The sequence below is a fragment of the Procambarus clarkii genome, chromosome 70 (genome assembly GCF_040958095.1).
Source record: "Procambarus clarkii isolate CNS0578487 chromosome 70, FALCON_Pclarkii_2.0, whole genome shotgun sequence".
NCBI lineage: Eukaryota > Metazoa > Arthropoda > Malacostraca > Decapoda > Cambaridae > Procambarus > Procambarus clarkii.
In genome coordinates this window covers 23,804,917-23,949,095 of record NC_091219.1, presented here as the reverse complement: position 1 = coordinate 23,949,095, position 144,179 = coordinate 23,804,917, and the positions used below count along the sequence as shown (strand labels likewise).

Below are 144,179 nucleotides of genomic sequence, written 5' to 3'. Positions count from 1 at the left end.
GCCGGGAAGGGAGCACGTCCGTAGTCACTCACAGTCAAGAACAAACTGACCCTCGTTGTCGGATGCTGATCCCATACCTGGTATCATCCTCCTCTTGGTCCTTCCCTTGTCCTCCCTCCCCTCCTCTTCCTCCCCCAATTTACTCCTCCTCTCCCCCCCCCTCCAAGACAATAAACACGACACCAGCATTTTCGAAGAACAGTAGAAGTGAAATATCCCCAAAGGACAGTTCACATTACGCCCAGTTTACCTTCCCAGTGCAGCGTACTCTCTCCCGGGCAGCTGCAGGAGTCTGGGGCACCGCCCGCACCCTCTTGCAAGATCCTCCAGGGCGCACACCAAAACAATCAACACTCAGAGTGGCACCATCACTGCCATGACAACGACTACTCCAAAAATTGACAAGATATTTACTCTGATGCTTAATTAAAGTTGACCCAAGGACACAGGTTATCCCAAATTCCCACAAATATCCTCAGAAAACAAAGCCCAATGTTTAGTCCCCAGAGTACATAGGTCGCTCCGCGCCATATAATTTGTCTCTAAGAACATGTATAACGCCAGAGAATACACATATGAATACTTTGACACAAAGACAGTCCTCTAACTACACAGGTGGGTCTCTAGAACACATGTTGGTCTCCAGAACACAGGTGGGTCCCCAGAATACATACAGGTGGGTCCCCAGAATACATACAGGTGGGTCCCCAGAAAACACATTCAGGTAACCTCCATGACAAAATATACTGAATAAGAAAAATTAGAGCGGCAGCATGAAGTCCTTAACTCGCCAAGCACATGACAAAACTGGAAAAAGTTGGCATGAAAGAGGCAGGTTACCAGACTGATAGTTGAGCTGAGAGGCATGAATTATGAGGTTAGATTAATGAAACCGGCACTCACGTCGTTTCTTTTAGTTTATCCTCATACCTCATGCCTCTCAGCTCAGAGTTGAATTAATCACTATGTTTCGTGCAGTCAAATTTAGTTGTGCCAGAGGCAGCAAGAGGACAGTACGTGTGCATATTACAAAGGCCAAAAGGGTACTAAATGTACTGTCCTCTGTAAGCTAAGCAGCCAGATATTAATAGATCAAACTGGATCTGCTTCTAGCTACCTCTGGTTGAAACTGGCCACCCATAGAGCTGGAGTGGAATATTTTCATTTTTGCCCCAGGAGAACTCGACGGGACGCCTGGTGAGGATAGATGACCAGATTATTTGGAGGACGACGCAGACGTCATCAACCTGGAAATTGGTGAAGTCAGACGTCAGGAGGCACGCTGAAGCCGGTATATGGCTTTAGTTGAATAAGTGTTGGAGCAGCATATGTGATAAGAGTCCAGTTTTCCAGTGAATGACAAGTCAACCAACAGCCGACATCAATAATTATACCGACATTGTTTTCTAGTACAAGTTTTCTAGTTTCAAGAAACTAGACGAGGTCTTGGATCCAGACTTACGTCATGTGTCAGTCTTGAATGGCGGTAAGGACTCAGCAGAGCGGTTGTTCGGACTTGTGCTTGAGAGTGATCTGGCGACCAACATACTCATCTGGTGCGAAAGAACACTGATGTTCTACTATAGTTGGACGAAGCTGAAGACGAAGGGTAAGCCGTGCTGAGAAACTCGTCTTTGGAGCGTGGTATCGCTTTCTGTTGGTCTTTCACGTTCACATTTGTATGGTCAACTACATCGTTATTATAAGTACTTTAATTTTTGAAAGATGGGCTGTGGTATCCAACTCCATTAGGCTTTCCCAGTCGAGTTTGTCACTTACAGCTGTACGTCATTTTGTTTGTCAAAACCTTTATCTTTACGTGTGATGGGCACGAAGATAATAAGGCGCAGAGAAACATTATGGTTGGCTCCCTCGGCTTTTGAATATTGAATTGGCTGGAATTTAGGCTTCGAGCCAGGTACTGGAACTCATTAAGTTATTCAGTCTTGTTTTTCCCAGAATACGATCCACTATAAATTTGACATAGTGGACAAATTTGACAATTTCCACAGTCAACAATGTAGCACTCTGCGTGTACAGGTCTACTCGTAGTTGGAAGTAGTCTTCCAGTTTTATTGGGTGCCGCCGAATCGGTCCATCATACCCAGGATTCGAATTCCCGAAAATAATTTAAAAACACCCACATACCTAAATGGAACGAAATGAGTAATCTCATTTATCTTTGCCAACATATATGGCCTAAAACAAGGACAAAAACCAAATTCCAAGGGGATAATAAAGGGACAAATTCCCTTTAAATAAATGGCCCCCGCATCCTCACAGAAGCAAATGCCGTATTATGAGAAGTCACAGAAAATTCAAACTAGAGATTACAGCCTAACCTAACCGTGACTAGAGAGTAGATAATAACACTAATTTCGTAGTGTTTTTGAAGTGATTACCTCCAGGGAACATACCCCGTGAGGACCGGTTGGGACAGTGACCTTCAAAGGAAACACACCACGTAATCTTGACACAGACGGCCGAAACCTCACCATTATCGGAATTGCTTTAGCCGGACGACAGTACTCCAGGGACCAACTGGGTGTGGACTCCCACTGGCGGGCCGCGATAGTTAGTTTAGTTCATTTATTATGCACCCCATGCCATTCCTGTGGGCGGTAGTAGAATGGGTTACAGAGGCACATAATGGGCTCAGGGACTAAACCCCACAATTCATTTAGCTAACCAAGTTACAATCTTGATGAGCTAGTTACAAAATTCAATGCATATCGTCACATCAACAATGGGCTCGAGACCGACTACAAGTACAGTTTCTAAATTAAGCAGCTGACGTATGTGGAGAGCTAGTGTCACAATTGATTATCTTGCACACCACCCCCTCTCCAGTGGGCAGCGGTGGGTAGGTTACAATCACTTAGTTACCACATACAGTTAGCAAACTGGGGACTTATCTGGCAGCAGATCTTTTTGAATTAAATATTTACATATTTCTCGAACAATTGTTATAGAATAGTCTCTGAATTCACGTATCTTTTCGCAATCCATTACATAGTGACGGAGGGTGTGCAATTAATTATACTGAGTTTACATTTGGACAGGTCAGCATCAGCAGATAATGAAAATTCCCAGAGATACTTGTAACCAAGTCTAAGTTGAGCAGTAGTAACATCTAGAAGTCTGCTGATTTTATTGGATGATCCATAGATGTGTGGCTCCTCTTGCATGATAGTATGATGATAGTTGGAATTACTGGTGTCGATTTCACTTTGCCTCAGATCTACAAGATTTTGTTGAAGTTCTTGGTGTACTATTGCTCTCAGAAGTTCTTGGTGTACTATTGCTCTCAGACTGCTAATTGACAATCCAAGGTTATATTCAATTTCTCCTTTAAAGGCAGATTCTTTCGTAACTCATCAGCTCTATCATGCATTCAGAGGCCAACATGAGATGGAGTCCACATGAAATGGGCTCTGTTATCATCATTAACAATTTTGTTGTATTTGTGTCTAGCTTCGGACACGAGCATGTTACAGTTATGTCTTAAAGAGTTGAGAGCAATTAAAGATGATAAAGAGTCACAATTAATGTATCGAGTTTGGAGACAAACATTTCAGTGCAAGAAGCAAGGCAAACAGTTCAGTCTGAAGGGTAGAGGCCCAGTTGTTTATACAGACAACTGACCCACTCAAAATATAAGCCATTGCTCATTGTCAGTACAACTGCACTTCCAGCTGCACCCGTGGTGCGGTGTAGGGAACCATCAGTGTATATGATTTGAAAGAGAGAATCCTCTGTGGACAGAGCATCAATATGGCTAAACGTATTGAGCTTTGCCTCAAGACGAAGCCTGAGCTGTGATCTCTAATTTGCTTCTTGGGAGGAAATGGTGTAATCTCCTACGGTGCATGAAAGTGCCGTTGTTGTCTCTCTTGGTACAAATTAAAAATCTGATACGTTCTGAGTTCAGTTCCAGTTTTAGTTATGCATTTAGAACAATGTTGACCTTCAATAAAGAAATTCTCGAGGGCTTCTGTGCAAGGGTTAGGATAAGCTAGCCTAAAAATTTTTTATACCAATTTGACACGCAGATAAACTGTAATGGCGTCTGTTAGTGGTGGTGGGACACACCACTAAGACTATAATGTGCGTCAGTGGTAGTGGGAGGCGTCAACACCATCCAGCTACAGATGTGGCTCCCTCACATAGCTAGGCTTCATCACTAGCATCAATAATTAATTTCTTTCTCCAGGCTTTGCTGAAGTGATTAAAAATTCCGCAGTTGTTGGAGCTGTTTACCCAAAAGTTATACTATGTTTTCCATGACCCTCAGGGGGGAAGGTGACCCTTGTGTGGTCGCCTAGGCTGTCGTGTGTGGCACTTAATTGGTATGTCCTTGATAAATGACGGGCGAAAACTCGTTCACTTTTTGTGTTTCTGCTTGTAAGATTCACATTGTAAGATTGTTGAATTGGTTACATTTTATTTGCATATTGCAATCTACATGCACTCGTTTAATGGCCGGGATGAAGAGACGCCAGCAATAATAATAATAATAATAATAATAATAATAATATATTTGTATACAAGTACTATACATATATTTGAGAAATGATACAGTGGAAAATTCGTAGGTAAGAAATGTACATTATACAGAGCCACCAATTGTTACAGTAAACAAACTATGCACGTTACATACAGTAGATAAACTGTGCTTTCTAATTACAGTAGACAAACTGTGCTTTCCAATTACAGTCGACAAACTGTGCTTTCCAATTACAGTAGACAAACTGTGCTTTCTCAAATCAAATCAAATCAAATGTTTATTTAGGTAAGGTACATACATACAAGAGAATTTACAAAGAGTGATGGATTTATAGATTGGGCTAGTACATACAATGCCTAAAGCCACTATTACGCAAAGCGTTTCGGGAATGAAAAACTTAAATGACTAAAGCTTAATACTAATTGAGCATAAAGAGTAAAATGAAAACATGGAATGAAAACATAGCTGAAAAAAACAGCACAAATACAATTCTGTCGACAAACAGCGCTCTTTAAAAAAAAAGACATTGGTTGACAATAGAGGGGTAAGGTAGGTTACAGGGAATTTATTAGGTATAGCTTCGTTTTTATCTTAAACTGGTTGAGAGAGGTACAGTCTTTAACATGGCTGGGAAGGTCATTCCACAATCTGGGTCCCTTGATTTGTAGAGCATTTCTAGTTTGATTAAGTCGTACTCTAGGAATATCAAAACTGTATTTATTTCTGGTGTGGTGCTCATGGGTTCTGTTACAACCTTCTATGAAGCTTTTGAGGTCAGGATTGGCATTACAGTTTAGCGTTTTATATATGTATAATACACACGAAAGAATGTGCAGTGACTTAATGTCTAACATATTCAGAGATTTGAGTAGGGGTACCGAGTGATGTCTGGGGCCAGAGTTGGATATTGTCCTAATAGCAGCTTTGTGTTGAGTAATTAGAGGACGTAAATGATTTTGGGTAGTAGAGCCCCAAGCACAAATACCATAGTTGAGATATGGATAGATGAGGGAGTAATAGAGAGTCACCAGGGCAGGACGGGGTACATAATATCTGATCTTAGAAAGAATGCCAACAGTTTTTGAAACTTTTTTTGATATATTGAGAATGTGACCCTGGAAATTCAGCTTGTGGTCAATGAGAATGCCAAGGAATTTGCCATCTAATTTGTTACAAATTTGGGTATTGTTTATTTTGAGATTTATTTGATTAGAGGATTTATTGCCAAACAGAATATAGAAAGTTTTGTCAATGTTAATATCTCAACTTAAATGGGGATTTCGATGTGGATTCAATATATAACTTATTTAAGAATATTCTAAACAAAGCACAGGAACGTAGTATACCATACAAATTGAATAGATCGTATACTAATGACCCAAAGTGGATAACAAAGAATTTGAAGAACCTTATAGGTAAAAAGAGAGCTTGGTACAAAAGGATTAAAAATGGGGAGGTCACTTTAGAACAGGAATTCGTACAACTGGTTAGAAATGTTAAAAAAGAGATAAGGAAAGCAAAAAGAAACTATGAAGTTCGCATAGCAGGGCAAGCAAAGACAAATCCTAAAGGGTTTTTTCAGTTATATCATACTAAGACTAGGGAAAGGATAGGTCCATTAAAAACTGAGACAGGTCAAATAACAGATAGTGATGAAGAGATGAGTAGTATTTTTAATAAATATTTTGTATCTGTATTTACTAAAGAGGAACTTAACAATATGCCTTCAGCCGAACAAGTCTATGTGGGTGGGGACGAGGACAGGTTGACGAGTTTAGCAGTTACCAGGGAGGATGTTCTTAAACAAATAGTAAAACTCAAACCAAACAAATCCCCAGGGCCGGATGAAGTGTTTGCTAGGGTGCTTAAAGAATGCAAAGAGGAGCTTTGTGACCCACTGTCAACCATATTTAATAAATCAATAGAGTCAGGCAGAGTGCCAGAGTTTTGGAAAGTTGCTAATGTGATACCAGTTTTTAAGAAAGGAGATAGATCACTTGCGTCTAACTATCGACCAATTAGCCTAACGTCTATAGTGGGAAAGTTACTCGAATCTATAATAGCAAATAAAATTCGTCTTCATCTTGAAAAACATAAATTAATAATTGAGTCGCAACATGGTTTTATAAATGGCCGTTCATGTTTAACAAATTTGTTATCTTTTTATTCTAGCATTGTTGAGGCAGTTGATAGTGGTAAGGATTGCGATGTTGTATACCTTGACTTTAGCAAAGCTTTTGATACAGTGCCACATGGAAGACTGATTAAAAAAATAGAGTCCCATGGTATTGGGGGTGCTATATTAAGCTGGATTAGGGCATGGCTATACCAAAGGAAACAGAGAGTTAGTATAAATGGAATCAAGTCAGAGTGGGAAAATGTTGTAAGTGGAGTGCCTCAAGGCTCTGTCCTGGGACCTCTGTTGTTTATAATATATATAAATGATTTAGATTCAGGTTTGAGTAGCAACATTTGCAAATTTGCCGATGATACGAAAATCGGTAGGGAAATTAATTCGGAGGAGGACTCACTATCACTTCAAGTTGATCTAGATAGGGTTTTGAAATGGTCAAAGGATTGGCAGATGCAGTTTAATGCTGATAAATGTAAAGTTCTGAGGTTAGGTAATGATGATAGAGTTACAAGATACGAGCTAGATGGTGTTGTGATTGCGAAGTCGGATTGCGAAAGGGATCTGGGAGTTATGATTAGTAAGAATTTAAAACAAAAGGATCAATGCATAAATGTTCGTAATAAGGCAAATCGGACACTTGGATTTATTAATCGCAGCGTTAGTAACAAGACACCTGGTGTGGTTCTCAAGCTATATCTTGCTCTAGTTAGGCCCCATTTAGATTATGCAGTTCAGTTTTGGTCGCCATATTATAGAATGGATATAAATTCACTTGAACGTGTCCAGCGTAGGATGACTAAGTTAATTCCCCAAATTAGAAATCTTTCATATGAAGAAAGATTAACAAAGCTTAAGTTGCATTCACTGGAAAGGCGAAGAGTTAGGGGTGACATGATAGAGGTTTACAAGTGGATGAATGGACATAACCGGGGGGATATTAATAGGGTATTAAAAGTATCAACACAGGACAGAACACGAAACAATGGATATAAATTGGATAAGTTTAGATTTAGGAAAGACTTGGGTAAATACTGGTTCAGTAACAGGGTTGTTGATTTGTGGAACCAATTGCCGCGTAACATTGTGGAGGTGGGGTCCCTCGATTGTTTCAAGCACGGGTTGGACAAGTATATGAGTGGGATTGGGTGGTTATAGAATAGGAGCTGCCTCGTATGGGCCAATAGGCCTTCTGCAGTTACCTTTGTTCTTATGTTCTTATGTTCTTATGTTCTTAAGGGTGAGTTTGTTGGCAGTTAGCCAAAGATGGACTTTATTTAGCTCAGTATTTACTGTGGCATTTAGAGCAAGGGGGTCAGGACTGGAGTAAATGAAGGTTGTGTCGTCAGCAAATAGAATTGGTTTGAGGTGTTGGGAGGCATTTGGAAGGTCATTAATGTAGATGAGAAAGAGGAGAGGGCCAAGTATGCTGCCATGAGGAACACCAATGTTGATGGGTAGGGTGGGAGAAATTGAATTATTCACAGAAACATACTGGAGCCTACATACTTTGAACAGTAGGCAAACTGTGCCTTCTAATTACAGTAAACAAACTGTGCTTTCTAATTACAGTAGATAAACTGTGCTTTCTAATTACAGTAGACAAACTATGCTTTGTAATTACATTAGACAAACTGCTTTCTAATTACAGTAGACAAACTGTGAGCTCTAGTTACCGTAGACAAAATGCACTCTAATTACAGTAGACAAACTGTTCTTTCTAAATACAGTAGACAAACTGTGCTTTCTAATTACAGTAGACAAACTGTACTTTGTAATTACAGCAGATAAACTGCACTCTAATTACAGTAGAAAAACTTGGAATACAGTACTTGACTAAGATTTTCAGTAATATAATATTTTAAATTAAATATTTAAACATTTCTTGAATATTAATGATAAGAGTTGTTGATCAATTCTTGTACTTTCTCATATTCAATTGCAGAGTTGATAATGACTTATAAACCATTTTGTTGACATAGTTTACCTAGATCAATTGTATCAGTGTGGAGGAAAGTATCCAGAGACACTCAAGACTGTATTCAAACCCCGCAGTATAATAGTAGGATCGAGGAGCCTATCTGTTAATTTTATTGGACGAAACATATAATTTTCTTGGGCTATTTAAAGTTATACTAAACTTTTTCGAACGCGATGCTTTGGCTAACTCAGCAGTCTTGTCGTTCATTGGAAGACTAACAGGAGGGAGAATTTACATGAAATAAACTGATTTAGTCATAAGGAATTTTGGTATATGTGTAAGGCTATTATATATACTAGTGTGTATATATATATATATATATATATATATATATATATATATATATATATATATATATATATATATATATATATATATATATATATATATCGTCAATCGCCAAGACTCGCAGGTGAACCCCAACGGCACACAGGTGAACCCTAATGGCACAGGTGAACCCTAACAGCATACAGGTGAACCCTAATGGCACAGGTGAACCCTAACGGCACACAGCTGAACCCCAACGGCACACAGGTGAACCCGAACGGCACACAGCTGAACCCCAACGGCACACAGCTGAATCCTAACGGCACACAGGTTAACCCTAACGGCACACAGCTGAACCCCAACGGCACACAGCTGAACCCCAACGGCACACAGCTGAACCCCAACGGCACACAGCTGAACCCCAACGGCACAGCTGAACCCCAACGGCACACAGGTGAACCCCAACGGCACACAGCTGAACCCTAACGGCACACAGCTGAACCCCAACGGCACACAGGTTAACCCTAACGGCACACAGGTGACACCCCCAAGACACGTAGATGGAACCCCCCACAACACACAGGTCAACTCCCAAGACACGCACACATACCCCTCCATGACGCAGGTGAACCCCCAAGACGCAGACTTCAGAACACACCTTAAGACACCTGTCTCATCTCCGGCCGCCACTGCTGGCCGACGGCATGGTCACCCTGCCCTTTGTTCTGGTGGGGGAGGCGGGGCACGGGATGACCTACTCCATGATGCAACCCACAACAGTTGCCCCCAACTCTAGGGCATATATATACTGCTAGATAAATAGACACATCAGGGGTAAGGAAACGTGGTAGGCTTGGCACGTTTCTTTCCAGGATGTGGCAGCCTGCCCCGGGAATCTAACTCGGATGAATACGAAATGGCGAAGAGGATGTCAGAATGATGGGAGCAGCGGCAGCTAAGAGAAGAAGGTTCGGAAGAGGAGGAGGAGCAGGAGGAAATAAAGGACGATGAAGGTAAGGTAGGGTAAGGATGAAGGTAAAAGCCTGGGGGGAAGAGCTAAGTCAGTACGACTATGTAACACTGGGACGGGAATATAAGGAGAGGGATCTAGGATAGGACGGAAGGAAGGAATGGTGCCCAATCACTTGGACTATCGAGGATTGAACGCCGACCTGCAAGAAGCGAGGCCTCTATTGTACCGACGAACCCAAGTGGATGGACTAATAAGATGAAGCTAGAATGAGAGTTACAACATAGAAGAGGAGGAATCGGATGTTCCTTGGCCTATGCATAGACAAGAGACTGAACTTTAGCACCCACATACAACACAGCCAAAAAAGTCTCAAAAAACGGTCGGTCTACTTTATAAAATCAGATATTATGTTCCCCCACTCTGCTCTCCTCCCACTATACTACGCACTAATCTATCCCTATCTTACACATAGTATCTGTGCATGGTGTTCAACCACTGCAAATTACTTCAAGCCTATCATCATCACTCAGCAAAAATCTGCTATCTGAACTATAACAAACTCTGTCTTCAGACTACACACAGCCCTCTATTTAAGTCCCTTAACATGCTAAACATACACTCACACCACATTCTCATGTGCTCTTTATATTTATAAAACCTTGTTCCTAAATGCTAATCCTGATCTGAAACTTTTCCTTAATAGGTGTAATAGAACCCATGAGCACCACATCAGAAATAAATATATCTTTGATATCCCCAGAGTCAGACTAAATCTGTGCAAACATCCCATGCAAATAAAAGGGCCCAGTCTATAAAACTCCCTCGTTGATGAATTAAAAAATTGTTCAACCCCTCCCCTGTTCAAAAGTAAAATAAAAAAGTACCTAATTTCATCCCCATAGTTTCAAACTTTGTACTTCATACTCACACTGTATCTTGTACTACCCACTTCCCCAATATTACTACTTGAGACATATATCCTTACCAGTGTAATCACCTCTTGTCAACTTATGTTGTAGTTATCTGTTGATATAAAAACCTTGCTGCAATGTATCCTTTAATCTTCCTGATATGTTAAGGTCCCGCCCGAAATGCTATACGTGTTAGTGGCTTTGCATGAATATAAAAATACCAAGCTTATGCAATCTCACCAACCCATTGTACCTTTTTGCAAATAAATTATTATTATTATTATTATTATAAACAGGTACAGTTTTTAATATTCACAGTAACAACACAAATTATCTTATTCAAGACGAAGAAATGTGTGTGTGAGAAACTTGTTACAAACCATTAAATAGATTTGCCTTTGCTTGCTTCTCTTTTAAAGTGGTTAAGTACAACGGTTTATTGCATTTTCGAGGTCATTGCATAATTTAGAGCCCTTGGTTTGCATGAGGTTTCTGCTTTGGTTGAGTCTTACTCTTGGAATATTAAATATATATTTTTTTCTCGTATGGAGGCCATGGGTTCTGTTCCAGCCTTCTGAAAAGCGTTTGAGGTCATGATTACTACTGCACTTTAGAATTATATATACATAGAATACATTTGAGAGTGTGTATAAGGCTTTTATATCTAAAGAGCTCAAGGTTTCAAATGGTGAGCAATAAGTAATAAAAGAGGATAAACAGTAGTCCAGCATGTGGTGATATGGTGCTGCTTTCAGGCGTCTTGTCCACATTCCAGTCACCCTCGGATATTGGAAGATATTCTCGTCCTTTTCCTCTCACCAAAGTTTACTAGTCCTAGTCCAGGCTAGTAGACTAGACTCGCATCCCATATGTTTCTCTGATTCCATGTATGACTAACAACCCTGTGAAATTGGCATATTAGATGAACTTACTGCTAGCTCTTGGTCAGTTATCAATAATCTTGTTCAGTAATCCCTCATATATAATAAGTTAACAGCATATTGTTGTGTGTTCCTAAGCTTGTTAATAAAAATAACAAATTGGTGTGTCTTCGTGACGTCTTTATATGACGTCTATATATTTTTCTGTGTCTCCTTTGTTTATGATGGCCCCTTCTCTATCTCTCTTAAATCTCCTTCCATGACGTATCTTTCTTGGTATTCCATACAAGTGTCTCCTCCCTACGTGCGTATATGAATGTTGGTGTGTGTTCCTGTGTGTATAAAAAATAACCTAATTTCATCCTCATAGTTTCCTACCCTGTGCTTAAAACACACTGTATCCTGTACTGCCCATTTCTCAAATACTAGTACTTGAGACACATATCCTTACCAGTGTAATCACCTCTGTTAACTTATGTTGTAGTTATCTGTAGAGATAAAAACTTTGCTACAATGTACCCTTTCATCTTACCTGATATGTTAGAGTAAGGACCTGCCCGAAACGCTATGTGTGTTAGTGGCTTTGAATGGATGTAAAAATACCAAGCTTATGTAATCTCACCAACCCATTGTACCTTCTTGCAAATAAATTATTATTATTATTATTAGTAGTAGTAGTAGTAGTAGTATTATGTTTGAGTATGTGCGTGTATGAGTGAGAGTGTGCATTTATGTATATGGGTGTGACACTAAATCAACGCAACATTGGGTTGTTAAAAACAGATTCTGACGTACAAACCTGCTCACATTTTTTAAAACGTTAACCAATCTATTCAGACAAGACTTCTCGTCCTATCTGTCCGGTCTTTGAAATGCAAGACCTTGTATGCGGGGCATAACAATGCCCAATACAACTACCAGAGGCCTTGTTCTAAACTATATTCGATTATATCTTAATGACAGACACCAATATGTAGCCATCAATGACATAAACTCTCACATTCTACCATTAACCACAGGAGTGCCACAGGGCAGCATCTTAGGAACTCTCCTACCTCTTACATACATCAATGTTTGGCCAAATGTTTCTAACATTCTTAAACTTATACTATTTCCTGACGATACTACCTTCATCTCCAATCTCAGATGGGACAGAAATTATTGGGCGCATTTCCTACCACCTAATACCCCCTGTCCACCTAGCAGTAAAAAGGTACCCGGGGGTTGCATACTGGGAAGAGTTAGTAATTCGACCTTGGGGAGACCTCGATATAAGCCTAATATATACTTTATGTATAAACTGGCTGCCTGTCCCCCGACAAAATGAATTGCAGTATTATCTGTTCGGACCCCACTTCACACACGCTAAATAATATTGTATATAATGATTTTAAAAAAAGGTCCACTTATGGTTGTCAACCAACAAACTCACACTAAACATAGAAAAGATATACTACATATTATTTGGAAATAATCATCAAACCAAAATCACCTTCAGATAGACAATGTTAATATTAGCATTAAAATGATGGGAAGTTCCTTGGCTTTTACATAGACAAGAAACTAAACTTCAGCACTCACATATAACACATATCGAAAAAAGTATTAAAAAATACTTATGGTATACTCACTGAAATCATATATTATTTCCCCCTGCTCTGCTTTCCTTTCACAATACTACTCACTAATCTATCCTATCTTACATACAGTATCTGTGCATGGGGTTCAACCACTGCAAATTACCTCAAGCCCATCATTCAAACAATTGATTTTTTTTATTCCATTCACTATTTCATTTTATTTCATTTTTATCCCATTTTGATTTTATTTTATTAATTTGTAAATGTGTTCGGTCAGCGTGAGAGCGAGGAATCGGACGCAGTGTTGACCTGAGTGGCCCAGGTGACCCTCGGGGGGAGGGGGGGACGGCCACTGCTGGCTCTCTCTCACTGACATATGCTACTTGTTTTACCTAAGTTTATTGGAAGAAGACGTTACCTACTAATCTTATCTACACGGTCTACTTGTGTCTGTTATCTACAGCAGATATACCCTGAAAGTGGTGATGGTAGACGGTGATACGTCTAGGTGTGTGTTGTGGTGCTCTCGGTCTGGGTGACGGTACACCCACCCACCACTAAGGTACTGATTTATCTCTCCTATTTTGTAACTTTGTGACACATTTATACACATGGAGGCCATATATAGGTATGAAAACTAGGTTAAAGCGGCCAGTTATTATCGGGTACACAACTTTTCCGTTTACATATACGGTAATTCAGTTATAATAATAATAATAATAAAAATCTTTATTTAGGTAAGGTACATACATAAAGAGATTTACAAAGTTTGTTGGCTTTATAGATAGAGTTAGTACATACAATGCCTAAAGCCACTATTACGCAAAACGTTTCGGGCAGTGTGCATTGCAGTTCTGCAATGTGTATTTTATTGTACTGTATTATTTAACCAAGACAAGCCTAACTCGATCAGATCGATCCTTCTCTAACAATATACAGTAAAAAAGTTATATAAATGATATATATATAAATGGTATTTGAACGTGCCCCATATTTTTTGCATAGTACTCGAGAAAAGCATGAATGGGTTACATTATTGCTACTTGTTAAACAAACCTACCATAACCCAACCTACCCAAATCTAACCTAAGCTAACCTAACAAAATAATAAATAATATTTAGTGTGTTATATATGATGGGCACAAAGTGTGATGTCACTCTGATGTAGTTTAAATGCAAATGTAGGTCTTAGATACGTCTGATATTATTTATGCTGATAAACTGATGTATTTGATACACTATTTTAAAGTAGGATGTTGCAATAGGAAGTGGTAACTATATAACCTCTGAATTTCATCCCAGATTACACAAACTGAAAAAACTATAAATGAAAAATAATTGTACAGTATTCATATTGTTTTGTGCCAGAGATTAAAATAGTATAAATGGGGTCAAGTCAGATTGGGAAAACATTGAGTGGAGTGCCTCAAGGCTCTGTCCTGGGACCTCTGTTGTTTACATTATATATAAATTGAGAGAGAAATAAACTCACTCAAAATCTCTTCAAGACAACCTACATACTGGTAGGTCAAAAGATTGGCAGATGCAGTTTAGTGCTGACAAATGTAAGGGTCTGAGGCTATAATGATAGTTACAGGATATCAGCTGGATGGTGTTGAAATTGCTGCCTTGTATGGGCCAGTAGGCCTTCTGCAGTTACCTTCATTCTTATGTTGTTCTTCTAAAGTCTGATTGTGAAAAAAGATCATAATCAGTAAGAATTTAAAGCCAGAAAATCAATGCATAAATGTTCAAAATAAGGCAGAGGTGGATACTGGGATTTATTTATAGGAATGTTAGCAATAAAACACCTTGAGGTTATCTTGAGGTTATCTTGAGATGATTTCGGGGTTTTTTAGTGTCCCCGCGGCCCGGTCCTCGACCAGGCCTCCACCCCCAGGAAGCAGCCCGTGACAGCTGACTAACTCCCAGGTACCTATTTACTGCTAGGTAACAGGGGCATTCAGGGTGAAAGAAACTTTGCCCATTTGTTTCTGCCTCGTGCGGGAATCGAACCCGCGCCACAGAATTACGAGTCCTGCGCGCTATCCACCAGGCTACGAGGCCCCTTGGTAATCCGTACCTGGTGTTATTCTTCAGTTATATCTTACTTTTATTAGGCTTTATTTATAGTATGCAGTTTAATTTTTGGTCACCATACTACAGAATGGACATAAATTCTCTAGAATGCATTCAGCATAGAATGACAAGGTTAGTTGCACAAATTTGAAACCTTCCAAATGATGAGAGAAAGAAAACGTTTAATTTATATTCGCTAGAAAAGCAGAGAGTTAGGGGTTACATGATTGAAATGTGCTAGTGGATGAATGAGCATTACAAGGGGGATATTAATAAGGTGTTAAATATATCAACATATAATACAACATGAAACAAAGGATATAAATTGAATAAACTTAGATTTAGGAAAGAGCTTGATAAATACTGGTTTTGCAACTGGGTTGTTGATTTGTGAAACAAATTAAACATACAGTATTTAATTTAATACTGTCTTATTCCCAAATAATTTTGTATACTCCTTCAATATCTTATATTTCATGCTCATGCAATTTTTATTAATAAATGCTTGAAAGGCAATAACTAAAGTACTGTACTATAATGAAATTTTACACAGAAATCATAAATCATTGCTGTATCAACATGTCTGCCAATTTCATCTCCATGTACAGTACAGTACTGAGAGAGATTATGTACTTATAAGTACAGTTCAAATCCGTACTGTACAGGGGAAATTAGTTTTTTTAGAAATAATATATTCTCATTTTAATACTGTACCAATACAGTATTCACATGTATTCTTTTAATGTAATAACTCATTGTCAAAGCTGAAGGTGAACTATCATTGTTTCAGATAAATTTCAAAATCTGCATTACCAATAATTTTGATGGCAATAAAGAGTAGTGCAATATGGGAGGCTTCAGTAAACTACTGCCATACACTTGTTATGAGCTTGGACACTGCTTCAATCACTCTTGTTGCTTTGCAAGTTTGGAAATATGCATCATTGGATTTATTGAGAGCTGCAAGATCTATGGACTAGTTTATTTGGTGAGTAAACTCGGTCTTCTCTTCAATATATACCAAATATTCCATTTTATCTCCTTGGTAATTAGGAATAACATACCAATATGTAAATATTTTTGTTTAAAAAATTGTGGCCTCTGTTCAATATTTGAAGAGCCCATTATGTATCAGTTTTAAATTTACAAAACTTTTGAATGGGACATTATTTACCTAGTTAAAAATCCTACCTAACAAATAGCATTTTCAAGGCTTGCATACAAGGTAGCTTCCCATATAATAGTCAGAACCAATCGATCCCCATAAACAAATAGGTCAGTATAAGGCTTCATTCTATGTCTTCTTTTTTGCTGCCTTCTTAGTTGACATAACCACACACCGTGTACGCCTCTCAGCATGTGCAGATGACATAACCCTGTACAGAAACTTCTCTAACAGCATCCCATTGCTTGGTTTGCATCTTCAATGTAAACAAAACTTGACCATCTCATTGACTGGGCACAGCAATTGGGTTACAAATCATTACTGCTAAAACCACTTTCTAGGTCTTTACCATAAATCAATTTCATCCAATTCCAGCATTTATTATAAATAATGCCCCATTCATTTTCAAATAAAACTTAAATACCTTTGTATGCTCTTGACTCTTTGGCTTTGGCATATAGCATATATAACCAAGGGCCCTGCTAAGACTCCTCATCCTTAAAGTTTTCACTAGCATCTTCTGGAGGCACACCACAAAATATTACTCTGCTTCTATACAACTTCCATCTAGATGAGCCAGTTCTGGTCCTAGTTCCTGGTAGGTCAGGGTGAATGTTGGAGGTTTGATGCTATTTTGAAGGGTTAGCTGTTTCAGCATTTAAGCTCAGAGAGCCTACCAGAATTATGTGTCTCATTATTTGTAATGCTTGAATTATAAATTAGTGTTGGTATTTCAAGAATTGCTATATTTATTCAAATTCTGTTATTTAAATACAGTAATAGCTTATTTTTTAATTTTCATCTCTAATGGTCATTATTGCTTTTCTTTCAGCTCACTGCACTCATAAAATCTCGGAAACTAAGCTTCGAATATGGACGGAAATTGTTAAAAGATTATATAACATCTGTGTGCTTTTTAACAGTCAATGCCTTTGGATACATTGGTTCCTTCTGTGTCTTAAGGTGAGCATGATTTTCATTGAAACATTACACCTATTATCACTTTAATTTCAGAGAATCGTGTTCCTTTTCCACCATATGTCATGGAAAAGTAAACTACAGTAAACTGGAAGATACAAATAGATTGCTGAACTGATATACAGTATACAAATATCAAAACTCTGAAGTGTAATACTAATCCTTATTTTACCTATTCAAAATACAATACTGTACAATATTGTAGATAAATGTAACTTACTAGTAGTAACCCATTTTCATAACAGTATTGTATACAAGAGTAATTACACCTATGTCTCGTCAATCATGAGGCGTGATAAGAAATAGACTGCCAAGAGAGGTGTGAGTTTGATGCACACTGTTGCGAAGGAGGGGGGCATAACATAGTATTGTATTTTTGACACATTCATTACTATTAATTCACAGTACTTGAAACCTGCATCTTTACAAACAAGGTCATATACTCAAGCTAAGGAAACAGAGCTGCCCAAAAAACCAATGAGCAGCTTTCTGTCCCCCAACCACGAGAAATCATTGGAAAACCAATAATAATAATTTTGATTTTTAACCTTACTTTCATTATATAGGTATTATATGTAATTAGTATTTTACTTTTAAACTCTTTTTAAGAAAATAAATGCTATTTTCAGGCACATTCTTGGTCATGTGAACTTCCTGTCTGCATCATTCCTGCCTGGTATGATTGGTAGTCTCATGGCTATAAATGTGGAACGACCAGAACGTAGATCCCTACTGGCCATTTACGTTACTAATGTGGTACAGTATTTTGATTGCTATATAGTATTTAAAACTCAAATGAGAATATGCATTTGTTGCTTAATATTATTTCATCCTCCTTGTAGTCCTTCAGAGATCATAGTATGTATCTCTTCATGGTAGTTCATTGGTATTTTTGCTTTATCTATTTCATAGATAACATTGTCGTTTTCCCACCTTTAGATGTCTGAGCCACAAGTTTTTTTTTTTCTCACACTATTGCTCTTGAGTTCAACAAAGTCATAACTACTACTCTTATTTCGTGTCCAATTCAATGTCAGTAAATTCTTAGGAAATGCTGCAAATATTGTTTAAATCATCTTATGGAATATGAAGATGTAGTCATATCTATATCCATACAAGTATATACAGGTCTGTATTTGTAGACGTCCTTTCTCCCAGTCTTAGAATATTGTGAAGATGTAATATATTTAGTATAAACTTATTACTGTTCTGAAAATAACTTTTGCAAGGATAGAATTTATTAAAATAAAGTTTTCTTGCAGGCATCAGAATGCTTGTGGAATGTTGCAGTGGGACATGGCTATGTGAAGGCCATTCCTCGAGGTGAAATCTTGGTATTTGCCGGGGCCATGGCAGTTTTAGGATACACTTTCCGGTCATCAAAGCCCTTTAGCAAACTAATGAACTCGATTCTTCAGTAAGTTTATTAAAACTTGTTTAAATATGGGCTTGGAAAAAGAATATGACAAAGTTAATAGAGAGAGATTTTGGAAAGTGACGAGCATGTGTGAAGTTGGCCGAGTTCTGTTAAGTGCTGCAAAACATTTCTATATGCAGTACAGTTTTTTCAATGCATGTAAAAGAATTAATAGTGTCATAAGTATCTGGTTTGCTATTAACACAGGTGTATGCCAGGATTAGGTAATGTCACTTTGGTTGTTCAAATTCAAATGTTTATTTAGGTAAAGTACATACATACAAGGGGTGATACAGATATTAATGAATTTATAGATAGAGCTAGTGCATACAATGCCTAAAGCCACTATTACGCAAAGCGTTTTGGGCAGGACAATATACAATATACAATTATACATGGATGGGGTTAAGAAGGTGGTCAAGGTAAGAATGTCAGAGAAATGCAGAGTAAGTGTACAGTTTTTACAGATGAGAATTATGATGTATGTATACATCTCCATTTATTTTATTATTTTTTATTATTTTAATGATGTATTTTAAAATAAAATTAGATATATATATACACACACACTAAAAGAATAGGGGTGGTAGGGGAAGAAAATATCAAAGTGTTCAGTGAGGATCCACAAGGTCTTCTCTGAGTACTCATTATTTTCTTCTCTGAGGCTATGGGTCCCTACACTTGCACCAGGGGTGGTACCCTTTTTATGTATACTAGATAATTTTTTTATTGTGTGATATATGACTTGGCCTAGAGTTCAATGTGGATAAAAATAAATTTATAATAGTGAAAAGAGAAGTTCAGTGTGTGAAATAAATATGAATGGTGAAGTGCAAAAAGTGATTGATCAACTTAAATACTTTAAATGTGTGTGATAAAAGAGGAATTAGTACAGTCAATGTTTGGTGTAAGGTGAGTCAGGATAGGAACATGTCGGGTGTAATGAAAACCATAGCTAGCAACTTAAGGATAGGAATGCTGTATATACAGCAAGAGGGCTGTATGGAGTAGCAGTGGCACCTTTGTGCAGGGATGCAAGATGGCAGTATGATATGAATGTGAAATATCAATATAGTAATACCAAAATAAAGTAACCCTTCAATAAACGTGTTTAACATCAGAAAAATAAAAAAGGAATGAAAAGATGAAGGAAATTTAGGAGTTCAAAAGTTGATAATCCACAAGATTGACACAGATGTACTGAAAAGAGCTGGGTATGTTAAAGAAATTGATGATTTTAAGTGAATTTGAGGGTAGGAACAGGAGTGGAAGGTCAGAAAGATAAGCAGACATGGTGAGGAGTGGATGAGGGAGCAAGGATTGTGTTTGAGCAATACTCTGCATATGGTAAAGGGACAAGGCTCGGTGGAAGCACTTTGTATGGAGGGAGTGAATGAATTTGTTTGTGATGTATGTGACAGTTCATGAAGAGCACTCCAGCTCTTCTCTTGGATGATGGTGTGTTAATGTGGGATGACTGCTGGTGTGGATTGAATGGTATAGCAAATGGACAAGGAATAATTTTATTTTTGTAATTAATTATGACGTACTTTCATTATACTGTACTGTACACTATTGAAAAACCTAAAGGCTGATACCTCCTCACCTCATGAAAGTGGGAAATGGGTGTAATGATAATGGGTGAATGGATGACAGCTGATAAAGTTTATGTAGATCTTAACTGCTTATATCTAAGGTTTTTATGTTGATTTGGAATTAACTAACAAGACAATTTGAAATCATAGTGTTATACAATTAGACTGACTGTAATTATAACTATCTAACTAAATATTTATAAAACAAAATTGATGAAGTAAGTTTTATATTTGTTTACACTGATCAATAGACAACTTAGAGATTAATCTGAGAGTTCCCATGTTAATTAATGAGTCAAAGTTAACCATGGATGAGCCTAAAGGCTAATCCACAAAAATGAATTACTGCCAAATTAGTAAGATGGATCTTTAATTTCGTATTGAACAAAAACCAGAGAGTAAGAATCATCAATGTAAAATCTTGCTCCCAGGGTACTGAACCTGCTCCAGTGTTCTTTCCCATTTTCATATGTCATTTACAATTACACAAACTATAACACTGGATCATCCTTTGCAGATGACACTGAACTATTTACAAGAGTAGAAACTAAAAAGGACACCGGAAACTACTAAACTGATGTAAACAAAGTCATTCTGTGGGCCACAGAAAACAACATTGTATCTGAAAAAAGTTCTAGCTTGTACACTATGATAAAAACAAAGTATAACCCAACCCATGTACAAAATAGTCAAACTATACTATAGAAAGAAAATGTAATGTTAAAGACCTGGGAGTAATCATGTCAGAAGACCTCGCTGTCAAAAGGAAACAGTAACGTACTGTAGCTGTCATGATTGTTAGGAAATTATTTGGGTTGCTTATAATCTCTCCAAGATTACTTTCTGAAGCACAGGCGAGAGAGATGCATCATAATTTACATTTGGAAAATATTGGAGGCACTAGTTCCAAATCTTTGCATTGAAAAAATCTTAATTGACCAGGAGGCATGGCAGAATATGTAAAATAGCGCCATTAAACTGCAGGGATGCAATGAGTACTCTTAAGAGAGAAGTTTTTATCAATATTAACACCATAAGAATTTTCATCCAAATTATTCCAAACATCCATGGTTCTGTTTGCAAAAGAAGAACTTTCACACATTGTTTCAACACTTGTTTTCTTAGCCTGAACCTTTAGTTTCTTGTTCTTGAAGTTGCAGGTTTAAAAATATTCCTTCTTGTCAACTTTGTTGATGTCTGTCATAATTTTTTTTTTCCCAGGGAATATTCCTGCGCGGGGCCCTAAGCCCCGTGCAGAAGGGACAGAAGTCCCTCAGAAGAGAAGTTGGGACAACTTCTGCTCTGTTGAATCAAAGTTGAAATCTTATTTGGTTTGTAAATGTGCACTGTGTTAGATAATGTTCCAGTGGTCTGTTGGGCATTTCTCCAGTGCTGACATTTCCTCTCATCTTCTGGAACCTGTAAGCCTATTTCCCATGCACATTGGTATTCAAGCCTGATGCAATGTAAGTGTACTTCTGTTGTTCTACTGCTCCCTTTCATCAAAATAGGTGGTTCGTAATTGGTTGAATTCTTGTTCCAACCCGCAGATCCTGATGTTGCAACTGTTGTGTTGTGGTCACGTGATGATCATATCACCTATTTTCCTTCTATCGACTTGCTTTGGCATATGTAATTACGTAAATTTTATTGCAGGATTAGTGCTATACTTGAGGTGAACCTTTTTTCCTGTAATCTTTGTGGGTTTGGGGAGGAGAAAGGAGTGTTTGTGATACTGGACAAAACTATCCATTCAGTAACTATCCTTAACCTGAATGACTTGGTATCATACTTTTCACACTTGACCATACTGTATATATAAACATTATTTGTTGGATACAAGAAACATTTGATGTGTTGCTATTGCCTTAGCCAAGGTCAGGATGGTGTCTTCCAGTCAGTTACTACCCTTAATCTGCCTGAGTGAGCATCTCCATCACATACATCATATAAAGACCTTTCTGTATTAAGGTTAAAGTTGGAATAAAAGTTTTAGAATGTAGTATGAAATAACTTTATCTTGTATTATATGTTTGGTTAATTTTATATTTCCCTTTTCCAGACTCATTTTAGGTGGTAGTGAATCAGGTCCGATGATTGTAGCTCGAAATGCGCGCGCACACAAGGAACTGCAGCATCCTCAGCCAAAGCAGAAGTCATGGGTTAGTTAATCTGCAACTTACTAATACGGTAGGCTGTACAATGCTGAGTGCTGTACTTGAAAAACTGCCTGAACATAAAAATACTGTACAATATATATATACTTGTTGATTTTTGTGGATTTCATTTTTATTTTCTTAACTTCCAGAGGACCAATGTGTCCATAATTTACAAGAGGGTTTCAAATCACTGGCTAGTTCTCAGAACTTTGTTTTCTGTCATTTGGAGCATGTTTAAAGTGCTTTGAAGTGTTTCTGGTGACCAGTTTATTACACCCTTACAATTGCTTAGTGGTTCATAATGGTGCAGAAAATGTAGATAGTTATACATAGTGTTTACAATGTAATAACAGCAAAAACAGTACGTTTCATTGTTCTAAGAATATAATATGGCGTGCACATAAGTGACAAAATATATTTGAGCATTCCGATGTTCCAAACATTTTATTGTACAGTATAAACTTAAATACACATAACTATCAACTTCAGTTATGTGCAATCACCTTCAATTTTCCTTATCATAAACACTAAAGGAAACCATTTAATTTATATATACATCATATTTTTTAAACTAGAGGTCAGTTTGGATCAAATTTGGAAATCTTTGTTTTTCTTTATGGTCACATTTCCTTTGAAAATTATTATAGAATATAGAAAAAATTATTTGGGCATGATTCGGGGCCTTAAGATAAGTTGATCGGTGTTGCTTATAGTGGGGAGGGAGTGTATTTGTACATGTGAACACTTGAGTAACCTTATTAGCAAATTTTTCGCCTTGAGTTTTGCTGGCTATACAGTATTTATTTAGTAGTGTTTTTATTTTTTCCACCAGTTCTGGAGACTGTCGTCACTGTTTACTCGCTCTCATCCATTGTGTCCTCATAAACGTGGCTGTCTTCCAAACTTTGTTATGGTGAGTTATAGAAACATTCTCTTCAATCATAAAATCATTATCTACTTTCAAATTTCATTTAGCTATTCATTGATATCTCTGGCCGAACATAATCCTTATATTTTGTGTGGCAAATATTAAGAACACTGCAAGGCAAATCCACAAGGGCCGTGATGAGGATTCGAACCTGCGTCCGGGAGCATCCCAGACACTGATTTCTGTGTGTACTGCAAGGCAAATTTTGCAGCAATGATAATTATGATAGTTTGAGATACAATATGTATCTTGGTATTTTCAAGTGATGGCTCCCTGCCTTAAATAAGGAAAAATAAATATATTGATCAATTTAATTTGCAATTAGAAAAAATCTAATCTGTGATGGGGGTAGTCAAGTTTAACATTTCTCATGAATTGCCAGTTATCCTCCTGGCCACCACCTCTGACTGCCAACACATAGTAGTGTCCACACCTACTGAAACACCAGTTTCAGATACCCTACCTTGAATCTTAGCTCATTCTGACTGATATACTCACTTGTATGTGCTTGCATGGTAAACTTTAGGTCCTGAACCCCATTTTTCAGTTATGCAGTACTGTACTAGTACTGTACTACTGTAAAACATCAGTGATTGTGTCATGCAGTTTACAGATATTTGCCAAGAACATTTCTCGTTGTGTCATGCATTCGAAGGGTTAGAACTACAGTATGATAAAGAATATATGAAAGATTGAATGCCATGCATTTTAGCTCTTTCTGTAACTACAATTAGGTAATTACACATGAATGGATGTGCATGAGAGAGACATGCACTTGTGTGCATTCAACATTCCTGATGATTTCTGATGCACTCCATCTCTATTGGACTTGTATTCATTATACTTTCATCTGCCTCTGATAACTATTTATAGATTTTCAGCCTTTCAGATTTAACTTGGCAATTCAGGTCTTATGAAGTGGAGGAGTGCTTTTGTGAATAATTGCTGGAGTGTGGCAGTGTTTGTTTATGTGAGATCCTATATTATGTTTGTGACTTAATAAATTGAGAGATTTTTGTAATAATTATATCTTCCACTGTATTGTTTCTCATTTAGTGAAAGTGAGATAAGGAGTAATAATGATGTAATGTACTGTACATTATATATGTATGTATGTATGTACTGTATTGTTTCTTTTAGAAATGGCATAGAAATTCATGTTGAATTGTTATTTCCTCAGATGGGTGTCCAAGGATTTTTAAAGGGCTTCCTTCTGCAGTTTGCAGTCAAATTCATGTCATCATTTCCAAGATTATTAAGAAGCCCATCAAAGCTCCATGGCTTGTTATTTAGCAGAAACAACGTCAATGCTGGTCTATTCTTTGCTTGGTTTATATCAGTATTTAAGGTGAATATTGATTAATGATATTTACAAAACATAATGGGATAGGCCTACATAAAAACTATGATTTTAAAGAATGTGAAAAGTTCCTTAACTCCTTTATGAGTTAAGATCTTTCATTATCTCATTGGGGAAGCTTATGCACCAGTGCAACAGGAATATTTCAGATTTAGCAGTCCCGTGGCATTAAATTTTTTACCCAAGAAAGTCAATGGTAAAGTTCAACCTACGAAAATAGTTGAGGATGACGATAGAGGGAAAAAAAAAGAGATAATTCATAGTGAGACAATGTGATGTCTCACTACAGACAACTGTTAAAACGTAGGGGAAAACAAGTCAATAGATAGATTCTTAGTAAAACAAGCAAGCAGTGAGCCACAACCAGGTCCTAGTGGTATACCTGCAAAACGTAAGAGTTTTGTAGTACGTAAGAGTACCCCAGAAATGTCATCACTGCTGTTAAATTGGAAGGGGACTTCCCTTCCAAACACTAACACCTCTCCTCTTGCCTCCTTCCTCACTGTCCTCCATATGCCAACAAGAGTCCTCAATAAAGGTAAGATATATTTTGTACTACAGTATGTATTGTACAAGTATAAGTACAGTAGTAGTATGTATAAAATCTATTTTTAAGGTAATACTTTTTGGGGGGTGGAATGGATTAATTAAATTTACATTATTTCTTGTGGGAAAATTTGTTTTGGTTTCTGAACCATTTTTGAGAACGCATTAAATTTGAAAACGAAGGTACCACTGTATATATAAATAAATAAATAACAATGTTAGGTTTAATGACAAAAAATTTCAGTGTGTTTTAGCTTTGCCAATAGCAACCTTAGTGGTTATGATACTACCATTGCTTTATTTCATTTTATTAATACTGAATCTATATATTATTTCTTTCGTGATTTTTTGTTTAGTACTTTACCATATACAGTACTGTATTATTTGTTTTATTTTATTCAGCAGTAATGATCTCTGTAATGATACTAGATGAATTATTTATAAATCTATCAAACCTATTGTCTCTTGCACTTTCCCTGCTGGGTACAGAATTATTTTTATCTGAGATTGTAATGTTTGTTGTATTTTGTGAATACCGTGCTCAATCTTTGTCTCAGTTTTGCCCCTTTAGAAATCAGGAAAGTGAATAATTTTGAGAAGTACATTTTGAACATTGGAAGACGGAGGCTCTTCAAGAAATGCTTGAACAGCAATTGTTGTGAGTTGGGCAAAAAATGAAGAGTAAACAACACACCCAAAGAGCAGGAGACGATGATATTTCAGTCTGTCCTGGACCATTATAAAGTTGATTGTGTAAAAAAAAATTATTCGTAAATACAGTAGTAAAGAACTACTGCTATTGCAGTCAGGAGCACTCCTGACCACTGCTTGACAGATGCTAAACTATTATAAAACTCGCCAGTTCAGTATTTTTGATGCTACAAAATACCAATGAGTTTTTATTTACACCCAGGCTCACCTTCTGCTAGGAAGTAATCTGATGCATAAAATCAGTTAATGCTGATTGCAGAGCAATGAAATTATTCTTATATCACAGGATGAATATCCCCAAATGTCTCATCAAAAAGGTTAAACTGGATAAACTTCCAACTGTCAATTAAATATTTTTAGATATGGTAATTTTCATGTGTAATGGTATACCTGTACTGTATTATAAATTCTATTTTAGTACTTATATAAGAATAATAATTTTTAATAGTATAAAACACTAATAAATCCATTTTGTATTTCGTTATACAGTATTGACATCGGTAGTATACATTGCACAGTTGTTGTATTTAAAATTAAAATTTGTGTGTGTAGGGGACGTGTTGCGCTGGGCGCTGGTGGCATGGGAAGGAGGCGCCATCGCACGGAGCAGTTGCTGGTGTGCTGTCGGCTCTTTCAATGTATTTCTACTCTGCCCCATCTATTGCACTTTATATTATGTGGAAAGTTCTTGAGGTGAGATTTTATCTGATACTGTAGTTTTTTTACTAGTAAAATTCATGGTATAAAAATTCTGTAGATTATTTATGTCTAGTGTATATTTAGTATATATCTCTGATGCCTTGTTCTCTGTCTGGCAACTGCCTATATCCTGGCACTTTCCTCATAGTAAAATAATAAAATAAAAAATAAAATAAATGTTTATTTAGGTAAGGTACATACATACAAGAGATTTTACAAAGTTTGTTGGATTAATAGATAGAGCTAGTACATAAAATGCCTAAAGCCACTATTACGCAAAGCATTTCGGGCAGATAGCTCACCTCAGTTTGTGGCAGTGATACTGATAAGCCCACACTCCATTAGTCAGGCTCCCAAGACTATATCTGCCGATCAGTGACAAATATCATTCCAAGGATTCTATATTGTCTCCTCAAAGGTGCAGAGACCATATGAGAACCAAAGGTCAACTCCCACAACATTGAGAAATATTCACAGAAATCAGCCACCATAAAAAAAAATGGAAATTTAATAATTACCAAAAAAAATAGGAAAACATCAGTGCTAATAATGTAATCACACCTAATCTTCCACCTCTTTCCTTGCCACCAGGTGGCACCCAGCCATGCTCGGGGACCTGGAAAGGTGAACCATTCACGCTTGATCCTACACTGAAAGTGAAGGGCTCAGAGGAGGGAAACAAGGGTGGATCTGAGAAGTTACTAAAGGCCACCTAGAAAGAGAGTTCATTACACTTAATGCAGGTACCCTCAGTAGCTCCCATTAGTTTCTTCACCATAGAGCCTGGATAAGAGAATAAAGAAAAAGTTTTCTTGTCAAGACACCTTGACATAAAATTAAAGAATTAAACTCAAAGAAAAACAGGACACTGGCCTATGACACACCCATACCCCACATGCTTCATGTGTGAAAGTGTCTGGCCTCCAGCCTCAGACAGACACCTTCTCTTTTTTAGTTATTGTTTGTAAATAACAGCGTAATGGATCCCTGAGACTCTCCACTTTTGCTTCTGTAATGTTCGCACTCAGATTTCACTCCATTTATGCTAACTCCCTGCCAATACACAAGATTAGCTTGTACCTTTGTAATCAGTCTTTCGTGAGGCACAGTACCAAAGACTTTGCTAAATTCAAGAGTTTCATTTTTGCATTTCTTTCCACTATCAACAACTACAAATATACTGGAAAAGAATATAAAGAATTTATATTCAGGAAGGCACTGAACCTAGATTTAAATAAGTCAGTGGGACCAAGCTACACTACCAGCTAGATTAGGGGAAATAGGCGTACGAAAGGCAACTGCGGTAGCACTTCAGGCATTTTTATCCTCATGCACATCAGCCAACAAATTATGTAGTAGGGAAGATCCTACCAGAGCGTATGAGAAACTCAGTGGGAACTCATGATCCAAAGTTCATCGAAGCAGGCAGTCAATGGGAAACCATTGCACACCCTTTACCCCGACCACAAGCCCCAAAAGACCACAAACAGGTTTGCTGAAATAGCCCCATAATGGAAAAGGCTGCCACAACAATCTTTGAAAATGCATCTGCTGAGAACAAAACCCACCTCCTAGCGGTAACAGCATCCCATGCCTGTGATTTTTTATTTACTGTGCCCAATGCAGCCCTGGGAACTCGCCTCAGTCATGATGCCCTCCACATTGGAGTTGATCTTTGCCTTGCCGCCCCCATCCTCACGGAATATAGGTGTATCTGTGGAAGTGAGATGGCAGACCAATATGGTCATCATGTCTGGTAAGTTGTAAATCACAGGGTAAGATTGAAAGACATGAAATCAATGCCAACATTAAGAGGTGCCTCGCCTCAGCCCGCTGCCCAGCACACACACCACCACCTATTTAGGCCCAACGAACCTCAGAAGCGTCCAGACTAAGTCACAATGCTTCCTTGGAAGGATTGCAAGCAAGTGGTGTGGTGTAACAGTGCTAGTATTTTGCACTCTTTCATTGTATCATCTGAGTTTTTCTATCTACCCTGTAAAGGTGAGAAAGTAAAGCAAAGTAAGGAAGAAAGGGAGGGGAGGAGGAAGGAGGGATAGAGCGGGGACAGACATGGATAAGGTTGAGGGGGAACTCGTCCATCTGGCAACAGAAAACGAGAGGCGCACGGGAAGAGTGGAGGTGGGAGAAATGAAGGGAGGAGGAGGGGGAAGGAAAGCTGGAATAGGATTAATTTAGGAGAAGTAATAGAGAGAGTAGGGAGAGTAGCCTGATTGTTATTCTATTATACTATCTATGATGTTATGCTGACTGATATTCTAAGATGTGCTGATGTTGTTATTGATGTTAATTTTACTTTACATGTTTTAATTCTAAGCTGCCACCACCTGCCCTTGAAACTAAATATAAATTCCACTTATTTAAACAATGCGACAGGAACACTGCTTAATTTAGTTATCTCTCACTTGTTCATCTAGATATCTCTAGCCTTAACTCTTACTTGAGGGGACATTGATTCAAAAAGAGGACTGAACAAAAGTCAAGCTTGTTATTCTACACATAGATATTTATTGGATCAAATTATTTCAAATCATTTCAATTTCCAGCAATTGATATTTAACACTTTGACATTCTATTATTTAACACAATATTTACCAAATTGAAAGGTAGGGGGGATCACCCACTCCATACACGCCCACACCATACATGGCTAAATGGTTCAGCTCGTCACCACTAAGACGCCCGATCACTAAGACAATGCAGTACTGACACTCTTACCTCACATATCGGACGGATACACCCTGAGTGTGCCTGGGGTGTCACCCGTCAGGGTGGGAAGACTGGCTGGTCACCTCTGTGCAAGGCGGTCGCTAACTGCCCAAAACACCTCGCTGGTCGAGCGAGGGGTGGGTACTCTCCCAAGCCAATACAACGGGCTCCAGTGGGACTACACTACACTACACGCTTCCATACTGGCCAGTACCTACCTCCAATACAACAAAAGCAGAGGTGGTGGCACTGCTTCTTTCAGGGAAACACAGAAAGCCATCAAATACAGAGGTCTGGCACACTGCTTTGTTCCGATCAGTTCAGAGACCCTCGGTTCGTGGGGAAAATGTGCTTTGAAGTTCCTGGAGGAACTGGGCGACAAATTGATAAGTTTTACAAAAGACCAAAGAGCGAAAAGCTTCGTGTTCTAATGCCTCGGTGTTGCAATTCAGAGGGAAAATGCGTGCTGCATCTTGGGCATGAGTCCAACCTCGGAAGAGTTCGAAAAGGTGTTTCACTTGCAACAGTGATCGAATCTGTGACTTTATTAATGTATCCCATCAGTGTGTTTTTCATTTTACTTGTAATGGTCATGTTGTGTATGTGTTAATGCCACATTTTGTAATCATGTGCAATAAAGTTCCCTATAAAGGTACAGTATATATAACAATATATAAGGAGGATAATAGAAGACAATGTGCGTGTCAGTGCACGTAAGAGCCTGACAAGGCTTCCCCGGTACTACATATTCTCTTCTTTGAGAATTGAGGGGTGCCTACAAATAGCCAGAGGTGGTACTCCCTCATATATATGTAATAAGAATTTATATAGTGTATATACTGTGTGTACTCACCTAGTTGTACTCGCCTAGTTGTGCTTGCGGGGGTTGAGCTCTGGCTCTTTGGTCCCGCCTCTCAACTGTCAATCAACAGGTAATTACCTAAGTGTAATTACCTAAGTGTAGTTACAGGATGAGAGCTACGCTCGTGGTGTCCCGTCTTCCCAGCACTCTTTGTCATATAACGCTTTGAAACTACTGACGGTCTTGGCCTCCACCACCTTCTCACTTAACTTGTTCCAACCGTCTACCACTCTATTTGCGAAGGTGAATTTTCTTATATTTCTTCGGCATCTGTGTTTAGCTAGTTTAAATCTATGACCTCTTGTTCTTGAAATTCCAGGTCTCGGGAAGTCTTCCCTGTCGATTTTATCAATTCCTGTTACTATTTTGTATGTAGTGATCATATCACCTCTTTTTCGTCTGTCTTCTAGTTTTGGCATATTTAATGCTTCTAACCTCTCCTCGTAGCTCTTGCCCTTCAGTTCTGGGAGCCACTTAGTAGCATGTCTTTGCACCTTTTCCAGTTTGTTGATGTGCTTCTTAAGATATGGGCACCACACAACAGCTGCATATTCTAGCTTTGGCCTAACAAAAGTCATGAACAATTTCTTTAGTATATCGCCATCCATGTATTTAAATGCAATTCTGAAGTTAGAAAGCATAGCATAGGCTCCTTGCACAATATTCTTTATGTGGTCCTCAGGTGATAGTTTTCTATCTAGAACCACTCCTAGATCTCTTTCTTTATCAGAATTCTTTAAAGATTTCTCACATAATATATAGGTTGTGTGGGGTCTATGTTCTCCTATTCCACATTCCATAACATGACATTTATTAACATTAAATTCCATTTGCCAAGTGGTGCTCCATATACTTATTTTGTCCAAGTCTTCTTGAAGGGCATGACAGTCATCTAAATTTCTTATCCTTCCTATTATCTTAGCATCATCAGCAAACATGTTCATATAATTCTGTATACCAACTGGTAGATCATTTATGTACACAATAAACATCACTGGTGCAAGAACTGAACCCTGTGGTACTCCACTTGTGACATTTCTCCATTCCGATACATTGCCTCTGATTACTGCCCTCATTTTTCTATCAGTCAGAAAATTTTTCATCCATGATAGAAGCTTACCTGTCACCCCTCCAATATTTTCCAGTTTCCAGAACAACCTCTTATGTGGAACTCTGTCAAAAGCCTTTTTTAGGTCCAGATAGATGCAGTCAACCCAACCATCTCTTTCCTGTAATATCTCTGTGGCTCGATCATAGAAACTGAGTAAATTCGATACACAGGATCTTCCAGATCGAAAACCATACTGTCTGTCTGATATTATATCATTTCTCTCTAGGTGTTCTACCCATTTAGTTTTGATTAGTTTTTCCAATACTTTCACTATTACACTTGTCAATGATACAGGTCTATAATTGAGGGGGTCTTCCCTGCTGCCACTTTTGTAGATTGGAACTATGTTAGCCTGTTTCCACCCGTCTGCTACGATTCCTGTACACAGGGATGCCTGAAAGATCAGGTGAAGTGGAATGCTGAGCTCAGATGCACATTCTCTCAGAACCCATGGTGAAACGCCATCTGGGCCAACTGCTTTGTTCTTACCGAGCTCCTTGAGCATTTTTTCCACTTCGTCTCTAGACACCTCTATGTGTTCTATGTTGTTCTCTGGAATTCTTATTGTATCTGGTTCCCTAAAGATTTCATTTTGTACAAACACACTTTGGAATTTTTCGTTTAGTGTTTCACACATTTCCTTTTCATCTTCCGTGAATCTATTTCCCATTTTCAACCTCTGAATATTATCCTTTACCTGCAATTTGTTGTTTATGAATTTATAGAATAGACCCGGTTCTGTTTTACATTTGTCCGCAATCCCTTTTTCAAAATTTCTTTCTGCCCCTCTCCTCACTGCCGTGTAGTTGTTTCTCGCATCTTTGTATCGCTGGTATGTTTGGGGGTTCGGGCTCTTCCTGTATTGATTCCATTTTTGTGTCTTTCGGTCTCTAGCCCTCTCGCAATTTCTATTGAACCAATCCTGTTTCCTAGTTCTGCATCTCTGTTTTGGTATAAATTTTTTTGTGCCTTTATCATATATTTCACAAAACTTGCCATACATCTCATTCACTTCCTTGCCTAGCATCAAGTCTGTCCAATTATACTCACTAAAAAAATTTCTAAGGTCACCATAATGTCCTCTCCTGAAGTCTGGTTTTTCAACTGCTTCAACCTCCTTATTTTCTTCCAGCTTATAACGCATTGCATACTTTATTCCCAAAAAGACATGGTCACTGGTGTACAGGTTCCTGAGCCTATTGGGCTCTATCATATCTACACTTGAAACTGTGTATGGAGTCAGCCTCCACCACATCACTTCCTAATGCATTCCATTTGTCAACCACTCTGACACTAAAAAAGTTCTTTCTAATATCTCTGTGGCTCATTTGGGCACTCAGTTTCCACCTGTGTCCCCTAGTGCATGTGCCCCTTGTGTTAAACAGCCTGTCTTTATCAACCCTGCCGATTCCCTTGAGGATCTTGAATGTGGTGATCATGTCTCCCCTAACTCTTGTCTTCCAACGAAGTGAGGTTTAATTCCCGTAGTCTCTCCTCGTAGCTCATACCTCTCAACTCGGGTACTAGTCTGGTGGCAAACCTTTGAACCTTTTCCATTTTAGTCTTATGCTTGACTAGATATGGACTCCTTGCTGGTGCTGCATACTCCAGGATTGGTCTGACATATGTGGTATATAATGTTCTGAAAGATTCCTTACACAAGTTTCTAAAGGCTGTTCTTATGTTAGCCAACCTGGCATATGCTGCTGCTGTTATCCTCTTGATATGAGCTTCAGGGGACAGGTCTGGCGTGATATCAACCCCCAGGTCTTTCTCTCTCTCGGACTCTTGAAGTATTTCATCTCCCAAGTGATACCTTGTATCTGGTCTCCTGCTTCCTACCCCTATCTTCATTACATTACATTTGCTTGGATTAAACTCTAACAGCCATTTGTTCGACCATTCCTGCAGCTTGTCCAGGTCTTCTTGAAGCCTCAAGCTGTCCTCCTCTGTCTTAAGCCTTCTCATAATTTTGGCGTCGTCAGCAAACATTGAGAGGAATGAGTCTATACCCTCTGGGAGATCATTTACGTATATCAGAAACAGGATAGGTCCAAGTACAGAGCCCTGTGGGACTCCACTGGTGACTTCACGCCAGTCTGAGGTCTCACCCCTCACTGTAACTCTCTGCTTCCTATTGTTTAGGTACTCCCTTATCCACTGGAGCACCCTACCAGTTACTCCTGCCTGTTTCTCCAGCTTATGCATCAACCTTTTATGGGGTACTGTGTCAAAGGCTTTCCGACAGTCCAAAAAAAATGCAGTCCGCCCACCCGTCTCTTTCTTGTTTAATCTTTGTCACCTGATCGTAGAATTCTATCAATCCTGTAAGGCAAGATTTACCCTCCCTGAACCCATGTTGATGGGTTGTCACGAAGTCTCTTTTTCTCCAGATGTGTTACTAGGTTTTTTCTCACAATCTTCTCCGTCACCTTGCATGGTATACAAGTTAAGGACACTGGCCTGTAGTTCAGTGCCTCTTGTCTGTCACCCTTTTTGTATATTGGTACTACATTAGCAGTCTTCCATATTTCTGGTAGGTCCCCCGTTTCCAGTGACCTACTGCACACTATGGAGAGTGGTAGGCAAAGTGCTCCTGCACACTCTTTCAATACCCATGGCGAGAATCCATCCGGCCCAACAGCTTTTCTCACATCCAGCTCCAATAGGTGCTTCTTGACCTCATCTCTTGTAATTTCGAACCTATCCAAGGTCACCTGGTTTGCTGTCACCTCTTCTAGCGCCGCGACATCTCCCTGTTCTATTGTAAAAACCTCCTGGAACCTTTTGTCGAGTTCTTCACACACCTCTTTGTCATTTTCTGTGTACCTGTCCTCGCCCACCCTAAGTTTCATCACCTGGTCCTTCACTGTTGTCTTCCTCCTGATGTGACTGCGTAGTAGCTTTGGTTCGGTCTTGGCTTTATTAGCTATATCATTTTCATACCTTTTCTCAGCTGCTCTTCTCACACTGACATACTCGTTCCTGGTTCTCTGGTATCTCTCTACTTTCTCTCTCTACTACTCTGTGTGTGTGTGTTTACTAGTTGTGGTTTTTTTTTTTTTTTTTTTTGCGGGGGTTGAGCTTTGCTCTTTCGGCCCGCCTCTCAACTGTCAATCAACTGTTTACTAACTACTGTTGTTGTTTTTTTGTTTTTTTTTCTCTCCCCTCCACACCACACACACACATACCCACCCCAGGAAGCAGCCCGTGACAGCTGACTAACTCCCAGGTACCTATTTACTGCTAGGTAACAGGGGCACTTAGGGTGAAAGAAACTTTGCCCATTTGTTTCTGCCTCGTGCGGGAATCGAACCCGCGCCACAGAATTACGAGTCCTGCGCGCTATCCACCAGGCTACGAGGCCCCCCGTGTGTGTGTGTGTGTGTGTGTGTGTGTGTGTGTATATATATATATATATATATAAACTGAAAACTCCACTCCCCCAAAAGTGACTCAAACCCATACTGCCAGGAGCACTAAGCAACTGGTGTACAGGAGACCTTAACCACTCGACCATCAGTGACCATACAAAAGATGATGGTAGCTGAGGCAATTTTGCCCATCATCCCGACGGCACTTTGATGGTAATCTTGGGCATGGTTATTTGATCAAATCACCTCACTTTGTGGGGCCATGTGAGCAACACAAATGCAAACAAATCTGAATGGTCCCCATGCAACTGAAAATAAATCACCACAAAGTGAGGTGATTTGATAAAATAAATATGCCCAAAATTACCCTCAAAGTGCTGTCGGGATGATGAGCAAATAGCCTCGGCTATCATCATCTTTTGTACGGTCACTGATGGTCAAGTGGTTAAGGTCTCCTGTAAACCAGTTGCAAAGGGCTCCTGGCAGTATGGGTTAGAGTCACTTCTTTTTCAAAAATATATATATATACAGTGGCACCTCGATTAACGAATTTAATTTGTTCCGGCACCAAGCTCGTCATGTGGAAAACTCATCTTGCGTAACAACAACAAAACTGTCATCAGAGGTGTCTGAGAACCAGTGGGAATGCTCATTAATCGAGCGAAAACTCGTCAGTCGAGACATGTATTCTGCGAGTGGCTTGGTCGTTACTCGAAATGCTCGTAACTGGAGCCGCTCGTCACTCGAGGTTCCACTGTAAATAAAGGGTAGATAATAGTGTAATCAGTGTTTTTCTGTGCATAGTATTTAATGTTGTATAATTTATATTATAAATCAACCTGCAGGGTGTGTATGAAAAGGGTTGTGATGAGGGTTACCTCCCTCGTATTCCCGGGTCTGTGGAACTGCTCTACTCACTGTCTACTGGTTATCTCTTTCACGTGGCTGTGATGGAGAAGTGTTACATGAAACCGTCTTACTGGCGCTTTCTCAAAAGACTAACGTGGGGCAGGTTAGTGAATTTATATATTCTTGTGATATACATAGTAGATATTTGCTCTATTGTCCATTTTATTTTATTAGAGAATACAGTATGAATTTTTACTTCAGTCAACCATCTAAAATTCAAGATGGTTATGTTCAAGCCAAATGCCAATTTTGTATATTTTCAGGTGGTTTCATTTACCGTTCCAGTTATTCCCCCATGTTAGTCTAGCACATGCTGTAACTATAAAAGTTCTTTTGTGTAGTCAATATATTTTGTTGTTGTTAACTTTGTGTATAATGATATACTGTGCATGTATAAGATGATAAATGTTGTAAAGCAGAGTATTATTTATGAGCTGTCACACTGAATTACTCCCAAAGGTATGGCATACTCTGGAGTCATTAAGAGTCAAGCAGTACAGAACTCGATCACTGGATGCAGGAATATTTTCAAATTGCATTCTTTATTTTCAGGTTGTGTCACTACAACCGTCATCTTCTGGCTCCTTTTGGATTGGACAGTGCTAAAGATTTTGAACACTTTTGGCCAAATTATGATCCAAATTTCATCAGTGAAGCTGTTAAAAAAATGAATCCAAATCACATTTCATAGCCGAGAGTCTGATACAATTGCAGAATGAGTAGATACAATTAATTGGTGCTGTATTGTTACATTTATAATGAAAAATGTTGACCATGTTATTATTTTAAGTTTTTAAATGTCCTTTCCTTTTAAATATTTCAAACTTTTCCAGTGTAGTATTTTGCTAATTAATTGTTTCCAGATAAATGTTAATCACTTTGATGATATTTTGGATGAAGTTTAAAAGATTAAAAGGTGAGTAATATTTGTTACATTTGACTGTTCAAAGTCCAAGGTTCCTAAACCAAATAACACCAAGACTCATAAAGGATTTAAATATATTAACTTTATAATAAGAAAGGAAGCAATTTACCAAAAGGTGTTATTTAGTGATTACTGTAGCCACCCAGTCTCGTATCTTACCATATTCCATGCATTGTTGGTACTCAATCCCCATTTTGTGCTGTGCTTACTTACTACTGTCAAAAAGTCCTTCCTGTTTTTTGTATAGTTTTTAATTTTTCTCAATATTCCCTCATTGCACTTATATTTTTATGTTTACTTTTTTTCTTTTTTTTTTCTGGCACATTTTACTCATTGTGCAATACAGTACCTTTGTTATCTTCTCCCTCTCCTGTTCACTTTGTACTGTATCTATAAACTCCACTTTTTATATTTACTGCTGTGCTACTTCCTCAGTACCCAAGGCACTGTGCATTTGCAGTAATAATAGAGTATCCTGGTGACCCCACTTGTCACTTGGGGGTTCTTGACCGACATGTTCCATAACTGCATTGTAGCAAGCAACAGCAGATTGAGTTAGTGTCCACTCTTCCCTTCCCCAATAATGTGGCAAAAAAACTTGAAAAGTTGCTTGTCACTGAGGGGAGACAAGTTGCATAAGAGCCTCGCAAGTAAATTAAGTTCTCTGTGGGCTATGTAGGTTCTGACTTGGGGAGTAATTAAAGGACATGGAGCATTTCATTTCACTCCATGCCCTGTTTTTACACCTGGTTAGCAGATGTTGAGAATTCTTGGCCTGAGCACTGGTGCCCTTGGGGTGGTCACAGTAGTTCCCAGTTTCCTTTACTATCAGTACCAAAATGATGGTTTTCTGTGATATCACTCTTAAGTAATACACTCTTATCTTAATTTCAAGTTGGTCTTTAAGAGCTAGAAATAGATGATAACTAATGTAATCTAATGTTACTATCAAATGGAGGAAAGTTTTTTATTTGAACACTATATATTCAGATTGAATCAAAATTTAATAATGTAAAAACAGGACATTCAACCCACAAATCAGAAAATGAAAAATTGATAATGTTATAGTCCATCCTGGACCATTTTCAAGTTGTATAATGATAATAACTTTATAATGGTCCAGGATGGACTGAAATGTTTTTGCACAATAAAGTGGCCGACAGCCGAAGCAGGTAACGTCAAAATGCCCTGGTGGAGTGGAACCAGAACACTGAAAACAGTAAAAGCTGCACTGTTTTAAAAGGTTAAATGACATTCCTGTTGTGCAGGAAATGTAGTGAGAGCTGCATTAATGAACTCTTTCATCATTTAGAGGCAGGAAGCAGATGGGGGCAATGGACCATATTGAAGGGAGTTTGCACACTGGTTGACGAATGTTTCACGACTGACGGAGTGGGGACCTGTCAGGTTTTGAGGTGATATCTTTTGGTCCCGAGCCTACTGAGCTGGAGTGCCCCTGAGATCAGATTTGTGGGTTGGGTGTCTGATCTTCAGTCATGTTATTATGACTCTTCATCTGCAATGTGAAAACAAGTTTATAATAGAATCATCTAGAGATTAAACTCTATTATCTTAAATTAAAATGCTAATTGAATCGGCAGTTACGAAGTTGAGCCATAACACGACACCAGTGTAAGCCTTGAGGAGAGTTATGACATGCAGGCGATTATAAATCAGACCAGTGGCCATTGCTGATGGTGAATTATCAGGTTTAATTCCTTTATGTGCAATAATATAACAGGTCTTTTTTTTTTATTTACTTTTGGTTATACAATAATGAGTACAATTGTATGACTAGTGGTGATCTATATAATGTTTTCTGAAATGGCTTTATTAAGTTGCTTTTTATTGTATGTGCACATTTGTGAAGCACTGTGATGTCTATATTTTGATGCTTTTATGATCTTATATTTATTCATATTAATGTTAGCACCAGGAATAAAGCAGTTTGTGTACGCTGAGTTCTTGCATTATTGATGGATGAAAAACAATAATTATTCCTTACAATTAATCAGGGTAAAATTTATATTTGTGGAAAATATTATTAGCATATTTTAGTTTAGCACTAGAGCCCTAAAGTGGTGGTGAGGTTACTTGGTGCTTCTCTATATTTGAGTAATTATTTGAGTAATATGAACTACCATAAATAATATGACCAAAATGCTAACAGAGATTTATGTTGTATCTGGAGTGTCAAGCATTATATTTCCTTAATACTTGCAGAGGCAATTGACTGGCTGTTTTTTCATATAGAAGAAGGTTAATATGTACTAAATGTTTGGGATAATATATAAACTTGTTGTTTCAGCAAGTATATTTTTATATTATTGAGTACAAGTTGAGTACAAAATATCTAAGAGTATGTTACTTACTGATTATATACTGTGTGTATGTGTGTGTGTATATATATATATATATATATATATATATATATATATATATATATATATATATATATATATATATATATATATATATATATATATATATAAAATACTGTATATAAATATAAATACAATATTGTGATGTTATACCTCGTGTGCATTAATAAAAATTTATTAAAAGCCGCATTGGTCTTTGCAATGTGAGAAATGGGAAAGCGTTAAAACAAACTCGGGAAAAAATATAACATTTACTTCACAATAAAAAGAAAGAAATAACAGAATTACAACAATGCTCGACTTGCTGAGATTGGCTGTTACATAATAGCAAAAGGAATCATTAAGTAGACACTTGAAAGTAACATTAATCAATTTATACAGCAAGAACAGTTTGAGGCTTACGAACTGTGTACACTTGAACCACCACAATCCGGGCACGAAACGGCTGTGAAGTAAAATGTGAACAGCTTGTAATGTTGACCCTGTGGAGAGCACCTGAGAGAGACTGAACTGTCCGTGCGGGCTGGGTAGTTACACCCCTGTTGGTGACGTCACATCCTGTGTCAGTGTTGCTTTCAATGAGGCACCGGCAGGGTAACAACCTCACCTGCAGTAGGCTGATGGTGGTGACGGTGGAGGCCCAGGAGGGGGGGAGGTGTTCATCTAGACAGGGGTGTCTGGACCAGACTTGAGCTCCAGCACATACGTATATGAATAACAGCACATATGTAGGGGAATTGTGTGACAAGAAAAAAAAAATTATATATAGCGTGGTTTCCTCCGAGGCTATGGGTCCCCCTTCTTCAGCTAGAGGTAGTACTCCCTTTCCTATAAAAAAAATTATATATATATATATATATATATATATATATATATATATATATATATATATATATATATATATATATATATATATATATATATATATATATATATATATATATATATATATATATATATATATATATATATATATATATATATATATATATATATATATATATATATATATATATATATATATATATATATATATATATATATATATATATATATATATATATATATATATATATATATATATATACACATATATACATACATACATACATACATACACATACATACATATACATACATATACATACACACACACATACACACACACATACACACACACACACACACACACACACACACACACACACACACACACACACACACACACACACACACACAGTGGCACCTCTATTAACGAGTTTAATTCGTTCTGGCATGGAGCTCGTTATGTGGAAAACTTGTCTTAAGAAACAAATTTCCCCATTTAAAATAAAGGAAATAAATTTAATCTGTTCCACTCCCAAAAACATCCATACTTGTATGACATTTTTTTATGTAAATATAATACTGCACATGTAATTATAAATGTTTTGTTGTACTGTTTTCATGTTTACTTTACCTTATGAAGAGTCGTTGCTGGCTTGAGGGAGACGATGGGGAGGTGGGAAGGAGGAGAGGGGTTATGGTGTGGAAGGAGAATCCACCTCCGAGTCAGGCGGGCTCTCTCTTCTTGGGAATTTCACCCCACTGGGACCGGGTTGTGGTTCACTAGCACTGGCTCTTCTTTTCTCTACTTTTGCAAAGAATGTATCTATTGACAATTGCTTTTGTCTTTGTTTTAGGATGTTCCTAAAACAAGACAGCAAATTGTCATTAAACATGTTCAGACACCGGGTTGTTACTGCTTTATCAGGGCAGTTTTTCCAAGAATGCGGTCACCTATTCAAACATACCCAACACTTCCCTGATCTCACTGGAAGAGGCAGCATCCTCCCTTACCTCCTCATCCCCTTACTAATGGTGCAAATTGTTGATGAGGCCCTGCCATACTCTTTTGTGAGATCAGTCACACAGACACCACGCTTGTGCTTTGCTTTAATTTCCTCCTTCAAATCCACAGTAATTGTGCCTTTCTTCATCTCGACAACACTATCTTTAGCAAGCAGCTTCTTTGGTGACATCGTGCATTACAAATTGTAGTCACAAAAAAACAAAGAAAAGCACAAATAAATGCAGAGGGATGCTTGTCGTGCATGATACAACAACACTGGGGTCGAAGGCGTCCGAGAATTTGCGAGAACCCGCGAGACGCTAGGAAGCACCATGTGGTTTTGCTCGTTAATAGAGGTGAAGCTCGTCAATAGACACACATTTGCTGTGAGTGGCTTGCTCATTACTGGAAATGCTCGTAAATAGAGCCGCTCTTTAATCGAGGTGCCACTGTGTAATTACCTAAGTGTAGTTACAGGATGAGAGCTACGCTCGTGGTGTCCCGTCTTCCCAGCACTCTGTCATATAACGCTTTGAAACTACTGACGGTCTTGGCCTCCACCACCTTCTCACTTAACTTGTTCCAACCGTCTACCACTCTATTTGCGAAGGTGAATTTTCTTATATTTCTTCGGCATCTGTGTTTAGCTAGTTTAAATCTATGACCTCTTGTTCTTGAAGTGCCAAGTCTCAGGAATCCTTCCCTGTCGATTTTATCAATTCCTGTTACTATTTTGTATGTAGTTATCATATCGCCTCTTTTTCTTCTGTCTTCTAGTTTTGGCATATTTAATGCTTCCAACCTCTCCTCGTAGCTCTTGCCCTTCAGTTCTGGGAGCCACTTCGTAGCATGTCTTTGCACCTTTTCCAGTTTGTTGATGTGCTTCTTAAGATATGGGCACCACACAACAACTGCATATTCTAGCTTTGGCCTAACAAAAGTCATGAACAATTTCTTTAGTATATTGCCATCCATGTATTTAAATGCAATTCTGAAGTTAGAAAGCATCGCATAGGCTCCTTGCACAATATTCTTTATGTGGTCCTCAGGTGATAGTTTTCTATCTAGAACCACCCCTAGATCTCTTTCTTTATCAGAATTCTTTAAAGATTTCTCACATAATATATAGGTTGTATGGGGTCTATGTTCTCCTATTCCACATTCCATAACATGACATTTATTAACATTAAATTCCATTTGCCAGGTGGTGCTCCATATACTTATTTTGTCCAGGTCTTCTTGAAGGGCATGACAATCATCTAAATTTCTTATCCTTCCTATTATCTTAGCATCATCAGCAAACATGTTCATATAATTCTGTATACCAACTGGTAGATCATTTATGTACACAATAAACATCACTGGTGCAAGAACTGAACCCTGTGGTACTCCACTTGTGACATTTCTCCATTCCGATACATTGCCTCTGATTACTGCCCTCATTTTTCTATCAGTCAGAAAATTTTTCATCCATGATAGAAGCTTACCTGTCACCCCTCCAATATTTTCCAGTTTCCAGAACAACCTCTTATGTGGAACTCTGTCGAAAGCCTTTTTTAGGTCCAGATAGATGCAGTCAGCCCAACCATCTCTTTCCTGTAATATCTCTGTGGCTCGATCATAGAAACTGAGTAAATTCGATACACAGGATCTTCCAGATCGAAAACCATACTGTCTGTCTGATATTATATCATTTCTCTCCAGGTGTTCTACCCATTTAGTTTTGATTAGCTTTTCCAATACTTTCACTATTACACTTGTCAATGATACAGGTCTATAATTGAGGGGGTCTTCCCTGCTGCCACTTTTGTAGATTGGAACTATGTTAGCCTGTTTCCACACGTCTGCTACGATTCCTGTACACAGGGATGCCTGAAAGATCAGGTGAAGTGGAATGCTGAGCTCAGATGCACATTCTCTCAGAACCCATGGTGAAACGCCATCTGGGCCAGCTGCTTTGTTCTTCCCGAGCTCCTTTAGCATATTTTCCACTTCATCTCTAGACACCTCTATCCGCTCTATGTTGTTCTCTGGAATTCTTATTGTGTCTGGTTCTCTGAAGATTTCATTTTGTACAAACACACTTTGGAACTTTTCATTTAATCTTTCACACATTTCCTTTTCATTTTCCGTGAATCTGTTTCCCATTTTCAACCTCTGGATATTATCCTTTACCTGCAATTTGTTGTTTATGAATTTGTAGAATAGGCCCGGTTCTGTTTTACATTTATCTGCTATCCCTTTTTCAAAATTTCTTTCTGCCTCTCTCCTTACTGCTGTATAATTGTTATTCGCATCTTTGTATCGCTGGTATGTTTGGGGGTTTGGCCTCTTCCTATACTGATTCCATTTTTGTGTCTTTTGGTCTCTTGCCCTCTCACAATTTCTGTCGAACCAATCCTGTTTTCTGGCCCTGCATCTCTGTTTTGGTATGAATGTTTGTGTGCCTTCCTCGTATAGTTTTAAAAATTTGGCATACATTTCATTTACTTCCCTGCCTAGCAACAATTCTGTCCAATTACACTCATTAAAAAAATTTCGAAGTTCCCCATAGTTGCCTCTCCTTAAATCGAGTTTATCAACTGTTTCAATGTCCCCATTTTCTTCTAGATGATATCTTAAAGCATATTTAATGTCTAACAGGACGTGATCACTCTTTCCCAAGGGAGGAAGGTACTGGATGTCAAAAATCTCTTCTTCTTTCCTGGTGAATACTAGATCCAGTACTGACGGTACATCTCCTTCCCTCATTCTTGTGGCTTGCTTTATGTGTTGATACAAGAATGTCTCCAGAATGAGGTTCACAAATCTGCATGTCCAAAAGTCCTCCGTTCTTGCTTCATAGGCCTTCCAGTCTATTGCTCTAAAGTTGAAGTCCCCCAGTATCAACAGTCGTGATTTATCTTTATCTGCTTGTACAATAATATCTCTCATGACCATTATGAGGCCCTCTCGTTTGTCATCCAGTTCTTCCTTTGTCCATGTGTTGCTGGTGGGCTGTAGGTATTTACAATTATCAGCTTATCATCCTGATTCCAGATCTGCAATGCCATTATGTCAATATCTCGAGGGTTTTCAAATATTAACTCTTTTACCTTCAGGTGTTTTTTCACCAGTACAGCCACTCCTCCTCCCTTCCTAGTTTTCCTGTCACGTCTCCAAACTGAGTAGCCTCTTGGGAATATGACTTCATTTATTATATTTCCTTCAAGTTTCGTCTCTGATAATGCAACAATATCTGGGACCCTAAGCTGGATTATATCTTGCAACTCCAAAGTTTTTGACCTCACTCCATCTATGTTGGTATATACAATTTTCAGGAACATGTTCCCTTTTCCTTTGCTCTTTACTCCCCCTTCCACTACTGATCTTGTTGCTTTGTTTTTATGTACCATTTCACAAGCTTTCCAGTCCCTGTCAATTCCTCGGACTGAGGACAAAATTTAAAGTAAAACTAGATTATGTAAAACTAGATTAAAGTAAATTTATGTTTCTATCTTTCTTGAGACGTATAAAAATCTTACGTTTATTAACGATTCTGCGTGAAATAAGCATTGTTCTGAGATGAATATTGCGGATTTCCGGCTCTACGACCGATGAAAAATGCAACTTTTATACAACTACAAATATCTTTAGTTTTTCTTTAAATTTTGTCCTGAAAGAGTTTTCATATATAGATTTAGTTTCTGCCGTTCTTCTGACATAAAAAGACCTTTGGTTTAATAAGTTATTAAGATGTTTTCAACAATATTACTAGGACGTTCACCGATTCCAACATGGGCGACCCTTTTGGAAACGCATGGAAACGCAACACTTGGGTTGACCCGATTGACAGACTGGTTATATTCCAACAGGGTCTGAGACATTTGCACTGGCGGGCGGCGTTCTTGCCAACTATATGGCTGTTAAGTTGAAAATTGTAACTGTTAAGAGCATTCTATTGTGGCAAAGCGAAACGCTTTGCGTCTGCCAGAAACGCTTTGCGTAATAGTGGCTTTAGGCATTGTATGTACTAGCTCTATCTATAAAGCCAACAAACTTTGTAAAATCTCTTTATGTATGTACCTTACCTAAATAAAAATTATTATTATTATTATGTTTTAATATTGAACAATTATACATATACGAAACAGACAAATCTGGTGTCCTAAATAGTAAAAATATTAGTGTGCGATGTGATCAATGTAAGGGGGATATTGGGTGTGCCTCGTATCCCCTACAACAACAAGAAGTTTGAGAGCGATGAGGCCGCCACCTACTAGCTTCAGGATGTCGTCGAATCTAAATCAACAATATACTACCGCCGCTACTTTCTCGGAAACGTAAGTACCTGCCGCTTTACTTCTCTCACCCTGCCTAGCCTGGCCTGGCTTGACCTGGCCTAGCCAGACCTGACCAGACCTGACCTGGCCTAGTCTGACCTGACCTGGCCTAGCCTTACCCAACACTAATCACCACACGTGACAGCCCAAACGAATCGCAAATAAGTACACGTAACAAGTTATAAGCCCGGACACTCTTTCACCTTGGGGACTGAGTGGTAACTATTGTATAGAAGAGCCGGCTCCCTGAGAGTGGTAAGAGGGCGTGATAAGAGGCTAACGTGTGGTCTTGAAGGAAGTCGATAAAGCAGACAATTTTCAAAAGGAAGGGCAGCATAACGAGCAGACAGGAATGGACAGACAGTCGGTTATCCCATAATGTGTAATACGCCCCGCACAGCATGGGTGGAGTGGGGGGGGGGGGTTGTAGCAGGGCACAGTATGGTGATGGTGCGGGTGAAATACACACCCACTGAATTCCTGCCATCAATAATTGTTTTCATAACCATTAGAACAATGGCATCCCTCCAGGCACCATCCTTCCACTGACCCCCTCCTCTGGTCCTCCACCTCAGACAATAACCCCCCACACCCCCTCTCCCTTCCAGACATCAGCATGTCAAAATCAGTACCATAATGTGTTTAAACTATTTAAACTAAGTCATTGTGTATCTCAAGGTATCTTAATTCATTTGAAAGTGTACATGTGCATTCGTTCATATACTCGCCTAATTGTGCTTGCTGGGGTTGAGCTCTGGCTCTTTAGTTCCACCTCTCAACCGTCAATCAACAGGTGTACAGGTTTCTGAGCCTATTGGGCTCTATCATATCTACACTTGAACCTGTGTATGGAGTCAGCCTCCACCACATCACTTACTAATGCATTCCATTAGATATAATCATATATGATTACACATAATCATAATCATTCCATGCACATAATCATATATGTGTACGTCAACGTATACATACATGCGTATATATACCTCATATTAAAATACTGATAAATGAATGACCATGAACAAATTAATTTATAATTGTAGCACTATATATAATTTTAATAGACTAATTACGTGTTTATACATTTGAATGGTCCAGACAGGTGGCCAGCCTTGGACATATACACTTCTGGTAGGCACAATGACCTCATGTTAGACCCTTGATAGATTATGTGAGAGAGAGAGAGAGCTGGGGCAGGGAGGTGCGTGCCCCAGGGAGATAATCCATGCCCATGCCCCGCCTCGAGGTCAGTTCTCGAGTCACACCAAGAATAACAATCGAGCAAGTTGTCCTGACCAGGATGTGGCATATTAGGGAGGGTTGAGGAATAGGAAGCCTGTCTGATAGGGCTCTTGGCAAGCAGCTCTCCCTCAGTCTACCTATCTATATGGAAGAAATGTATCTAGGCCCTCCTCCCCCCTGCCTATTCTCTCTCCCCCACCTTTCTTCCTTCATTTCCTCCCTCCTTCCCTCCCCCTCACTGGTGAGAGAGTAGGAGTGTGAGAGTGGTTAGAGAACTCGTAGTTCTCACGCTCGTGAAATTGTCTGCGACCCTGGAGGAGTAGAGCGGAGGGGGGGGGGGGGGTGAAAGTAGGTGACGATGGAGGAGTAGAGGGGAGCATTATATGCAGTAAACGTAGGTGTCTATGGAAGAGTACATCATAGAGGAGGGTGAAAGGAAGGTGACAATGGAGGAGGAGAAGGGAGGGGGTGTGAAGGTAGGTGATGATGGAGGAGTAGAGGGGAGGAGGGGGGCAAAGGTAGGTGTCTATGGAAGAGTACATCATAGAGGGGGGTGAAGGTAAGTGGCGATGGAGTAGAGCAAAAGGGGTGGGGGTTGAAAGTAGTCCTGAGTTTAATTTTTTAGTTATATATAGTGACACCTCGGCTTACGAATGAATATTTATGAACTTTTCGGGTTACGAGCCTAATTTCTTCGAAAAATTTGAATCGGGTTACAAACTTTGCCTCGGGAAAGGAGTTTGTTGATATACGTATGGGCTGACCTAGCGCGTGGTGGCATGGTGATCGCGCCTCAGTTTACCAGTGTCTCCTGCCTAGTAAGTATCGCGCCTGAATTCTTTGTAAAGCATTACATTTGTTTTGGGATTTTTGGCTATTTGAACATAAAATTTGTTATGATATATCTTGCCATGAGTCCCAAGAAAGCCAGTGGTAAGGTTCAAGCCAAGAAAACACATGTGAGAATGACCATAGAGGAAAAACAAGAGAGCATTCATAAACATCAAAATGGTGCACAGGTTGTTGAACTAGCTAGGCAGTACAACAAATCTATGTCAACAATATGCACTATACTTGCTAAGAAAAAGGACATTATGAGCATTAAAGTGGCAAAAGGCATATCAACAATCCCGAAACAAAGAACACAAACACTTGAGGATGTTAAAAAGTTTTTATTAATTTGGATACACAACAAGGAGTTAGCAGGTGATAGCATTTCAGAGGCCATCATTTGTGAGAAACCAAGGCATTTGCATGAAGACCTTTTAAAGAAAACCCCTGGAACGAGGGGGAAAAAGATGAATCAAGTTTGAAAATGTGAAAAGTTTGTGTGACAATAGAGCCTCGTAGAAAACTTTTGCTGTGGTCATTACCTGGTGGAATGCACCCAGGATGGAGTATTAGGGCTATACATCTTTTAAATCATAAAAGTAATAAACATTTCCCATCAACCTTACAAACCATATTAACCTATTTTCATGTATTTCCCCCATGTGCATTTTAACAAAGTTACTAAATTGCCTTTATCATTCTGTAAAATTTCAATTACAGTATACTGTATATAATTTTGTTAGTATAAATGGACTGAATATTCTGAAATCACTATTAATTTTACAATTTCAGATTCAAAGGTGGTCTGGACACCCAATTTGGTCAGACAGGTGAAGAGAGCATTTAGGATAGTTCGAAGAGATGAAGATGGTCACAATTGTGTTTGAAGAGGCAAACGCCCCCCTTTGCTCCTGACATTATGTTCAGCCTATTGACCCCTGCATACCTAACACAAGGTAGGTTGAAAACTCCTCCTTCATGTCATTGGTTCATTAGCCAGAAACTTAGGGCCCATGCAGGAATATCCCTAAAAAAAAAAATGTGGCCCCAACAATGCATCCTCCAAGTCTGGAGGATGAGCAGGAGCATTGTCGAGAAGCAGGCCCTTTAGTGTCAAACTTTTCTCTTGCAGATATTTTTTGATGGCAGGGCAAACCACTCTACATCACAGTTTTTCTGCACGTTATATATTTTTTAAAACTTTTGGATTTTCGGAATGATACACGAGCAAGGGTTTAATTTTCAAATCGCCACACAGCACAAGAGTTAGCCTATCCTGACACAAGTTAGCCCAAGTTAGCTTGTGTCCGGGCAGTGACGTCTCCTCTTGGGCAATGTATGTCCTCTTCGGCAATTTTTTCCAGAATAGCCATGTCTCCTCACAATTAAACACTTGTTGTGGAATATATCCATCAATACAGTATCTACAAAATCTTTAAAATCACGAACAAATCTTTCAGCCCCTACTTTCTCTGAGCTGGCACCCTCACCATGCCTCACAACACTATGAATACCACGTCTTTTTTCAAAATTTCTCAAACCATCCCCTACTCACCTTAAACTCTTTCGTATCTGCAAAACTCGTTCTAGGGGTTTTCTTTATAAGATTTTGCATGAAGATTTCATTGTTGACCAAACCACACACTGGAAATTGAATAGACGACGACATTTCGATCCGTCCTGGACCATTATAAAGTCGATTGTGATGAGATGAGGGAAGCAAGAGCATTAAGTAGGCAAGAGAGAGAGGTGAGGAGATGGCAAGTATGTACGTATGTACATGAATAAAACATGTACATACTTATACATAACGTGTGTAAATAGTGTAATAAACACAATAACAGTATTTTGGGAGGAGGAATGTTGGCGAGTAATGTGTTGGAGGAGGGAGGGAGGACTGGCAGGGTGTGGCAGCTCACTCATGTTTTTTGGGCTCACCATACCAACATAGTGGATCGTTATGGTGAATACATACGTAGATGGGTATATACAATGTGTGCATATAGTGTAATAACAGCAAAAACACTGTTTGATTGTAGAATATGTCGCATATACGAGGCCCATAATTTTGAGCATAGCGATGTTCTATACTTTGAATTATATAAATTCCACAAATTACACACTTTTAAATAATATTACAGCAAAAAAAAAGAAGAAATGAATGAGAAACTTCAAAATAATTGCGCAACATTTTATTCGCAGCAACTGCCGTCGCACGGGGTGGCGGGGCCGACAGACCCCCATCGCTCCAACGCTCAGCGCCCATAATTTGCTCAACTTCCCAGCTCCATCGCAGCTAAAGTAAGTCACATACAATATTTTTTGTTTAGGTTCCCCGTGATCAGACTCTGCATTTTAACAATATAAGAAGAGAAAAAAATTTTTTGGAAAGAATTTATTTCTTGTGCACCAGGGTGTTATTTGGAGACAGAGCAGTTCAGTGGTTAACTACTAAATTTTTTTTTCTCCCACACACGCACCCCCGTAGGAAGCAGCCTGTAACAGCTAACTCCCAGATACCTATTTACTGTTAGGTAACAGGGGTCATCCCCTTTTGTACAAAGAATCTGCTAAAGCTTTTAGGGCTAATCTTTGACACTCGTTTGTCTTTGTCGCCCCATATTTTTTACGTCCGAGTTGAATGCTCTAAGGCCCTTAACTAACTTTAGGTCATGTCCCATACTTCTTGGGGAGCTAATCGACACTGCTCTTCTCTTTACATTCCTCTCACTTTCTGTCTAAACTCGATTATGGCCCTGTTTACTCGTCTGCTTCTCCTTCTACCCTTCACCATCTGGACACACTGCATCATACTGGGTTACGGCTCAGCTCTGGTACCTTTCCTTCGACACCTACCCTAAGCCTGTATGTTGAAACTGGCGTCCTGTTTCTACAGGATCGCCATGATCGCTACTGTCTTCTCCACCTTGCACGGTCCTTACAGCACCCTCACTCTTGCTTATGTCATGCCTTGACCTTTACCCATCCTGTGGTTCCTGTTCCCCTTCACCACCTATCTCTTTCTGTACGGTTGTCTCTCTTACAAAATGCTCTTTCAGTTTGTGTTACCAATATTTCCCCTCGTGTCATTCCGTCTTTGCCCCTATGGAGGGGTCCCCGTTCCTAAATTCTGTAAGCCTTGACCCACATGACTAAAACTTTTACCCCTCCTACAGTTCTAAATCACCTTTTCCTTGAACACTTTTCTTCACACTTCCACTCTATTTCCGTCTTCACCAATGGGTCTTAAGTCTGCAGACGGTGTAGGCTACTCTGTTGTTTTTCCTGACTGCACCTTTGTGTCTCCTGCCACCAGAGACTAGCATCTCCATGGCAGAAGTTTATGCTATTCTCTATGCTCTTCATCAACTCTTTTCTCGCTGTCAATCCTCCTCTGTGTTTGTAGTTGACACTTGCAGTGCCCTCATGGCTCTAGAATCCTTTAATCCAGTCCATCCTTTGGTAGTTGAAATTCAACATTGGCTGTTTCTTATCTCCAGTAGATTTAAAACAGTGGAATTTCGCTGGATTCCCACCCATATTGGTGCGTTCTTAAATGAGCGTGCGGACACTGCCGCTAAGGAAGCTATCCGCACCTGTCCCATCTCCCGTAAAGGTATTCCTTATTATGACTTTTACCCAGTTATTCATTTCCCCATTCTTGCCCGTTGTCAGGGTTGTTGGTCTTCTGTTACTGGTAACAAATTGCGTGCTCTTAAGAGTAGTGTGTTCCCGTGGCCTTCCTCCTACCACCGTAACCGGTGGTGGGAAACGGCTCAGAGGCGAGATTGTATATTGGTCATACACGTTTAACACACGGGCACTTAATGGAGCGCTGCCCTGCTTCTTATTGTCCAAACCGTTGTCTCTACATGTCCTGACTTCCAGGACTTACGTGTCTTGCTTCCCGACCATCCCTCACTGTGAATTGTCCCTCGATAAAATTCTTGGTAAATTCAATACCTTTAATATTGTTCGCCGTATGCGTTTTTGTTCTTGTATTGGCGACGTTAGTGATATTTAGCGCACTATGATTATCCCACACATTTGATGGTTTGATAATTACTGTACTGTACAGTACTTTGGTTTGGAATGTATCAAATAAAGTTGTTTCATGTATTCAAATGTGTGAGAAAATCCACTGGGGCTGTGAGATGAAGCGAACCTGTAACAAAGGCATTGCCAGTTGCATACTCTACCACCACTGATGGTAAAAGTCTTACAACTGGATATCTTGTGTGACGGGTTATGGTATCACAGCTATACTGAACCAAGATGGTATGGCTCTCCCTCACATAAATGAAAGAAATGCTGCTGTTGGCCTTGCAGTGTGTAAGTTGCAGGTGGAAACAAATGAAAATTATCAAATAAATAATTAAACAATTTACTGAAATAGTAATGAACAAAAATAACACATGACAATACTTGACTATCATGTAATGCAAAGGTGAACAAGTTAGTATGACCTTAAATGCAAAAAATAAACTATAAGCAATGAATAAAAGTATGAAGATATACTGGTGTTCTGAAGACAGCTACCATACCACCATGGCATCAGTCACACGACGTTGGCTGGAAGTGGACGACGGGTTAGAGACACGAAGGTGATCCTAGAGCACTGAGGGAGAGATTGCCTCTCCAGGGAGGCAGCGCTCTTTATATAGTCCGGCGGTGATGACTCATCCAGTGTCAACACGAGGTGGACATCTGGTCAACTAGCAAACTGCTCGTTGTGGCTGGCGGTGCCTTTGTGTTGAGCTGTACCACTGTCAGTTGAAGGCGGCTAACTGCTTGTTTGTGGGGACAAACTGCCAGTTAGCAGTGGCGCCCGGCTTGCCTCTGAGTCATACCAGGCCGTGCCAGGCCCTGGGGGGTATGGAGAGGTGGCAGGACTGATGACTCTTCTGGGCTGGTGTAGATGTATACTTCCAGTGCAGAGGCATTGAAGGTGAAGGGAAAAGGCAGTTCCACTGCTATGCAGGGGATTCACGTGACACTTGTGAAGCCACAGAAAGTCTGGAGGCCCTACTGAAGCCAGTCCCAGTATTAAATAAAACCCCTGAAGTACACCGGTGAAGGGTAAAGTGAAGGGTGAAGCAAGACCGTATGCCCCAACTTCAGGCACACACAGAAAATCACGTTTTGGTCCCGCCTCTCAACTGTGTATTTGAAGTTGGGGCGTATGGTGTTGAACTGCTTCAGCCTTCACCTGAGTGCTTGTAGGTCTTACGTAAGACGTTGACTCAAGAAGGGGCCTCAAAACTTGCTGTGATTTATGGGGAAATCCGGTTGTAAGACTTTTACAAAGTCAGTAATATACTGTGGTAGAGTATGCAGCTGCCAGTGCCTTGGGCAAGGGTTTACGTCGCCTCACAGCTCCAGTGGATTTTCTGCTTGGTGTATATCAGGTTGTGATTTTGTGTGTGTACCGTATTGTTATGATCGCCGTCTGATAAGTCCTTTCTGGCCTCAAGAGTCATTTTTACCCACCTAGAAAGATTGCAGATGGCCAAAGCAGTTATTTAAGTTAAGAAGGGACAAGTCTTAAACAGAATTTTGCATAATATTTGACTGTAAAGGGGTAAATTGAGGTAGATTGAAAAACAAAATGGTGAACCGGGCAGGCGGTACTCACAATTAGGCGAGTACACTCGGGAACTTTTAAAGTGCAACCAAACATGCTTTAGGCTCTCACAACAAGAGGTGAGTGGTGGTGGCTCAGGTGCTCAGCCAATCAGAGCACCTAAGGAGGGAGGGCAGGAGTGAGAGGGGGGTGGTATGTGGAAGTTTGATGACAGTTGTGTGTAGTTTGTTCATCTTCATTGTAAGTTTCATGGCTTGGTGTGCATTTCCCTAGTAAATTTAATTAGGGAAAAATTCAGGTGTTTGATTTTTTAAATCAACTTTTTAAATGTTGAGTTGTTAAAGCCTCAAAGTGCAAGGAGTTGGTTTGGGAGTATGGCATCCTCATGCTGTTGCGTGGTCGCGTGAGGTAGCAAAGGTGATGTAAAGTTGTGGGGTGTACATGCTTGGGACGTCCTCTCTCGGGATGGCTGGTGTTAGACCTGCGTGTTTGTCGGTTGTTGAAAAGCCGTCATCCTTTGCTGTTGTGGTATTGATTTTACATTGTTCATCTTGTAATTAATACTGTAGTGCGATATCTAGGGCTACCATTTGTAGGTTTAAAATGTCTAATACAAACAGTTGTCCAATGAGTTTTAATAGGAAATATCATCCACCAAGCACCATTGTACAATTATATTAATTGATAGTATATGGATTGTGCAGAACTGCTTAGAATGATCTTTAACCCTTGGCTATATTGGTCATGTCAAATACCTGCACGTTGAATGCTCAAAGACCCTTTCCTTATTCAGTGTTGTCACATACCTCATGGGGGTATGGATAGGCAAACACTCATTCGGTTAAACTTGCCTTGTAGTACTTTCAGAGCTGAGTAATTTGGAATCTGGTTAGCACTTTCCAAATAAATTGACCTTTAAAGTGAATTCCTATTTAGGTTTAAAACATTATACCGAATGAGAAAGTCGGATTATATAGCCGAACACCAGAAATGTTGTTATTCAATTTGGTTGCCTAAAGCACATTCAAGGACTACACATTACATGGCATTCCAGGATTCCTCTATACCTTGCCTTATGCTGTAAACATTGCCACAACCCTGTGTTTTATTGATTTAAATGGCCACAGGGAGGCATACAACACTGCAGATTATGATGTCATTAGTTATCCACTGTGTTGACAAGTGGGCTGACTGATGTTCGTTGACACCTGTATCGTGCTTCAATTTAATTGCCAGGAGATCACCCTCTCACTAGACTCGTCTGTAGGAAGTACAGTATAGTATCTCAAATTACCTTGGATCATAAATAGCATAAGACTTGGGGGTAGGAGAGGGTTGCAGTGTTTGTCATGGCTCTCAGTTGTTCCTGGTATTAGGCAATTTAGTTCTGGAATCATTTTTGTTGGCCAATGTTAAACTTTTTCGAAAGTAGATGTTTTTCTGAAAGGGAAGGGGGGGGGGGGGACCTCTATGCTTGGATACAGTTATCTAAGTGAATACTTAGATTTATACAGTAGAATAACTGCCTTCTTTTCCTTAGTCAAAAAGGTTGCTTGTTTATTTCTAGGGACTTGTATTTTCTTTTATTTTTAACTGCAGCAACTTTCAGTGAATGATAGATTCTTACTGAAAGGACCTTTACTTCATTGTTGTTGCTTTATGGTCATCTCATTGTGTACAGGGATTCCGCGAAGCTTTTGGGGTTAGTCTTTGACACTCGTTTGTCTTGGTCAGCCCATATCTCTTGCCTCCGAGTTGAATGCTCTAAGGCCCTTAACCTCCTTAAGGTTTTGTCCCATACTTCTTGGGGAGCGGATAGGCGCACGCTCCTCTATTTGCACTCCTCTCTCGTCCTGTCTAAACTCAATTATGGTTGCCCTGCATACTCTTCTGCTTCTCGTTCTACTCTTCGCCATCTTGATGCTTTGCACCATACTGGGTTGCGTCTCGGCTCTGGTGGCTTTCGTTCGACTCCCGCCCTTAGTTTGTATGTTGACACTGGCTTTCTCTCTCTTCAGGACTGCCGTGATCGCTACTGTCTTCGCTATCTTGCGCGGTCCTTCCAACATCCTTCCTCTCGCCTCTGTCGTGCATTGACTTTTCCTCCTCCTGTGGTTCCTGTTCCTCTTCATTGTCTCCCACTTTCTGTCCAGTTATCTCGCTTACAGGATTCTCTTTCTGTTCATATTTCTAATGTTTCTCCTCGTATTGTTCCTTCATTATTTCCGTGGAGAGTCCCCCTTCCCAAGTTTTGTACGTCCTTGACTTGTATTACTAAAGCCTTTACCCCATTTACAATTCTGAAAAGCCTCTTCCTTGAGCACTTTTCTTCGCACTCCCACTCTATTTCCATCTTCCCTGATGGGTCTAAGTCTGCGGATGGTGTGGGCTACTCTGTTGTTTTTCCTGACCGTACTTACATGTGTCGCCTCCCTTCGGAGGCTAGCGTCTTTACGGCAGAACTTTATGCTATTCTCTATGCTCTTCGTCTCTTGCTTACTCATTCTTCCTTTGTGGTTGTAGTTGATTCTCGTAGTGCCCTCATGGCTCTAGGGTCCTTTAATCCTGTCCATCGAGATTCAACATTGGCTGTTTCTTATTTCTAGTAAATTTAAATCAGTAGAGTTTTGCTGGGTTCCCAGCCATATTGGTGTTTCAATGAGCGTGCGGATGCTGCCGCTAAGGAAGCTATCCGTTCTTGTCCCATCTCCCGTAAAGGTATTCCTTATTCCGACTTTTATCCTGTTATTCATTCTTCCCCGTTGGCCCTCTGTGGTTGGTAACAAGCTGCGTACTCTCAAACTTAGTGTGTCCCCGTGGCCTTCCTCCTACCACCGTAACCGGCGGTGGGACACTGCTTTGGCACGGCTGTGGGTTGGTCATACCCGCTTAACCCACGGTCACTTAATGGAGCGCCGCCCTGCTCCTTATTGTCCCTCTTACAGTTGTGCATATCCTTGTTGAATGTCCTGACTTCCAGGACGAGCGTGTGTCTTGCTTTCCGACCGTCCCTCGCAGTCACTTGTCCCTCGATAGAATTCTAGGTGAATCGGATACTTTTGACATCGTTCGCCTTATGCGTTTTTGTTCTCGTATTGGCATTCTTGGTGATATTTAGTGCCCTCTGATTATTTAACACTTTGATGGTGCTACATGGCCTTCCCGGTTTGGTGCCTTCTTTTGGTAATTACCTTACCTTCATTGTTGTTTCATTTTAATGTGGTAGTTGTGATATGGATTGTTCTGGCTCACATGCAAGGTCTTGGAATTTTTTCTGTTTTATATTTACAAATAGTAACAAGACTGGCAATTTCTTGAGTTAGAGATCTGCATTAAGGCCTCGATATTATATTCTTTATTTTTTTTATAACATGTTATCAGCAATTTTTGTGGTTGGTAATATTTAGATTCATGTCAGTGATGTATATGACAAGGGTTAAGACCACTTGTGGTATGACAGCATTTTTCCCAGTCATTTCTTTAACAAATGAAAGGGTCCTCGTAACCATTCTTTTGTCCTTTCTACCATGTACCTGTTTGTTGCTTCTTGGTCTTTCATTTGGTACTTTGGCTATTAAAACAATGGCCTTTGGTAATGTTGCAATTACCATTTCTAAAAAAAATGAGCAGGTTCATTAGGCAGGGTTTGTTTTTAGCAAACAAAGTTTTACAAAAAACATTCCATTCCTTCAGGACCTTGCAGATGTTAGGTCAAACTAATTGACAGTACACTGTAATCTGTTTTGCCCTTTCAAACAATGATGGTTTTAATCTAGGTAAAATATTTCAGAATATATGAAGTTTGGCAGACAAATCATTTAAGAGCTTTGATTAAATTTAAGTTACCAAAGACTTTGTGAAAACCATGTTGTATAGATGCTTCAGTGTCACTTTTCTAATGTTTTGTAAATTTAACAATGATTAAATTAACTAAATCATAATTTGTACAAAGCTTAGGTGTTGCATAGCTTTAAATTTACTTTCAAATATGAAAACTAAAATATTGACTAAAGTTTCTTCCACTTTAATATTTCAGACTAATTTGCAATATTTGTTAGTTTATGTAAATTGAGTAGGTAGTCAACTTTTCAATGCATTTTGCATGCACCTATGTAACAAGTTACAAATAGGTGTAAATTTGACCAAGTATTTATTTTCAAAGTAAAAAAAATTTCAGATGTTTAAACATTGCATCAATACAGTAGTAGTAAACAATTTCCAGCATAATCAGGATAAGGTATATAAAGTAGTTTCATTAAGTTTTATTTAATAAGTTTTACATATAAATATTAGATGTATTATAAATACAGTACTATTACTGTTTCAGGTTGTGGGACAGATGCTCCTAGATGAACAGAAGATCCAAAAGGCCAAGACAACTCTAGAGACAATCACCTGTAAAAGAAAAATAAACATTAAACAGGGACACTCCTTTTATTATCACCAATGCCAAATAATAAGCCCAAAAATCCTAACATCCTATCTTTTAAGATAGGCTCAGCAAGGCCTATCCCTTCCTCTGGTTTTATTGCAGAGCATGTTCCCTGAATGGGTGCATTACATCCACCACTTTAGTGCCCTCAACACATTGTACATATGCTTTATTGAAAGCACTGTACAATGCATGCCAGGCACTAAAGTTTTAGATGCATCCACCCATTCAGCAAACAAGCCCTGTGAGAATTAACAATGTAACCATTGTTAAGGGTCCCTAAACCTATGCAAATCTAGTCCATCTATTAGATGGGTAGTAGAGCAAAGCTCTGAAAAAGCCAAGCCAGGGAAGTCTGCAGGACTGCCTGGTCCCCTTTTATGAAATGGGGTAGGAATCAGTACAAACTGCATCATCCCCTGTGGGTTGTAACAGTAGGACATGGTTACACACCTATAAATGGACTAGATAAGAGAAGTAAAATTAGGTCATTGATATAGCTAAAACATCAAATTCAAACTCACCCACTTTTGCAGAGTAAAGGAGCCTCACTCCAAGCCAGTCCATGCATCATAATCACTTTCACCTGAAAAATATTTCAACAAATTAATTTCAGATTTAAAGCCAATCTTGCTTTACTTTTCAAATTAGCATTCAGTACTTTACAAATTCAGATGGAAAAAATTTCTTTAAGGAATCTAACTTTCCTACATATTCTAGTAAAGATCTAATTTAGCAATATAAATATATGTCATTTGAGAAACTATCCACAACTGCACTTCAATGGCAATTTACATTTATCTTTAGCCAATGCTATATTGTTTAAGTTATTACTATTTGTTTACTTTCATGCAAATCTATTCAGATTAACCTTTACTACAACTCACCTGATTCTGTCAGTTGGAAGAGGGACTTCTGGACTTTCCAAACCACATTCTGGAAAACTATATAAATTTAAAACCAAGCTAAAGTAAACATTGAATATTTTTTTTTTTACTTTCAAGGGAAAAATACCATCACTTAGAACAAAACTTTTCCTGCCATTAACTTTGACTCATGATTACCCTTAACAGTGTCATACATTTATAGATTAAAGCTTATTTAACAAATATTAACACACTTTCTCCCCCCCCTTCCTCCCAACTGTTCAGTGTCAAAAGGGAGGGGGGGGGGGGGGTGTCCATTTACTGTACCACTTACATTTTAGTGTGGGCTTCATCCACTATTCTGATGTTAGCTGGAACATTTGTGCCAGCTGCTGGTTTGAAAGGGAGGCATACCATGTGCCAATTCAGGAAGCTTTCCACGTTCCTCACTGCACGTCAGCTCAGGACCTCACTACCATGTTGGGAGGCAGTTGAAGACTAACCAATCAACATCCCAGGCCGGAGAGCAGTGCCAGCTCGGAGAATTTGCCACCTGCAAAAACATTTAATACTCTTAACAATCTACACCATCTATCTCATCTTTACCTAGCCCCCAAACCTTACATTTGTCAGCATTAAACTGCATCTGGTAGTCTTAACCATTTCAAAACTATATAGGCCATCGATATTTTTTATTTGCCAATTCTGCAACTATTGCAGTCTAAACCATAATCTTGCGAATAACCAAGGTCCAAGGAGAGCTTTTAAGCACTACGTACAACACTTCTCCCAACTTAACCCCATTTATACTAATTTCCTTTGGTATAGCCATAACCTAATCAACTTCAGTCAGCATTCCCAATGATCCGAGCCCCTATCAATTTTGTGCCACTATCAAAATCTCTGCTGAAGTCAAGGTACACAAAATCACAAACCTTATCACCATTTCCTCAACCTAATCCATGAACATTTAGTAATAAAACTATGCGATTCATGTATCTAGTTAGGTTTCTCAAAAAGAGTAGAGAAATGGCACTTGCAATGTTAGATTCCAGTAACTTTCCTCACAATACACTAAGCTAATTGGTCACTAACTTAAGCGTTAAAGTTAGTTCAAACTTTTAATTTAAAACTTGATACATTAGGAAATTTCCACGACCGGCCTTTACCCGACATAATTAAATAGGGTAAAAACGGTATATTAAGTGCAGTAAAACTACGGTAAATTCAACATGATAAACTGGCAAACCACTTCGTTCTATTCAATTTCTTTATTTAATCACTTTGTCCGGCTAGAATTTTTAGATTAGATTAAAGGAACACCCTCCCTGGTAACGGCTGAACTAGTTAACCAAATACAAATATTTAGGTAAAATACTTTCATAAAACCCGTCTACTTCCCCCACCAGTAGACTTCTTCAGCTAAAGGCATAATGTAATGTTCCACTTTAGTAAATAAAGACTTAAAAAAACACTACCCCATCTGTGTAGTTACCGGTTACCTGACATTCTACGCTTAAAATAACCCATCTATTCCCCATAATTGTTCGATATAACTTACCTCACACCCGCTGGTCGAGTACACAGCAGTATATATCCTCCTCCATCACTCACCGCGTGGATACTATTTCACTCTGGCCGCAAATTGCCTCAAATCACCTACGTTGTCCATAAACATATATAGAAGAGCAACTGATTGATTGATTGATGAAGATTAAGCCACCCAAGAGGTGGCACGGGCATGAATAGCCCGTAAGTGGTGGCCCTTGGTCAACAGTGGCCATAAGATACAGCTTACGCCATCTGTTGACATCAAATTACACTTATAACAAATTACCCCACAAAATACAACTAACGCCATCTCTGTTTTTTCCAACGCACTATAAATAGCCAAACAGCAACCCATAAGGCGGGTTGTTGTGCTCGGGTAGGAGGTTCCAAGCTCCGCCCACAAGTGGTATGGGGTGCATAATTACTAGTGGCTTTAGGTATTGTATGTACTAGCTCTATCTATAAATCCAATATTATGTTTGTAAATCGACTATTTATGTACTTTCCTGAATAAAATGAACTTTACTAATATCTAATCTATGTGACTAAAACGTAAGAACAACTTTATCTATGCCTTTTTGATAACATATACAATTATAAGCTTTATTAGATAATCTCTATTAATTAAACAATATATCAGAGAGTGTGTAAGGTTCGGTGTTCCATGTGCGTGTCTGTGTCTGTCCCTGTCCCTCTGCTCCTGTCCCTGTCCCTCTGCTCCTGTCTCTGCCTCTCCTCGTTTCTGACATTCTCTGTGTCAGCCTATCTCTGTCTCTTTCCTCGCTCTATCTCTGTCATTCTCTCACTGACTTTGCATATCCTTATCTATATGTCTCTGTGTCTAACATTCTCTCCCTGACTCTGTCTATATCTATTTCTCTGTCTCGATCTTCATCTCTTTCTCTCTCTCTCTCTCTCTCTCTCTCTCTCCTTCTCTCTCTCTCTCTCCTCTCTCTCTCTCTCTCTCTCTCTCTCTCTCTCTCTCTCTCTCTCTCTCTCTCTCTCTCTCTCTCTCTCTCTCTCTCTCTCTCTCTCTCTCTCTCCTTACATACATACATACATACATACATTAGGCATTGTATGCACTAGCTCTATTTATAAAGCCAACAAACTTTGTAAAATCTCTTTATGTATGTACCTTTACCTAAATAAAAATTATTATTATTATTATTATTATATAAGTGGATGGAGCCTTTAGCTGATCCCTTCCTGTGATTGGCTGTGGTGTGAATGTCAACAAAGAGTTTCTACCAATAATATGCCATTAATTATGCACCCCATACCACTTGTGGGCGGAGCTTGGAACCTCCTACCCGAGCACAACAACCCGCCTTATGGGTTGCTGTTTGGCTATTTATAGTGCGTTGGAAAAAACAGAGATGGCGTTAGTTGTATTTTGTGGGGTAATTTGTTATAAGTGTAATTTGATGTCAACAGATGGCGTAAGCTGTATCTTATGGCCACTGTTGACCAAGGGCCACCACTTACGGGCTATTCATGCCCGTGCCACCTCTTGGGTGGCTTAATCTTCATCAATCAATCAATCAGTTGCTCTTCTATATATGTTTATGGACAACGTAGGTGATTTGAGTCAATTTGCGGCCAGAGTGAAATAGTATCCACGCGGTGAGTGATGGAGGAGGATATATACTGCTGTGTACTCGACCAGCGGGTGTGAGGTAAGTTATATCGAACAATTATGGGGAATAGATGGGTTATTTTAAGCGTAGAATGTCAGGTAACCGGTAACTACACAGATGGGGTAGTGTTTTTTTAAGTCTTTATTTACTAAAGTGGAACATTACATTATGCCTTTAGCTGAAGAAGTCTACTGGTGGGGGAAGTAGACGGGTTTTATGAAAGTATTTTACCTAAATATTTGTATTTGGTTAACTAGTTCAGCCGTTACCAGGGAGGGTGTTCCTTTAATCTAATCTAAAAATTCTAGCCGGACAAAGTGATTAAATAAAGAAATTGAATAGAACGAAGTGGTTTGCCAGTTTATCATGTTGAATTTACCGTAGTTTTACTGCACTTAATATACCGTTTTTACCCTATTTAATTATGTCGGGTAAAGGCCGGTCGTGGAAATTTCCTAATGTATCAAGTTTTAAATTAAAAGTTTGAACTAACTTTAACGCTTAAGTTAGTGACCAATTAGCTTAGTGTATTGTGAGGAAAGTTACTGGAATCTAACATTGCAAGTGCCATTTCTCTACTCTTTTTGAGAAACCTAACTAGATACATGAATCGCATAGTTTTATTACTAAATGTTCATGGATTAGGTTGAGGAAATGGTGATAAGGTTTGTGATTTTGTGTACCTTGACTTCAGCAGAGATTTTGATAGTGGCACAAAATTGATAGGGGCTCGGATCATTGGGAATGCTGACTGAAGTTGATTAGGTTATGGCTATACCAAAGGAAATTAGTATAAATGGGGTTAAGTTGGGAGAAGTGTTGTACGTAGTGCTTAAAAGCTCTCCTTGGACCTTGGTTATTCGCAAGATTATGGTTTAGACTGCAATAGTTGCAGAATTGGCAAATAAAAAATATCGATGGCCTATATAGTTTTGAAATGGTTAAGACTACCAGATGCAGTTTAATGCTGACAAATGTAAGGTTTGGGGGCTAGGTAAAGATGAGATAGATGGTGTAGATTGTTAAGAGTATTAAATGTTTTTGCAGGTGGCAAATTCTCCGAGCTGGCACTGCTCTCCGGCCTGGGATGTTGATTGGTTAGTCTTCAACTGCCTCCCAACATGGTAGTGAGGTCCTGAGCTGACGTGCAGTGAGGAACGTGGAAAGCTTCCTGAATTGGCACATGGTATGCCTCCCTTTCAAACCAGCAGCTGGCACAAATGTTCCAGCTAACATCAGAATAGTGGATGAAGCCCACACTAAAATGTAAGTGGTACAGTAAATGGACACCCCCCCCCCCCCCTCCCTTTTGACACTGAACAGTTGGGAGGAAGGGGGGGGAGAAAGTGTGTTAATATTTGTTAAATAAGCTTTAATCTATAAATGTATGACACTGTTAAGGGTAATCATGAGTCAAAGTTAATGGCAGGAAAAGTTTTGTTCTAAGTGATGGTATTTTTCCCTTGAAAGTAAAAAAAAAAATATTCAATGTTTACTTTAGCTTGGTTTTAAATTTATATAGTTTTCCAGAATGTGGTTTGGAAAGTCCAGAAGTCCCTCTTCCAACTGACAGAATCAGGTGAGTTGTAGTAAAGGTTAATCTGAATAGATTTGCATGAAAGTAAACAAATAGTAATAACTTAAACAATATAGCATTGGCTAAAGATAAATGTAAATTGCCATTGAAGTGCAGTTGTGGATAGTTTCTCAAATGACATATATTTATATTGCTAAATTAGATCTTTACTAGAATATGTAGGAAAGTTAGATTCCTTAAAGAAATTTTTTCCATCTGAATTTGTAAAGTACTGAATGCTAATTTGAAAAGTAAAGCAAGATTGGCTTTAAATCTGAAATTAATTTGTTGAAATATTTTTCAGGTGAAAGTGATTATGATGCATGGACTGGCTTGGAGTGAGGCTCCTTTACTCTGCAAAAGTGGGTGAGTTTGAATTTGATGTTTTAGCTATATCAATGACCTAATTTTACTTCTCTTATCTAGTCCATTTATAGGTGTGTAACCATGTCCTACTGTTACAACCCACAGGGGATGATGCAGTTTGTACTGATTCCTACCCCATTTCATAAAAGGGGACCAGGCAGTCCTGCAGACTTCCCTGGCTTGGCTTTTTCAGAGCTTTGCTCTACTACCCATCTAATAGATGGACTAGATTTGCATAGGTTTAGGGACCCTTAACAATGGTTACATTGTTAATTCTCACAGGGCTTGTTTGCTGAATGGGTGGATGCATCTAAAACTTTAGTGCCTGGCATGCATTGTACAGTGCTTTCAATAAAGCATATGTACAATGTGTTGAGGGCACTAAAGTGGTGGATGTAATGCACCCATTCAGGGAACATGCTCTGCAATAAAACCAGAGGAAGGGATAGGCCTTGCTGAGCCTATCTTAAAAGATAGGATGTTAGGATTTTTGGGCTTATTATTTGGCATTGGTGATAATAAAAGGAGTGTCCCTGTTTAATGTTTATTTTTCTTTTACAGGTGATTGTCTCTAGAGTTGTCTTGGCCTTTTGGATCTTCTGTTCATCTAGGAGCATCTGTCCCACAACCTGAAACAGTAATAGTACTGTATTTATAATACATCTAATATTTATATGTAAAACTTATTAAATAAAACTTAATGAAACTACTTTATATACCTTATCCTGATTATGCTGGAAATTGTTTACTACTACTGTATTGATGCAATGTTTAAACATCTGAAATTTTTTTTACTTTGAAAATAAATACTTGGTCAAATTTACACCTATTTGTAACTTGTTACATAGGTGCATGCAAAATGCATTGAAAAGTTGACTACCTACTCAATTTACATAAACTAACAAATATTGCAAATTAGTCTGAAATATTAAAGTGGAAGAAACTTTAGTCAATATTTTAGTTTTCATATTTGAAAGTAAATTTAAAGCTATGCAACACCTAAGCTTTGTACAAATTATGATTTAGTTAATTTAATCATTGTTAAATTTACAAAACATTAGAAAAGTGACACTGAAGCATCTATACAACATGGTTTTCACAAAGTCTTTGGTAACTTAAATTTAATCAAAGCTCTTAAATGATTTGTCTGCCAAACTTCATATATTCTGAAATATTTTACCTAGATTAAAACCATCATTGTTTGAAAGGGCAAAACAGATTACAGTGTACTGTCAATTAGTTTGACCTAACATCTGCAAGGTCCTGAAGGAATGGAATGTTTTTTGTAAAACTTTGTTTGCTAAAAACAAACCCTGCCTAATGAACCTGCTCATTTTTTTTAGAAATGGTAATTGCAACATTACCAAAGGCCATTGTTTTAATAGCCAAAGTACCAAATGAAAGACCAAGAAGCAACAAACAGGTACATGGTAGAAAGGACAAAAGAATGGTTACGAGGACCCTTTCATTTGTTAAAGAAATGACTGGGAAAAATGCTGTCATACCACAAGTGGTCTTAACCCTTGTCATATACATCACTGACATGAATCTAAATATTACCAACCACAAAAATTGCTGATAACATGTTATAAAAAAAATAAAGAATATAATATCGAGGCCTTAATGCAGATCTCTAACTCAAGAAATTGCCAGTCTTGTTACTATTTGTAAATATAAAACAGAAAAAATTCCAAGACCTTGCATGTGAGCCAGAACAATCCATATCACAACTACCACATTAAAATGAAACAACAATGAAGGTAAGGTAATTACCAAAAGAAGGCACCAAACCGGGAAGGCCATGTAGCACCATCAAAGTGTTAAATAATCAGAGGGCACTAAATATCACCAAGAATGCCAATACGAGAACAAAAACGCATAAGGCGAACGATGTCAAAAGTATCCGATTCACCTAGAATTCTATCGAGGGACAAGTGACTGCGAGGGACGGTCGGAAAGCAAGACACACGCTCGTCCTGGAAGTCAGGACATTCAACAAGGATATGCACAACTGTAAGAGGGACAATAAGGAGCAGGGCGGCGCTCCATTAAGTGACCGTGGGTTAAGCGGGTATGACCAACCCACAGCCGTGCCAAAGCAGTGTCCCACCGCCGGTTACGGTGGTAGGAGGAAGGCCACGGGGACACACTAAGTTTGAGAGTACGCAGCTTGTTACCAACCACAGAGGGCCAACGGGGAAGAATGAATAACAGGATAAAAGTCGGAATAAGGAATACCTTTACGGGAGATGGGACAAGAACGGATAGCTTCCTTAGCGGCAGCATCCGCACGCTCATTGAAACACCAATATGGCTGGGAACCCAGCAAAACTCTACTGATTTAAATTTACTAGAAATAAGAAACAGCCAATGTTGAATCTCGATGGACAGGATTAAAGGACCCTAGAGCCATGAGGGCACTACGAGAATCAACTACAACCACAAAGGAAGAATGAGTAAGCAAGAGACGAAGAGCATAGAGAATAGCATAAAGTTCTGCCGTAAAGACGCTAGCCTCCGAAGGGAGGCGACACATGTAAGTACGGTCAGGAAAAACAACAGAGTAGCCCACACCATCCGCAGACTTAGACCCATCAGGGAAGATGGAAATAGAGTGGGAGTGCGAAGAAAAGTGCTCAAGGAAGAGGCTTTTCAGAATTGTAAATGGGGTAAAGGCTTTAGTAATACAAGTCAAGGACGTACAAAACTTGGGAAGGGGGACTCTCCACGGAAATAATGAAGGAACAATACGAGGAGAAACATTACAAATATGAACAGAAAGAGAATCCTGTAAGCGAGATAACTGGACAGAAAGTGGGAGACAATGAAGAGGAACAGGAACCACAGGAGGAGGAAAAGTCAATGCACGACAGAGGCGAGAGGAAGGATGTTGGAAGGACCGCGCAAGATAGCGAAGACAGTAGCGATCACGGCAGTCCTGAAGAGAGAGAAAGCCAGTGTCAACATACAAACTAAGGGCGGGAGTCGAACGAAAGCCACCAGAGCCGAGACGCAACCCAGTATGGTGCAAAGCATCAAGATGGCGAAGAGTAGAACGAGAAGCAGAAGAGTATACAGGGCAACCATAATTGAGTTTAGACAGGACGAGAGAGGAGTGCAAATAGAGGAGCGTGCGCCTATCCGCTCCCCAAGAAGTATGGGACAAAACCTTAAGGAGGTTAAGGGCCTTAGAGCATTCAACTCGGAGGCAAGAGATATGGGCTGACCAAGACAAACGAGTGTCAAAGACTAACCCCAAAAGCTTCGCGGAATCCCTGTACACAATGAGATGACCATAAAGCAACAACAATGAAGTAAAGGTCCTTTCAGTAAGAATCTATCATTCACTGAAAGTTGCTGCAGTTAAAAATAAAAGAAAATACAAGTCCCTAGAAATAAACAAGCAACCTTTTTGACTAAGGAAAAGAAGGCAGTTATTCTACTGTATAAATCTAAGTATTCACTTAGATAACTGTATCCAAGCATAGAGGTCCCCCCCCCCCCTTCCCTTTCAGAAAAACATCTACTTTCGAAAAAGTTTAACATTGGCCAACAAAAATGATTCCAGAACTAAATTGCCTAATACCAGGAACAACTGAGAGCCATGACAAACACTGCAACCCTCTCCTACCCCCAAGTCTTATGCTATTTATGATCCAAGGTAATTTGAGATACTATACTGTACTTCCTACAGACGAGTCTAGTGAGAGGGTGATCTCCTGGCAATTAAATTGAAGCACGATACAGGTGTCAACGAACATCAGTCAGCCCACTTGTCAACACAGTGGATAACTAATGACATCATAATCTGCAGTGTTGTATGCCTCCCTGTGGCCATTTAAATCAATAAAACACAGGGTTGTGGCAATGTTTACAGCATAAGGCAAGGTATAGAGGAATCCTGGAATGCCATGTAATGTGTAGTCCTTGAATGTGCTTTAGGCAACCAAATTGAATAACAACATTTCTGGTGTTCGGCTATATAATCCGACTTTCTCATTCGGTATAATGTTTTAAACCTAAATAGGAATTCACTTTAAAGGTCAATTTATTTGGAAAGTGCTAACCAGATTCCAAATTACTCAGCTCTGAAAGTACTACAAGGCAAGTTTAACCGAATGAGTGTTTGCCTATCCATACCCCCATGAGGTATGTGACAACACTGAATAAGGAAAGGGTCTTTGAGCATTCAACGTGCAGGTATTTGACATGACCAATATAGCCAAGGGTTAAAGATCATTCTAAGCAGTTCTGCACAATCCATATACTATCAATTAATATAATTGTACAATGGTGCTTGGTGGATGATATTTCCTATTAAAACTCATTGGACAACTGTTTGTATTAGACATTTTAAACCTACAAATGGTAGCCCTAGATATCGCACTACAGTATTAATTACAAGATGAACAATGTAAAATCAATACCACAACAGCAAAGGATGACGGCTTTTCAACAACCGACAAACACGCAGGTCTAACACCAGCCATCCCGAGAGAGGACGTCCCAAGCATGTACACCCCACAACTTTACATCACCTTTGCTACCTCACGCGACCACGCAACAGCATGAGGATGCCATACTCCCAAACCAACTCCTTGCACTTTGAGGCTTTAACAACTCAACATTTAAAAAGTTGATTTAAAAAATCAAACACCTGAATTTTTCCCTAATTAAATTTACTAGGGAAATGCACACCAAGCCATGAAACTTACAATGAAGATGAACAAACTACACACAACTGTCATCAAACTTCCACATACCACCCCCCTCTCACTCCTGCCCTCCCTCCTTAGGTGCTCTGATTGGCTGAGCACCTGAGCCACCACCACTCACCTCTTGTTGTGAGAGCCTAAAGCATGTTTGGTTGCACTTTAAAAGTTCCCGAGTGTACTCGCCTAATTGTGAGTACCGCCTGCCCGGTTCACCATTTTGTTTTTCAATCTACCTCAATTTACCCCTTTACAGTCAAATATTATGCAAAATTCTGTTTAAGACTTGTCCCTTCTTAACTTAAATAACTGCTTTGGCCATCTGCAATCTTTCTAGGTGGGTAAAAATGACTCTTGAGGCCAGAAAGGACTTATCAGACGGCGATCATAACAATACGGTACACACACAAAATCACAACCTGATATACACCAAGCAGAAAATCCACTGGAGCTGTGAGGCGACGTAAACCCTTGCCCAAGGCACTGGCAGCTGCATACTCTACCACAGTATATTACTGACTTTGTAAAAGTCTTACAACCGGATTTCCCCATAAATCACAGCAAGTTTTGAGGCCCCTTCTTGAGTCAACGTCTTACGTAAGACCTACAAGCACTCAGGTGAAGGCTGAAGCAGTTCAACACCATACGCCCCAACTTCAAATACACAGTTGAGAGGCGGGACCAAAACGTGATTTTCTGTGTGTGCCTGAAGTTGGGGCATACGGTCTTGCTTCACCCTTCACTTTACCCTTCACCGGTGTACTTCAGGGGTTTTATTTAATACTGGGACTGGCTTCAGTAGGGCCTCCAGACTTTCTGTGGCTTCACAAGTGTCACGTGAATCCCCTGCATAGCAGTGGAACTGCCTTTTCCCTTCACCTTCAATGCCTCTGCACTGGAAGTATACATCTACACCAGCCCAGAAGAGTCATCAGTCCTGCCACCTCTCCATACCCCCCAGGGCCTGGCACGGCCTGGTATGACTCAGAGGCAAGCCGGGCGCCACTGCTAACTGGCAGTTTGTCCCCACAAACAAGCAGTTAGCCGCCTTCAACTGACAGTGGTACAGCTCAACACAAAGGCACCGCCAGCCACAACGAGCAGTTTGCTAGTTGACCAGATGTCCACCTCGTGTTGACACTGGATGAGTCATCACCGCCGGACTATATAAAGAGCGCTGCCTCCCTGGAGAGGCAATCTCTCCCTCAGTGCTCTAGGATCACCTTCGTGTCTCTAACCCGTCGTCCACTTCCAGCCAACGTCGTGTGACTGATGCCATGGTGGTATGGTAGCTGTCTTCAGAACACCAGTATATCTTCATACTTTTATTCATTGCTTATAGTTTATTTTTTGCATTTAAGGTCATACTAACTTGTTCACCTTTGCATTACATGATAGTCAAGTATTGTCATGTGTTATTTTTGTTCATTACTATTTCAGTAAATTGTTTAATTATTTATTTGATAATTTTCATTTGTTTCCACCTGCAACTTACACACTGCAAGGCCAACAGCAGCATTTCTTTCATTTATGTGAGGGAGAGCCATACCATCTTGGTTCAGTATAGCTGTGATACCATAACCCGTCACACAAGATATCCAGTTGTAAGACTTTTACCATCAGTGGTGGTAGAGTATGCAACTGGCAATGCCTTTGTTACAGGTTCGCTTCATCTCACAGCCCCAGTGGATTTTCTCACACATTTGAATACATGAAACAACTTTATTTGATACATTCCAAACCAAAGTACTGTACAGTACAGTAATTATCAAACCATCAAATGTGTGGGATAATCATAGTGCGCTAAATATCACTAACGTCGCCAATACAAGAACAAAAACGCATACGGCGAACAATATTAAAGGTATTGAATTTACCAAGAATTTTATCGAGGGACAATTCACAGTGAGGGATGGTCGGGAAGCAAGACACGTAAGTCCTGGAAGTCAGGACATGTAGAGACAACGGTTTGGACAATAAGAAGCAGGGCAGCGCTCCATTAAGTGCCCGTGTGTTAAACGTGTATGACCAATATACAATCTCGCCTCTGAGCCGTTTCCCACCACCGGTTACGGTGGTAGGAGGAAGGCCACGGGAACACACTACTCTTAAGAGCACGCAATTTGTTACCAGTAACAGAAGACCAACAACCCTGACAACGGGCAAGAATGGGGAAATGAATAACTGGGTAAAAGTCATAATAAGGAATACCTTTACGGGAGATGGGACAGGTGCGGATAGCTTCCTTAGCGGCAGTGTCCGCACGCTCATTTAAGAACGCACCAATATGGGTGGGAATCCAGCGAAATTCCACTGTTTTAAATCTACTGGAGATAAGAAACAGCCAATGTTGAATTTCAACTACCAAAGGATGGACTGGATTAAAGGATTCTAGAGCCATGAGGGCACTGCAAGTGTCAACTACAAACACAGAGGAGGATTGACAGCGAGAAAAGAGTTGATGAAGAGCATAGAGAATAGCATAAACTTCTGCCATGGAGATGCTAGTCTCTGGTGGCAGGAGACACAAAGGTGCAGTCAGGAAAAACAACAGAGTAGCCTACACCGTCTGCAGACTTAAGACCCATTGGTGAAGACGGAAATAGAGTGGAAGTGTGAAGAAAAGTGTTCAAGGAAAAGGTGATTTAGAACTGTAGGAGGGGTAAAAGTTTTAGTCATGTGGGTCAAGGCTTACAGAATTTAGGAACGGGGACCCCTCCATAGGGGCAAAGACGGAATGACACGAGGGGAAATATTGGTAACACAAACTGAAAGAGCATTTTGTAAGAGAGACAACCGTACAGAAAGAGATAGGTGGTGAAGGGGAACAGGAACCACAGGATGGGTAAAGGTCAAGGCATGACATAAGCAAGAGTGAGGGTGCTGTAAGGACCGTGCAAGGTGGAGAAGACAGTAGCGATCATGGCGATCCTGTAGAAACAGGACGCCAGTTTCAACATACAGGCTTAGGGTAGGTGTCGAAGGAAAGGTACCAGAGCTGAGCCGTAACCCAGTATGATGCAGTGTGTCCAGATGGTGAAGGGTAGAAGGAGAAGCAGACGAGTAAACAGGGCCATAATCGAGTTTAGACAGAAAGTGAGAGGAATGTAAAGAGAAGAGCAGTGTCGATTAGCTCCCCAAGAAGTATGGGACATGACCTAAAGTTAGTTAAGGGCCTTAGAGCATTCAACTCGGACGTAAAAAATATGGGGCGACAAAGACAAACGAGTGTCAAAGACTAGCCCTAAAAGCTTTAGCAGATTCTTTGTACAAAAGGGGATGACCCCTGTTACCTAACAGTAAATAGGTATCTGGGAGTTAGCTGTTACAGGCTGCTTCCTACGGGGGTGCGTGTGTGGGAGAAAAAAAAATTTAGTAGTTAACCACTGAACTGCTCTGTCTCCAAATAACACCCTGGTGCACAAGAAATAAATTCTTTCCAAAAATTTTTTTTCTCTTCTTATATTGTTAAAATGCAGAGTCTGATCACGGGGAAACTAAACAAAAAATATTGTATGTGACTTACTTTAGCTGCGATGGAGCTGGGAAGTTGAGCAAATTATGGGCGCTGAGCGTTGGAGCGATGGGGGTCTGTCGGCCCCGCCACCCCGTGCGACGGCAGTTGCTGCGAATAAAATGTTGCGCAATTATTTTGAAGTTTCTCATTCATTTCTTCTTTTTTTTTGCTGTAATATTATTTAAAAGTGTGTAATTTGTGGAATTTATATAATTCAAAGTATAGAACATCGCTATGCTCAAAATTATGGGCCTCGTATATGCGACATATTCTACAATCAAACAGTGTTTTTGCTGTTATTACACTATATGCACACATTGTATATACAGTACCCATCTACAACAATACAATTTATACAATACAATTTTATTTAGGTAAGGTACATACATACAATAAATATTTACAAGAATTGTTTGACTTATAGGTAGAGCTAGTACATACAATGCCTAAAGCCACTATTACGCAAAGCGTTTCGGGCATAAAACGTATATAAAACATCTACGTATGTATTCACCATAACGATCCACTATGTTGGTATGGTGAGCCCAAAAAACATGTGTGAGCTGCCACACCCTGCCAGTCCTCCCTCCCTCCTCCAACACATTACTCGCCAACATTCCTCCTCCCAAAATACTGTTATTGTGTTTATTACACTATTTACACACGTTATGTATAAGTATGTACATGTTTTATTCATGTACATACGTACATACTTGCCATCTCCTCACCTCTCTCTCTTGCCTACTTAATGCTCTTGCTTCCCTCATTTCATCACAATCGACTTTATAATGGTCCAGGACGGATCGAAATGTCGTCGTCTATTCAATTTCCAGTGTGTGGTTTGGTCAACAATGAAATCTTCATGCAAAATCTTATAAAGAAAACCCCTAGAACGAGTTTTGCAGATACGAAAGAGTTTAAGGTGAGTAGGGGATGGTTTGAGAAATTTTGAAAAAAGACGTGGTATTCATAGTGTTGTGAGGCATGGTGAGGGTGCCAGCTCAGAGAAAGTAGGGGCTGAAAGATTTGTTCGTGATTTTAAAGATTTTGTAGATACTGTATTGATGGATATATTCCACAACAAGTGTTTAATTGTGAGGAGACATGGCTATTCTGGAAAAAATTGCCGAAGAGGACATACATTGCCCAAGAGGAGACGTCACTGCCCGGACACAAGCTAACTTGGGCTAACTTGTGTCAGGATAGGCTAACTCTTGTGATGTGTGGCGATTTGAAAATTAAACCCTTGCTCGTGTATCATTCCGAAAATCCAAAAGTTTTAAAAAATATATAACGTGCAGAAAAACTGTGATGTAGAGTGGTTTGCCCTACCATCAAAAAATATCTGCAAGAGAAAAGTTTGACACTAAAGGGCCTGCTTCTTGACAATGCTCCTGCTCATCCTCCAGACTTGGAGGATGCATTGTTGGGGCCACATTTTTTTTTTTAGGGATATTCCTGCATGGGCCCTAAGTTTCTGGCTAATGAACCAATGACATGAAGGAGGAGTTTTCAACCTACCTTGTGTTAGGTATGCAGGGGTCAATAGGCTGAACATAATGTCAGGAGCAAAGGGGGGCGTTTGCCTCTTCAAACACAATTGTGACCATCTTCATCTCTTCGAACTATCCTAAATGCTCTCTTCACCTGTCTGACCAAATTGGGTGTCCAGACCACCTTTGAATCTGAAATTGTAAAATTAATAGTGATTTCAGAATATTCAGTCCATTTATACTAACAAAATTATATACAGTATACTGTAATTGAAATTTTACAGAATGATAAAGGCAATTTAGTAACTTTGTTAAAATGCACATGGGGGAAATACATGAAAATAGGTTAATATGGTTTGTAAGGTTGATGGGAAATGTTTATTACTTTTATGATTTAAAAGATGTATAGCCCTAATACTCCATCCTGGGTGCATTCCACCAGGTAATGACCACAGCAAAAGTTTTCTACGAGGCTCTATTGTCACACAAACTTTTCACATTTTCAAACTTGATTCATCTTTTTCCCCCTCGTTCCAGGGGTTTTCTTTAAAAGGTCTTCATGCAAATGCCTTGGTTTCTCACAAATGATGGCCTCTGAAATGCTATCACCTGCTAACTCCTTGTTGTGTATCCAAATTAATAAAAACTTTTTAACATCCTCAAGTGTTTGTGTTCTTTGTTTCGGGATTGTTGATATGCCTTTTGCCACTTTAATGCTCATAATATCCTTTTTCTTAGCAAGTATAGTGCATATTGTTGACATAGATTTGTTGTACTGCCTAGCTAGTTCAACAACCTGTGCACCATTTTGATGTTTATGAATGCTCTCTTGTTTTTCCTCTATGGTCATTCTCACATGTGTTTTCTTGGCTTGAACCTTACCACTGGCTTTCTTGGGACTCATGGCAAGATATATCATAACAAATTTTATGTTCAAATAGCCAAAAATCCCAAAACAAATGTAATGCTTTACAAAGAATTGAGGCGCGATACTTACTAGGCAGGAGACACTGGTAAACTGAGGCGCGATCACCATGCCACCACGCGCTAGGTCAGCCCATACGTATATCAACAAACTCCTTTCCCGAGGCAAAGTTTGTAACCCGATTCAAATTTTTCGAAGAAATTAGGCTCGTAACCCGAAAAGTTCATAAATATTCATTCGTAAGCCGAGGTGTCACTATATATAACTAAAAAATTAAACTCAGGATTACTTTCAACCCCCACCCCTTTTGCTCTACTCCATCGCCACCTACCTTCACCCCCCTCTATGATGTACTCTTCCATAGACACCTACCTTTGCCCCCCTCCTCCCCTCTACACCTCCATCATCACCTACCTTCACACCCCCTCCCTTCTCCTCCTCCATCGTCACCTTCCTTTCACCCTCCTCTATGATGTACTCTTCCATAGACACCTACGTTCACTGCATATAATGCTCCCCTCTACTCCTCCATCGTCACCTACTTTCACCCCCCCCCCCCCTCCGCTCTACTCCTCCAGGGTCGCAGACAATTTCACAAGCGTGAGAACTACGAGTTCTCTAACCACTCTCACACTCCTACTCTCTCACCAGTGAGGGGGAGGGAAGGAGGGAGGAAATGAAGGAAGAAAGGTGGGGGAGAGAGAATAGGCAGGGGGAGGAGGGCCTAGATACATTTCTTCCATATAGATAGGTAGACTGAGGGAGAGCTGCTTGCCAAGAGCCCTATCAGACAGGCTTCCTATTCCTCAACCCTCCCTAATATGCCACATCCTGGTCAGGACAACTTGCTCGATTGTTATTCTTGGTGTGACTCGAGAACTGACCTCGAGGCGGGGCATGGGCATGGATTATCTCCCTGGGGCACGCACCTCCCTGCCCCAGCTCTCTCTCTCTCTCACATAATCTATCAAGGGTCTAACATGAGGTCATTGTGCCTACCAGAAGTGTATATGTCCAAGGCTGGCCACCTGTCTGGACCATTCAAATGTATAAACACGTAATTAGTCTATTAAAATTATATATAGTGCTACAATTATAAATTAATTTGTTCATGGTCATTCGTTTATCAGTATTTTAATATGAGGTATATATACGCATGTATGTATATGTTGACGTACACATATATGATTATGTGTATGGAATGATTATGATTATGTGTATGGAATGATTATGATTATGTGTAATCATATATGATTATATCTAATGGAATGCATTAGTAAGTGATGTGGTGGAGGCTGACTCTATACACAGGTTCAAGTGTAGATATGATAGAGCCCAATAGGCTCAGAAACCTGTACACCTGTTGATTGACAGTTGAGAGGTGGAACTAAAGAGCCAGAGCTCAACCCCAGCAAGCACAATTAGGCGAGTATATGAACGAATGCACATGTACACTTTCAAATGAATTAAGATACCTTGAGATACACAATGACTTAGTTTAAATAGTTTAAACACATTATGGTACTGATTTTGACATGCTGATGTCTGGAAGGGAGAGGGGGTGTGGGGGGTTATTGTCTGAGGTGGAGGACCAGAGGAGGGGGTCAGTGGAAGGATGGTGCCTGGAGGGATGCCATTGTTCTAATGGTTATGAAAACAATTATTGATGGCAGGAATTCAGTGGGTGTGTACTTCACCCGCACCATCACCATACTGTGCCCTGCTACAACCCCCCCCCCACTCCACCCATGCTGTGCGGGGCGTATTACACATTATGGGATAACCGACTGTCTGTCCATTCCTGTCTGCTCGTTATGCTGCCCTTCCTTTTGAAAATTGTCTGCTTTATCGACTTCCTTCAAGACCACACGTTAGCCTCTTATCACGCCCTCTTACCACTCTCGGGGAGCCGGCTCGTCTATACAATAGTTACCACTCAGCCCCCAAGGTGAAAGAGTGTCCGGGCATATGACTTGTTACGTGTACTTATTTGCGATTCGTTTGGGCTGTCACGTGTGGTGATTAGTGTTGGGTAAGGCTAGGCCAGGTCAGGTCAGACTAGGCCAGGTCAGACTAGGCTAGGTAAGGCTAGGCCAGGTCAGGTCTGGTCAGGTCTGGCTAGGCCAGGTCAGACTAGGCTAGGTAAGGCTAGGCCAGGTCAGGTCTGGTCAGGTCTGGCTAGGCCAGGTCAGGCCAGGCCAGGCTAGGCAGGGTGAGAGAAGTAAAGCGGCAGGTACTAACGTTTCCGAGAAAGTAGCGGCGGTAGTATATTGTTGATTTAGATTCGACGACATCCTGAAGCTAGTAGGTGGCGGCCTCATCGCTCTCGAACTTCTTGTTGTTGTAGGGGATACGAGGCACACCCAATATGGGGACTGGTCAAGTCGTATACTGCAATTTCGGATACCGGGCTAGAAACAACTTCGTTCACTGAGAAGTTTGTACATACAAATCATTCCGTTCGTATATGCGCTGGTTTGTGTTCGCTGTTGTTCTCGTCTGAATAAATATATGGCACTTGTTCATATAATTAGCGCTTCCATTATTAGAATTATTTATCCATTATTAGAATAACAAGGTGCAAACCATACCCCCTTACAGTTGAAATCTATTTATTTATATACAAGAAGGTACATTGGGTTGCGAGAGTACATAACATATATTAAGAGGTACATTGTAGCAAGATTTGAGATTAAAGGATTTAAGACTAACACGTTTAGAAACAGGGCGCCCTCGAAGGAGGCTATTATTTGTTATGCACCCCATACTCAACCAGTAAGTAGTGGAGCAAAACATAGATTACATGGTCATAAAGTCTTAATCAGATTACATGGTCATAAAGTCTTAATCAGACCAATTCAATTCAATTTCTTTCTTTATTATGCACCCCATACCCATCCCGTGGGCGGTGGTGTAAAGGATTACAGAGGCACATAATCGGTTCAGGAACTGAACCCTCTAGTTCGTTTAGCTAAGCAAATAACAATTTGTGACGTAGTTACAAAATTATTAATATTATATATACATGTACACACTCTCATACAAACATACATGTACATATATATATATACGTATACATATATACATACACATACATATCTAATCACCTACACAAATACACACATCAATAATCTTAGTGTCACAAGTGATCAACAAGAGGCTCTCGACCGGGCGGGACTCGAAACTTAAATTAAAATTGCTATATCATTGGTCTCCAACATGATATATTTCCTTTGATGCACTCACAATAACGATTATAGCTCTGTCTTTCTGGAGGCATGTAATATTTTAGGCTTTATTAGCGTATCTTTGTTAATTACACAACATATTGGCAAGTGCGTAGGCGTCTGCACTCCATGACCGAAAAGTTACTGAACGCCACTATAAAAACATATATATCTTCACTTGACCTTTAAATATGTCTAATGTAATGTATTTAAAATAAAGCTTATATTTCTATCTTTCTTAAGACGTGTAAAACATTTGTGTTTATTAACGAATTTACGTAAAATAAACATTCTTCTGAGAGAGTTGCTCTGTCGCTCAGTCTATGCGGGGGTCGGAGCTCGGGATTATTAAAATACACGAATCTTCATTAGAACTTTAATTATGTCTATGATAAAGTGTTTAAAATGAGCCTTATATTCCTATCTTTCTTGAGGCATATAAAAAATTTACGATTATTTACAAATTTACGTGAAATAAGCATTGTTCTGAGAGAGAGTTGCTCCGTCGATCGATCTGTCCGGAGTCGGAGCTCGGCTATTATAAAAGTACACGTATCTTCGCTTTAAATTTAAATATGCCCATGGTAAGGTATTTAGAACGAAGCTTATATATCTGTCTTTCTTGTGACATATAAAACTCTTACGTTTATTAAGGAATCTGCGTGAAATAGGCATGGTTCTGAGATGAATGCTGCGGTTTTCGAGTTTGACGAGCGATGAAAACTGCCACTTTTATACAACTACAAATATCTTCGGTTTTACTTAAAATATTTGTCTGGTAGAGGTTTTACATATAGATCGCGTTTCTGTCTTTCTTCTGACTAATAAATAATTTTGGTTTAATCAGTTATCAAGATGTTTTCAACAATATTCTTTCAGCGTTCGTCTTTTCCAACTTGGGCGACCCTTTTGGAAGCGCGATACTTGGGTTAACCCATCCTATAGTTGGGTCTGTTTCCAACTGGGGTTCGAATATACTTAAGAAAGGCATCCGAGACTACAGTAGACGATTTGACCATTCCCCCCCCCCCCACCCCACCGCCAAGGATCAGCTGACGCCATAAACACAACATGCTTCCCTGCAGTGCAGCAAATATCTCTCGGTGTGTGTTTAGTCGCCGCTCTTCTATCTACACCACAAGGCAATGAACTCTTTTGAAACCTTGTCATTCTCAACATAAACACGTCTCCCAACATTAGTACTAGTGCAGTCATCGGGGAGGATAAAGACGCTTCACGCAAACTGCAATTACAATCAAGAAGACGAACAGTGTGATGAAGAACTGGACTTTTGTTCATGAGTTTGATAACGGTACAGAGTACTTGCCAGGATTTAATTTACTCGTGTTTGTAAGGTCCTAAATGCTTAACGATATGGCATACCAGACGGTAAAAACGTCCCGTGAAGATTACTTGGGAAGGCTGAAACGTTTCATACAGTCGTCAAGTGATGTAGTCAAGAAATTTTCCTTAGAGATGGGCTGGAGATCATCACTCGACAGAGCCATGTCACAGCCAGAAGAATCATCATCATTTAATTGTACTCGGGTATGTTACTATATTGTATGTTACTAATTAATATTGTGTATTGTGTTCCGAACCATAATGGAACCTGACTCAAGTATCAATTGGGTCAACCCATGTGTTCGATTTCCAAAAGGATCGCCCATGTTGGAATAGGCGAGTGTCCCAAGAATATTTATTTATTTATTTATTTATTTATTTATTTATTTATTTATTTATTTATTTATTTATTTATTTATTTATTTATTTATTTATATATATACAAGAAGGTACATTGGGTTTGTGAGAATACATTGGATAGTACAGTATTTACATTCTTGTAAAGCCACTAGTACGCACAGCGTTTCGGGCAGGTCCTTAATCTAGCAGATAATTTTAAGTAGGTAATTTCAATCAGAATTGATAAATGATAAAGATACATTACAAGAGAAAAATGAGATGAGAGAGATAAGTAGGTATATTAAAGCATATTGTTATATTAAAGCTCTGATTGATTACATTGACAGCTTGATTAGTAATTTAAACAAGGTTAATAGACACCATACAGCAGATTGACAGCACATATAAGACAGCAATGATCACAATGGTAAAGATGTTCAAATTGGGAACATAAAGGTTGGGAGATTGGGTAGCAATTGATACAGTGCAATTTTAAGGCAAAAAGTGAAAAACTATGAAGATGAAATTAGGTACTTTTTAGTATTGATTTTGAATGATGTAAAAGTTGGACAGCTTTTCAATTCAGTAGGGAGTGAGTTCCATAAACTGGGTCCCTTTATTTGCATAGAGTGTTTACACAGATTAAGTTTAACTCTGGGGATATCAAAGAGATATTTATTTCTGGTGTGGTGATAATGGGTCCTATTACATCTGTCCAAGAAGAGTTTCAGACAAGGATTTGCATTTAAGAACAGGGTTTTGTAAATGTAGTTGACACAAGAGAATTTGTGGAGTGAGATTATGTTTAGCATGTTTAGGGAGTTAAACAAGGGGGCTGTGTGTTGTCTGAAAGCAGAATTTGATATTATTCTGATAGCAGATTTTTGCTGGGTGATGATGGACTTGAGGTGGTTTGCAGTGGTTGAACCCCATGCACAGATACCATAGTTGAGATAGGGATAGATTAGTGCATAATATAGAGAGATGAGAGCAGAGTTAGGAACAATATCTGATTTTGGAGAGTATACCAACTGTTTTAGAGACTTTCTTAGTTATGTGTTGTATGTGGGTACTGAAGTTGAGTCTCTTGTCTAGGAATATGCCAAGAAACTTTCCATCATTTTTATTGCTAATGTTTACATTGTCAATCTGAAGCTGAATTGCATTTGTAGATTTGCTTCCTGTTGTTGAAAACATCTTAATAACTTACTAACCAAAAATCTTTTTATGTCAGAACACAGAAACAGGATCTATTATGTGAAACCTCTATAGGACAATATTTAAAGTAAAACCGGAAATATTTGTAGTTGTGTGAAAGTTACATTTTTGATCGTTCGGTGAGGTCGAAACCCTGCAATATTCCCCGCATCTCGGAACAATGCTTATTTCACGCAGATTCGTTAACCACCATGCTGTGGCGAGTTTGTGGAATTCCCTCTGTGCGCATGAAATAAAGTGTTCCCAAAAAATAATTTTTTCTTCGTAAAATGATAAATTCCCTTCCCTAAACATGTCTATGTAAAAATAAATACCAAATTCCACTTACTTTGGCTGTGGGGATGTGGACAAGGTGCGTTGTGACGTCATCAGAGCCTGGTCGCCAGTGCATAAATCTCCCAGACATGGTCGCGCGGGCCATTCAAGCACTAGGTATTGCCACAAATATATTTTCAATTATTAAGTAGGTTTTAATATTAATATTAAAATATATTTCCAATGTGGTTTTATTTGTTTTTTTTTTATCGTATACGATGCATATTTGTGTTCTTTACAATATGTATACAGTAGAATGTTCATAATGTTCCATGGAAACTGTGATACATGTGTCAATAATGTGTCCACAATAAATGTTTATTGTTGCAATAATACTTGTTAAAAATTCACTAAAATTACAATATGTACAGTTTCACAAACAATTTACACAGTAACACACTGTATTACACACATATTATAGAGGCTATTCAGTTTGGAGACGTGACAGGAAAACTAGGAAGGGAGGAGGAGTGGCTGTACTGGTGAAAACACACCTGAAGGTAAGAGAGTTAATATTTGAAAACCCTCGAGATATTGACATAATGGCATTGCAGATCTGGAATCAGGATGATAAGCTGATAATTTTAAATGCCTACAGCCCACCAGCAAGCAACACATGGACAAAGGAAGAACTGGATGACAAACGAGAGGGCCTCATAATGGTCATGAGAGATATTATTGCACAAGCAGATAAAGATAAATCACGACTGCTGATACTGGGGGACTTCAACTTTAAAGCAATAGACTGAGAGGCCTATGAAGCAAGAACAGAGGACTTTTGGACATGCAGATTTGTGAACCTCATTCTGGAGACATTCTTGTATCAACACACAAAGCAGGCCACAAGAATGAGGGAAGGAGATGTACCGTCAGTACTGGATCTAGTATTCACCAGGAAAGAAGAAGAGATATTTGACATTCAGTACCTTCCTCCCTTGGGAAAGATGATCACGTCCTGTTAGACATTAATTATGCTTTAAGATATCATCTAGAAGAAAATGGGGACATTGAAACAGTTGATAAACTTGATTTAAGGAGAGGTCACTATGGGAAACTTCAAAATTTTTTTAATGAGTGTAAATGGACAGACTTGTTGCTAGGCAGGGAAGTTAATGTAAATAAATGTAAATGTAAATAAATGTAAATGTAAATAAATGTAAATGTAAATAAAGTATGCCAAATTTTTAAAAATATACGAGGATAGGCACACAAACATTCATACCAAAACCCAAAATGCAGGGCAGAAAACAGGATTGGTTCAGCAGAAATTGTGAGAGCTTTCATTTTTCATTTTATACCCGCATTTTGGGTGAGGTGATATGTTACAACAGTTTTGGATGAGGTGAACAAAACTTTCAACACAGGATAGAACACGAAACAATGGGTATTGAAGGTAAGAATGGAAGTAATTGCAGAGGCCTATTGGCCCATATTTCTTGATGCTTCTATATTGGAGCGGAGTCTTGAAGTGGGTAGAATATAGTTGTGCATTAATTGGCTGTTGATTGCTGGTGTTGACTTCTTGATGTGTAGTGCTCGGCTGCTGGCCTACCTCGACGACTGGCTGGTCTGGGCTCTCAGCCGGTCCTCTTGTCAGCTCGCTAGGAATTTGGTTATTTCCCAGCTTGCCGGGTTTGGGTTCTTGGTGAATTGGAGGAAGTCCCATTCAGTTCCATCCCAGATTCGGACTTGGCTGAGGCTTATTTGGGACCACTTCCTTGTCTCTCCCCCTGGAGTCTCCCCTTAGGCTGCGGTCCCGCCTTTGCCTATTTCTGGGGGGCTCCTGGGTCACTCGGCAGTTGCTCGAGGGTATGTACTCACCTAGTTGTACTCACCTAGTTGTGTTTGCGGGGGTTGAGCTCTGGCTCTTTGGTCCCGCCTCTCAACTGTCAATCAACTGGTAATTACCTAAGTGTAATTACCTAAGTGTAGTTACAGGATGAGAGCTACGCTTGTGGTGTCCCGTCTTCCCAGCACTCTGTCATATAACGCTTTGAAACTACTGACAGTTTTGGCCTCCACCACCTTCTCACCTAACTTGTTCCAACCGTCTACCACTCTGTTTGCGAAAGTGAATTTTCTTATATTTCTTCGGCATCTGTGTTTAGCTAGTTTAAATCTATGACCTCTTGTTCTTGAAGATCCAGGTCTCAGGAAATCTTCCCTATCGATTTTATCAATTCCTGTTACTATTTTGTATGTAGTGATCATATCACCTATTTTTCTTCTGTCTTCTAGTTTTGGCATATTTAATGCCTCTAACCTCTCCTTGTAGCTCTTGCCCTTCAGTTCTTGTACAGATTCCTGAGCCTACTGGGCTCTATCATATCTACATTTGAAACTGTGTATGGAGTCAGCCTCCACCACAACACTACTTAATGCATTCCATTTCTTAACTACCCTGACACTGAAAAAATTCTTTCTAATGTCTCTGGCTCATCTGGGTACTAAGTTTCCACCTGTGTCCCCTTGTTCGTGTTCCACCCGCACTAAAGAGTTTGTCTTTGTCCACCCTGTCAATTCCCCTGAGAATTTTGTTGGTGGTTATCATGTCTCCCCTTACTCTTCTGTTTTCCAGGGTTGTGAGGTTCAGCTCTCTTAGCCTTTCCTCGTAACTCATTTCTCTCGGTTCCGGGACCAGTCTGGTGGCATACCTCTGAATCTTCTCTAACTTCATCTTGTGTTTAACTAGGTATGGACTCCAGGCTGGAGCTGCATACTCCAGGATTGGTCTTACATAAGTGGTATACAGGGTCCTGAATGATTTCCTTACACAAGTTTCTAAAGGCAGTTCTTATATTGGCCAGTCTAGCATATGCTGCTGATGATATCCGTTTGATGTGGGGCCTCTGGGGACAGGTTTGGTGTGATATCGACCCCCAGATCTTTCTCTCTATTTGACTCTTGTAGGATTTCACCTCCCAGATGGTACCTTTTGTTCAGCCTTCTGCTCCCTTCGCCTAATTTCATTACTTTACACTTTCCTGAGTTGAACTTTAGAACGGAATGGACGGTCGATGCCGACTCCTTCAATTGGCTCTGCCCGTCGTTTGGGCACCCGGATGTGGACCTTTTTGCGTCTGCATAGTCGAGGTGTCTTTCGGTATATGTAGCACCCTTCCCCAGACTGTGACGCCGTCGTGGTCGATGCCTTTTGACAGGACTAGTTGAGGTGGGGGTTCCTGTACCTCTTTCTCTTTCTCCCAGTTCAGCTGTTGTTCCAGGTCCTGGCTCGCTTGGAGACTTACCAGGGGAGAATAGTCCTCTTGGCCTCTTGGTGGCGGGCCCAGCCTTGGTTTCAGGCACTGCTTGCTCGGTGTCCGCACCCGGAAGTTTTCCCGTGGCTCCGCCTCTTTCAGCAGATCGGTCTGGTCTGTCACGTGGTTGGTTCGATCTTCTTCTCGAGTCTTGGCGTTTGGTCTTTTTGACTCTGGTCTATCAACATCTGTATGGTGATCAGGTAGCGTCCTTGATGGTGTCCCACCTGCGGGCTTCATCTTGGCGGCAGTATGAATGAAAGGTCCTGGCGGACCTTTCATTTCATTCTCTTGCTTCGTAGGTATTCTTTGCTCTCGGTTCGGGTTGCATTGTCTTTTTCTCTTATGGTTATTTCAGGACTCATCTTGTGCCTAATACTGTTCCCCTCATATCATGCGGTGCTGGCGGAGCAGCTTCAGCTTGCTTTTGATATTGATGTTAGTTCTGTGCCATTTCGCAAGTTGTCTCGTGCATTGTTTCATCTCAAGTCCTGGTCCTTGGATCGGATGCTTTCCTTTCTCTCTTCTCCTCGGTTTGTTGTGGGCCCCTTCGGTTCAGGATTGTTTTTCCAAGGCTCTCTTTTTTTTTTTTTTTTTTTTCCTGTTGGCATTGGCCTCTGGGATATGGGTTGGGGAGCTTCATGCTCTCCTCTGGCGCTGGGGTTTCTGCTCTTTCGGTCCCCGTGATAGGTTTGTTCCCTTGCAGCTGTCTCCTTTTCTGGCGAAGAATGAGACGGCTGCTTTCCGGAGGGGTCCTTGGGTTGTTGATGCTTGGTTGGTCAGGCCGGAGGTGCATTGTGTGTTGTGTCTGGTTGCGTCTTTCTGCCGTTATTTGCACGCCACGACTTCCATGTCCTGGGATGCACTTTGGGTTGATCCGGTTTCCCTTCTTCCCTGTTCCATTGTGTGGGGTCTCTCAGGTCGTCCACAGGGTTATTCGGTCAAGCAAGCCTGCGGTCTATCCCAGTGCCCACGATGTTCGTAAGTGCTCTTGCGGCCAACTTTGGCAACATGTCTTGGGCTGACATTCGGACATGGGGGTTTTTGCAGGGTCGAACAGGGTCCTGGCTGCGCGTTACTTAATGTTCTGGGTCCTCGTCGGGCCTGTCGCTTTTGGTCAGTGGTTGCAGCCAGTTGTTTCAGCTTCGCGTTAAGTAAGGGACAAGAGGGGCTTACACCTCCCTGGGAAGGGGGCTGCTGTGCAGACGGCGGTGCGGCGACGTGGTGACGTCATGCTCATTTGCCCGTTTTTTGTTTGGGGAGTTCTGTCCACTAGTTCAGCTCTCAGTAGCAATTTCTTAACCAGAATAGGGGTTTATTTTGGGATGCTTAACTCTCTGGGCTCCTGACACGGTCGATGGCAGACATAGAATGCTTCCAACCACATTTTTTTTTTTTATAGGCCATTACTCCTCGTGTGTTAAAAATTCACTAAAATTACAATATGTACAGTTTCACACACTATTTACCCAGTAACATACTGCATTACACAGTACTTTGGAAGTGAGTAATAATCAACGAAGTAGTCCATGGTACACAGCGCGACTTCGCTCTCGTTGCACCAGGTACAGATAGATTTTCGCTTCCTGTTTCTTCGTTCTGTGTGCTTGCAAATAATGCATTCACGTGCACCCTTGGCTTTAGTACCTGTAGGTGGTATGTAGCCATGCTTGTAAAGAGTAAGGTAGTCTTGAAAAGATTATAGGAAAAGATCAATTTGTAAGGTAGTTGTGAAAAGATCGCTTTGTAAGGTCCCACACAGGAAGAGATTCAGCCAACCTCAAAGAGTGTCTATTAGTCCAGAAGAGATTCAGCCAGCCTCAAAGAGTGTCCGTCAGTCAAGAAGAGATTCAGCTATTCATGAAAATATTTATGGAAAACACCACCATGGAAGCCACTAACACTGTTTATCTATGCGACTTGTATCAGATGCATCATCACTGAACGCAGAAAACGATTCATATATGTATCATCTATATAAATTGGAGATAGCATAGGTGGGCAAGGGTGGCACTCAGAGCTACAACTGGATACACTCACTGTATCGTTGTCATAGGTGCTGTATCACTTGCATCCGATCTTTGTGTGAGGTCCTTATTGCACCTAGGTTCACCAATATTATGACTCTTATGTTCTTCAAACAATAAGGATTGAATTTCACCGACAGCGCGCAATCTTTCAACACTGTGTCGGACAGGTGTTTGGGAGCCAGAGGCGTGTGTGCCACCCATGGTTGCTCACTCAGTACTAACCCAGCCAGCAGTCCTAGGGCATTCTGGGAATTTTTTCCAAGATGGCTTAGCATAGAAGAGAGATCATAGCTTAGCATAGATGCATAGGCGAGATAAAACGCCTAAATTATTGGAATTGTCTCAAAGGTCTCCAAATGTACTCTCTAGAAAGGAGACGAGAGAGATACCAAATAATATACACATGGAAAATACTGGAGGGCCAGGTCCCAAATGTACAAAGTAAAATAACAACGTACTGGAGTGAACAATATGGAAGAAAATGCAAGATTGAACCAGTGAAGAGCAGAGGTGCCATAGGCACAATCAGAGAGCACTGTATAAACATCAGAGGTCCGCAGTTGTTTAACGTCCTCCCAGTGACTATAAGAAATATTGCCGGAACAACCGTGGACATCTTCAAGAGAAAACTGGACTGTTTTCTAAGAGAAGTTCCGGATCAGCCGGGCTGTGGTGGGTATGTGGCCCTGCAGGCCGCTCCAAGCAACAGCCTGGTGGACCAAACTCTCACAAGTCGAGCCTGGCCTGGGGCCGGGCTTGGGGAGTAGAAGAACTCCCAGAACCCCATCAAGCAGGCTGCCTCTCACTGGAGGTCCTAAGAGTCCATTTTGTACACAACCAACCTCGCACACATTTAGAATGGGTACGAAAAAATAAGAGTTTTCTCGGTTGGCGCAGTTTCCCACCGACCGAGAATAATCGGTTGGCACAATTCAGTGGTTAAAGAACAAGAGATCATAGATTTAAACTAATGAAACAAGACTGCCGGAGAAATGTAAGAAAATTCACTTGTGGAAATAGAGTGGTCGACGGTTGGAACGAGTTAGGTGAGAAGGTGGTGGAGGCCAAAACCATCAGTAATTTCAAAGCGTTATATGACAAGAGTGCTGGGAAGTTTTGGACACCACGAGTGTAGCTCTCATCCTGTAACTACACTTATATAATTACACATACAGTAATTTCAATATCTTTATTTTGTATTCTATTTTACAGTGTTTTATATAATTACACATACAGTAATTTTAATATCATTATTTTGTATTCTATTTTACAGCGTCGCTGGTCATCTGGAAAGGGTATGAATACACAAATGCACAATGAGTACAGTGCTGAGCCTTTCCTGCCTTCAGACTTTGTCTCCTCAGCATCCAACATTGTCACTATTGGTATGAAGTAATGTTTTATCCTGACTCTTTTTATGAAGACTTACCACATGATGCTAAGAAATATAATAATAATATTAACCATAATAATGTACTAATGTGTACATTGGTTTGAATATTAGGAAATTTTTGTATATCAATATTTTTTGTCAATTGCTTTTGTATGCAGATTCTGGGGAGAGCCCCTTCGGCTTCCCGTAGCTATCCGGGCAGATATGAATGTTTTAAACCCTGGCATCAGTCAGTGAATGGAGTTCTTAGGCCTACTGAAGATGAGCCAGAACCTGGCTCCCTCAGAGAGGCACGAGGAGCAATGGCCTATAGAAACTCCAATGTGGCTGGAAGCATTCTATGTCTGCCATCGACTGGGTCAGGCACCCAGAAAGGTAGGCGCCCCAAAATAAACCCTATCTGGTTAAGAAATTGCTACTGAAAGCCGAACTGTTGGACAGAACTCTGCAAGTGAGAAATGAGCAAACGAGCATGACATCACAACCTTCACCGTGCTGCTGTCTGTGCAGCTTCCTCCTTCCCGGGATTGGGAAGGGGGAGGGGGGCTCCAGACCCCATTGCCGCCTATCCACCTCCAGGTCTGTGGCTGATGTGAGACTTGGCGGTCGTGCGACTCTGACTCCAGAAATTTTCTAGTGCTGTGCCTTGTGATATGGTCCTGTCCTGTAGTGGTGTGCGAGCTAGGAGGATTTTCACAAGTACTCAGGCTGCATGCGCCTAGGGTTACCTTCCCTAAGTACCCTGTAAGTACAGTACTACCTTTGCAGCTTGGGTGTTATCTTCGACAAATTGCTTGGGTTCTACCTCCTTGGGGTCTTTTGCTGCTCGGTGATTACTCGCCCTTGGGGTCAGCTAGGGTGTTTCATGCACCACTGTTTGTCTCAGGGTAGGGGTAGTTTTCGTCACTGGTAAGGGCGCGAGGTCTTGTGCAGCTTGTTTTCACCATAATACAGCAGCCCGCTATGGGGCTGGGTCATTGTGCTCTTGTGGGGTTTTTCTTTTATTTTTGTTCCTGACTGGTGGGGTGTCTGCCCCATGGTGTTGATACCTCTTAATATATATTGGTGGCCCTTCACTAGGTCCCTGTGAGTGTACACGTCCCAAGGGTTCAGCTATTAGTAGTTTGCTTGGTAGTTTGGAGTGCCAATTAGCAGTACCTTGCCTGGGCTTCCCATTGCAGAGCTTCTAAGGGCCCTGGATACCCCACGTTAGGGCTCAGTGGTCCGATGGCTGCGTCCCCTGAATCCTATCACACTTCGTGCGAGTTTGAAGATTGATCTGTCCTCTTGTCTCAGGATGACAAGTTGTGCAGTTTTCCTACACCAGTTGAACCTCTGTCGTGCTGCCTGTTGGGTCGGTGACTCCTTTGACTCCTGCGAGTAGTGTTCCTTGCTTGTTCTCCAGTTCACTCAATCCATTAATCTTGATATTTGGGTGCAGGCGGCTTCAGCATTGCATGCGCATTGTAGGCTGCTGCCGCATGCTAGGTTGTTTGCTCACATGGACTGTCAGATTTTGGTTATACGGACCCGGACTTGGGGGGGGGGGGTTATCTTGAGGTTATCTTGAGATGATTTCGGGGCTTTTTAGTGTCCCCGCGGCCCGGTCCTCGACCAGGCCTCCACCCCCAGGAAGCAGCCCGTGACAGCTGACTAACACCCAGGTACCTATTTTACTGCTAGGTAACAGGGGCATAGGGTGAAAGAAACTCTGCCCATTGTTTCTTGCCGGCGCCTGGGATCGAACCCAGGACCACAGGATCACAAGTCCAGTGTGCTGTCCGCTCGGCCGACCGGCTCCCTTCCCGGGGTCCCGCTAGTCACCTCGACTTTGGTTTCATCCGCGCCCCCCCTTATCCTACCCCTGCTATTGTTTGTCCAGTTCCTCCCCCCTCCCCCCCCCCCCCCCCCTGCACCTGGCTCCAAAACGTCTGAGGGTTTTGGAGTCGGGGCAGGGTTTAGTTGGTGGTGAGACTCGGGCTGTTTCAGTGGATGGCCCTTCAGATGTGACAATGGAGGCATTTGAGCCTGTTACTCCTGCTGGTGCTTCTGGGTCTGACCAGTGAGCCCCCTTCGTTCCAGCTTTTCTAGTAGACTCTGCCTTCTCTTTTGAAGCGGAGGGTTTGGAGGACGGCTCGGCCCCGGGTCCTGGTGTGAAGGTTCCCAGAGCGGGGAGGGGCTGACTTGGGGGGCTTGGGCCACGTTTGACCCCACTTGGGTTTTGGTACTCTCTGAGCAGGGCTTGTTGTTGCAGGGGATGGGTTTTTTTTGTCCCCCCCGTCCCTGTACGAGTTTGATGTGGCATTAGCTCCACCCCCGGGTTCGGTTCCGGGTTCCCTTGGGTACTTCGGTCCCTTCCTTCTGGAGGCTTTTGGTCTTACGCATCCTGCCCCATGATATGCAGTAGGCCTTTGCGGCTTACCTCCTGCATGACCCAGATTACGCCTCGATAATGGATCCTGCCTCTTATGAGTTTGGTTCTTCCTTTCCTTAATGGGTACGTTACGAGGTTCCAGAGTCATCTTGGTTAGCAGATTATCCTATCTTTTTCATTGAGGGTGTAGCATACGTTCTGTCGGTTCTGCGCGCTTGACTGGTGAGAGGCCCTGACGGTTTTTCAGGTTTACCTGGGGAGCGAGTTTGAATGCCTCATTGAATGTTTGTTCGCCCCTGCCTTTCCTCGGGATGTCAGCCTGGTACAGTTTCACGTGCAGGATTCCTCCCTTTTGGCTGCTCTGGTTGCTGAGGACTTGTGCATCCATGGCTATTTGGCTTCGGTCTTGCGTTTCTTTTCCCCTCTTGAGCTGTCTTTGGACAGGCTTGAGGAGGACATGTAGGCACTCGGGCTGATCCTGGGTTGGCGCGCTGGTCTCGGTGGTGCGGGCGTCGGCTGCTCTGTTAAAGCTGTTTGCGCCGATCTTGCAGGAGGCAGTGTCTGTTCTTTACTTCTGGTCTTGCATCTCATCAGGCAGTGCTCGCTCAATCCTTGGAATTTGCTTGGGCCCTGGCTCTTAGTTTTCTATGCCATTTTGTCCTTTGCTGTTTGCAGAGTCTGAAGTGGTGCAGTATCTGCAAGTGGCTTCTTCTAGTTGTCGTCCCATGTCGGATTTGTTGGTTCTCCAAGGGACCCATGGGGGGGTCTTCTCGGAAGGGTCATGCCAGGGCTCCGGGTTCCTCCCGTTGTGGTAGGCTAGTGGTGCCAGTTTCGGAACTGGCGCAGCCTTTGGAGGCAACGACAACTGGTCGGCATGGTGATCATTTTGCTCATAAGTCAACTTCTTGTAAGGAACGTCGGCCCTTTCGTGGTTCATCCCATTGACGAGGCGATTGGGGGGGGGGGGATGGCTCGCGCTGCTTGCTCATGCCTGTTCCCATGATTTGTGGGCTTTTCGAGTCGTTTCTTGCGGCCTGTGGTGGTGTTGGGTGGTTCCCTCCTCCTTCGAGGGATTCAGGGCTGGCGGGGCAGACCTCTTCTGCTCTGAGGCTCTGCTATGGCTGCTGTCCTGCTTTCAGCTGTTTCTGGAGCGCTCCCGGGTTATTCTTCTGCTCTGAGGCTCTGCTATGGCTGCTGTCCTGCTTTCAGCTGTTTCTGGAGCGCTCCCAGGTCACGAGGTAGTTGTACTAAGGTTTGTGCGGGAGTCTAAACTCTACCGTGTTGGTCTACCCGTCAGGCCGGGTTTGGCTTCGTCAGCTGTTGTGGTTTCTTTGGAGACGCCTCTTCCGCCTCTCTTGCTTTCGCTGGGTTTCGCCTCCGGGTGTCTTACGTCAGTTGCTTCGGGTTTCAAAGGGTTCAGTGCCTTGGCGCCTACCTGAGACCTCTCTCAATGTGTTCATGAATGCATCGTCTCTTGGCTGGGGCTTTGTGACCAGTGCTCACCAGGCCGGCCAGGGGGCAGTGTGGTCCGTCCTTCTGTCAGGCCTACAGCACAGTGCGGGAGTTCGCGGCCGTGTGGATATCGCTCGGGAGGGTTCGGGTCACTCGCGGATCAATGATCTGGCTCCATTCGGATTGCTCTCCAGTGGTTCATTGTCTGAACTGAGGGGTTCGATGCAATCCTTGGCTCTTCGGAGGTGGTCACTTCGGGTGACTCGTCTCGTCTTCGGGTTGGGGAGCTTCATGCTCTTCTCTAGCGCAGAGGTTTCTGTAATTTTGGTCCTGGTGGTAGGTTTCTTTGTTTGCAGCCGTCTCCTTCTTTTCTGGCGAAGAATGAGACGGCTGCTTTCTGGAGTGGTTCTTGGATTTTTGTGATGCTACGTTGGTTCGGCCGAGAGTGCATCATGTGTTGTGTCCGGTTGCGGCTCTTTGCCGTTAGCTGCGCGCCACGGCCTCGGTGGCTGGGGACGCACTTTGAGTTGACTCATTTTCCCTGTTCCAGGGTTCAGGTCTCCCAAGTCATCTGCAGGATTATTTGGTCCAGGCAGCCTTCTGTACCTGGACCACAGGCTGGGTCTGATGTCCAGGTAGCCTGTGGTGCCTGGTCCGAATACCGAATAATGACGTTTGTAAGTTTGCTGCATTGGCTGCTGTGTTTGATCATATGTCTTGGGTTGACATTCGGGCACAGGGTTTTTGGAGGTCGAACAGGGTCTTGACCGCTCGCTACCTAGTGTGTGTTCCTGGCCCTAGTCGAGCATGTGTTGCATTGGGTCGACAGTTGCAGCCAGTTAGTTGTCTCAATTTCGAGTTGAGGAGCGAGTGGCAACCGTTACTCGGGTAAGTCCCTCTTGTATTATCTTTGGTTAACCCTTGTGCTGCTAAGGGTCCTCTTGTATTATCTTTGGTTAACCCTTGTGCTGCTAAGGGTCATAATGGCTTCAACACCCACAGGCGCAACAAAAAAAAATAACAAAAAATTCTTTCGTCTTATAAAAGTGTTCATTTGTGTTCCCTAATCACGGGGAAAAAAAATCGTAGGTGGCATATTTTGGGTGCAATAGAGCGGGGAAGTGTGGCAAAAAAAAAAAAGAGGCGTTGGCAGAGCAGTCGCCAGACGAGGTCTGCTCCGCCCGAGCTGTCAGGCGGCAGTTGCCATAAAGATATTATTATCTAATTATTTCAATGTCTGATTTTTTCTTTGTTTTTTGCAGTAATATTATTCAATAGTGTGTATTGTGATATATTTATATAATAAAATGTGTGAACTATCACTGTAATCAAAATTATTGTGTTCATTTTAGTGATTCCATAATTATGTTCATAAAACAGTAAACAAATAGTTTTGCTGTTATTACACTATATACACACATGTTATATACAGTGGGGCCTTGACTTATGTTATAAATTTATGGGCTGATATGGGGGGGATGGAGTATTATGGAGAAGGGCCAGCAGTTAGAATCAAGATGTAACAGAGTAGTGACACAATTAGGCCTGGCCCCCAAGGAACATAGGTTCCTGTTTATGTCTTAAGGTTTTAGAACAGGTCTGTCGTCTGGGATACAATCAACTACGCCACTACAACAGGAGTAATGGATACACCTCAAAAAACTAACTTATTTATTAAACTCTCTTAACAACCCCCATATACATTAAATAACAATAACTACTTAACCACACTATATTACTTTAAAAGCCTTGGTCCACCTAGGCAGGATACAAGGTTTTACAATTAGGACAAGCTAGGGTAAAGTCTACTAGTGAAGAACTTTTAAGCTTGAGGTAGCTTAGGGTAATGAGCCCACGTGGTACCCTAACACAACACAACCCTTAGGGATACCCAAAACACTGGCTTATACTACACAATATCTACACAAGTCTTACAATTCCAGTAGTATGCACGGTTACACATGAAGGTACTTATCTTAGTAGTTACAGGAACTTAAGGTAAGGGAAAGGGAGAAGGAGGAAGAGAATCAAGGCAGAGTCGCCACAGAAAGTTGTGGACACCACGTTGCCAGACCAGAGAAGAACCTCAGCCTGCAGTCTGAGCTCTCTCCAGCTGACTCGCTGCCGGCCGACTACTCAGCTAATCGTACAGCAGCCCTCAATCCAAGTTTACTCAGACCTACTTTACTAATGCTTTCTATTCATTTGTAAACATAGTTGATCACTATTTTATTAATTAATAATCAACCACCAGCTCAGTCTTATTATGCTCTGTGAGAAACAATATTCATCTTACGTTTGGCAAGGGTGACGGGGATAAGGCATACTCCAAGTTTTAAGGGTCCCTGATATAAATATTATTGTAATTAAATATCCTTCTCACATGATCCAATTCTATGAATTATTGTAAGGTAAATATTTAAGAGCGCAAATTGACCTCTGGTTTCCATCTGAGGAACCCAGGGTCGTAACAACTTACGATGGTAATCCGTTCCCAGAGACGGATCGTAAGTCGAAATATTGTAAGTTGAAGCGATTTTTCCCATAAGAAATAAAGGGAATTGAATTAATCCGTTCCCCACCCTCCAAAATATTAACTTACAAATATATTTTATACTGAATACAATGTTTTTTTCTAACTACAATACAGTGCATATGGTTATCTTACCTCTATGGAGGACTCATGATACGTATGGAAGATGGTGAGGAGGGGGTAGGAGGAGAGGTGTTACTGTTTGGAAGGGGAGTCCCTTCCATTATAACATCAGGCAGTGATGACTTCTCTGGGGTACTCTCTCCTACGTTTTGCCTGCATACCACTAGGACCTGGTTGTGATTCACTGCTTGTTTGTCTCACTAAAAACGTTTCCAAAGATTTTTGTTTTCCATGTGTTTTAATTTTTGTCTGTAGTGAGGCATCACAGTGTCATTAAAAAGGTTAAGGCAATGGCCTACTGCACCGTGATTTGGGTGAGCTGTTTCAGCAAAAGTTTGCAATTTTCCCCATGCTGCACACATTTTCTTAATTAATGAGGAAGGGACATTCTGTACTGTCTCCTCCTCCCCTGAAGAAATTTCCTCGGTTGTCTCTTGTTGCTGCTCCTTTTGAAGTTCTTTGATGGTCAGTTCTTCGCTGTGTTCCTTCACCAGCTCGCAACACACAACACTCGGGACACTATGAATGCCACTTCTTTTTCTAAATTTCTCAAACCATCCCCTGCTTGCCTTAAACTCTTTCACATTTGCATCACTCGTTCCAGGGGTTTTCTTTAGTAGGTCTTCATGCAATTTCCTTGCTTTTTCACAAATGATGGCCTCAGAAATTCTATCACCAGCTAACTTCTTGCTGTGTATCCAAATTAATAATAACTGTTCAACATTCTCAAGTGTGTGTGTTCTATGTTTCGTGATTATTGATACGCCTTTTGTCACTTGGCACTCATAATGTCCTTTTTCTTAGCCAGTATGGTGGATATCGTTGACTGAGATTTGTTGTACTGCCTAGCTAGTTCAACAACCCGCACACCATCTTCATATTTACGAATGATCTCTTGTTTTTGCTCTATGGTCATCCTTACATGGGTTTTCATATGTTAAACCTTACCACTGACTTTCTTGGGACCCATGGCATGATATATAATAATTACTTTTATGTTCAAAAGCAAAAAATCACCACAAAAACGGAATTTTTTATAGGTGTGATCGTCACTAAGCAGGCAGCTGTAGTAAACTGAGGCAGGTCGGCCTGCATGACCGGGAAGCACGCACTCGGTCGACCCAAACGTGTACCAACAAATATCGTATGTCGAGTCGCATTTTTCGATCAAATTTACATCGTAACGCGAAATTATCGTAAGTTGGGGCAATCGTAAGTCGAGGTGCCACTGTATGTATCTGCATGTTTTGTTCACCATAACGAACCACTAAGTTGGTATTGTGAATCAAAAAGCAACGAAGAATGGCCGTCACACAAAAAGGTGACACCCCTAGGGTCAACACTTGCAGCAGAGGAGCTCCAGCATATTTCAACAATCCTAAGTATTGTAGTACAGGTTGATGGTAGTGAGTGGTGTCCCAGAGAACATAAAGGTATAGTGCTCTTGAAAAATAGATGAGATAACAGGAAAGTGCTAAGGGAAGTGAAAAATCGGATGAGAAAAAGTTGCCCTAGTGTTTACAGTGCAGAGAAGAACATTCAAGATGGCCACTGGCAAGGGGAAAAACAAAACAGAGCTTGATTTTGAGGGATTCAATGAAAAAAGCATTGATATTAGTAGTCTACATAACAAGTTGGTAAATTTAGATACTATAGTGAACTCTCATGTAGAAATAATTAGTAAATTGAAAGAAAGTAATGACCATTTGAATAGCAAAGTTTTATGTCTTGAGGGTTTAGTGAAAGACTTGTGCAAGGATAAGAATCAATTGGAAACAAATTGCAAAGCCATGGAAGAAGAAAATAAACTCTTAAAAATAGCTTTGGAAGAAGTTAAAGTAAATTTAAACATAAATGACTACAATAGGTTAGGCAAGGAAATTCAACAGGAGAAACAGCTTTTGTCAGCACAGATGGAGGAAGTTACACAGGGAATAGAACAGTGCAAGAAAGATATGCAACTCACTTATGCACAAGTGGCCAAGGAGAAGGAAAAAATAGAAGAAGCAGTAAAGGAAGTCAAACACTGCAGCAACCAAGATAAAACAAACATTAGGCTGGAAGTGAGAAAAGAATTGGCATCTAACCCGAAGTTGGTGCAAAACACAGTTGATCGGAGTAAGTCCCTGATCATTTTTGGCTGCAAAGAAAAGGCGATAATATCTAGGTCAGAAAGAGCTGTAGAAGAAGCTAAAGTAGTAGATAAAATTGTTGGCCTCGTGGAAGGTCTTACAACCATAGAGAATGTGTGCGACTACAGGAGAATAGGCAGGTACGTAAAAGGGAAAGATCGACCTTTGAGGATCACCCTAAACGGTGCCAAACAGATGGAAGAAGTACTAAGGAATGCTAGAAAATTGCAAAGTGATGAGGATGGGAAAGGGTGGTCGTTAAGGCGAGATCTTTCAAAAGAAGATAGAGAGAAGCTGAAACTGAACCTCGCCGAGGCAAAACATTTAAATGAGAGCAGGAATGAAGAAGAAATAAATTCTTTTTTCTACAAAGTGATAAGGGTAGGCAAACCAGTAAAGTGGTACATAAAGGCAGACCAACAAAATCAATAGAGAGAGGGGGAGTGAAGAATAAGGAGAGGGGGAACAAGTTCCTGAAGATTGCATACACCAACATAGATGGAGTGAGATCGAAGATACTGGAGTTAAGTGATGTAATACAGCTGCAGACACCAGACATTGTTGCACTCACGGAGACAAAACTTGAAGATGTAATTTTAAATGAGGTCATATTCCCAAGGGGCTACTCAATTTGGAGACGGGACAGAAAAATTAGGAAAGGCGGTGGCGTTGCTGTGCTGGTAAAAGAACACCTAAAGGTGAACGAAATAATGACTGCCAATCCACAAGAAGTTGACATAATAGCACTAGAGATCTGCCATGAGGATGATAAACTAATGATAATAAATGCATATAGTCCACCGCCAAGCAGCACATGGTCAAAGGAGGAGCTAGATAGTAAACGTGAAGGTCTTATAACAATAATGAGAGAGATTATAGCGAGAGCGGATAACGATAGATCACGACTGTTGATAGTCGGTGACTTCAACTTGAAATCCATAGACTGGGAAGCATATGAAGCTAAAACAGAAGTTTTTTGGACCTGTAAATTTGTAGACCTCATCCTGGAAACATTCTTGTATCAACATGTTAAACAAGCTACGAGGATGAGGGAAGGGGACGTTCCCTCCATGCTAGATTTGATATTTACCAGGGAGGAGGAAGAGATATTGGACATTCAGTACCTTCCTCCCTTGGGTAAAAGTGACCATGTCTTTTTGGGAATAAAGTATGCAATGCGTTATAAGCTGGAAGAAAATACAGAGGTTGAAGCAGTTGAAAAACCAGACTTCAGGAGAGGACATTATGGTGACCTTAGAAATTTTTTTAGTGAGTATAATTGGACAGACTTGATGCTAGGCAAGGAAGTGAATGAGATGTATGTCAAGTTTTGTGAAATATATGATAAAGGCACAAAAAAATTTATACCAAAACAGAGATGCAGGGCCAGAAAACAGGATTGGTTCGACAGAAATTGTGAGAGGGCAAGAGACCAAAAGACACAAAAATGGAATCAGTATAGGAAGAGGCCAAACCCCCAAACATACCAGCGATACAAAGATGCGAGAAACAACTATACAGCAGTAAGGAGAGAGGCAGAAAGAAATTTTGAAAAAGGGATAGCGGATAAATGTAAAACAGAACCGGGCCTATTCTACAAATTGCAGGTAAAGGATAATATCCAGAGGTTGAAAATGGGAAACAGATTCACGGAAAATGAAAAGGAAATGTGTGAAACATTAAATGAAAAGTTCCAAAGTGTGTTTGTACAAAATGAAATCTTCAGAGAACCAGACACAATAAGAATTCCAGAGAACAACATAGAGCGGATAGAGGTGTCTAGAGATGAAGTGGAAAATATGCTAAAGGAGCTCGGTAAGAACAAAGCAGCTGGCCCAGATGGAGTTTCACCATGGGTTCTGAGAGAATGTGCATCTGAGCTCAGCATTCCACTTCACCTGATCTTTCAGGCATCCCTGTGTACAGGAATCGTAGCAGACGTGTGAAAACAGGCTAACATAGTTCCAATCTACAAAAGTGGCAGCAGGGAAGACCCCCTCAATTATAGACCTGTATCATTGACAAGTGTAATAGTGAAAGTATTGGAAAAGCTAATCAAAACTAAATGGGTAGAACACCTGGAGAGAAATGATATAATATCAGACAGACAGTATGGTTTTCGATCTGGAAGATCCTGTGTATCGAATTTACTCAGTTTCTATGATCGAGCCACAGAGATATTACAGGAAAGAGATGGTTGGGTTGACTGCATCTATCTGGACCTAAAAAAGGCTTTTGACAGAGTTCCACATAAGAGGTTGTTCTGGAAACTGGAAAATATTGGAGGGGTGACAGGTAAGCTTCTATCATGGATGAAAAATTTTATGACTGATAGAAAAATGAGGGCAGTAATCAGAGGCAATGTATCGGAACGGAGAAATGTCACAAGTGGAGTACCACAGGGTTCAGTTCTTGCACCAATGATGTTTATTGTGTACATAAATGATCTACCAGTTGGTATACAGAATTATATGAACATGTTTGCTGATGATGCTAAGATAATAGGAAGGATAAGAAATTTAGATGATTGTCATGCCCTTCAAGAAGACCTGGACAAAATAAGTATATGGCGCACCACCTGGCAAATGGAATTTAATGTTAATAAATGTCATGTTATGGAATGTGGAATAGGAGAACATAGACCCCACACAACCTATATATTATGTGAGAAATCTTTAAAGAATTCTGATAAAGAAAGAGATCTAGGGGTGGTTCTAGATAGAAAACTATCACCTGAGGACCACATAAAGAATATTGTGCAAGGAGCCTATGCTATGCTTTCTAACTTCAGAATTGCATTTAATTACATGGATGGCGATATACTAAAGAAATTGTTCATGACTTTTGTTAGGCCAAAGCTAGAATATGCAGCTGTTGTGTGGTGCCCATATCTTAAGAAGCACATCAACAAACTGGAAAAGGTGCAAAGACATGCTACTAAGTGGCTCCCAGAACTGAAGGGTAAGAGCTACGAGGAGAGGTTAGAAGCATTAAACATGCCAAAACTAGAAGACAGAAGAAAAAGAGGTGATATGATCACTACATACAAAATAGTAACAGGAATTGATAAAATCGACAGGGAAGATTTCCTGAGACCTGGCACTTCAAGAACAAGAGGTCATAGATTTAAACTAGCTAAACACAGATGCCAAAGAAATATAAGAAAATTCACCTTCGCAAATAGAGTGGTAGACGGTTGGAACAAGTTAAGTGAGAAGGTGGTGGAGGCCAAGACCGTCAGTAGTTTCAAAGCGTTATATGACAAAGAGTGCTGGGAAGACGGGACACCACGAGCTTAGCTCTCATCCTGTAACTACACTTAGGTAATTACACTTAGGTAATTACTCGCCAGCCAGCCACTATGCACCACTCCCTCACTCACCTCCTCACTCGCCAACATTCTCCTCCCACCTTACTGTTTTTGCTTTTATTTACTATACACAGACGTTAAATATAAGTATCCACATGTTTTGTTCACCATAACTGTACATCTAAGCTTGTATGGTGAGTAAAGGCAATAAGACGTAGTGACACACACAGTCAGCTGGTGGCGGTTGCCCTCAAGGTCAGATGCACTAATATTTCTCCTTCAACAATACTGTTTGTGGTGTTATTATACTATATACACACACATTATATATAAGTATCTACATGTTTTATTCACCATACCTGTACAAATAAGCTGGTATGGTGCCCAAAGACCATAGTGGCCACCAGTAAACAACATGACAGGTCGTGCAGTTGACGCACCTCCCTCACCAAAATTTCGGCTCCCAACCTACTCCTATTGCTGTTATTACACTTTATACACACGTTATATATAAGTATCTACATTTGTGTTCACCATAGTGAACCACTAATCTGGTATGGTGAGTGCAGTCAATAAAAATTGGCCACACACAGTCAGAAGACGACACCACCACCCTCCTTCCCACAGCCTTACTCCTCCCTCCATGGAGCACAGCGCTAAATATCACCACAATCCTGCTATTATCAGAATCCTGATCAGTTTTATCACTGTCAAGGGTCTTCTGTAATAATATCATCGCTGAATAATAGCATGTACATGTATATTTTGACATTTTGAGGCGATGCTGTGGTCACAAGCTGAACAGCAGTGCTGTGCACTCATGCTGTGTGCGTCAGCTTTGGTGGCTTGCTCACTACTGAGGCTCTCACACCCAGGAATGTTGGCCACGATTTTTTTTCTAGGTGGCGTCTGTCAACTAACGGTCGTGGCCGCACTATAGCTGCCCCTATTCCACTTGGGGCGCTAGAGCGCTAGACACAAAAACAGCTATTAATGTATTGCGCAGTACCGGTTTTGTTACTGAAATCATCTGTGTATGTATTGTGCTGTCTAAGGATTAAGTACTGTAGTTCTGGGGAAGCCAAAGGGGCTCCCTGACAGCTCTCCCTCCCTCCGGTCGGCGGTTTTTGCATGTTTTGACATCCAGCCTCAGAACTGGTGGTGGATAGCTGGTGTAGGGAGTGTCTGGGGAATGTGGACAAGGGTGGTGTGAGAGCTGTATGGTGATGGTTGCGACATCATGCTCGTTTTACCTTTGGGGAATTCTGTCCAACAATTCAGCTTTCAGGAGCAATTTTTTAACCAGATAGGCTTTGTTTTGGTGCGCCTATCTTTCTGAGTGCCTAACCCGGTTGATGGCAGACATAGAATGCGTCCAACTACTTGGGGGTTTCTGTAGACTAATGCTCCTCGTGCCTCTCTGAAGGGGCCAGGTTCTGGCTCGTGATCCCCGGTCTAATACTGATGCCAGGGTCTAATGCATTAATATCAGCCCGGGTAGCTTGGGTGAGCCTCCGGGTCTCACCCAGAAAAGGGCATTTCATTACATTCAACGTTGTTTTTTTTTCAGATGTTATAACTGTCCTGTAAAATTAAGTTAGGTATCTTGGATATATATAGTACTTAACTCCTGGGAGGCACTTGGAATTATAGCCTGCAACACACCCAGGCACAAGAAAAGTAGTGTTTTCCATAGATCTTTTTAAGAATAGCTAAATCTCTTTCAGAATGGCTGAATCTCTTCCAGAATAGCTTACAAAGCGATCTTTTCAAGACTACCATACAAATTGATCTTTTCCAATAATCTTTTCAAGACTACCTTACACTTCACAAGCTTGGCTACATACCACCTACAGGTACTAAAGTCAAGGGGTGTATGTGAGTATGTTATATGCAGGCACACAGAATGAAGAAACAGGAAGCGAAATTCATACCTGGTTCAACGAGAGCGAGGTCGCACTGTGTACCATGGACTGCTTTGTTGATTATCACTTGCTTCTGAAGTACTGTATGTGTGTTATACAGTGTGTGACTGTATAAATAGTGTGTGAAACTGTACATATTGTAATTGCAGTGAATTTTGAGCAAGTAATATTGAGATAATAACCATTTATTGTGGACACATTACTGACACATGTATCACAGTTCCATGGAACATTATGAACATTCTACTGTATACATATAGTAAAGGACACAAATATGTATCAGATACGATACAAAAAAAATGATAAAGCATTGAAAATACATAGGAATATTATTTGTGAATATATTTGTGGCAACTTGTGAGGTTTGAATGGCCTGCACGAGCGTGTCTGGGAGCTTCATGCATGAGTGACCAGCCCCTGATGATGTCACGGCGCACCTTCTCTACTTACCCACCGCCAAAGTAAATGGAACTTGATATTATTTCTGTGGGGTGGGGTGTCCCTTCGGCTCCCGTCTGCTCCCATCGGCTCCCTGGAGCTATCCAGGCTGATGTGGTCGCCAGGGTGCCTGACAGCTGAGTGGACAGTGCTTCGGATTTGTAGTCCTGAGGTTCCGGGTTTGATCCCCGGTGGAGGCGGAGACAAATGGGCAAAATGGTTCTTTCACCCTGATACCCCCTGTTACCTAGCAGTAAATAGGTACCTAGGCATTAGATAGCTGCTACGGGCTGCTTCCTGGGGAGTGAGTAACCAAAAGGAGGCCTGGTCGAGGACCGGGCCGCGAGGACGCTAAGCCCCGAAATCTTCTCAAGATGACCTCAAGATGTGGATATATTAGCTTTCTGGCATCAAAGTGCATGGAGTTCAGCCTACCGGGGAGTCACCTGGGGTTTTTGTTTCCCCTGTTTGCCTCTGGGTAGGGGGCAGTTTGTGTCATTGGTTGACGAAAACAGAATGGCTGAATCATTCCCTGCCTGGGCTTCCGTCGGCTGTTCTGGGTCCTTTGGAGACGTTCCTTCTACTTCTCTTGCGACTGCTGGGATTGGACTCTGGGGGCTTTGCGTCGGTTGCTGCGTCGCGGTTTTCCTCTTCGGGTTTTTCAGGGTTCAATGCCTAAGCGCCTACCCGAGCTCTCTCTCGATGTATTCATGACTGCGTCGTCTATTGGTTGGGGCTTTGTGACATACTCACCAGGCCAGCGAGGGTCGGTGGGGTCCGTCCTTCCTTCGGGCTCACAGCATGGTGCGGGAGTTCGTAACTACTGTAGACACGCGATTGCAGGCGATGAGTCACCTGCATGAGTCAGACACGCGATTATTCGGAATCCGACCATCCGGGAAACGGCTCTATCCGGCTAAAATCTTGGCCCGATAACTTTATCTCACTATCAGGCCAAAATGTCCATGGGAGCCGGAAAAGCAGGTGTTTGGCCGGATCAGTGGCCTAACACTCGTTGTACATTACCACCAGGAAGGGAGGGAGTCACCCCTCACTGCTGTTCACTTCCTCTGTCCCGCCCACATTCACTTTCCCTCACTCCCTCCATCCCCGAGAGACCCTTCTGTAGGTGGCAGTAGATTGCCAGACTGGAGAATTTCCATCTAATGCAATAAAGCATTCATGAAACAAGTATTTTTATAACTTTTTATTATCCTAATAATATTCGTGTCTCTCGGGTTGTCCGCAGGGTTCATAAATCTAGCCAGCCTGCGGTCTACCCTCATGATCCCTGACACCCTCTCTCCCTCCAGTCGACAGTTTTCATCACTCTTCGAACTGAGGGGGGTGAGCTGCTGGCTTGCATGAGCGGGCTTCCCCTCCCTCCCCTGTTGGGGGGGGGGGGAACCATAAGAAGCAGGTGTGCTAGTTGGATTTCAATTTGCTTGTTTGTTTTCTTTTGAGCGGGAGTTCTTTGGTTCAGTTCGGACGTAAGTTACAAATTTTACCCGTTGGGAGGGTTTGTATTGTTTCGCCTATCTTCATGGGTGCCCTCCCCGGTCAATGGCAGACATGACATACTCTAAATGTAGAGTGCTCATAAGGCCATTGTTCTCTGCGCCTCTCTGAGGGGGACTAGGTTCTGGCTCATAATCTCCGGTAGGCACAGAACTCCCATGAATGATGACCCGAAACATATGGCATAAATCAGTTTGAATAGCTTCAGGGAGCCTCCGGGGGCTTGCCCAGAAAATGGTGTTTCATTACATTCAGCACTGGGTTTTCAGTACTGTACTATATTTTATGTTTTTAGAGGTTTGAATTAAAGTTACTATTACATTATGTAATTGTTTTTACAGATGCAGACAAGCAAAGAAATCTACTAATGCCATTCAGACAGACAGGTTAGTACATTTTACTGATTTATTTAACTTAAATCCACAAAGAATAAAAGATGGTGTATTTATCACTCATGAATATGACAATAGGGTATGTCTGATGTAAAACGGTTTTTAGTGCCAGCATTGACTAATGCTATTTACTCTCTTTTCAGCAGTATGTATCTGGATTCCCTAGACAGTATCCTTTTACGAATTGTTAAGAGAGAAGAAAGTTCTTTATCTCTATTAAATAAAAATTTAAATGCTTTAATAGTTTTGTATATGATATTCAGTATTTTCTAAGTATAATTTACAAATCTGGAAAATATTTTATAATCTTGGCATTTTTTTACCACATCCCTCCTTTCGTCATTGCTCTTCGGTCTCTTTTTGTGCTTGTTTCTTGACTGTAATTACCTAAGTGTAGTTACAGAATGAGAGCTACGTTTGTGGTGTCCGGTCTTCCCAGCACTCTTTGTCATATAACACTTTAAAACTACTGACAGTTTTGGCTTCCACCACCTTCCCACCTAACTTGTTCCAACCGTCTACCACACTGCTTGCAAAAGTGAATTTTCTTACATTTCTTCGGCAGCTTTGTTTAGTTAGTTTAAATCTATGACCTTTTGTTCTTGAAGTTCCAGGTCTCAGGAAATCTTCCCTATCAATTTTATCAATTCCTGTTACTACAGTATTTTTTTACGTAGTGATCATATCACCCCTTTTTCTTCTGCCTTCTAGTTTTTGCATATTTAATGCCTCTAACCTCTCTTTGTAGCTCTTGTATTTCAGTTCTGGGAGCCACTTAGTAGCATGTCTTTGCACCTTTTCCAGTTTGTTGATGTGCTTCTTAACACTATCGCACTCCATGCGAGCGCGCCACTGAAATGATGTCATGCACCGTTCAGTGTGGGCAAGCTTGCGGCAACACCGAAAAGTGTATGCTCGCTTCAGTTTTCTCACCTTATTTCTCATTCTATGTTGTTCGTTTTGGTATCATTGTGTTCGCAATAGAATTCTCTACGGGGTATATGCATATAAGGTCCAAAAGCCCGCCGTGACTCCCCCACAGTAAAGCCTAAAGTCTGCAAAGTTACCCGTAAGCGCGCAAAATCAGTAAAATGTGTATTCTCGTTTCAGTTTTCTCACCTTATTTCTTGTGCTACGTCGTTTGTTTCGGTATCATTGTGTTCACAATAGAATTCTCCACAGGAGTATATGCATATAAGGTCTAAAAGCCCGGCATGACTCCTTACAACAAAGCCTAAAGTCGGCCAAGTTACCCATGAATGAGAGTGCTGGACTATGGGGAATCTAGGGCTATTCAGGGGTAAGGTCAGTCAGAATAAAGATGTATCTATTTGGGGAGATCAGTAAGGCCCGGCCCCCATGGAAACTAGAAGTAGTGCTGACTACTTGGCTACACAACAAGGTCAGTCTAGGGAATGATCAAGATCTCCTACACAGGAAGAACGATACTCTTATAATTCATGTACATTAATAATTCATTATTAACCCCTTAACAGCCTCCCATATACATTCACACCAATAACAATAATAATAATAACTTTACCACACTACCTTACGTTAAAAGCCTTGGTCCACATAAGCAGGGTACAAGGTTTTACACTGAACACAAGCTAGGGTAAAGCTCTACTATTGAATTACTTGAAGTTAGAGTCAGCTTAGGGTAGGGGGACCACGTGGTTCCAATGGAACCCCCTTTAGAATAACTAGTAATATAAACTCTAAAAACACCTACTACACACAAAGTATACTACTCTACACATATAACATGAGTATGCCAGAGATTGAATAATGTACTCGGTAGATACTTAGCTTGAACAAGACACAGAAATAAGGAAACGAAGAGGAAGGAGAGGAGGTTCCTTTCACCACAGCCAGCCACCAGAGAAGGCCGCTTCAGCCCAGCTCAGCCTCCCGCATTCGTGTGGTGCCGGGAAGAGCCTAATTGATCGTGCAGCTATACACATTAAAACATTTTCCCCTATGCCTCCTATTGTTACTTTACTCGTTCTAAGGATAGTTAATCTTATAACAATGTTACTTAATCCACAACAAGCTCAAGAGTCTGAATGCTTTGTGAGCAACAAGAATTGTCTACGTCTGGCAGGAAAGATACGAACAATTACACGTCGACAAGCGTGTCCACTACTACAAGATAGTTTATTTAGTTCAATTTTGACTTCTGGTTTCCAACTAAAGAACCCAGGGTCGTAACAAGCACCAATTGGCACACCTACAGACTAATGTATATACTCGTTCAGTTTGAAAACACATATTTTCATGTTAAGTGTTTCATTTTGGTATCAATTTGTTTGCAAAATAAAGGCGCATATTTTAAAACTAGTCTCGTAATAATAGAACAATAAATGGAATTTTAACAATTATTTTAACTTTTGGATGCTCATCACCACAAAATTATTGATATATTTCCAGTGCTCTGACACAAATTTTTTTGTTACATTTTTCATTTTAGCATCAAATTGTATGCAATATAAAGGCGTGTATTTTAAAACTAGTCCCATAGTAATAGAACATTAAATTGAATTTTAGGAAATATTTTAAAATTTGGACCACAAAAGTATTTATTATCTTTGTGACATTTATTGTCTTTCTGACATAAATTTTCGCGTCACGTTCTTCATTTTGGTATCAAATTGTTCACAATATAAAAGCGCATATTTTAAAACTAGTCCCATAATAATAGAACATTAACCCTTAAATGGCGCATGGCTATATACTGATTGACACCCACAGGTGCAAAAAAAAAAAAAAAAAAAAAAAAAAAAAATTATTTTTTTTTCCCAACCTGTTAAATCATGTTCCCTGATCACGGGAAAAATAAAAAAAAATTCAATTGTACTTACCGGCGATGTAATTGAGCCGAGAATATGGATGATGACGTCACAGTTTGCATGTTCGCTCATGCACGGTGCGTCCTGGAGGCGTCGCGCGCGGTCTTCAAGCAGCCACAGTTGCCACGAATTTATTTTCGTGTCATTATTTACAGTGTTTATGCATGTATTCTTTGCAATATTAGTCACTAATTATGTTGCACATAATGTCACTTGACAGTTATTGTCAATATATGTTGCACACATCGAGTATACACATGCACACACAAACGTTTTCCATTATGGCATTATATTATGTACAGTAATCACAATGTTCATTATTTTATATGTACACACTAGCACGCACTATGTACAGGTTTTTGCACTATTATTGCACATTTAGAAGTCTTGGAGTGTGTGGTAGTCATTGAAGCAGTCGACAGCACACAATGCAACTCCACACCCTTCACACCATGTTTGCACCATTTTACGTTTTTGCTTTCTTCGTTTTGTTGTTTTACATACTACGCATGCATGTTGGCCTATTGCACGCTTTCCATCTGCTGGCAAATTCTTTAGTCTGTTGCTGAAAGGCATCTATGTGAGCGAGCCTGGGTGTTGCATCATGCTGCAACACTGGGTTCATGATTGGTCTTCGTATGCCAGGGACTTCTTGACCAAACTTTGCTAATAAGTGTGTTGCAAGTGTAAAAGCAAATGTACGGAAAATAGGTTTACGTCCAGTTTTCACCAGGTACAAATTATAGCAGTTCAACATGCTCGTGTCAACAAGATGGAAAAACACTTTTTTCGTCCATTTCAACATTTCCCCTGCACACTCGATAGTGCCAATCATCATGTCAGCCTTATCAATCAAACGCATGTTGATATTGTAGTCAAGAACATAATCTGGCTTATATACTGGTTCTCTCGTTACACGGTGCACCTTGCCACTGTTCAACATTGTACCCTCATGAACGGTTGTCAGCAGGTTCACTTCTCTCTTGTCTTTCCACCGTACCAAGAGTATTTGATCACATTTCTGTACCTGGCACTCACCAACTGCAAGTCCACCGACAAACACTGGCATTTCCCTTTTTTGTGGCTTCGGCTTGCTTTCGGTCTTGGTGTTGCTTCTGCACCGTTTGTAAGCTGTCTTGTGCGTCGTTTCACCTCCGGCCTGTTCGTGCACCGCTTGCACCATCCTGGTATCTGGTCAGCGTGCTCTGTCTTCTCCTCGGTTGATAGTGCCCCTTCGGTTCTGGTGTGTTTTTTCGTCGGCTCTTTCCTTTTGGCCTTTGCCTCTGGGGGTCGAGTTGCTGGGTTTTCTTGCTCCTTCGGTTTTAGCGTTTTGGTTGTTCGGTGGCAGCAGTCTCCATCTTTTCTGGCGCAGGGTGGGGCTGCTGCATTCTGGAGGGGTCCCGGGTTTGTTGGTGCTTCGTTGGTCGGGCCGGGGGTGTGTCGTGTTTTGTGTTCAGTGGCGGCCCTCCGCTGTTGTTTGCGTGCCACAGCGTTTGGGTCCGGAGCGCGTTTTGCGTTGATCCGGTTCTGTTCTTCCCGGTTCGCGGGTGATGGTGTCCCAGGTGGTCAGCCGTGTTCTTGCGGCTAAGCTGCCTGTGTTCTTCCCTCATGCCTGTGGCGTTCGTGGCTTCTCTGCTCTCGCTGCCGTCTGCGCGACGTGGCCTTACGGTCTTACAGACATGAATTTTTGGTGTTCGTGCGGGGGCCTTGCTGCTCGTTGTTCTCGTGTTGTTCCCGGGACTTTTCGGGGCTGTGGCGCCATGGGTTGGCGTTTGCTGCCGGTTGTCTCGCTTCCGTGGGGGGTGCGTGGTGTCTGCCTCCCGGTTCTGTCCCTTTGACCTTCCTCTGTGGGTAGTTAGCTCCGGGAAGACGACGGGGCTCCCCCCAGAAAACCAGCGTTGAATGTAATGAAACGCCATTTTCTGTGCGAGACCTGGAGGCTCCCCGGCAACCCTCCCTCCCTCCGGTCGGCGGTTTTTCGCGTGTTTTGACATCCAGCCTCAGAACTGATGGGTGGATAGCCGGTGTGGGAGGTCTGGGGCTCCACCTTCCCCCTCCCGGGGAGGGGGGAGCTGCGCAGACAGCGGCGCGGTGACGTATGACGTCATACTAGTTTCCTTGTTTTCTGTTGAAGAGTTCTATCCTCTAGTTTGGCTTTAGGTAGCAATTTTCACCAGAATAGGGGTTTGTTTTGGTTGTCCATATATAAATGGTAACCTTTGTTCTTCAGTGGTTCAATCAAGCCCATTACCGTTTCAATCGTCGTTTTACCAATTCCTGCATAAATTTCAAAATCAAAGATGTAGCCAGTGTTGGATTCAGCTAGCATGTAGAGCTTTATTCCATATTTATCAGGTTTATTGGGATTATAGATCTTGAAAGCTAGACGGCCATGCCATACCATTGTGCCTTCGTCCAAACTCAAATTTTTTTGAGGAATGTATAATGTCTTGAATTTATTTGTGAGATATTGCATGACTGATCAAACTTTGATTAGTCTGTCTACATTTTGGCCTTGTGGAATGGACTTATTATTAAAATATGAAAATACTGTACTTTCCAGTCATTTCATATCGTTTACTAGTCATAAAGGTATTGAAACATAGTATGTGCCAGAATCTACCTGTTTGCCAGTACATTCTAATTCTTGGTAATGGGCAAATACCCATTAAGATCGTCAGTCACACATATCGTGCCATGTCTTTCACTGTTATTGGTTCCCATCTCTTGTTTGTCGTAGTCCCAGTACGTGCATTGCTTTGGGAAGCATACAAATTAATCTCATAAGTCATATATTTCAGTAAGCTTTGAGTGAGAAATAGTTGAATAAATCCCAAAGGAGTGCTAGGTACAGGAACAGTCAAGCCTGGTATTCCTACAGAACTGTCTACAAAGGGTGGAGTATTGTGACTATACCACCCTTCATCAGAATTTGTTGGTGTTGGGGTATGTTTGACTCTGACACGAGCCCCAGTACCTCACCTTGCACGTGTGACAGTCTCAACCTAGGGCTCCTCACTTTCATCACTATCAAAATCCTCCTCTGCTGTTTCCATTTCAATACTTTCACTAACTTCATCAGTGTCAGTCTCAACAACACTTTCGTCACTAGATAACTCGGATAAATCATCAAATACAGCCTGAAACTTAGAGGGTGCGAGTCTCACTCGTTTGTACTTCTGGTGAAAACTACTTAGCTTCTCCTTATGACACATTTCTTTCGCTGATTTCTTCCTGGAATTGCTCTGTTCGTGATCACTATTCATCGTGGAGTAAATGCAGATAGTATCCATAGGTGCACTAAGAAATTTAGCCACTGAAAATAGCCGAAAAGCTCACACGTTCGAGACGCAAGGGGAGGCAACACTGGTCACAACAGTGGAGCGTAAACAATGGGCCTACGGAATGGGCTGAGCTGCCTGGGTGCCACATGGCCTAACAAAAGCGGCGTGCGGTGCTTTGGCGCGCATTTTAAAACCAGTCCCCAATAAAATTGGATAAAAACTGGATTTTTGGCAAATATTTTAATGGAGGACTTGATGCCGAGTCCTTACCAGACAGCACTCTGTTAAACGGAGGACTCAATGCTGAGTTCTTACCAAGCGAAGGTGATAAAATTATTAATGTTAAAATGTTTCCAAATTCAACCATGTTCATTTCAAATCACAAAAAGTGATGCAAACATTAAAAAACATTAAAATGTGGCCTAATTATAAAGAAATTGCACAATTTTTCTCAGTTAAGTGGTCGAACCCAAATTCTATGCTTCATTTTCATTTTGAGATTCCTTGGCTTTCCTTCACTAATATGAGCCTCCTGGAGGCATCTCCAGCTGCAATGAATCCCTTACTGAAAAAATTTGGGTTGGTCCCATATAGTTCATTGAACCAAGGTTGCACTCTACTCAGACCTTGATAATGCACTCAAGAAAGTGTGAAAGACTTGGTGTAGTTCAAATCCTTACATGTAAGTTTTTGTCCTGTGGTATTATGTCTGATAAGACATTACCATTAATTATTGGCATACATTTTATGTATGCAGTACTGTATTGCTCTTTTATGTTATTGCTTACATAATTTAAGATTACATTACCACATAAGGCATGAAGTGTAAAGCATATGTACAGCTGTAGTTTATTAAATATTACATTGTTATTCACCAGGTTATGAAGACACTCGCCAGCCTCCATCATCTGCAGGGGAGCTGATGGTCAATTTCTCAAGAGAGGAGCGGTTGGCCATGTATGAATATTCTTTACAAAATGCTTCATCAGTGGCAGTACCACCAGAAATTCTTCCACTGGTATGTTTTATTTTCTTGGCAATAACTTGATGCTTTTGAGGTTTCTTGGAATGTCTAAGGAAACATCTCTTTTAGTCCTTTGCAAATATTTTTTTTATAAGACTACATGAAAACATTGGTGATGTATCAGACCAGTTCCTGCACCATTAAATGCTGCACTGTTCTGCTTTAGTTTAGATCTTAGCCAACCCATGCTTGCCCAAATCACTTAACACTTATATCAATCATATTATTCAGTAATATTGGAATAAAGAAAACTGATATAAAAAAAAAGCATTGAATGTAATGAAAGGCCAATTTCTGGGCAAGTCCCAGGGGCTCCCAGAAGCTACCGTCTCTAATGTAGGTGCCATCAGTCAAGGATTTCTCTGTCCTACTGGGGACCAAGAGCCAGAGCCTGGTCCCCTCACCAAGGCACAAGGAGCTGTGGCATTTGTCGAGCCTGGCCTCGGGCTCACATCTTTGTATTGCTGGTATGTTTGGCCTCTTCATATATTGATTCCATTTTTGTGTCTTTTGGTCTATGGCCCTCTTGCAATTTCTGTTGAAACAATCCCGTTTCCTAGTTCTGCATCATTGCTTTGGAATAAATTTTGTTGTGCCTTTATCATGTATGTCAAGTTTTGTGAAATATATCTCATTTACTTCATGTCCTAAGAGTAAGTCTTTCCAGTCAAATTCCTTAAAGAAAATTTAAAGTTCCCCATAATGTCCTCTCCAGAAATCAGGTTTTTCAACTGCTTCAACTTCATTTTCTTCTAGATTATAACACATTGCATACTTTATTCCCCTAAAAATGGGCACTTTTATCCAAGTGAGTACTGAATGTCACCATAACGAACCATCGAGCTTCCATGCTCTCTTCACGCATTCAAACTCTTTGACCCTGCCCACATTCAAAGCTCCACGCTCTACACTCTCATCTGTCAGTGTACAAGGGGCGCCTGACAGCTGGGCGGACAGCGCTTCGGATTCGTAGTCCTGAGGTTCCGGGTTTGATCCCCGGTGGAGGCGGAGACAAATGGGCAAATTTTTTATTTCACTCTGATGCCCCTGTTACCAAAATAGGTACAAAGTAAATAGGTACCTGGGAGTTTAACAGCTGCTACGGGCTGCTTCCTGGAAGTGGAGGCCTGGTCGAGGACCGGGCTGCGGGGACACTAAGCCCCGAAATCATCTCAAGATTACCTCAAGATCTCAAGAAAACCCTGCATCCGAGCTCTCTATTCCCCAGTCTCACTCAACCTCTCTGCCCTGCTCCAGACTTCGTCTCAGCTACTATGACACTTCACTACATTGCCAACAAACAGACTGCTGTAACCAAGACTATAATAAATATAAAAAACACTATATTCTTTCTTTCCTGCAAACACTCAACGTAACTGACCCTATTTTCCGCTTGTTACAACTTGTAATAAAGTTGTTACATCTTTTTATACCTTTTTGTGATTTATTAGAAAGTTGTTACAACTTACTATATTGGTTGTTACAAGTTGTTAGGTGGTGTTATAACTTGTTCGAACGTTGTAGCAACGTCGTAGTTTCGTCGTGTGTTTGGCGGGTTATCACCCAATACACACAAACATACATTACACCCCACTACAAACGGTAACCAAATCCCTGAACCTCGAATACATAGGGGACATGCCAGTAAGCATCCTGGAGGGCCAAGGATATCATCCAAGTGTCTGGCTCGAGAGCAAGACGGACCTGGGACACAATGGTCATCCATAATGAGTGCCATGGAATAAACCAGTTCAACCATGAAAAATTGAGGATGAACAGGAGATCCGAAGAATCCCGTTGCAAGACCAGAAAAAGGTGGGAAACCCACCAAAGAGACATAGTCGTTTTGACCAAATGACAAGTTGGATAACATGAACCTTCTAAGAGATGCCACATAAATGAAAATACTTTTTAAGACATTAGTACTCTCTAGAGTGGAATATTGTTGGACACTAAGAGCCCCATTCAAATCTGGAGAAATTCCTGACCTGACAACCCATACTCCTATTTAGATAGTAATTTTGTAACTATATGGACCATTGTACATATATTGACATAAAATGCGATTAGATAGTAGAATTTGCTACTATTCACTTTATTGAATTAAAAAAATGCTAAAACACAAACATAAATATTCCTAGGCCTAGTATAGCACATATATGTACCATCTTTGGCCTCAGATAGCATGTATTAGGCCTGGGAAGGTTAGGTTAGGTAAGTTTTTCTCTGCAACATCAGTACAGAAACTTTTCGGGTTTGTCCAAATTCAATAGTACCAATTTCTACTATCTAATTGTCTTTTACATCAATATATGTACGATGGTCCACATCGTTTCTATAAGTACTATCCAATCAGGAGAATGGGATGGACCTGAAGGGAATTTAAAGATGTTTTAATCCCAAAATCTACTCAATCAAACATCTAAATTATTGGGATCCCCCTAAAAATGTTAAATCTGTATTGTATCCTGTTATACAATATTGATCAGGTAACAAGCCTGGCAGCTCGTTACCTGGTTTTGGTTCTGGTCTCGAAGTCAATTAGGACATTTTGGGTTGACGTGTCCTCTGTATGGAGCTACCTCAGTGAACTAGCTTCAGGGAGTCACTGATGTCTAACCAGAAAGAGGTTTCATTACATTCAATGCTAGATTTTTTTTTATTAATAAAATGTTTTAATATGTAAATCAACAGTAATTACTATAACTGCCACTAAGCTCTGCAATGAAGATTCGACCCTTTGTTTTAAGGATATAAAAAAATTTGGTCTTGATTTTGACAGTTATTCAGAACGTTGTTAGTCCAAATTTGTGAAAGATCAGTGTATTAGGTCAAATGTTATAATTTCATTAAGATTTGAATATTGTGTATAAAATTCAATGATTATTTTTTACTATCCTTTATATCTTCTTTATTTTTATTGCTTTGAATAAAAAGTATTGTATTTATTTCAGGAAACATTAGCTCCTGTAGATAATCAACCAAAAGGACTGTCAGAGCTAGAGCTAAAACAGGCATTGCGAGACTTCAAACGTCGCCGCCAAGCTTACAGAACAAAGGTCTCTACAAAGAACAAAAGTCAAACCCAGGCAAGTACTGAAAGTTGTAGTTAAAAAATATTGGCACATTACATTTGTAGTCATCAAAGAATATAAATTCTTTTTATGATGTGTTAGTGCAGAGAAGTACCTGTATACTACAATGCAACTCTTCTCAGATGGCTCAGTTCAAGTTAGAACTAATCCATTGCTGTGCTAGGTATTTTACACTTTTTGCAATTTTTAGGCAACATTTCACATTTGCAAACTTTGTGTTAATTTTTATTGTTTTTCTGGGGGGAGCCCCTACGGCTCCCCGGAGCTATCCATGGCTGATATGGATACCCTAACTATTTTGCATCAGTCGATGTGGGTGGAGTTCTAGGCCTACCGGGGACCACGAGCCAGAACCTGGCCCCCTCAGAGAGGCACGGGGAGCAATGGCCCATAGAAATTCACATGTGATTTGGAGCATTCTATATCTGCCATCGACCGAGACAGGCACCCAGAAAGGTAAGCGCCACAAAACAAACCCCTATTCTGGTTAACAACAAAAATCGACAAACGAGTGGACAGAACTTCCCCAGGAAAACGAACTAACAAGCATGACGTCACACGAGCCGCGCCGCATGTCTGCGCAGCTCCCCCCTCCCCGGGAGGGGGAAGGGGGAGCCCCAGACCCCGCGGGCCGGCGATCCCCGCCCCAGTTCCTCGGCTGATGGGATAATGCACGGTCGTGTGGCTCCAGCTCCAGTCTTGTCTCAGTGCTGTGACTTGTTTGCAGTGTTGCTCTTACGGTGGTCGTGTGAGCTGGGAGTAGTATTCTCAGGTACTCGGGCTGCATGTGCTTAGGGTCACCTTCCCTGAGTGCCCTGTAAGTACTGCCCTTGGGGCTTGGGGTTGCCTTCCACAAGTCACCTTGGGTCTACCTCCGTTGGCTTTTCGCTGCTTGGCGTTTGGCCGCCCCGAGGGTTTGGGGGTTTTACTTCCTTGTTTCCCTTGGGGTAAGTGGTAGTTATAGCACTGGTGGGGCGCAGGGTACTGCGTAGCTAGTTTTCACCTATGACAGCGGCCGGCTCTGTTCCCTCTGGGTACGTTGTCCACTTGTGTGGTTTTTCTTTTATATTTGTTTTTGCCTGGTAGGGGGTCTGCCTTGTGTCCCCCCCCCCCCCCTTATATTAGGTTCGTTTGTGTGGTGGCACCCCCTGCTTCGCCCTCACGGGTGGACACGTCCCGTGGGTTCAGCTTTAGCAGTTTGCTTGGTAGTTTGAGGCGCCGGTTAGCAGTGCCCTGCCTGGGATAACCCTTAGCAGACCCAGTCTAGGGGCCCTGGGAAACCCCCGGGGGCTCTCGGGTCCGATAGTGGAGACCCTTGCGTCCTCTCTCGCTTTGTGCGAGTTGAGGGTTGCTCTGTCCCTTTGTCTCAGGGTGACTCTCCTTGTTTTTGCTTCCGTCATGCTGCCTGTTGGGTCGGTGACACATTCGACCCCGAGTCCTGTGAGCTTTGTTGCTTGTTCGTGACTCCATTCACCCAGTCTGCTAATGAATTCCCTTGGGTGCAGGCAGCTCGCGCGTTGCATGGTAGGTTGTTGCAACGCGCTCGGGTTTGTCGCTTTCCCGGACACCCCGATGCTGACCCGCTTTGTGTAGGGACCCAGACTTGGAGGTTTTGGTCGCTTCGGCCTTGGTTCCTTCCACTCCCACATTGTTTTTCCCCCTCCTGCTTCCGGCCCCTACGCATCTGCAGGCTTCAGGGTCGGGGTGGGGGTTAGAGGTTCTGAGACTTGGGCAGTTTCGGGGGTTGCCCCGTCCGGGGTGGCTGCGGAGGCATTCGAGTCTGTTCCTCCGGCCAATGCTCCGGGGTCTGACCAGTGGGCCCCTTCTCTTCCAGCTCTCTCGGCTGCCCCGGCTTTTTCTTGTGGGGCCGGGGCTTTGGAGGTCGACTCGGCCCCGGGGCCTGGTGTAGAGGCTCCTGGGGTTAGGGAGGAGCGGCCTTGGGGGCCTGGGGCTCCATTGTGCCCCCCCTGGATTTCCGTCCTTCTGAGCGGGGCTTACTGTTGCGAGGAGTGGAGTTTTCTTCCCCCCCTCTGCGTACGATTTGGGCTTGGGTTCTGCTCCTCCCCGGGTTCGGTTCCGTGTCCCTGTGGTTTTTCGGTTCCGTCTTCCGGAGGTTTTCGGCTACCCGCATCTCTTCGCCTGCGGTGCGGTTGGCCTTTGCGGCTTACCTCCTGCGTGTCCCGGAGTTTGCCTCCATACTGGTTCCTTGTAGCCGTTTGGGCTCCTTGTAGCCGTTTGCACTCTTTTGTAGCGGTTTGGACTCCTTGTTGCCGGTTGGGCTCCTTGTTGCCGGTTGGGCTCCTTGTTGCCGGTTGGGCTCCTTGTCGCCGGTTGGGCTCCTTGTCGCCGGTTGGGCTCCTTGTCGCCGGTTGGGCTCCTTGTCGCCAGTTGGGCTCCTTGTCGCCTTGTTGGGCTGCTTGTCGCCTTGTTGGGCTGCTTGTCGCCTTGTTGGGCTGCTTGTCGCCTTGTTGGGCTACTTTTCTTTCATGTCCTGCGCATGCGCCGTGGGCGTTTGTTTTGGTTCCGGGCGGTGTGCACACGTGGTGTTCTGCATCCATTTCTCTCGGGGGGGGGGGGGCTTCGCCTCTCGCTCTGGGGGTGTTCTGGAGTGCCGCTGTGGTGAAGTCACGAGGTTTTTCCCTGCATTCTAGGGTGGGGAGCCTCCTTCGCTGCTCCCCTCCTCCTCTCCAGCATGGGCGCCCTGGCCGCCTCTGGTGGCTACGGACTCATAGGTTTGCGTCATGGCCCTTCAGCGCCTGTGTTCTGCAGGTGAGTTGGTGCGGTTTGGCGTCTCCTTCGTCCTGACGCTGTTTTTGTTTTTGGGAGTAGGAATGGGTGTACATACGTACTTGAGAACGTGGACCGTATCACCCGAGGTGCCTACTGCAGGGCTATTAGCCCATGCTGGGCAGCTCTTGTTCTCTCCACCTGATTCCTTCCTCGGTTCACGGGTGTCTGCGGGTGGCCTCTTGGCCCTTCTGAGGCGACTCCTGCCTGTACTCCTCCTGTCCCTCTCCTATGCTTGTCTAACCTTGCTTGAGTTCAGGGCCCCGCCTCCACCTTGTTCCGCAGTGCAACGGTGGGGGTGCCTGTTTAGTAGTACGTTTTCCTGTGTCGGAGGTTTTGTGTTCGCCTCCTTGTGCTTGCAGGTTGGGTTCTGGCTCTTTGGTTCCGCCTCTCCCCTGTCGTTTGCCTGTTGGCCAGATTCTGTGCTTCTTGGGCGCTCTCATCTCTGCTCTTGGGGCTGTGTATGGGGTCAGCCCATGTTGGGCTGCCTAATGTGTTCCTTTGTTTGCCTGTTACACTGCACACGTTTCTTCTACCGTCCCTGTGGCTCAGTTGGGTGCTCGGTTTCTGCCTGTGTCCCCTTGTGTGCCACTCGTGTACGATTTATCTATCTTCTCTGTCGCTTCCTCGGGGAGTGTGGCGACGTTTTGCTGTGGTTTTGGTACTGCAGCTGCGTGTCGGGGTTGGTTGTGGCATTATGTTCGACCCTTCCGTGCTCCCTCTGGGGCTCTCCTTCCTTGCCGGTTTTGCTGTGCCGGGCCTGGTTTTTCCATGTTACTTGGATTCTCTGTTTAGTCCTCGCCTCATTGTGCTGGCTGGGTATGAGCTTGGGGTCTTCGTCTCGCCCCTCGCCCATCCTCCGGTTTCGGTTCAAGTTCCAGAGCCTAGTGGGCTCCCTTCCTTAGTGTTTTTCACGGCTGCCCCGGGGTTTTTCTTGACGCTGGGGCTTTGAGGGGTCAGCTCAGCCCCGGGGCTTGCTGGGTGGGTTCCCGGGGCTGGGGTGGGGCTTATACATAGGATTAGCGCATAAAAACAAATAAAATGTATTTGGACCTGCGCGCAAAAAATGAACAAAAATATATTCGCGGCAACTCGCGCGCCCCGCCCCGGGAGCTTACTGCACTGGCACACAGGGAATGATGACGTCACACGCCACCTTATGGACCCCATAGCAGCCAAAGTAAGTATAATTTCGAAATTCCAGTGCTATACCCATATACAGGGAGGGGTTTTTGGCACTTTCAGAACTAAAAAGAATTTTTTCCCGAGAATTTATTTCTTGCGCACTGGGGTGTGTCATATTTATAGGCTGCGCAGTTAAAGATTAATCTTTCTTTTTCTTTTTTTTCTCTCTTATGATCCCTTTCTTATTCCTATTATTACACCCTTTATTACACCTTACCTACCATACCTTTCACCTTGCTCTTATCTACCTCTAAAATTTCCATCTCCTCACCTCTTATGGTCTCACCTTGGGTCATGTGTTTGGGCCTGGAGTCTCAGATTCATTGTGACTGCCTGCAGTTTCTCCTACCTGGTGAGTCCCCCTCTTTGTTTTCTGTGAGTAGTTAGCTTCAGAAAGCGACAAGGGGGTTTCCCCCAGAAACCCAGTATTAAATTATATGAAATGCCTCTTTCTAGATGAGCTCCAGTGGCTCCCTGATTCCCTTCCTCTCCTCCAGATCATTGGTTGGGGGTTTCATTTGTGCATCTGCTCCAAAACTGGCTTCATAGCCCAGTGGGCACTGGAGAGACTGGCCCCACCAACTAGAGTGGTAGTACTAACAAGCTTGTGTTTGTTTTGAGAGATTCAATCATTTGTTTGCATTGTACAGGAGAGTTCATTTGGCATTTTAAGGCCTAGATCTCTTTGAACCCAGCAGTAGTCTGTATTACTTCTCAGACTTCCAGGATACATTCTGCCACCCCACCAGGAATATATATCATTTGCTCTCTGCACCTCCCTCTGTGAGGGGGGGGGGGGAGCAGATTCAGACTCTGGTTCCCAGTAGTCCAAACAGAACTTCACACTTGATGTGACCTAGAAATGACCTATCTATCTCATAGATAGCTTCAGGGATCGACTGGGGTTTAATATTTGGGGTTTACCAAGTAAGAGATGTTTCATTACATTCAATGTTGGGTTTTTTAATAAAAATGTGTAAATACCATAAACTATTGGTTTAAACTTACTGTAGTCTTCCTTTTCAGGTTACTCGAGAAATTATCCACAACATGATGGTTATTCTTGGTGCAGAAGAATTGGACACTGAAACTCCCAAATATTCTGTTGCCTCAGTAAATTTGCTTGAACATAATTGTAGTCAGAAAAATATCGAAGTCAAAAACAATTTTGCAGCAGAGTCAAAGTTTATGCCCAGAGATAAAAATGAAACCAACAACATTAGGTCTAGTGCAGAAAAAGATACAAAATCTAACAGGCCAAATGAATTAAAATTTGGATGGAGAGACCATGAAAATCATAAGTGTAGAAGCAAAAGATGGAAGCATGAAAAACACTATGATATACTATGTAATAGCCACCTAAAAAATCACTTTACATGTGAAAAGGAATATGAAAAAGAGAGCCAAAAATGGAGTAAAAATGAAAGAAGTAGGAAGCATGAAGCAATGTTTAACAAAGATAATTGTACAGACAAAAAATATCTACCAAGAGGTAAAAAATATAAAATTGGAGTGGGAAAATGTGAGAAAGCATATAAGGCAGTAGCATGTAGATACAATGATAATGAAAAAAATGAAAAATATAGTGATAAACATAGTTATGAAAGATTTGAGAATGAAATAAATATACATAGTGCAGAACATGATGCATCAGTCAAAGCATTTGATAAATTACACGACTGTAAATTTAAAATCAGGAAGGATAGGAGTTTCAAAAAGGATACAACAAAAATGATAAAGAATAGTTTGGGTGAAGAATTTGAAGACATTGTAAAGGTAGAATATAATAAAGATGGAAAAATTTCAACTCTTGAATCAAACAGCAATTATAGTCAGAAAGATGATATAGCAAGGTCTTCAAAGCAACATAAAGATAAAAGACATAAGAGAAAGAAAGAGAAAAGTAAACACACACACACAAAAAAAAGGAAACTTTCCCTGTCTGACAGCAATGAGTGTAATTAAGCGATGATCTTCAAAGAATATCAAAATGAGTTTTTATTTTTCAGACTAGCCTTAACAATATTTTCTATACAATTCTTAAACTTTTGAAGATATTTCCCACACATACAGTACATGGCATGAGAGTACTGATACTATACATCAGTAGTGTTTCATGCCAATTTTTATACATGTAGTGTAGGTGGCAGAATTTAATACAAATTTAATATTCTTTCCCAACAAAAAAATACATGCATCAGTAGTGCCAATTTTTTTGTCTGCATACTAGATGGTTGTCATTTTGTGGTTTATAAATCACTATAGAACAAAAAAAAATCAATGTATAGTAGATATTTATATTTACATTGTTGTAATAAGTAATGATTAAAAAAGTCTGAAAATACATTAATTATTATAACCTCAATTTAAGGATGGGATGCTCCCCCCCTCCCCCTTGTCTGTTCTGTCCCCCTTTTGGAGGTGGGCTAGTCAGGTGGGGACCTCGCCTGTTGTTGGTCGGGTTAGGTCCTCAGGGTGGGTTAGATTCCTATGGCGGCTTCCTGCTCTGCTCAAAGTCGCAATCATGCGTCACAGTACAGTATCCACTCAATTTAACGGCCTCTTTTATACCGATCTGTCGGTATTAACGACCGGTTTGGGAGACCGGTATCTGGAGCCTGCTATACTGGTCTGGCGGTCGATATTGGGTTTGTTGTGGCATCAGCGTCCCCTCACATGGCGACCAGGCCACTGACCTGGATCGTCCAGAGTCATATATTACATCTTAATTTTCTTTTAAAATGATTCAGTTTAATGAAGAAAATTGTAAATTATTATTAATAAAATATTTTGAAAGTTTTTATTAAGCAAAAGTCTTTGTTTTCTTATTAAATACCTTTTATAGTACAGTATAGGCACTAGGTATTTTTTTTCCCACGGACCTAGAATGTACTCCACCAGGCCATGTGTTCCCATTGTTTACTGTGAAGTATTTACTGTGTTTACTGTGATTTTATTGAGGATTTGTCTTGTGTATATTGTGAACAAAGGGAATGACTCGTGTTATGATCTCAGCCTACAGGAGAAACGAGTCTCCCCCTTGAGAGTTATTCAACAAGCCTGACCTAACTAGGAGGTCGGAGATATACTGACATGAAGATTCATATACAGTGGTACCTCGGAATGCGAGTGTCCCTGTATGCGAGTTTTTCGGAAGACGAGCAGGATTTACTCCAAAAATATGTCTCGGAAGGTGAGGGTTACCTCGAGACGCGAGTTTGTTGATACGTGTACAGGCCGACTGGCGCGTGGTGGCATGGCGATCGCGCCTCAGTTTACCAGTGTCTCGTGTCCAGTGACTATCCCACCTGAATTCTTCACAAGGATTTACAGTTTTTTATCGTTTTTTTTTGCCATTTGAGCATAAAAGTTGTCATTATATATCTTGCCATGGGTCTCAAGAAAGCCATTGGTAAGGTTCAACCTAAGAAAATAGCTGTGAGTAGAGGCAGTAGAGGATGTCCCTTCTTGATTAAGAAAATGTGTGAAGTATGGGAAGAACTGCAAAGTTTTGTTGAAAAAACTCACCCAGATAAAGCTGTAGCAGGCCGTTGCATTGACCTTTTAAATGATAATGTGATGTCTTACTACAGACAAGTGTTAAAATGTAGGAAAAAACAAGTGTCATAGGATAAATTCTTAGTAAAACAAGCAAGTCCTAGTTGTATGCAGGCAAAATGTGCCAGAGTGTGCATACCAGTGAAGTCCTCACTGCCTGATGTGATAATGGAAGGGGACTCCCCTTCTAAACAGTAACTCCTCTCTTCCTCCCACCTCCTCACCATCTTCCATACGCTTACAGCATTCAACAGCAAGGTAAGTAATAACTTGAACATAGTTTTGTAGGTTTATTTAGATGAATTAGGTATCAAAATTTAGTTTGATGTGGGGTTTTTGGGGTAGTCAGGAACGGATTAATTCATTTCCCTTTATTTCTTATGGGGAAATTAGCTTCGGAATGCGAGTTTTCGGAATACGAGGCGTCTCCAGGAACCAATTAAACTCTTAAACTGAGGTATGCCTGTATAGAAATAATTAGGAAAATTCGCTGAGCAGTTTAAAATAATGGACAGTGAAGAAGAAAACAGATAAATGACCGGTTAGGAGATGTAGATACTTTGCGGGAGGCGTGACGCTAGCTTCTGGAGGGCTTTGACCTCACTTGAGCCACAGACATCGCAGGGGAAAGCCACACTCCGTTGAGCTCCCGTCAGAAAGGGTTCCCTAGTGATATATCTCCAAGAGAAGAGAAGAGAAGTGTGCAGATGTGCCAACTGTAGAATCGAGCTGGGAACGTTGTGATCTCAAGTCCTGGTCGACGAGGAGTGTTTATTAAACCGCCCAGAGGCATTATTGTGGGCCGTGGCAGCGCCCTGACCAAGTTTCGCCAGAGGGAGGAGCGCCCTCGACCAGATAATCTGTGGTTTGTCCTTAGGGAAGAAGTTGCTGAGAACTTCGAAGCCAGCACAGAGGAAGTAGTTGATGAGACGCCAAGATAGTGGAGCAGAGGACCTCGAGCTGTGAGGAGAAGCAGTGAAGAGGAGTGTCACGTGCTTCTGTAGAGGTGGTGAAGCACCATAGTTGCTCGAGGGAACTTCATGGTGTAGCAGCCCAGAGAGCTGTGGAGGAACCTAGCAGAAGGGTGAAGCACCGTAGTTGCGCAAGGAAACTTCATGGTAGCAGCCTGGAGGAGCTGCAGAGGATCCTGGTAGTTAAGCCCAGAAGAACCTGAAAAGATCAGGGTAGTGAACTTCCAGAGGTGGAAGGGAAGTTCTGGTGGAATACTTGTAGGGAGTTGATAGTGTTTGGTTGTCATTAGCGTGCAAGACGCAGTGAGAGGTGAGTGATTGTTTGCATTCTTATGTCAAGGAGTGTTTTATACTGAAGTTTAGAGTTACAATCGTAGGCTGGATTACCTACAGATGTATGTGTTCTAGGAGTGATAGTGATCGATTGATCATTGTTGTGTACCAAGGAATAGTTATACCGATATATATATATGTTATTGCATGCAATGCTGATTTTCCTTGTACATGTGTATAGATATATTCTCTCGCTGATTAGTGCAACATTGTAGTATAAGACTTCATCTATTTGAGGAGGTTGATAGTATCAGGTGGTGAACCAGGAGATAGGATACCACTTGATAAGCTGATGATAGAGTTCTGATGGTGTTGGAGTGCAACCTGATTGTAATAGTATAGAGTATAGGATTCATTATTATTATGTGTGTATGTATTGTGTATGTACTCTGTCCAGTAAATGTATTCCATTTTGCTGGTGTTTGCCCTTATCCTAGTGAGGCTTCCCAGGAGGTAGTTAAGAAGGAGAGAGAGAGAAAGAATCAAGAACCACTACTGTAGACAGGGTAGAAGGTAATACTAGTAAGTCAAAGGGGATTGAGGAGATCATATCACCTAAGGAGAGAGTGGGGAGTCACAGCAGCTCGAGTGGGTGTGTGCACGTGACAACGAGGCTAAGTATTGGAGCCGCATCCCCTAAACGTGTGACGTTGAGCCCCTCTCCAAGAGCCAGAAGCGCCAGGGGTGATCTGGTAAAGTATAGACACACTACCGAGGTGTGGGTTGCGTTGTCCAGAAGGAAGGATCAGCAACGACGACAACACAACCAACACACAATCTATAATACTCGGCATTTACGACTTGAGTGGTTAAGCGGGTTCATGGGTTAATAACCCAATGGGGGGAACAACACATCTATTTTCTGTGTTACATTGTGGCTTGTTGAGCTTGAAGCTGTTGTCCAGCCTGTCTGTGTCAAATATGGCATTTTAGAGAAGTGGTCTGTATTAATAGCCTGCAATTTGGTCACTATTATAATTTTTTTTTTTTTAATTTGTAATACTGACAAAGTTGGAGGTTATAAATACAAAGCACTTCTCTAAAAGACTTTACAAAGTATAAAGCAATGCATTAAAATAGTATTACAAAGGCCTCGGCTGTTATTTATTTATTTATATATCTATAAGAAGTTACATTGGGTTTCTGAGAGTACATAGCATGATGTGTTTACATTCTTGTAAAGCCACTAGTACGCATAGCGCTTCGGGCAGGGCCTTAATCTAACAGATAATATTAAGTAGGTAATTTCTAGGAAAATTTATAGGGTAATCTATCAAAATCTATAACAATTTAAACATTTATAGTGTTAGTCCTTTAAAGATTCGTGGTAGTGACAGTTGAACAAGTTCTGGCATGATTGTTGTTGCTGTCTTGAACTTTCTCCAAAGCGGAAAATCATTGATATCTTTTTGAAGTGAAGTTTCCATATTAGGACACAGTAGGCCAGATGGGACCACAACAGAGACTCGTACAGTTCAATATTCATTGTTGTTCGTTTCAGTCAAAGATTCGTTTAACTATTCTTAAGGATTGTTTTCATATTAACTGTGAGTCCCAGATGTTCAATGGTTGGTACATCATTACTCCTAGGTAATATTGACTTAAATTTACCAGAGGGCCACCATTTCTCCATAGTGCCCTCTACGGCAACATGAAGCCGGCGGCTTGTCAAAGGTTCCCCTACGGTTCCTGAGGAGTTTGTCTATCTGTATTTTGAGCGCGGAAACTGCTGCATTATGACATTAAAGGTAGTTTGATAATATGCACAACGTGTCTTGTAGCTAAGCTAAAGGTGACTTGTAATGTTTAGCAACAAGCCACCCTAGATTGTTTAGTGTGTTGACGACGACATTTCGATCCTGGACCATTCTCAAGTCGACTTGAGAATGGTCCAGGACGGACCGAAACGTCGTCATCCCTTCACCTGCTAGTGTGTGGTCTGGTCAAACTACTTCAGCCACGTTATTGTGACTCATCGCCTGCACTTAGTGTGTTAACGACTGGGGCGATGGAGTGGTCATATCAGGATGGTAATTGTGCAAATAAATGTGGAAGATAATTGTTTCCATCTTGTTTACTCTGCGATATGAAATGGTTTCACCTGTAAATGGTAATTTTTGACAATGTAATCACTAGGCTTCTAACGTTGGTTTAGTGCTCATGGACCATATACTGTACTTGAGAGGTTTTAAGCATGTTATTTATATAATTTAGGCCAATAAACAGCTAAATAAATTAATAATACACAGTACGTTTATCTAAGGTTAGCTAAAGGTTTGTTTTAGTGGAAGACCGTAATAAGATAATGTGTTTCTATGTAACTTTAAAAGAACATTGATGCTTAACCATAGCCTCATGAGTCCAAGACAAAAATGTACTCCGTTAGGCTATTGCAATCTTATCAGTCTTGCCTACTCGCTATTGTTGATACAATCTGCAATTAATCTCCATTGCAATTTCACCTTTTCCAGTGATTGGTTCCAGTGTTCTTGAAATTCATAATTGTATTTTCCTACTCGATTGTATTTGAAATAAACTGTTTATACTTACCCTGGTGCTACATAGCCTTCCCGGTTTGGTGCCTTCTTTTGATAATTACTTATACTTGCCCTTAATATATGTAAAAAATATTTTTTCAGGAGTGTGGCACGTGTGGACAAGTGTTGGATCAGAGGAGTCAAGGTAAAGTGCTTATTTAACAACTAGTTCTGGGGAGGAGCGGGTGGAACTAGATGGACGTAGTCAACTTCACATTCTTGTTACACTTACACTGGTTTGTGCCTCGGAGAGGCTGCAGGATCCAGTAAGTTCAGTAGAACTTCGGTTTCAACTCCTTTTGACCATGTCGTAGCTCAGTCGATTACGGCAGTGTCTGGGATGCTCTCGGACGCAGGTTCGAATCCTCGTCCCGGCCCTTGTGGATTTGTACACTCTTGTTAACAGGCTGAGAGCTTTTCTTTCCCATAGATTTATTTATAGAAGAGTTAGCAATAAGTCGGCTGGGTTTATTAACGTATTGTTTTTAGGTCCCATTTATATTATGCAGTTCAGTTTTGGTCGCCATACTAAAGAATGGACATAATTCACTAGAACACGACAGTTAGGATGACAAAGTTAATCCCGCAAATTAGAAAGCTTCCGTATGAAGAGATGTTGGAAAAACATTAACGTGACATGATTGAAGTGTACAAGTGGATGAATGGGCATAAGGGAGTTATTGATAAGGCTTTAAATGAAGATAAGTTTAGATTTAGGAAATACCTGGGTAAATACTGGTTTGGTAACTGGGTTGTGAATTTGTGGAACAAATTACTGGATCATGTGCAGACGAGGAGTCACAATAACGTGGCTGAAGTATGTTGACCAGACCACACACTAGAACGTGAAGGGACGACGACGTTTCGGTCCGTCCTGGACCATTCTCAAGTCTATTGTGGATCATACTACTGGATCACTGGATCCATATTACTGGATCATAATAAGCATAGGAATCTTTGATTGCTTGACGCTTAGGTTAGACGTATATGAATGTGTAGGTGGATATAAATAGGAAGTGCCACGTGCAGGACAATAGGCCATCTGCAGTTTCTTGACTTACGTTCTACTAGTTTACACTCAGAACGCGACTCTCCAATCAGCTTACATCTGTATCCTCAATTGCTGCTAGGTGATCAAGGGCGAACATTTAACCTTGAATGTTTAATCCAAACCAAATGATGGGTAGCAAAGATGTATGGTAAGGTAAAAGTTGGGTGGCGAGGCAAGTTTTGGGGTAGTGAAGACTTAGAATATTGTTCAATGTGGGTGACAAAGACTTGCTGTGAAGAGTAGGTAAAGAATAAATTGAGAGATAGGAGAATTACCTTAAGATTAGGCTTGGACTGGCTGGCATATGCATTATACATCATTAATGCATATATGCCAGGGAAGGGGGGGAGGGAGATCTCCCCAAAGGCATAAACTGCTAGGTCAGGTAATCCACAAACCCATCTCCAATGACTCCAAGGTCATGGGAAGCTTGACCTTCCCCTGAAGTTGCACCCACCGTTATATCTGTCTGTATGACCTGTTTTGCCGCAGTTTGCACAGTGTGCTTCATTATGGCAGGCGAGGCGACTGTGGCCCAATAGATAACAAGCGTAACATCGTAACACAGGGAAGTTGTAGGGCTGGACCTGATACGAGGTCCTGTGTAGTGCCACCCGATCAGGGAGGGGCCCATCGAACTTTACATAGACCATGGATGTTGGGTTTGCTGCTCCGTGAATCCTGGTAACTTCCAATAATCCCGCTGATGCACCCCCTAACACATGCAGAGCGGTCTGGATGTTATCCACATCAACACTCTGGTCATTGGGCCAATCTTCCCATACCGGGCCCGAGACTGCTCCTGCGACAATACCTGTCGGCACCTGACGGGCCAGTCCCCCAACTTAATAATGTCGGATACACGGATGTGTGGTAGAGCCTCCTTTTTGATGTGTAGCTTCAGTGCTGCACCCCTACCCAGGGTACACGCGGTCTCAGGCAGGCAATGTGGCCACAATACCGAAGCCTCAATTGTTGCACCTAAGGTACGAGGATTTGCAACCACGCACTGAGCTGATTCTGACTGGATTAGGACAACCACAAACGAGGAATGAGGTACCACAAGAGAAAGGTCTTCTGAAGACAAAGACATTCTCTTAGCATCTCGCTGTGGCGCAGCATCAGCCGACTCATTTTCCAGCAGACGTTTTCCTCTCTGGGACTTGCTGTCAACGTACATGGCGCCCCCGCTCGGGGAGGCGTCCATTAGTGAGGCTCCGGCCTCCCCCGGTGCTGTGAGCCCCAGGGTAGCTGCAGTGAGCACACACTGGCCCAAAAAAGCCATCTGAATTCAAAGATGAGCCCCAGGCGAGGTGTGGAAAGAAAGTCCAGCCAGGGGCGTTCAATCTGCGCGCCAAGATGGCCGACCTTCGGGCGGGAATCTCCTCCACAACCAAATCTTTTATTGTGGAGTTGTTGACAACCTACTTTTATCTGGCATGTATTATGCCAGTTTTCGCCTCGCATAATTTTTTCTCATTTGGAAAATACAATATTATCTTCACTATAAATTACTACTATAGTGTGTCATTTCTGCTCACACTCATCTCTAAATAAAATGATTACAAATATTTCCAAAGACAAAAACTGCCTCATCCAGCCCGCCTCTTCCCTCTTGGAGTTGGAGTTGGAGGGTTTGTGGATTTGGAATGAGGGAAGAGGCGGGCTGGATGAGGCAGTTTATGTCTTTGGAAATATTTGTAATCATTTTATTTAGAGATGAGTGTGAGCAGAAATGACACACTATAGTAGTAATTTATAGTGAAGATAATAATGTATTTTCCAAATGAGAAAAAAATATGCGAGGCGAAAACTGACATAATACATGCCAGATAAAAGTAGGTTGTCAACAACTCCACAATAAAAGATTTGGTTGTGGAGGAGATTCCCGCCCGAAGGTCGGCCATCTTGGCGCGCAGATTGAACGCCCCTGGCTGGACTTTCTTTCCACACCTCGCCTGGGGCTCATCTTTGAATTCAGATGGCTTTTTTGGGCCAGTGTGTGCTCACTGCAGCTACCCTGGGGCTCACAGCACCGGGGGAGGCCGGAGCCTCACTAATGGACGCCTCCCCGAGCGGGGGCGCCATGTACGTTGACAGCAAGTCCCAGAGAGGAAAACGTCTGCTGGAAAATGAGTCGGCTGATGCTGCGCCACAGCGAGATGCTAAGAGAATGTCTTTGTCTTCAGAAGACCTTTCTCTTGTGGTACCTCATTCCTCGTTTGTGGTTGTCCTAATCCCGTCAGAATCAGCTCAGTGCGTGGTTGCAAATCCTCGTACCTTAGGTGCAGCAATCGAGGCTTCGGTATTGTGGTCACATTGCCTGCCTGAGACCGCGTGTACCCTGGGTAGGGGTGCAGAACTGAAGCTACACATCAAAAAGGAGGCTCTATCACACATCCGTGTATCCGACATTATTAAGTTGGGGGACTGGCCCGTCAGGTGCCGACAGGTATTGTCGCAGGAGCAGTCTCGGGCCCGGTATGGGAAGATTGGCCCAATGACCAGAGTGTTGATGTGGATAACATCCAGACCGCTCTGCATGTGTTAGGGGGTGCATCAGCGGGATTATTGGAAGTTACCAGGATTCACGGAGCAGCAAACCCGACATCCATGGTCTATGTAAAGTTCGATGGGCCCCTCCCTGATCGGGTGGCACTACACAGGACCTCGTATCAGGTCCAGCCCTACAACTTCCCTGTGTTACGATGTTACGCTTGTTATCTATTGGGCATTAGTCGCCTCGCCTGCCATAATGAAGCACACTGTGCAAACTGCGGCAAAACAGGCCATACAGACAGATATAACGATGGGTGCTCTGATGCACCTCGCTGTCTTTTATGCCGTGGCCATCACAAGATTACGTCCAAGAGTTGCCCGGTATATCTTGAGGCCCTCCGGTTGGACATCGATCATAAAACAGCGGAGACCCCTCGACAGGAGCTGCTCCAGAGGTTGCGCGCTCTCAATCAGCCTATCGCTTCTTCTCGCCTCCAGGTTTCCCCTGGTCGGGCCTCATCACACGTAAGAACTAGCAGACCCTCTTGCCTGTTCCAGTCACATGCCTCATACGCCCAGGTTGCTAATCAATTTTCCCTCATGGGTAGCCTTGACATGGACGGAAACTCATCCACGGATACAGACATGGACGCTCAGTCTCGGCCGGAGTCTGGCACGCGACACCCTCCTGCCTCTCCTCAAAGAAGCCAACACCGGCGTCGTCGACACACCCATCGATCAGGAGGTACTGCTCCATCAGACAGCCCTGACGATCCTCTGGTCCCCCAGGCGCTTTCCCAGGGGATTGTGACACCGGTGGAACATGAGGCCCAGAGCGAAGCACCCACCAGTCGCTGGCGCCGTCAAGAGAGTTCGCGAGCCGAACAATGATCAACAGCCTTTGGACTGGCTGCCATTGATACCACACATTTTACTTTGTATGAGGGTTTTAAGGCTTTTTCTGGTGGTTTCCCTTTTGGAGACGTCTGTGCACAGGTGGTCAAAAATTGAGCTGTTGTATTTCAGGGTAAATGGCGCCCCATCCTGAGAATACTGTGGTGTTTTGGAATGCCCGCTCCCTTTTTAAGAAGACGCAAATAATATGCAATTTTATCGCCAGCGCAACACCGTTGATCGTGGGATTCTGTGAGACTTGGCTTACTGACGACCTTTGCTTCACGGTGCCGGGGTATTCGGTCTATAGACAAGATCGGTCAGTACGGGGTGGAGGGGGACTTGCCCTCTTGGTCAGGGACTCAGTTCCCAGCTCCTTGCTCCGCATTCACTCCTTCCCGGGTGGGCATTTAGAATTAAGAAGAACCCACCGCCGCTTTCAGTAATTTGCAGATTTTTGGTAAAAAAAGCCGGAATTTCAAACTGCGAATAGGTGCAGAGAGCCAGAATTTGGGTCCAAAATATGGCTCAGGTATCGAATTTGGGATGTTTGGGATATTTTGAAAACTGCAGGGGGGTTTGGGCAAAATGTGACCCTCCGCCGCTTTCAGTAATTGGCGTACCCCTTGCCAACAGGTGTCTAAGGGTAAAGGGGAATAAAACACTGCATAACTTGGGAAAACAATGTATCTACGCTAAGGTTGACAAACATAACAATTAAATAATACAGATAATAGTCAGAAATATTCTTTAGCATGCAATAATATAAATAAAATCCTTATTGAGCAATGAGCAATCCCACCAGCACATGAATTATAATTTGGGAAAATACACAATCATCTAACCAGAGAATTAACCGTTCTAAATTAAATTAAATTAAATTAACCGACCCAACGCCGTTTTCAGTAATTGGCATATTTTCGGTATAAAAAGTCATAATTTGAAACTGAAAATAGGTGCAGAGAGTCAGAATTCGGCTCAAAAATCACGCTCAGGAGTCAAATTTCAGACATTTCTTACATTTTGAAAACTGCAGGGGGGTTTGGGCAAAATATGACCCATCGCCGTTTACAGTAATTGGCATATTTTCGTTGTGAAACGTCGTAATTTGAAACTGAAAATAGGTGCAAAGAGTCAGAATTCGGCTCAAAAATCACGCTCAGGAGTCAAATTTCCGACATTTCTGACATTATAAAAACTGAACAGGGGTTTGGGCAAAATATGACCCATCGCCGTTTTCAGTAATTGGCAAATTTTCGGTATGAAACGTCGTAATTTGTAACTGAAAATAGGTGCAGTGAGTCAGAATTCGGCTCAAAACTCACGCTCAGGAGTCAAATTTCCGACATTTCAGACATTTTGAAAACTGCAGGGGGGTTTGGGCAAAATATGACCCGTCGCCGTTTTCAGTAATTGGCATATTTTCGGTATAAAAAGTCGTAATTTGAAACTTAAAATAGGTGCAGATAGTCAGAATTCGGCTCAAAAATCACGCTCAGGAGTCAAATTTCCGACAATTCAGACATTTTGAAAACTGCAGGGGGTTTGGGCAAAATATGACCCATCGCCGTTTTCAGTAATTGGCATATTTTCGTTGTGAAACGTCGTAATTTGAAACTAAAAATAGGTGCAGAGAGTCAGAATTCGGCTCAAAAATCTCGCTCAGGAGTCAAATTTCCGACATTTCAGACATTTTAAAAACTGCAGGGGGGTTTGGGCAAAATATGACCCATCGCCGTTTTCAGTAATTGGCATATTTTCGGTATGAAAAGTCGTAATTTGAAACTGAAAATAGGTGCAGAGAGTCAGAATTCGGCTCAAAAATCACGCTCAGGAGTCAAATTTCCGACATTTCAGACATTTTGAAAACTGCAGGGGGGTTTGGGCAAAATATGACCCATTGCCGTTTTCAGTAATTGGCATATTTTCGGTATAAAAAGTCGTAATTTGAAACTGAAAATAGGTGCAGAGAGTCAGAATTCGGCTCAAAAATCACGCTCAGGAGTCAAATTTCTGACATTTCAGACATTTTACAAACTGCAGGGGGGTTTGGGCAAAATATGACCCAACGCCGTTTTCAGTAATTGGCATATTTTCGGTATAAAATGTCGTAATTTGAAACTGAAAATAGGTGCAGAGAGTCAGAATTCGGCTCAAAAATCACTCAGAGGAGTCAAATTTCCGACATTTCAGACATTTTGAAAACTGCAGGGGGGTTTGGTCAAAATATGACCCATCGCCATTTTCAGTAATTGGCATATTTTCGGTATAAAAAGTCGTAATTTGAAACTGAAAATAGGTGCAGAGAGTCAGAATTCGGATAAAAAATCACGCTCAGGAGTCAAATTTCCGACATTTCAGACATTTTGATAACTGCAGGGGCGTTTGGGCAAAATATGACCCATCGCCGTTTTCAGTAATTGGCATATTTTCGGTATGAAACGTCGTAATTTTGCCCAAACGCCCCTGCAGTTATCAAAATGTCTGAAATGTCGGAAATTTGACTCCTGAGCGTGATTTTTTATCCGAATTCTGACTCTTTGCACCTATTTTTAGTTTCAAATTACGACTTTTTATACCGAAAATATGCCAATTACTGAAAATGGGAAATGAATGGATATCGAGGGCACTTGGTGTCAATTGCCGGCTGGAAAGATATTGCAAATCAAATGCAATATCTTTCATAGACAACTGGGAACACTTCTATGGAAGAAATGAAATGTATGCTCGTGATGGGGTGCATCTATCGAGAGCTGGGGTTGTTGCTGTTGCGAACTCGTTAGAAGAAGTGGTTAGAGGTGTTTGTTTGGGTTTAAACTGTTAGTAGATAGAGGTATGGGAATTGATTTGGAGGAAGGAGGTAATAAAAGTATGTGTTTGTGGGAGAAAGGAATTGGCAAAACGATCAGGGAAAGAGAAGGTCCGCAAAATAACAATTCACTTAGGGTATATTACACTAACAGTAGAAGTCTAAGAAATAAAATTAACGAATTAAATGCTCTTGTCTGCACAGAAAAAATAGATATTATTGCACTTACCGAAACGTGGATGAATGTAGTAAATAGAGAACTATTAGCTGAATATCAAATATATGGATTTAAACTTTTTCACACAGATAGATATATTAGACGAGGAGGTGGAGTAGCCATATATGTTAGGGACAATTTGAAATGTAGTCTCAAAGAGGGAATCAAAACAGAGCCACACACAGAAACTATTTGGATTGAATTAAACGAAAAAGCTAATAATATTATAATAGGAGTAATATATAGGCCACCAAATTTAGACAGAATGGAAGCAAAGCATCTATGGGATGAAATATCTAGAGCATCTAGATCTAACAGTATTTATGTCATGGGTGACTTAGTTTTAGCGGAATAAACTGGTTGAACAAAACAGGGAATAGTGAAGCAGAAGATTTTCTAGAATTAATTGACGATTGCTTTCTTACGCAACACATTAAGGAACCAACACGGGAAAATAATATTTTAGATTTAGTGTTTACTAACAGGGAAACGCAAATTAATGACATCGAAATAGGGAGTGAGCTAGGGAGCAGTGATCACAAAGAAATCAGATTTAGCATAGAATGGAATAGACCAGTAGGAGAAAATTCTGTTAAAGTGCCAGATTTTCGAAAAGCTGATTTTAATAGCCTAAGAAATTTTTTGGGTCAAATTGATTGGAAAGTCTTGGGTATGGGGTGTGGGCCGGTCTTGGAGCGAGACATGAACCCAGCGATAGGTGACTTAAATGGGGATTTCGATGTGGATTCAATATATAACTTATTTAAGAATATTCTAAACAAAGCACAGGAACGTAATATACCATACAAATTGAATAGATCGAATACTAATGACCCAAAGTGGATAACAAAGAATTTGAAGAACCTTATAGGTAAAAAGAGAGCTTGGTACAAAAGGATTAAAAATGGGGAGGTCACTTTAGAACAGGAATTCGTACAACTGGTTAGAAATGTTAAAAAAGAGATTAGGAAAGCAAAAAGAAACTATGAAGTTCGCATAGCAGGGCAAGCAAAGACAAATCCTAAAGGGTTTTTTCAGTTATATCGTACTAAGACTAGGGAAAGGATAGGTCCATTAAAAACTGAGACAGGTCAAATAACAGATAGTGATGAAGAGATGAGTAGTATTTTTAATAAATATTTTGTATCTGTATTTACTAAAGAGGAACTTAACAATATGCCTTCAGCCGAACAAGTCTATGTGGGTGGGGACGAGGACAGGTTGACGAGTTTAGCAGTTACCAGGGAGGATGTTCTTAAACAAATAGTAAAACTCAAACCAAACAAATCCCCAGGGCCGGATGAAGTGTTTGCCAGGGTGCTTAAAGAATGCAAAGAGGAGCTTTGTGACCCACTGTCAACCATATTTAATAAATCAATAGAGTCAGGCAGAGTGCCAGAGTTTTGGAAAGTTGCTAATGTGATACCAGTTTTTAAGAAAGGAGATAGATCACTTGCGTCTAACTATCGACCAATTAGCCTAACGTCTATTGTGGGAAAGTTACTCGAATCTATAATAGCAAATAAAATTCGTCTTCATCTTGAAAAACATAAATTAATAATTGAGTCGCAACATGGTTTTATAAATGGCCGTTCATGTTTAACAAATTTGTTATCTTTTTATTCTAGCATTGTTGAGGCAGTTGATAGTGGTAAGGATTGCGATGTTGTATACCTTGACTTTAGCAAAGCTTTTGATACAGTGCCACATGAAAGACTGATTAAAAAGATAGAGTCTCATGGTATTGGGGGTGCTATATTAAGCTGGATTAGGGCATGGCTATACCAAAGGAAACAGAGAGTTAGTATAAATGGAATCAAGTCAGAGTGGGAAAATGTTGTAAGTGGAGTGCCTCAAGGCTCTGTCCTGGGACCTCTGTTGTTTATAATATATATAAATGATTTAGATTCAGGTTTGAGTAGCAACATTTGCAAATTTGCCGATGATACGAAAATCGGTAGGGAAATTAATTCGGAGGAGGACTCACTATCACTTCAAGTTGATCTAGATAGGGTTTTGAAATGGTCAAAGGATTGGCAGATGCAGTTTAATGCTGATAAATGTAAAGTTCTGAGGTTAGGTAATGATGATAGAGTTACAAGATACGAGCTAGATGGTGTTGTGATTGCGAAGTCGGATTGCGAAAGGGATCTGGGAGTTATGATTAGTAAGAATTTAAAACAAAAGGATCAATGCATAAATGTTCGTAATAAGGCAAATCGGACACTTGGATTTATTAATCGCAGCGTTAGTAACAAGACACCTGGTGTGGTTCTCAAGCTATATCTTGCTCTAGTTAGGCCCCATTTAGATTATGCAGTTCAGTTTTGGTCGCCATATTATAGAATGGATATAAATTCACTTGAACGTGTCCAGCGTAGGATGACTAAGTTAATTCCCCAAATTAGAAATCTTTCATATGAAGAAAGATTAACAAAGCTTAAGTTGCATTCACTGGAAAGGCGAAGAGTTAGGGGTGACATGATAGAGGTTTACAAGTGGATGAATGGACATAACCGGGGGGATATTAATAGGGTATTAAAAGTATCAACACAGGACAGAACACGAAACAATGGGTATAAATTGGATAAGTTTAGATTTAGGAAAGACTTTGGTAAATACTGGTTCAGTAACAGGGTTGTTGATTTGTGGAACCAATTGCCGCGTAACATTGTGGAGGTGGGGTCCCTCGATTGTTTCAAGCACGGGTTGGACAAGTATATGAGTGGGATTGGGTGGTTATAGAATAGGAGCTGCCTCGTATGGGCCAATAGGCCTTCTGCAGTTACCTTTGTTCTTATGTTCTTATGTAATTTGATACTGAAAATAGGTGCAGGGAGTCAGAATTCGGCTCAAAAATCACGCTCAGGAGTCAAATTTCCGACATTTCAGACATTTTAATACACTTTCGTGCTCTTGGCGTTCAAAAAAAATCATACCCCAGATGCTTTCGGCGCTTCGCGCGCCTGTGCGGTAAGACCGAAAAAGTGTACACTCTTTTGACTGTCCTGACAATAATTGAAGGCGCACGTATTTAAATTTGGTATCACTGTGTTCGCAATAAAATTGTCTATAAGAACATATCTATAAAATGCCGCCAAAGCATAAGGATTATCAATACTAAATAAAAAACTATTCAGATCACTAGCCGAGAGCGCCAAACAGCAACAAAATGTTTCCACTCTCTTAATGGTTGCGAAGCCTACTGTTGTCCTACTTCGCTAATTGTGGTATCATTGGAATCGCAATAACATTCTCTACACGGACATATGCATATAAATATAGATTCAATGTCGTAGCCCACCCAAAACAGTGTGGGAAGTGGTCGAAGTGTTACCCGCGGCGGCATATCGGCGAAACTCGCTCTGAAAAGTGTATATTCAATTCACTGTCCTGACATTATTTGTCTATGTATGTATTTCATTTTTGTACCAATGTGCTCGCAATAGAATGTTCTATAAGAATATAAGTATTAAAGGTCACATAAGGATGCGTTCGACCGGCAACACATATAAAAACTACGTCGATTATACGCGTCGTGTGAATAATACAATTGTTTTACCACGATGATTCACTGCCATGACGTTTTCTTTATTAAGCTGTTCGGCTAATAGAAAAAACGTAAATTTCATGGCAAACATATGTAAACTATTCCCAGGTTGATCGGATAATAAATGGATTTTATACAAATATTTTTGCTCGTGACTCCCGAGAGGGGCACGCGTGCGGTGTGATTAATAATATTCGTGACAACGACGGTCTGCAGGAATGCGCCAAAGTGTTTAAAAACTGCAGGGGGGTTTGGGCAAAATATGACCCATCGTCGTTTTCAGTAATTGGCATATTTTCGGTATGAAAAGTCGTAATTTGAAACAGAAAATAGGTGCAGAGAGTCAGAATTCGGCTCAAAAATCACGCTCAGGAGTCAAATTTCAGACATTTCAGACATTTTGAAAACTGCAGGGGGGTTTAGGCAAAATATGACCCATTGCCGTTTACAGTAATTGGCACATTTTCGGTAAGAAACGTCGTAATTTGAAACTGAAAATATTTGCGAAGAGTCAGAATTCGGCTCAAAAATCACGCTCAGGAGTCAAATTTCCGACATTTCAGACATTTTAAAAACTGCAGGGGGGTTTGGGCAAAATATGACCCATCGCCGTTTTGAGTAAGAACATAAGAACATAAGAACAAAGGTAACTGCAGAAGGCCTATTGGCCCATACGAGGCAGCTCCTATTCTATAACCACCCAATCCCACTCATATACTTGTCCAACCCGTGCTTGAAACAATCGAGGGACCCCACCTCCACAATGTTACGCGGCAATTGGTTCCACAAATCAACAACCCTGTTACTGAACCAGTATTTACCCAAGTCTTTCCTAAATCTAAACTTATCCAATTTATATCCATTGTTTCGTGTTCTGTCCTGTGTTGATACTTTTAATACCCTATTAATATCCCCCCGGTTATGTCCATTCATCCACTTGTAAACCTCTATCATGTCACCCCTAACTCTTCGCCTTTCCAGTGAATGCAACTTAAGCTTTGTTAATCTTTCTTCATATGAAAGATTTCTAATTTGGGGAATTAACTTAGTCATCCTACGCTGGACACGTTCAAGTGAATTTATATCCATTCTATAATATGGCGACCAAAACTGAACTGCATAATCTAAATGGGGCCTAACTAGAGCAAGATATAGCTTGAGAACCACACCAGGTGTCTTGTTACTAACGCTGCGATTAATAAATCCAAGTGTCCGATTTGCCTTATTACGAACATTTATGCATTGATCCTTTTGTTTTAAATTCTTACTAATCATAACTCCCAGATCCCTTTCGCAATCCGACTTCGCAATCACAACACCATCTAGAACATAAGAACATAAGAACAAAGGTAACTGCAGAAGGCCTATTGGCCCATACGAGGCAGCTCCTATTCTATAACCACCCAATCCCACTCATATACTTGTCCAACCCGTGCTTGAAACAATCGAGGGACCCCACCTCCACAATGTTACGCGGCAATTGGTTCCACAAATCAACAACCCTGTTACTGAACCAGTATTTACCCAAGTCTTTCCTAAATCTAAACTTATCCAATTTATATCCATTGTTTCGTGTTCTGTCCTGTGTTGATACTTTTAATACCCTATTAATATCCCCCCGGTTATGTCCATTCATCCACTTGTAAACCTCTATCATGTCACCCCTAACTCTTCGCCTTTCCAGTGAATGCAACTTAAGCTTTGTTAATCTTTCTTCATATGAAAGATTTCTAATTTGGGGAATTAACTTAGTCATCCTACGCTGGACACGTTCAAGTGAATTTATATCCATTCTATAATATGGCGACCAAAACTGAACTGCATAATCTAAATGGGGCCTAACTAGAGCAAGATATAGCTTGAGAACCACACCAGGTGTCTTGTTACTAACGCTGCGATTAATAAATCCAAGTGTCCGATTTGCCTTATTACGAACATTTATGCATTGATCCTTTTGTTTTAAATTCTTACTAATCATAACTCCCAGATCCCTTTCGCAATCCGACTTCGCAATCACAACACCATCTAGCTCGTATCTTGTAACTCTATCATCATTACCTAACCTCAGAACTTTACATTTATCAGCATTAAACTGCATCTGCCAATCCTTTGACCATTTCAAAACCCTATCTAGATCAACTTGAAGTGATAGTGAGTCCTCCTCCGAATTAATTTCCCTACCGATTTTCGTATCATCGGCAAATTTGCAAATGTTGCTACTCAAACCTGAATCTAAATCATTTATATATATTATAAACAACAGAGGTCCCAGGACAGAGCCTTGAGGCACTCCACTTACAACATTTTCCCACTCTGACTTGATTCCATTTATACTAACTCTCTGTTTCCTTTGGTATAGCCATGCCCTAATCCAGCTTAATATAGCACCCCCAATACCATGAGACTCTATTTTTTTAATCAGTCTTTCATGTGGTACTGTATCAAAAGCTTTGCTAAAGTCAAGGTATACAACATCGCAATCCTTACCACTATCAACTGCCTCAACAATGCTAGAATAAAAAGATAACAAATTTGTTAAACATGAACGGCCATTTATAAAACCATGTTGCGACTCAATTATTAATTTATATTTTTCAAGATGAAGACGAATTTTATTTGCTATTATAGATTCGAGTAACTTTCCCACAATAGACGTTAGGCTAATTGGTCGATAGTTAGACGCAAGTGATCTATCTCCTTTTTTAAAAACTGGTATCACATTAGCAACTTTCCAAAACTCTGGCACTCTGCCTGACTCTATTGATTTATTAAATATGGTTGACAGTGGGTCACAAAGCTCCTCTTTGCATTCTTTAAGCACCCTGGCAAACACTTCATCCGGCCCTGGGGATTTGTTTGGTTTGAGTTTTACTATTTGTTTAAGAACATCCTCCCTGGTAACTGCTAAACTCGTCAACCTGTCCTCGTCCCCACCCACATAGACTTGTTCGGCTGAAGGCATATTGTTAAGTTCCTCTTTAGTAAATACAGATACAAAATATTTATTAAAAATACTACTCATCTCTTCATCACTATCTGTTATTTGACCTGTCTCAGTTTTTAATGGACCTATCCTTTCCCTAGTCTTAGTACGATATAACTGAAAAAACCCTTTAGGATTTGTCTTTGCTTGCCCTGCTATGCGGACTTCATAGTTTCTTTTTGCTTTCCTTATCTCTTTTTTAACATTTCTAACCAGTTGTACGAATTCCTGTTCTAAAGTGACCTCCCCATTTTTAATCCTTTTGTACCAAGCTCTCTTTTTACCTATAAGGTTCTTCAAATTCTTTGTTATCCACTTTGGGTCATTAGTAATTGGCATATTTTCGGTATGAAACGTCGTAATTTAAAACTGAAAATAGGTGCAGAGAGTCAGAATTCGGCTCAAAAATCACGCTCAGGAGTCAAATTTCCGACATTTCCGACATTTTAATACACTTTCGCGCTCTCGGCATTGAAAACAAAATCATACCCCCAGACGCTTTCGGTGCATCGCGTGCCTATGCGGTAAGACCGAAAAAGTGTACACTCTATTGACTGTCCTGACCATAATTGAAGGCGCACGTATTTAAATTTGGTATCACTGTGTTCGCAATAAAACTGTCTATAAGAACATATCTATAAAATGCCGCCAAAGCATAAGGATTGTCAACACCAAATAAAAAACTATTCAGATCACTAGCCGAGAGCGCCAAACAGCAACAAAATGTTTCCACTCTCTTAATGGTTGCGAAGCCTACATTTGTCCTACATCGCTAATTATGGTATCATTGGAATTGCAATAAAATTCTCTACACGGACATATGCATATAAATATAGATTCAATGTCGTAGCCCACCCAAAACAGTGTGGGAAGTAGCCGAAGTGTTACCCGCGGCGGCATATCGGCGAAACTCGCTTTGAAAAGTGTATATTCAATTCACTGTCCTGACATTATTTGTCGATGTATGTATTTCATTTTTGTACCAATGTGCTCGCAATAGAATGTTCTATAAGAACATAAGTATTAAACGTCACATAAGGATGCGTTCGACCGGCAACATTTATAAAAACTACGTCGATTATACTCGTCGTGTCAATAATACAATTGTTTTACCACGATGATTCACTGTCACGGCGTTTTCTTTATTAAGCTGTTCGGCTTTTAGAAAAAATGTTAATTTCATGGCAAACATTTGTAAACTATTCGCAAGTTGATCGGATAATAAATGGATTTTATACAAATATTTTTGCTCGTGACTCCCGAGAGGGGCACGCGTGCGGTGTGATTAATAATATTCGTGACAACGACGGTCTGCAGGAATGCGCCAAAGTGTTTAAAAACAGCAGGGGGGTTTGGGCAAAATATGACCCATCGTTGTTTTCAGTAATTGGCATATTTTAGGTATGAAAAGTCGTAATTTGAAACTGAAAATAGGTGCAGAGAGTCAGAATTCGGCTCAAAAATCACGCTCAGGAGTCAAATTTCCGACATTTCAGACATATTGAAAACTGCAGGGGGGTTTGGGCAAAATATGACCCATCGCCGTTTTCAGTAATTGGCATATTTTCGGTATAAAAAGTAGTAATTTGAAACTGAAAATAGGTGCAGAGAGTCAGAATTTGGATAAAAAATGACGCTCAGGAGTCAAATTTCCGACATTTCAGACATTTTGAAAACTGCAGGGGGGTTTGGCAAAATATGACCCATCGCCGTTTACAGTAATTGGCATATTTTCGGTATGAAACGTTGTAATTTGAAACTGAAAATAGGTGCAGAGAGTCAGAATTCGGTTCAAAAATCACGCTCAGGAGTCAAATTTCGGACATTTCAGACATTTTGAAAACTGCAGGTGGTTTGGGCAAAATATGACCCAACGCCGTTTTCAGTAATTGGCATATTTTCGGTATAAAAAGTCATAATTTGAAACTGAAAATAGGTGCAGAGAGTCAGAATTCGGCTCAAAAATCACGCTCAGGAGTCAAACTTCGGACATTTCAGACATTTTGAAAACTGCAGGGGGGTTTGGGCAAAATATGACCCATCGATGTTTTCAGTAATTGGCATATTTTCGGTATAAAAAGTCGTAATTTGAAACTGAAAATAGGTGCAGAGAGTCAGAATTTGGCTCAAAAATCACGCTCAGGAGTCAAATTTCCGACATTTCAGACATTTTGAAAACTGCAAGGGGGTTTGGGCAAAATATGACCCATCGCCGTTTTCAGTAATTGGCATATTTTCGGTATAAAAAGTCGTAATTTGAAAATGAAAATAGGTGCAGAGAGTCAGAATTCGGCTCAAAAATCTCGCTCAGGAGTCAAATTTCCGACATTTCAGACATTTTAAAAACTGCAGGGGGGTTTGGGCAAAATATGACCCATCGCCGTTTTCAGTAATTGGCATATTTTCGGTATGAAACGTCGAAATTTGAAACTGAAAATAGGTGCAGAGAGTCAGAAATTGGCTCAAAAATCAGGCTCAGGAGTCAAATTTCTGACATTTCAGACATTTTACAAACTGCAGGGGGGTTTGGGCAAAATATAACCCAACGCCGTTTTCAGTAATTGGCATATTTTCGGTATAAAATGTCGTAATTTGAAACTGAAAATAGGTGCAGAGAGTCAGAATTCGGCTCAAAAATCACTCAGAGGAGTCAAATTTCCGACATTTCAGACATTTTGAAAACTGCAGGGGGGTTTGGTCAAAATATGACCCATCGCCATTTTCAGTAATTGGCATATTTTCGGTATAAAAAGTCGTAATTTGAAACTGAAAATAGGTGCAGAGAGTCAGAATTCGGATAAAAAATCACGCTCAGGAGTCAAATTTCCGACATTTCAGACATTTTGATAACTGCAGGGGCGTTTGGGCAAAATATGACCCATCGCCGTTTTCAGTAATTGGCATATTTTCGGTATGAAACGTCGTAATTTGATACTGAAAATAGGTGCAGGGAGTCAGAATTCGGCTCAAAAATCACGCTCAGGAGTCAAATTTCCGACATTTCAGACATTTTAATACACTTTCGTTCTCTTGGCGTTCAAAAAAAAATCATCCCCCAGATGCTTTCCGCGCTTCGCGCGCCTATGCGGTAAGACCGAAAAAGTGTACACTCTTTTGACTGTCCTGACAATAATTGAAGGCGCACGTATTTAAATTTGGTATCACTGTGTTCGCAATAAAATTGTCTATAAGTACATATCTATAAAATGCCGCCAAAGCATAAGGATTATCAATACTAAATAAAAAACTATTCAGATCACTAGCCGAGAGCGCCAAACAGCAACAAAATGTTTCCACTCTCTTAATGGTTGCGAAGCCTACTGTTGTCCTACTTCGCTAATTGTGGTATCATTGGAATCGCAATAACATTCTCTACACGGACATATGCATATAAATATAGATTCAATGTCGTAGCCCACCCAAAACAGTGTGGGAAGTGGTCGAAGTGTTACCCGCGGTGGCATATCGGCGAAACTCGCTCTGAAAAGTGTATATTCAATTCACTGTCCTGACATTATTTGTCTATGTATGTATTTCATTTTTGTACCAATGTGCTCGCAATAGAATGTTCTATAAGAATACAAGTATTAAAGGTCACATAAGGATGCGTTCGACCGGCAACATATATAAAAACTACGTCGATTATACTCGTCGTGTCAATAATACAATTGTTTTACCACGATGATTCACTGCCATGCCGTTTTCTTTATTAAGCTGTTCGGCTATTAGAAAAACGTAAATTTCATGGCAAACATATGTAAACTATTCCCAGGTAGATCGGATAACAAATGGATTTTATACAAATATTTTTGCTCGTGACTCCCGAGAGGGGCACGCGTGCGGTGTGATTAATAATATTCGTGACAACGACAGTCTGCAGGAATGCGCCAAAGTGTTTAAAAACTGCAGGGGGGTTTGGGCAAAATATGACCCATCGTCGTTTTCAGTAATTGGCATATTTTCGGTATGAAAAGTCGTAATTTGAAACAGAAAATAGGTGCAGAGAGTCAGAATTCGGCTCAAAAATCACGCTCAGGAGTCAAATTTCTGACATTTCAGACATTTTGAAAACTGCAGGGGGGTTTGGGCAAAATATGACCCATCGCCGTTTTCAGTAATTGGCATATTTTCGGTATAAAAAGTCGTAATTTGAAAATGAAAATAGGTGCAGAGAGTTAGAATTCGGCTCAAAAATCACGCTCAGGAGTCAAATTTCGGACATTTCAGACATTTTGAAAACTGCAGGTGGTTTGGGCAAAATATGACCCAACGCCGTTTTCAGTAATTGGCATATTTTCGGTATAAAAAGTCATAATTTGAAACTGAAAATAGGTGCAGAGAGTCAGAATTCGGCTCAAAAATCACGCTCAGGAGTCAAATTTCGGACATTTCAGACATTTTGAAAACTGCAGGGGGGTTTGGGCAAAATATGACCCATCGATGTTTTCAGTAATTGGCATATTTTCGGTATAAAAAGTCGTAATTTGAAACTGAAAATAGGTGCAGAGAGTCAGAATTTGGCTCAAAAATCACGCTCAGGAGTCAAATTTCCGACATTTCAGACATTTTGAAAACTGCAAGGGGGTTTGGGCAAAATATGACCCATCGCCGTTTTCAGTAATTGGCATATTTTCGGTATAAAAAGTCGTAATTTGAAAATGAAAATAGGTGCAGAGAGTCAGAATTCGGCTCAAAATTCACGCTCAGGAGTCAAATTTCCGACATTTCAGACATTTTGAAAACTGCAGGGCGGTTTGGGCAAAATATGACCCATCGCCGTTTACAGTAATTGGCATATTTTCGGTATGAAACGTATTAATTTGAAACTGAAAATAGGTGCAGAGAGTCAGAATTCGGCTCAAAAATCACGCTCAGGATTCAAATTTCCGACATTTCAGACATTTTAAAACTGCAGGGAGGTTTGGGCAAAATATGACCCATCGCCGTTTTCAGTAATTGGCATATTTTCGGTATGAAACGTCGTAATTTGAAACTGAAAATAGGTGCAGTGAGTCAGAATTCGGCTCAAAACTCACGTTCAGGAGTCAAATTTCCGACATATCAGACATTTTTAAAACTGCAGGGGGGTTTAGGCAAAATATGACCCATCGCCGTTTTCAGTAATTGGCATATTTTCGGTATAAAAAGTCGTAATTTGAAACTGAAAATAGGTGCAGAGAGTCAG

The 144,179-nt window shown here is 41.0% G+C and overlaps 2 protein-coding genes and 3 long non-coding RNA genes across 10 annotated transcripts; 3 read left to right on the top strand and 2 right to left on the bottom strand.

Annotated features, from left to right (window-relative positions):
• Positions 1-13,516: 13,516 nt before the first annotated feature.
• On the top strand, positions 13,517-38,740 carry LOC123744893 (transmembrane protein 135). Of its 2 annotated transcripts, none has more exons than XR_006771264.2 (11): positions 13,517-13,793; positions 16,101-16,298; positions 17,308-17,438; positions 18,083-18,209; positions 18,716-18,870; positions 22,528-22,627; positions 23,457-23,537; positions 24,733-24,900; positions 26,722-26,862; positions 27,460-27,611; positions 35,791-35,925. XR_006771264.2 is itself a non-coding variant. In XM_045725118.2 (11 exons), exons 2-11 carry the CDS (start codon positions 16,158-16,160, stop codon positions 36,543-36,545), a joined length of 1,350 nt encoding a protein of 449 aa, XP_045581074.2. In that variant the 5' UTR covers positions 13,518-13,793; positions 16,101-16,157; the 3' UTR covers positions 36,546-38,740. The 2 variants fall into 2 exon arrangements, 1 of the variants encoding a protein (XP_045581074.2); XM_045725118.2 differs by lacking the exon at positions 27,460-27,611 and adding an exon at positions 36,407-38,740 and having other exon boundaries at positions 13,518-13,793; positions 35,791-35,957.
• An 18,480-nt stretch (positions 38,741-57,220) lies between these two features.
• LOC138356068 (uncharacterized) lies at positions 57,221-60,070 on the bottom strand. 2 transcript variants are annotated; one of them, XR_011224163.1, is made up of 5 exons: positions 59,830-60,070; positions 58,603-58,821; positions 58,290-58,338; positions 57,927-57,988; positions 57,221-57,365 (listed from the first exon to the last, which is right to left on the bottom strand). It is a non-coding gene; the product is annotated as an uncharacterized lncRNA (long non-coding RNA). The 2 variants fall into 2 exon arrangements; XR_011224164.1 differs by lacking the exon at positions 59,830-60,070 and adding an exon at positions 59,204-59,327.
• A 1,265-nt stretch (positions 60,071-61,335) lies between these two features.
• LOC138356069 (uncharacterized) lies at positions 61,336-64,107 on the top strand. 3 transcript variants are annotated; one of them, XR_011224165.1, is made up of 5 exons: positions 61,336-61,498; positions 62,507-62,725; positions 62,990-63,038; positions 63,340-63,401; positions 63,963-64,107. It is a non-coding gene; the product is annotated as an uncharacterized lncRNA (long non-coding RNA). The 3 variants fall into 3 exon arrangements; XR_011224167.1 differs by lacking the exon at positions 61,336-61,498 and adding an exon at positions 61,996-62,019; XR_011224166.1 differs by lacking the exon at positions 61,336-61,498 and adding an exon at positions 62,001-62,124.
• On the bottom strand, positions 63,932-76,449 carry LOC138356067 (uncharacterized). The gene is made up of 4 exons (XR_011224162.1): positions 76,290-76,449; positions 73,152-73,315; positions 71,640-71,738; positions 63,932-64,030 (listed from the first exon to the last, which is right to left on the bottom strand). It is a non-coding gene; the product is annotated as an uncharacterized lncRNA (long non-coding RNA).
• A 1,307-nt stretch (positions 76,450-77,756) lies between these two features.
• LOC123744894 (U11/U12 small nuclear ribonucleoprotein 48 kDa protein) lies at positions 77,757-122,868 on the top strand. 2 transcript variants are annotated; one of them, XM_069311681.1, is made up of 6 exons: positions 77,757-77,859; positions 87,052-87,163; positions 103,318-103,362; positions 110,380-110,519; positions 113,480-113,614; positions 118,619-122,868. In XM_069311681.1, exons 1-6 carry the CDS (start codon positions 77,851-77,853, stop codon positions 119,555-119,557), a joined length of 1,380 nt encoding a protein of 459 aa, XP_069167782.1. In that variant the 5' UTR covers positions 77,757-77,850; the 3' UTR covers positions 119,558-122,868. The 2 variants fall into 2 exon arrangements, with proteins under 2 accessions (XP_069167782.1, XP_045581075.1); XM_045725119.2 differs by lacking the exon at positions 77,757-77,859 and adding an exon at positions 78,307-78,823.
• Positions 122,869-144,179: the final 21,311 nt, after the last annotated feature.

Bases quoted from the DNA above. Each gene is read 5' to 3' on its own strand.
- LOC123744893 (XM_045725118.2), top strand. From the start codon at position 16,158: ATGGGAGGCTTCAGTAAACTACTGCCATACACTTGTTATGAGCTTGGA. The intron at 16,299-17,307 runs GTGAGTAAACTC...CTTTTCTTTCAG, and splicing joins TCTATGGACTAGTTTATTTG to CTCACTGCACTCATAAAATC. The intron at 18,871-22,527 runs GTAAGTTTATTA...TCCCTTTTCCAG, and splicing joins CTAATGAACTCGATTCTTCA to ACTCATTTTAGGTGGTAGTG.
- LOC123744894 (XM_045725119.2), top strand. From the start codon at position 78,638: ATGCTTAACGATATGGCATACCAGACGGTAAAAACGTCCCGTGAAGAT. The intron at 103,363-110,379 runs GTTAGTACATTT...GTTATTCACCAG, and splicing joins AATGCCATTCAGACAGACAG to GTTATGAAGACACTCGCCAG. The intron at 110,520-113,479 runs GTATGTTTTATT...TATTTATTTCAG, and splicing joins CACCAGAAATTCTTCCACTG to GAAACATTAGCTCCTGTAGA.